The sequence below is a fragment of the Malaclemys terrapin genome, chromosome 5 (genome assembly GCF_027887155.1).
Source record: "Malaclemys terrapin pileata isolate rMalTer1 chromosome 5, rMalTer1.hap1, whole genome shotgun sequence".
Classification (NCBI taxonomy): Eukaryota; Metazoa; Chordata; order Testudines; family Emydidae; genus Malaclemys; species Malaclemys terrapin.
This window is the reverse complement of record NC_071509.1, coordinates 109,304,154-109,448,332: the sequence shown is the minus strand read 5'-3', so window position 1 is coordinate 109,448,332 and position 144,179 is coordinate 109,304,154. Positions and strand designations below refer to the sequence as shown.

At 42.2% G+C, this 144,179-nt stretch overlaps 1 protein-coding gene across 6 annotated transcripts; it reads left to right on the top strand.

The window, feature by feature from the left end:
• The first annotated feature begins 26,381 nt into the window (after nucleotides 1-26,381).
• On the top strand, nucleotides 26,382-138,440 carry EMCN (endomucin). Of its 6 annotated transcripts, none has more exons than XM_054029978.1 (17): nucleotides 26,383-26,545; nucleotides 53,997-54,050; nucleotides 56,788-56,841; nucleotides 60,639-60,686; nucleotides 67,041-67,094; nucleotides 70,048-70,101; nucleotides 70,880-70,906; nucleotides 73,763-73,816; nucleotides 79,798-79,845; nucleotides 85,887-85,955; nucleotides 105,291-105,320; nucleotides 110,744-110,797; nucleotides 112,771-112,866; nucleotides 114,690-114,714; nucleotides 115,591-115,652; nucleotides 129,843-129,916; nucleotides 136,393-138,440. In XM_054029978.1, the coding sequence occupies exons 1-17, from the start codon at nucleotides 26,485-26,487 to the stop codon at nucleotides 136,396-136,398; spliced, it is 870 nt and encodes a 289-aa protein (XP_053885953.1). In that variant the 5' UTR covers nucleotides 26,383-26,484; the 3' UTR covers nucleotides 136,399-138,440. The 6 variants fall into 6 exon arrangements, with proteins under 6 accessions (XP_053885955.1, XP_053885953.1, XP_053885952.1 ...); XM_054029977.1 differs by having other exon boundaries at nucleotides 70,880-70,927; XM_054029980.1 differs by lacking the exon at nucleotides 67,041-67,094 and having other exon boundaries at nucleotides 26,382-26,545; nucleotides 70,880-70,927.
• The last annotated feature ends 5,739 nt before the right edge of the window (nucleotides 138,441-144,179 follow it).

Here is a 144,179-nt window from a genome sequence, read left to right as displayed (position 1 = left end):
CACACCAATCTTCCCAGTCAAAGAATGGCCGCTTACCCAGGTGTTTATTCAATTGATTTTGTTGACACCTGGCTGAGGTGTCAGTTTGCCTTTGTCTTTGAGGGACTGCTTTGGGCTGCTTTTCTAAACTTGGAGCATGACTCAGCAATGTCATACTGTAAAATCTTAACTTTACAAACAATGTTGCTACATGCATTTTACCAGGACAATAATGTTCAGTAGATTGAATTTTCAAATGATACCTCACAAGTCATACTTTGTACAAAATGTATCATAGTCTTGTAATAGTAGTGAACGTAGCGGTACAGTCTGCCACAACTGTTACTCTGTAACAAGAACAAAAAATCTTGCATTTCAGCATAGTTCACTTTTCTTAGCTTCCACTTGATTTGTCTCCTATCATTGATTGGTACTTGATGGTAGTTACCTTTTAGGGATAAGCAAACCCAACCCAAACCAAACCTCTGATATCACCAGCCCAGAACTTAGGAGCATTCTAGGTCTAAACTTTGCAGCAAATGTCTATTACGTTTTACACCAGCCCCTTAGGCAAGCCACTGAACATATAATTCTGCAAAGCCTTTCTGCTTCATGTGTGAGCGTATGTGTATGCTTGGAGGTCTTGAGGGCAGCAGTGGATTGAGGAAGTGCAACTCCAGTACAGCACTATATCAGAGAATGAAAGGGAATCCCTGGAGCAGCAGGAAGACAGTGTCTTTGTCTTCTGTACAGGTAGCCCTTTGCTGCACTGGATTCCAAGGAATTGGGAGATTATGGGAGATGAACCTCCCTATTCATCCCTCCAGTGGAATGATCTAAGGGTGAAATCCTAGTCCCATTGAAGTTTTGCCGTTGACTTAAATGGAAGTAGGATTTCACCCTAAGAGAATAACCTCATTGACTTTTCATCCCCATTTGCCTCTTCCCTTGGGTCTTTCTGCAGAAAGTGGCAATCTGGCCCACTCTAAGAATTGCAAAGAGGTGGGAGTGCAGAAAGAGGAAAACTATCTTTGGATACAATAAATAGATAAAATCCAAAATATATCAAATAGTTTCAGTCACAATTACTACATTTCAGGGGTAGGCCTCACTTAAAAATTTGTAAATGCTCCTGTTACACGTCAGGGCAAGATGTACCTTTTACCTCTGTCTCCCCATGGGCACCTTTCCAAATGAAAAGCCTAAACCCATACTATTTAGATTAAAATCCCACAGTTCACCTTTATTCTTAGACTGGGTGACCAGGACACTGTACCCCTGTTTTATTAACTGTGTCCTCAGGTCCAGCTGGGTTTTGGCTCCTGTTATATACTTCACTCCAGGAGCCAGTGGCCAGTATGAAAGTGCAGTGATAGGGAACAGCTTTTTCAAAACAAAGAATTATTTATCCACATGAACATAGCACAAAGAGAAGAAAGAAAAGTTAAAACAAAAGGCCTATATGAATACTATTTTACCTAAACTATTTTCCCAGATATATGTTGGGAAAATAACACAGCGGGGCACAGACTATCCAACAAATTCTTGGACTGCATTGGAGACAACTTTTTATTTCAGAAGGTTGAAAAAGCTACTGGGGGGAAGCTGTTCTAGATTTGATTTTAACAAATAGGGAGGAACTCGTTGAGAATGTGAAAGTAGAAGGCAGCCTGGGTGAAAGTGATCATGAAATCATAGAGTTTGCAATTCTAAGGAAGGGTAGAAGGGAGAACAGCAAAATAGAGACAATGGATTTCAGGAAGGCAGATTTTGGGAAGCTCAGAGAGCTGATAGGTAAGGTCCCATGGGAATCAAGACTGAGGGGAAAAACAACTGAGGAGAGTTGGCAGTTTTTCAAAGGGACACTATTAAGGGCCCAAAAGCAAGCTATTCCGCTGGTTAGGAAAGATAGAAAATGTGGCAAAAGACCACCTTGGCTTAACCACGAGATCGTGCACGATCTAAAAAATAAAAAGGAGTCATATAAAAAATGGAAACTATTTTTCCATTATCAAAGGATGAATATAGGCAAACAACACAGGAATGCAGGGGCAAGATTAGAAAGGCAAAGGCACAAAATGAGCTCAAACTAGCTACGGGAATAAAAGGAAACAAGAAGACTTTTTATCAATACATTAGAAGCAAGAGGAAGACCAAAGACAGGGTAGGTCCACTGCTTAGTGAAGAGGGAGAAACAGTAACAGGAAACTTGGAAATGGCAGAGATGCTTAATGACTTCTTTGTTTCGGTCTTCACCGAGAAGTCTGAAGGAATGCCTAACATAGTGAATACTAATGGGAAGGGGGTAGGTTTAGCGGATAAAATAAAAAAAGAACAAGTTAAAAATCACTTAGAAAAGTTAGATGCTTGCAAGTCACCAGGGCCTGATGAAATGCATCCTAGAATACTCAAGGAGCTAATAGAGGAGGTATCTGAGCCTCTAGCTATTATCTTTGGAAAGTCATGGGAGACGGGAGAGATTCCAGAAGACTGGAAAAGGGCAAATATAGTGCCCATCTATAAAAAGGGAAATAAAAACAACCCAGGAAACTACAGACCAGTTAGTTTAACTTCTGTGCCAGGGAAGATAATGGAGCAAGTAATTAAGGAAATCATCTGCAAACACTTGGAAGGTGGTAAGGTGATAGGGAACAGCCAGCATGGATTTGTGAAGAACAAATCATGTCAAACCAATCTGATAGCTTTCTTTGATAGGATAACCAGCCTTGTGGATAAGGGTGAAGCAGTGGATGTGGTATACCTAGACTTTAGTAAGGCATTTGATACGGTCTTGCATGATATTCTTATCGATAAACTAGGCAAATACAATTTAGATGGGGCTACTATAAGGTGGGTGCATAACTGGCTGGATAACCGTACTCAGAGAGTTGTTATTAATGGTTCCCAATCCTGCTGGAAAGGCGTAACGAGTGGGGTACCGCAGGGGTCTGTTTTGGGACCGGCTCTGTTCAATATCTTCATCAACGACTTAGATATTGGCATAGAAAGTACGCTTATTAAGTTTGCGGATGATACCAAACTGGGAGGGATTGCAACTACTTTGGAGGACAGGGTCATAATTCAAAATGATCTGGACAAATTGGAGAAATGGTCTGAGTTAAATAGGATGAAGTTTAACAAAGACAAATGCAAAGTGCTCCACTTAGGAAGGAAAAATCAATTTCACACATACAGAATGGGAAAAGACTGTCTAGGAAGGAGTACGTCAGAAAGGGATCTAGGGGTTATAATGGACCACAAGCTAAATATGAGTCAACAGTGTGATGCTGTTGCAAAAAAAGCAAACATGATTCTGGGATGTATTAACAGGTGTGTTGTGAGCAAGACATGAGAAGTCATTCTTCCGCTCTACTCTGCTCTGGTTAGGCCTCAGCTGGAGTATTGTGTCCAGTTCTGGGCGCCGCATTTTAAAAAAGATGTGGAGAAATTGGAAAGGGTCCAAAGAAGAGCAACAAGAATGATTAAAGGTCTTGAGAACATGACCTATGAAGAAAGGCTGAAAGAATTGGGTTTGTTTAGTTTGGAAAAGAGAAGACTGAGAGGGGACATGATAGCAGTTTTCAGGTATCTAAAAGGGTGTCATAAGGAGGAGGGAGAGAACTTGTTCACCTTAGCCTCTAAGGATAGAACCAGAAACAATGGGTTTAAACTGCAGCAAGGGAGGTCTAGGTTGGACATTAGGAAAAAGTTCCTAACTGTCAGGGTGGTTAAACACTGGAACAAATTGCCTAGGGAGGTTGTGGAATCTCCGTCTCTGGAGATATTTAAGAGTAGGTTAGATAAATGTCTATCAGGGATGGTCTAGACAGTATTTGGTCCTGCCATGCGGGCAGGGGACTGGACTCGATGACCTCTCGAGGTCCCTTCCAGTCCTATAATCTATGAATCTAAACCTTAGCCTTTCCTTGCAAGGTGAAGTAGGCCCCCCAGCACTGGGGCTCAGTGAGACAGACTGCACCCCTCCAGCTTTTGCCTCTTAGTCTGATCCCCAATGAGTGTCTCTTCCTTGAGTTCTCAGGCAGTCTTCTATTCATTTCAAAAGCCCTTTGTTTGTCCTGGGACCCCTGAACCTAGTCCATCTTGTTTATGCACCTTTGCAGTTGGGTTGGAAGACTTTCAGCGACGGGTTCACTGAATAGTCCATCTGCACACCATTAATATGGTTACTCATTGAATGGTTCCTGGTACAACTGGAGAGCTCCAGCTGGAATTAACCATATTTGACCGGGGATACATACAATAGTCATAAAAAATAATACAGATATCTCCCACATTCTTCACAGATCATCAACATTTCAGTCAATAAAGTGTCAACAACTACAAGTTATTAGTATTGAGTAAACTGTTAGCATCTGATAAATTCTATTTTATCTTCTGTAATTTTCACAGTTCAACCTTTGATCCTGCAGACACTTAAGCACGTGAATACCTTTATGCATCTGAATATTGCCATTGAAGTCAAAGGGACTATTCACATTTGTAAAGTTACTCACTTATCGTCATTGCATGCACATAGCTGTCAGAATTTTTGCCAGTTCATCTTGCACTGAGCACTGCTCTGCATACAACAGTTGAATCATCAGTAAGGAATCAACTTAAACTAAACCAGCATAAGGTATTCTTGCAACAATTGAAGTGTCTGCACCAGGGGACTGCATTGATTAAACTAAATCAGTTTCTAAAGCAGATTTGTTAAATTGCTGCAACTTTTATATGTGGACAAGGCCTGAGATGACAAAAGATAAAATTTTAATTTTACTTGAAAAGATTAGTTTCTAGGAATAGGATTATACATTTGGATTTGATTTGTAGTTAGGATTTTGGGTTAGTTTATGTCTAAATATGGAATAGGTTTGAGATTTGGCTTTTATTTTTGTTTAAAGTATAGTTATATCCTGTAATTATATTTCCTAGATTGTGAAGGGTCCTGGCAAGGTCAATAAGGCAATTTTAACAACTAATCACTTAAGTATCTTATTTTTTATTTATCTTCAGCTTCCCCAGGGGCCCTCCAATAGTTATGTAGGTGAGAGGGATCCAGTGTTTTATTAATTTTGATGGAATATATGGGCCAAATGTATTAATATAACCCAGTTATTGTTGCATTAGAGTTCAGGGTTTGGTATACAGAGACTTCCTCCTGATTAGTACCATGGCAAACACACCATTAGAAGTCTTTTAACCTTTTATTAAAGATACAGGAAAGAAGGAGGAAAAAGTTAAAACATTTCAAATGTAAAGTATTAAATAAGGTAGGGTTACCATATTCTGTGCCTCCAAATGGAGGACACTGCACGGCCCCCGGCCCCGCCCCCAGCCCCGCCCATACCCCCGCCCCAACCCCGCCCCCTCCCAAAAGTCTCCGCCCCCTCCCCTGCTTCCCGCGAACATTTGATTCGCGGGAAGCCTGAAGCAGGTAAGGGGGGTGTGGGGGGGAGGAGGCGCGGCCCAGGCTGGCCCCCCGGCGGCTCCAGCCTGGGTCGGCTCGGGCCCTGGGGTGCCGGCCCCGGCCGACCACCCCCAGCCCGCCCAGCACTGCCGGCCCCCGGCGGCCCGACGCACCCCCGGGCTCCCCGCGGGCCCGGCTCCCCGCGGGCCCGGCTGACCTGCTCCCCGCCAGCCCGGCTCCCCGCGGGCCCAGCTGACCTGCTCCCCGCCGGCCCGGCTCCCCGCGGGCCCGGCTGACCTGCTCCCCGCCGGCCCGGCTCCCCGCGGGCCCGGCTGACCGGCTCCCCGCCGGCCCGGCTCCCCGCGGGCTCGGCTGACCTGCTCCCCGCCGGCCCGGCTCCCCGCAGGCCCGGCTGACCGGCTCCCCGCAGGCCCGGCTGACCTGCTCCCCGCCAGCCCAGCTCCCCGCGGGCCCGGCTCCCCGCGGGCCCGGCTGACCGGCTCCCCGCCGGCCCGGCTGACCGGCTCCCAGCCCGGACCCCGGCCCGGCACCGCGCCCCCGGCTCCCCGTCCGGCCCCGCGCCCGGCACTGCGCCCCTAGTTCCCGGCCTGGCACCATGCCCCCAGCCCCGCACCGGCCCCGCACCGCCGGCCCTGGCCGAGCACCACCCAGCCCTCCCGATTTTCCCGGACATGCCCGGCTTTTGGGGATTTCCCCCCGGACGGGGATTTGAGCCCCCAAAAGCCGGACATGTCCGGGAAAATCCGGACGTATGGTAACCCTAAAATAAGGCTTTCATTTTAATAACATCCCTTTTTACCTTTTCCTTTATCTGGAAAGAGTTTTTAGAAAGAGCCCCCGCCCCCCTTTGTCCGACAGTTTTTAGATATTATTAAAGATGCTACTAACTGTTCATTTAGGGGGAAAGTGTTAATAGAGATGGACTGGAGCTGTCATTGGTGGTGGTGTTAGTCTGATCCAATTTTCTAAAAGACAAAACAAGATGAACACACAAAAGAATGAGAGAAAAGAACAGCAACGATAGAAAATGCAACTTCTGTCTTTGATGTTGACTCTGACTTGCAAACTCCCAGCTAGAAAAACACAGGCAGAACCCACATTAGCCATTCCGAGACCTAGCAAACTTACACCAGCATCGGGCTGTTTAGGGCATTGCATTTTGCTGTCTGTTTTTGGTCATGGGCTCACAGTAATGTTGCAAAATATATTATTTGGGCCAGCTAGGCCAGACTCTCATTAAGCAGAAGGCAAAAGGAGAGAGATAGGAAAGGAAAGACAAGAAATAAGGTGGGGAAGGAAATAGACATACAGGGCAGGGGTGTAAAGACTGAGTGGGATTGACAGTCTCATATCCCAGGCGTTGGTTGGGATTTAGCTGGAGCCAGTAGAGGTGGTGATTTTATTTGAGTGCCTCTTTCTGTCCCTGTCTGGTCAGGACATCTCTTGGGATTAGGACAAAGAAGGTACCAGGAGACACTGGAGGTGCCAGCCATGACGGTGAAGTTCATTCCAGTAGCCAGTTTTTCTCTCAGTACTGTTTTTTAGAGAAGTGATGGGCAGAATAGTCCATCCTCTCATTGTTTGTCCACCAATTAGGCCTAATGTCCAACACAACAATTTTGGTTCACAGATTAATGGTTCTACATTTTTCTTATTTACCAGGCATGATCTTAACACAGCCATTGAGTTGTATCAGTAGGCCTTTTTATGTGGACTAATTCAGTCTCTGTCTTGCTTTTGCACCTTTTCCCATCAACATTGGTGATTATAGGTTATTGTGATATCTTTTTAACTTACTCAGTACTGTTAAGCTCACAGTTAGGGTAAATTTGTAGGCCCAATTATTACAACCCCACTTCCTTAATTAGAGAGGGGCTCCTGGGGGGATAGTTCAGTTTCTATCTCCTGCCACAGGGATCTAGTCCCATGGGGAAGCTAGTTGGGCCAGGGAAGCTTGTTTTAGGCTATTGTGATGAGCTAGGGGACAATAAGTAGACCACTGGACTGGCAGACCTCTGCTTTGATACGTGAGGCTAGGGTTACCATATTTCAGCAAGCAAAAAAGAGGACGGGAGGAGCCCCGCCCTAGCCCCGCCCCTGCCCCTCCCACTTCCCGCCCCCCCAGAACCCCCAACCCTCCCCCCGTTCCTTGTCCCCTGACTGCCCCCTCCTGGGACCCCTGCCCCTAACTGCCCCCCAGGACTCCACTCCCTATCTAAGCCTCCCTGCCTCTTGTCCCCTGACTGCCCCAACCCTTATCCACACCCCCACCCCCAGACAGACCCCTGGGACTCCCACGCCCCATCCAACCACTCCCCACCCCCTGACAGCCCCCCCCCGAACTCCCAACCCATCTAAACCCCTCTGCTCCCTGTCCCCTGACTGCTCCGATCCCTCTCCGCACTCCTGCCCCCTGACAGCCCCCCCCAGAACTCCCAACCCATCTAAACCTCTCTGCTCCCTGTCCCCTGACTGCTCCGATCCCTCTCCCCACTCCTGCCCCCTGACAGCCCCCCCAGAACTCCCAACCCATCTAAACCTCTCTGCTCCCTGTCCCCTGACTGCTCCGATCCCTCTCCCCACTCCTGCCCCCTGACAGTCCCCCCCCAGAACTCCCAACCCATCTAAACCTCTCTGCTCCCTGTCCCCTGACTGCTCCGATCCCTCTCCCCACTCCTGCCCCCTGACAGCCCCCCCCCCGAACTCCCAGCTCCCCACCCCCCTGCTCCTTGTCCCCTGACTGCCCCTTCCTGGGACCCCTGCTCCTAACTGCCCTCCAGAACCCCACCCCTAAGCCTCCCTGTTCCTTGTCCCCTAACTGCCCCCTCCTAAGACCCCCCCCAACTGCCCCCCAGGACCCTACCCCCTACCTGTACCCTGACTGCCCAAAACTTTCTCCACCCCCCCCCAAAAGCCCCCCCCCCCCGTTTCTTGACTGCCCCCTCCAGAACCTTCCTGCCCCCGGTCCCCCTTACCCTGCTGCTCAGAACAGGGTGTTGGGCTCTGTGCGAGCCGAGCCGGACACGTGGCTGCGCTCCCCAGCACAACAAAACCCGGTCCCTGGCCCTGCACAACAAAACCCGGTCCCTGGCCCTGCACAGTGCTGCCGGACCGGGTTGCAGGAGAGGCCAACTCAGAATGCAGGGCGGCTCCGGCTCCTCTACAGCTGCTCAGGAGTCCAGCCCGGGATTTTTCTGCAGCCCTCCCAGCCGCTCGCTCTGCCGGGGGAGGGGGAAATCCCGGACATTGTGAGTGCTTTACAAATTCCCCCCGGACGCTATTTTTAGCGCGAAAAGGAGGACATGTCCGGGTAAATCCGGACGAATGGTAACCCTACGTGAGGCTAAGAGAATAGAAGCAGCTACTGAGCAGGGGCAAAAGATGTGGGAGCAGCACAGATTGGGAGCCACCACAGACTAGTAGTTGGAGGTGGGAATGATGCTGCTGAGTCTGACGAAGTCACGCTGAACACTAGGAAGACCGGTAGCACTGAAGGCCTCTTAATGAGAGAGCTGGGAGGGAGGAAGAGGAGTAAGCAGTGGAACCTGATGCAATATCTCTGCTAGGTTTGGGGAGGAGAAGGGAAGCAAAGCTCTGGTGCTGGCATTGTTCTTGCACTTCAGGTTCTTCAGCTTTCTACCCTTCTCCAACATGCATGTAGCAGTGAGCATTACTTCATGTGTGTCGGAAACTGTCCACAAAAGTCATTTATAACAAAGTACACAGCAAATTGTTCCTACACAAAATACTACCGAGTAATAGTGAGATTTTGGCTGCATCTGGACTAGAACTGGAAAATTAGATCCCTTCTGCTTCTGGATTTGACCTTGAAACAAAATCCTAATAGCAGGTTGAAACCCAGGTATTCATGTGCTCTACGGGGGATAGATTTAAGGTTAAGATTTCATACCTGGGTGCCTAAAGTTAGGTTCCTGAAATCCATATTAATCATCTAAATAAGTGAATTGAACTGGAACTGCTGAGTGATTACCAGTTATAAAGATCAGGCCAGTGATCCTGGTGCATCAATAAAGATTTAGGAGCCTAAATGTAGGCACTTATTTTTGAAGTTCTTATTCTTGGAGTCAAATTGTGTGAAGCATTTTTCATTATTGCATCAAATTTTTCACAAAAACACCTTTTATGATGATGGAAGTTTTCATATAGTCGCCAATCATTCTTATTGCTGTAAATATGGCAATAGTGCTTTGTGAAACTGACAAATAAATAAGAGTGCAATATTTTGTGAGTGGATGGAATTTTGCTGTTTGCTGGTAGAAATGGCAAAAAATCACCTTTGATCAAATGAGAAATTGCATTGCACTAGCTTTATCACATTCTGTTCCTGCTGCATTTTTCTTTATTCCCTCTTTTCCTCTTTTTCTTGTTTCAATAATCATGATTAACTTTTGCATTCAATTATATAATTTAGTGACATCTGTCTTCCATTTATTGTTAAACACAAGGAGCTGCAGGTTCTGAGCACCTCTGAAAATTAGGCTCCTAATGTTCTTCTGCATATTGTATTAGTGCCATGCGGTAACTATTTTTGTTATTTTGCTGGCAGGGAAAGATAGATAAATAAAAATTAGAAAATACTCATGTGTAGATTAGTTTTCTTGCAAAGTGAAATTTTTGGAGTTCTGTACAGTTCTAATCATAAGAACGACCCTACTGGGTCAGACTCATGGTCCATCTAGCCCAGTATTCTGTCTTCTGATAGTAGCCAATGCCAGATGCTTCAGAGGGAATGAACAGAACATGCAATCGAGTGATCCACCCCCTGTCATCTACTCCCAGATTCTGGCAAACAGAGGCTAGGGACACTCAGATAATGTTTTTGCATCCCTGTCTATCCTGGCTAATAGCCACTGATGGACATCCTCCATGAACTTATCTAGTTCTTTTTTTGAACCCTGTTATAGTTTTGGCCTTCACAAAATCACCTGGGAAAGAGTTCCAAGGGTTGACTGACAGTGCGTTGTGTGAAGAAGTACTTCCTTTTGTTTGTTTTAAGCCTGCTGACTATTAATTTCATTAGGTGACCCCTAGTTCTTGCTTTATGTGAAGAAGTAAATAACATTTACTTATTCTCTTCCTCCACACTATTCAAGAGTGTATAGACCTCTATCATATCCACCCTTAGTCGTCTCTTTTCCCAGCTGAAAAGTCCCAGTCTTTTTAATTGCGCCTCACATGGAAGCTGTTCCATACTTCTAATTATTTTTGTTATCCTTCTCTGTACCTTTTCCAATTCCAATATATCTTTTTTGAGATGGAGCAAGCAGGTCTGCATGCAGTATTTAAGATGTGAGCGTACTATGCATTTATATAGAGGCATTATGATATTTTCTGTCTTATCTATCCCTTTCCTAATGATTCCTAAAAGTTAATCATGACAGCTCTAACTGGAATGGTTGGATCTATTTTCTCTGGATGATAACATCTCCAGCTAGTACTCAGGTGAAGCCTTTGTTCAGCACTAATAGATTAATATTAATCTCCTGCAACACCTATTTTTTTTCTCCTGTCGTTTTCCATTCAAGCATAGGATTAGGTTCAAACTTAACTTGTTCATTGCAGTCACATGCTGTAATGGTGACATTGATATCACCATTGTGAAACGAGCATAATAGACAATGTTACTAATGACTAAATCAATTATTCCCTGCTTGTCTTTCTGCTTCAGTAACATGTCTTCCATCATCTTAAACATCCATCCTTTGTTAACTCGTGGGTATGACACACTCTATCTATGAGGCTTTTTTGGGGGCTTCCACAGCTCTTATAATAATAGTTGAGGGACTTGGGTCTGTAATGCACTCTTATCACAGTTACTTGAATGGATTAAATGATAAATCTTCCAGACCACAAGAATGCCTCATTTCTAAAACCGTAGCAGGAAGAATGACTACAGGCTTATCAGGAGGAAGTTTAATTTGTGTGGCAACTGAGTGATGATTTCACTGAGTGATGATTATTTCATCTATCCATGTGATTATGGAACCTATGCCTGAAATCATAAGGTCCTGTGTATTGCAGTATCCCCTCTGAAAACCAGTCTAGAAATAGTGGGTGTCAGCCAGCTACTCATATCATTGGCAGAAATTAAAGCAAACCAACAGTCTTATACCACGTATGTGCTTCACTTTTTCAGCACCATCAATGTATTTTAAAGCTTTGGTTAGGAAAAAAGGGAAGTAGGCAAGGTGACCATGCTTTTTCGGGATTGTTGCATTAAATAAGATCAACTTTCAAAAGCAGCATTGGATAGGGACTTTGGATACAATGTGGCAGGTAGCAGTGTAATTAGAGCAGCAAACTAGGATGTCATATATGTGAGCAACTAAGAAAAACAAGTATCAGAGGGGTAGCCGTGTTAGTCTGAATCTGTAAAAAGCAACAGAGGGTCCTGTGGCACCTTTGAGACTAACAGAAGTATAGGGAGCATAAGCTTTCGTGGGTAAGAACCTCACTTCTTGCATCTGAAGAAGTGAGGTTCTTACCCACGAAAGCTTATGCTCCCTATACTTCTGTTAGTCTCAAAGGTGCCACAGGACCCTCTGTTGCTTTTTAAGAAAAACAATACCTTGGTGGTATGCTAGGAACCAAAAATAGTCCCTTTGAAAACAGACCTCAGTACAGAGACATTTTAGCTCTGTTTTGTAATCACTTTCTGTTGCATTAGCTATTTCAACTTTCAAAGAATATAACTGTTTAGTATAATCACATTTTTAAAACTAGAATAGTTCTGTGCCTCAACAACAACAACAAAAAGAGAGGAGGGGGAGGAATCCTAGAACTCCAGGGCTAGATTGCCTTATTTAGAGACAATATCTGAGTTTTTCTACTTTTTGCTTTTAGTGTTCCTCAAGTACTTTCTTGGGTTGGGCACTCAGAACTGTGCAAGAAGTTCTTGCTTCTGCTTGTTTCACTCAGCCTTTTTGCTAAGTTACTTGCATTGTTCTGTTCTGGCTAAGCTGGGCACAGACTTTGAGTTGTTTTAACAGAAACTTACTCAACTCTTTTGTATTCTAGGTAAGGCAGGTCAGATGGCTATAGGGTCTGTAGCACCAGTTGGCCATTTTTGCCCTGTCCGTATGTGTTCTTACCCTTCTGTTGTTGTTTAGGAATAACAAAGAGAATGAGCCTGACCAAAATGTATCTTTGCAGAAACAGAAGTCAGATGAGGCCACAGCACTGCTGCTGTGTGTTTGGGTGAAGTGCTGCTTTCTCAGGAGTCTCCAGCTTAATACGCATAAATTACATCAGTCGCTGGTGTCCACACTAGAGCATCCTAGATATAGTTCAGCAGGAGAACTGTGTTTTCTTGCCATTTAAACCTTTCCAGAGGTATGTAGAGCAAGAACCAGCAGTGTAAATGTAGAGACATGTCAGTCCTGGTTGGAAATGACCCTGGACAACAGCAACTGCAGTAATAGCCTTTGCAGGATGCTGCTGAGATAACCTGTCGCGGTAGCCATCGCCTCTAGCTGTGAGGCTAGGACAGCTCAGAGATCTATTATCAGGTTTTTTAGTCAGCAGATCACACTGGGTTTGGACAGTGTGATGCAATGTTGCTTGCAAACCTTTATCGCTACCCCTCATTTACATAAACACAAGCACTTTTCAACTTGCACCATAACTTCAGGCTTGTGTAAGAAAACAGGAGAGAGCAAAGGGGTTGATGCTCAGCAAGCCACTCTGAATAATTTACTTGACTTCCTTGAAATTTTAGAGGAAGTTGGTTTATTAAGCCCATAATGTACCTGTAAATAATGGGATGAGCTAGCTCATGGTTGGGACATGTGTTTGTATATCTAGGGATAGTATCCCATATATCTCTTTTTATATATGTGACATGTGCAGCTTGTAATCTGTGAAAGGGGCCACTTTCAAACTAATTCATATTAAGAATCAATATGTGATCGCCTACGACTTCATAAGCCTGATATGCAAAACATTATTTATATAGTAGTAGATATACTGTAGCTTACACATTTTTGGTCCTTTCCTATGTTTTCCCATGCAAAGTAGTCTTTAGTGTCATTCTTTACTTAGCCCTCCTTTGGATCTGATTCAAGAACATATTTCAGCAGGGGTTGATTTAGCATATAGATTGTTACTGTACAAATCCAAACATCTAAACCCAAATGAAAATACAAATAGAGGCCTGTATGAGGAGTATTCAGTCCTGTTCATAGAGTCACAAATCTGAATATATTGCAGGCTGAATATAGTGCAGTGCTATTTTAAAAAAAATGATTTAATGTACAAGGCTGACAAGATTGAGCCCTGTGTTAATGTAATCAAGTCACATTATTACAGAACAATCCTGAAATATGAAATATTCCTGAAATTCAGGTGTAGTCCCTTTTAGGCAGTTTTTACTCTGTAGGACAGCTTAAAAAAACAAAAAGTTCTAGGTATACCCAAGCTGTCTTGACTTAGAATTTGGAATAGCTATAAGTAGAGATGGATATGTACAGGAGCATCCCTAATGAGGAACTGACCAGAGATTTAACAAATCACTAGAAGCATGTGTGTGAAAAATTATGTACACTTTCCAACTATTTGTGGATAATTTGAAATACCCAAGATGCTTTTATTTTCAATTGGACACTTACTGGCTACATTGATAGCAATACATCCGACGGAAAATATTTTATCCCCTTTATATCTGACATAAATTGGAAAGTGGAAACTGAACCGGAAAATATTTGTGATATCTGTAAAGGAGCAGCTATGTGGTTCACTGAGCAGCTGAATTATTTGGGGTATATTTTAGAACACCTCAAGGACCTTGCCCTCTTGTCTTGGATACTCTGTCTCCTCATTATCAGACAAGATTTTGGATCGGACGTGCGTTCTTTGTTGCTGTGCATCAAAAAGTGCCTGTTTGGCAGGGCTCTGTGTGATACTAGCAAGAGGAAGTCTGAAAAACACTAAAGGAATGCAAGAATGGGAAGTCAGACACAGAGGAGAGGCAGCAATTGTTGCTCTAGATAAGCGGTTCAAGCCACTAACAGTGCAAGCCTACCAATGCTGAAAGTTGGATTGGAGTAATGGAAAGAGAGCTGGAGGGAATGGGCAAAATGCAAAATATTAGGAAGTGTCAAGGTTCATGAGTGGCCTTTTACAACAAAAACACCATTCAAGGTGGCAATTGGATCAAGAATCAGAATTTGTTAATCTGGAGACCTTATTATTCACTTCAGAAGCAGCCACAAATTATGAATCCTGCCTAACCCATGATAGGGCAGGGCGATGGAGAGCATTTAAACTAAAGTCTTGGACCATCCAATTCATCACTGCCTTTATCTACTATAGATCTAGCTCCTCCCAGCTGTCAGACCACCTGCAAGCTCTGTCTTGATATAGCCCCATACTCCAGTCTCTGAATTCTCCCATAAACGCCCATAAGTACAAATGTCAAAAGACATGGAGACAGTGAGAAATCTTACCTTCAGGCAAGCTGGAGAAATTCTTTTTCAGTGACTTCTATTATGAGTGTATGAAAACACAGGTTTATAAGAGAAGCTGAGTTGCAAACTTCACCATAGTTTTTGTTGATGAGAAAGCTATAATACTATATTAGGTTTTCATATTTTGGGCTTTTTACAGTCAAATGTTCTATAATTAAGAGAAAACACTGTTTTGAGGCGCTAGTAGTTTGAACACAAAGTTGACATAGTTAAATATTGTAGCTTATGCAGACCAATATGTTGTATATGCCCTCTCAGGATTGATAAGAAAGCTGATATATTTTTCCAGGGGAAAACAAATGGAAAAAGAGAGCCACAGAAGTTCAGCTCATCACCACCTTAATGTTCTTCGGCATGATGCCTACGCATATTGAAAATGACAATCAGAACAGAAAGTAAATATGGATACACAGTACTGAGATATACTTTAGGTACCTGTCTTCCCACACTGCTGTTTATTTTTAACCATGTCAAGAAGAATTAGCTCATTTCAATTTAACACAATGAAGTCAAGATTTGTGTCTAGAAAGATAGTGGTTGGGGTTATTCAATCTTTTTGGAAAATTAAGGCCTGGCCCGAACACATACTTCTGTTTTGTTTCCTCTGAGACAGCCAAGATTATAATCATTCCATGAGTTTCAAATCACAAGAGAATCTGAGACTGACTCATTGTTTCCCATTTCAGTAGCTCAGGACAGGATGCAAAGCTCATTAACACATTTTGGGAGTCTTTACAAGACATAAAAGCACATGCACAAGTCTGTAAGCTTCCATATTTAATTTTCCTCCTGAATTGTTGTTTATAACTTCTCTTGCAGCTCTCTAGATTCCCCACCCATAAGCATGCAATTTGGCTTGACGCAGCCAGTCACATTCTCTCCATCACCCTCCCTCCACTGCTGCTGTCAGCATGTCTGAGTCTGCGTCTGATCAGTGATGTGGCAATATTAGCACATCAGTATTAATAGTTCTTCGAAAGTGCAACTTCTCATGTTACCCAAAACCATCTCCTCCTCCTTTCCTTGTGGTGTTTAGATGGATATTTGTTGTTAACTAACACATTGCCTCTCCAAGTCAGGAATGTGACTTCTGATCAGAAAGGCAAGAGTCAGCCAAGCAGTGGATGGTTTAGTTGCTAAGTAACAACAAAAAAAGCCAAGTTCTGCTCTCAGTCACACCATATAAGTCTGGAGCAGTTACCAAAGCCAGTGAACCAGATCCTCAATTGGAATAGCTCCATTAAAATAATAGAGCTATGCTGATTTACTCCAGCTGAGGGTCTGGCCCAGGGGAGATAAACTACATTTACACCCATGTATCTTTGAGGAAATTTTGATCCTATTTTCTCATAAATAAAGACGCATACATACAAGTCGGTATCAGCTGAAAGTTGAATTGCTACCTCAGAAGTTTGACCAAATGATATGGGGTAGACCTAGTATTTTACAAACTCTCTATTGGCTTAGGACACAAGCTGGGCAAGGTCATATCTTTTATTGGACCAACTTCCTTTAGTGAGAGAGACAAGTTTTCGAGCCACATGGAACTCTTCTTCAGGTCTGGGACACGAATTCCCAGAGTCACAGCAAAATGCAAGGTGGAACAGCTTGTTTAGCATTGTCCCATATTGTAAGGGACCATTGAAGGTAGAGTGACCTGTTAACACCTCTGCAGTCATCAGACAAAAAGAGGGGATTAGTGGGTTACAGATTGTTGTAATTAGCCATAAATCCACTGTCTCTGTTCAGTCCATGATATTAAGGCTATGTCTATACTGTGCAGCTTACAGTGGCACAGCTGTGCCACTACAGCAGTGCTGCTGTAAGATATGCAGTGTAGCTGCTCTTTGTTGGCAGGAGAGAGCTCTCCTGCCGACAAAATAAAACCACTCCCAATAAGGGGCAGTAGCTTTGTTGGTGGGAGAGCATCTCCTGCCAACAAAGCGCTGTCCACACCAGCACTTTTCATCAGTAAAACTTTTGTTGGTCAGGGTGCGTTTTTTCACAGCCCGAGTGACAAAAATTTTACTGATGAAAGAGCAGAGTAGACATAGCTTTAGTGTCTAGCAGAATCATGAATTTAAACTCCCAGGTTCATCTTTTGATAGGTCAGATATAGAGTTAGCACTTTGTGAAAAGTGTTCACCCACAGGTGATATGTTTTTCTCTATCATTTTTCTGTGTGAGTTTGAGAGTGTAGTGACTGGTTTCATCCACCTAGTTGTTGTTGGGGCATGTAGTGCACTGGATGAGGTATACCACTGTGACGGGGTCCTCAGGGTACAACCTGGACTGTGTGACTGCTGAGCCCCCTGTCCCACCAACCTGGGGTATCCCTCTCTCACTGTGATGCTGTTCTCAAGTTACAATCTTCTGATAGGCACTGCATTTACATAAACACCCAACTGTGTTACATGAATGATCTCCCTGCCACTCACGAACCATCAAGAGGGAGACTCCAACCAATTTCCCCGAGCTCCCCATTCTTGCATTCCAGAACTCTGCCATCTTGCAGTGGAGAGAAGCCAGGCCAGTGTAAGTTCATTATCCAGTTTGCTCCCCCCTTGTTGTGGAGAGGACACACACTAGCCTTTGTAAATTGAGCTGAGATTTCCCCAAACACACTCTTTTAGGTAAAATATAAAACAGGTTTACTAACTACAGAAACATAAATGGTAAGTGATTAGAAGTAGCAGACATAGAGATCAGAGTTGGTTACTTAAGAAACAAAAAAATAAATTTGCAGACTCAGTTCTACAAACTAAACAGGACTGGAATCAAGCAGTGTCTCACCCTGACAGATGGTATAAGCAGGTTCCAGATCTTCAATACACAGGCTGGGCCTCTTTCCCAGCCTGGGACCACACTCCTCCAGTTCAAAGTTTTTGTCTTCCAGACATTCCTACAGGTGTTGGGTTGGGGGAGGGATAGGCCAAGTAATGATGTCACTTCCCCTCTTTTATATGTTCTTCTAGCTTGCTGGGAAGATCTTTTGCTGTGACACGGGGATCAGGCAGTCTCCATTGTATATGTGCTCCCTCTGAGAAGTCTCTAGGATGGCCCTTGGGAGAGTGGATTCCATTGTTGTTCCTGACAGGCTGGTTGTGGGTGTTTCCAACCTCACAACATATTTCAGTGACACATACAGCAATACATCATAAATATCCATATAATGATAGCACACACAATCAAACAGGATATTAATGTTCAACAAATCAAGACTTTTCAAATGATACCCCATAGAGCATGCATTGTACCAAACATATCATAATCATTTCATAGTGGTGAATATGGGAGTTCCAGGGTGCTATTTTAAGGTACGGAGTGTCACAGCCACATGTTGGGATAGGCATGTGTAGGATCCATTGATATTGAAAGGTGTGTTGTGGCGGGGGGGGGGGGGGGGGGAGGTGATCATGGTAGCAGTGGAGATATGTCTGCAGGCTTTGCATCTGTTGTTCTGGTGGGGTCTGGTGCTGCTTTGAGTTGGTGTGTCATGGTCTGTGAGGAGCTTGCTTCTGATAATGAACATGAAGAGGTTGGGGAGGGGGTTTGAAGGCCAGAAGTCAGGATTCAGGAAATATTTCTTTCAGGTTGGGATCCCCATTGAGTATGGGTTTTAGTTGTTTGATACCCTACATGGGTTCCAGTGACAACTAGGGCTGTGCAGTCATAGAAGGTTTTATTTCTGTATTGAAGCATGTTCTCTTGGGATATTTGGGTATCCCATATTATGGTATGATCTACTTCTCCAGTGGAGTGTCCTTGTTTGGTGAAGGCAGTTTTAAGTGTGTTAAGGTGTATATCCCGGATTTTCTCCTTGGAGCATATTATGTGGTAAGTGCTTATGTAAGCAGGGGAATGATCCCGCTATTGTGGGGAACTTTCCTGGCTTCTATACTACCCCAGTGAAATAGGCTAGCGAAAGGATCTGAGTCCTCGTTCCCACTTCCTTTACCCAGTGATACCAGTCAGCTCTGTGTTCTTGGGGAACCAGGGTGCAGTATCCAGCCTGACTCATGAAAGACATGTCGTTCCCCCACCCCCCAGTCTCTGCTTAAATCAAAACCCATCAGAGGGAAAAACTTGCAGAGAGCAGTGAAGGGCATTGGGAGACACACCTAGACCTCTCCTGACAAGGGTGACAAGATTAAGACATCTCCATTAGCATACAGAATGAAGAACAGAGACAACTCCCCTAGCCCCATCTGCATGAAAGATGAGACAGGGAGACATCTCAATTTGCATACAGAACGGAGAACAGAGAACCGCACTGAACTCTGGGACCAGAAAAAGCAGGGAAGCACTGCATCATGGGAATCTCTGCTCCAGATGCTAATGAACCTATGCCTGCACACACCCAGCTCAGCAGTTATCAGACCAATTCTAGTAATGAATCCTTGATCGATATCCAAAATACTGAAGCAACCTAGTTGTATTGTGAGCTCCCCAGAAGAAAATACCACCCATAGCCAAGAGTGATCAGCTCCTATTGTTTAGCCTAAAAAAAATGCTTGAGTCATCAGTTTACCCATAAACAAATCTAGTGTTCTCCCTTGAACCATTGTATTTTCTCTACAAAAATCCCTACTCTCTCTCCAGTCAGTGTTCTGATGCTTAGATCCAAACTATGCATCAGTTCCACTGGGATTCCATCTTCTCCTGACTGATCGTGCTGGGGGCTCTGCCTGTCTCCATCACTCAGGACCCTGAGCTACCACAATCACCTGGGAACCCCGACCAGTTCAAGCCTCATGGAGTGGGTGAAATCCCCCCCTCTTTCTCTCTCTCTATTGTCCTTTATACCTTGGAATTAACCTTTAATAATATATATTATGTTGGTTTAGCCCTCCTTATGTAGTTATCACTATTATTCAATAAATAACTTTTATGGTTAAGTTGGTTGTTTCTCTCTCTCTTGCTGAACTTTACTCTTTTGTGTTTTTATCTTCCCCCATTCACTCTACAGCAATGCTTCTTTTACCTAAGCTAAAGATCCCTGCAGTGCCCAAAATACTGTGAGGTTTGCTCATCAAGTAGGTTACTGCCAGTACAATTGTGATGTGAGAGTGGGGATAGGGACGTGCTGAATCTGGGACGCATAAGGGTAACAGCTTGAAAGTGCTGGTTGACCCAGTCCATGGAGCCCAGGGGCATATAGGGAGAGGTAGCTTGAAAGTGCTGCTTCATCCAGCCCACTGAGTCCAGAGACATATAAGGGGTCAGCTTGACAGTGCTGATTGACCCGGTCCACTCAGGGAGAGAGAGAGAGAGAGAGAGAGAGTGTGTGTGTTCATCTGGTTCTGGGGCTGGAGAAACCCAGCCCTCGGGAACCTAGGTCCTGCGGGATAGCTCCATTGGGAAGGGACTTGCACAAGGGAGAAGTAGAGCTCCATATGAAAACACAAGTGACACAAGCAGTACATTGATAGAATTACAGAATCCCCTCCCCCAGAAGAGTAACCCGAATAAATAAGCATGCCCCAAAGTAACGGGCAAATCTGGTAACACCAGAGGCCTCCCTGCCTGTGAGGACTCCCCTTCCACTCTCCCTCTCTGGCAGAGTCCTCATAACCCTGACAAGGCTGGGCCCAGGATTCCTGGGGGGCTGGACCCCCAACCCTGCTGTGGTCACCTAGGGCAGGGGCTAGGGTGTCCCCACTCTGGGGTACTCTCTCTGCACTGGGCACTTCCCTGACCCACTGATCATTACATACAATTTAAAGCAAATGCAAGTTATTTAATTAACATTTTTAAAAAGAATAAGGAAAAATGGGAAAGGTTAAAGGAAAACACATCACCCCACTCTGTGGCAGGGAACATTACAAACAGTGTCTCTGGAACATCAGGGCAGTTCACAGTCTATTCCTTGTAGGTCCCAGGCTGCCTTCCCAGGCCCTGGCTGTGCTGCAGGGATGCTGCGGGTTGGACACTTGCTCTGGTGGTGGCCACACACCTCCGGGCTTTGGGTGGTGGGACCCTTCTTCCCAGCATCAGCCCCCTGTCAGGTTAAGATCCCCCTCCCAGTCTGACCTGCAAGGACCCTTGGCTGGGGGTGTTTCTGCGCTGGGCCCTTTGCCCAGGGTTCCCCCTTGGTTGGCCCTAGTTGCTCACTACACCTGGCTCCAGACTGCTCCAGCTCCACTGTTCTAGCTCCGGCTCCACTTTGCCTCAGCACTGATGCTGCTGCTCTGCCTCCAGCCCCCGGGCTGCTTCCCTGGCCCCTCTGGCTCTGTGGCTGCAACTCTGCTCCCAGCAGTGGATCTGCTCTCCCTGGGCTGTGGATCTGGCTCTGCTGACTGGCACGGTTCTGCTCCCCAGCTCAGCTCAGGCCCCTGCTTTCTCCTTAGCTCGGCCCTATTCTGTCTGACCCAGGCAATTTCAACTCACATGGAGAACAGGGCCCCCCGGCCTTCTGATTCCCTGATTAGCCTGCCCGCTCTGTCAATCAGGCTGACCTGAAGCATTGGCCTATCCCCATTGTTCCTGGGGACTGTCAGTCTCAGGGTCAGGGCCAGCTCCCAGCACCAGCATTCCAAGCAGGTGCTTGGGGCGGCAATCTGCAAGGGTGGGCAGTCCGTGTGTTTTTGCCGCTTAAAGCAGCGCACTGAATTGCCGCCACGGACGGCGGGGGCAGTCCGTGTGCCGTTAGGGCGGCACGTGCGTTTCCGCGGCGCTGGCAATTCGGTGGCAGCTTCTATGTTCAGCTGCCTGCAGCGGCAATTCGGCAGCTTCTGTCTTCCGGCTGAAGACAGAAGCTGCCACCGAATTGCCGCCGCCTTGGAAACGCGCTTGCCGCCCTAATGGCACACAGACAGCCCCCGCTGTCCGGGGCAGCAATTCAGCGCGCTGCTTGGAGCAGCAAAAACAGTAGAGCCGGCCCTGCTCAGGGTCCTGATTTCTCATCGACCCTTCCCCTTTTAGTACTGGGAGCTAGCAACCAAAATACCCCCATAGAGTACTTGGTCCTGCTAGTGAAGGCAGGGGGCTGGACTTGATGACCTCTCAAGGTCCCTTCCAGTTCTAGGAGATAGGATATCTCCATTAATTTAGGGGGGAGGAATAGCTCAGTGGTTTGAGCATTGGCCTACTAAACCCAGGGTTGTGAGTTTAATTCTTGAGGGGGCCACTTAGGGATCTGGGGCAAAAATCTGTCTGGGAATTGGTCCTGCTTTGAGCAGAGGGTTGGACTAGATGATCTCCTGTGGTCCCTTCCAAGCTTGATATTCAGGGGGGGAGAAAGAATGTTAGTAAGGAGTCCCTTTACACTTAGGAGTGAGGACTGGGCAGGGCACAAAAACAAGATGATCTGTACTGACTCCCAGGACTCCTAAAATAATCTGAAGTTGGAATATGAGCTCTGGAGTATAGTTTTGGTTTTATAAGAGGTCAGTGAAAAAAGATATGAGCACCAAACATGTATGTGTAGAGCCTCTTTCTCCCCACCCCCTTTTCTTGTTTTATCAACAACAGGAAAAAATTACCCACATATTACTGTATGCTCTGCTGATTGCTGGATCAGGCACTAAATGAGATCAGTTTTTCATCATGGTTTTCTCTCAGGACTCTGCCAGTCCTATTTTGCTTTTCAGGTTAACATTAGGTGCACCCCAATTCCCAAACCCGCCTTTGAAGAGCATTCCCTTGTACTATCCAGTTCCTGTCACGGGCCACTAACAGGAATAACCTAGTAACAAGACAGTATACACACAGCTGGAAGGTTACAACTCTGGTTTCATACATTTGCTTAATAGCAAAGCACTGAGATGTATTTATCATAAAATGAGAATAAGTTTATTAACAAAGATAGAGATTTAAGCAGTGCTTAATTTGTAACGAAAGAAGTGCTGGGGCTCAAGCAATTTTTTTACTTTCATAACTGATGCGACAAACCCAGAGGTGCCAGGGTTATTAACTGTCAAACCTAGAAGTGCCGGGGCTCAGCCCGGGCAAGCCCTGACACAAATTAAGCACTGGATTTAAGTAAGGATAATGGAAACAGAATTGGGTACAAATAAAACAAAAGTATAATACACTTTCTAGAAACTAAATCTTAACAGACCACAATTCTGGTCTAAAGCTGTTTTGTACCCTCACTCTGTCTGCAGAACTTGCTGGTTTTCAGTCAAACCTACAACCAAATGATCAAAATCCCTCCTCCTCCTCCAAGAGTGTTCTTCGGTGAATTGAATAAGAGGGTGTTGTCCTTACACCTTCAGTTATAGTTCAGTAAACCTTTGAAATGCATTCCAGTTGGTTTTTCTCCAGTGTGCCGGCACCATGTTGCCCTCTCATCCCCCTGTTAACTTGTTTTTCCTGTTTACTTCCCTGTAAATATAGCTCCCAGTTTGTTTGGAACACAATGCTTAATTTACATATGGGAGTGATAATTACCTTCCCTTTAGTCTGGAAGAAATATGTTTCTCCCTTGGATATGTATTTGAAAGTATAATATCAGTAGAAAATATGTAATTCCTCATATAGTGTCAATGCACACATTTCACTATGATATTAATGACCAATGTGTGTCACCACCTTTCATGTGATACCTTACAAGACATTTGCTGGATAAATACTATAAATGGTGTTAGATGTAGTGAGTTTGTCAGTCCTGTTAGGAGTTGCTGACACAGAGTTTACTGAACCCTTTGCCAGCTGGCACCAATGGCTGTATCACAGAACTCCACCAGGGTCTCTTTTGAGAAGGAGGAGGGGAGGTCAAAGTAGAGGAGGACTCTAGCTCATTAGAAAGCTTGGTGGAGAGTTACACCACTGACTTCCTGAGGAAACTACAATCCATCGGTGATTTTCCAGAAAACACCATCCTGGCCACTATGGACGTAGCAGCCCTCTACACCAATATTCCACACAAAGATGGACTACAAGCTATCAGGAACAGTATCCCTGATAATGTCACAGCTAACCTGGTGGCTGAACTTTGTGATTTTGTCCTCACCCACAACTATTTCACATTTGGGGACAATATATACCTTCAAGTCAGCGGCACTGCTATGGGTACCCGCATGGCCCCACAATATGCCAACATTTTTATGGTTGACTTAGAACAACGCTTCCTTAGCTCTCGTCCCCTAACGCCCCTACTCTACTTGCGTTACATTGATGACATCTTCATCATCTGGACCCATGGAAAAGAAGCCCTTGAGGAATTTCACCATGATTTCAATAATTTCCATCCCACCATCAACCTCAGCCTAGATCAATCCACACAAGCGGTCCATTTCCTGGACACTACTGTGCTAATAAGCGATGGTCACATAAATACCACCCTATACCGGAAACCTACTGACCGCTACACTTACCTACATGCCTCCAGCTTCCATCCAGGACACACCACACGATCCATTGTCTACAGCCAAGCTCTAAGATATAACCGCATTTGCTCCAATCCCTCGGATAGAGACAAGCACCTACAAGATCTCTATCAAGCATTCTTAAAACTACAATACCCACCTGCTGAAGTGAAAAAACAGATTGACAGAGCCAGACGAGTACCCAGAAGTCACCTCCTACAAGACAGGCCCAACAAAGAAAATAACAGAACACCACTAGCTGTCACCTTCAGCCCCCAACTAAAACCTCTCCAGCGCATCATCAGAGATCTACAACCTATCCTGAAAGATGATCCTTTACTCTCACAGATCTTGGGAGACAGACCTGTCCTCGCTTACAGACAACCCCCCAATCTAAAGCAAATACTCACCAGCAACCACACATCACTGAACAAAACCACTAACCCAGGAACCTATCCTTGTAACAAACCCAGATGCCAACTCTGTCCACATATCTATTCAAGTGACATCATCATAGGACCTAATCATATCAGCCATACCATCAGGGGCTCGTTCACCTGCACATCTACCAATGTGATATATGCCATCATGTGCCAGCAATGCCCCTCTGCCATGTACATTGGCCAAACCGGACAGTCTCTACGCAAAAGAATTAATGGACACAAATCTGACATCAGGAATCAAAATACTCAAAAACCAGTGGGAGAACACTTTAACCTGTCTGGTCATTCAGTGACAGACCTGCGGGTGGCTATATTACAACAGAAAAACTTCAAAAACAGATTCCAACGGGAGACTGCTGAGCTAGAATTGATATGCAAACTAGACACAATCAACTCCGGTTTGAATAAGGACTGGGAATGGCTGAGCCATTACAAACATTGAATCTATCTCCCCTTGTAAGTATTCTCACACTCCTTAACTGTCTGTACTTGGCTAGCTTGATTATCACTTCAAAAGTTTTTTTCTCTTAATTAATTGGCCTCTCAGAGTTGGTAAGACAACTCCCACCTGTTTATGCTCTCTGTATGTGTGTATATATATCTCCTCAATATATGTTCCATTCTATATGCATCCGAAGAAGTGGGCTGTAGTCCACGAAAGCTTATGCTCTAATAAATTTGTTAGTCTCTAAGGTGCCACAAGTACTCCTGTTCTTCTTTTTGCGGATACAGACTAACACGGCTGCTACTCTGAAACTTTTAAGGATATAGCCTCATCACAAGGTGCAGTGAATTAAGATTAGAAATCACTGTACAGCAGAACAAGAATATACCTCATGGTACTATGAGTCAGACTCTGGATGCAATGATTAGAGCTGGTTTTGAAATTTTCAACATTTTTAGAGAAAATCTGAAGGTTTTTTTAGCCCATTTGTGACCAGCCCTATCAGTAGTGACTGACAAAGAATCATTTGAATGCTGCTGCACTGAGTACAGAATGGGAGTTAGCCAATCTAAGTTTCTCATAGGCAGTCCAAATGCCTCTCCTTCTGGCTATGGAATGTGGCTGTTAAAATGACTTGCCATTTCATATCAAATGCAGAGTATGACTTACTCAGACTGCATTTCATAATTAGACCTTCCCATCCTGGGACATAACCTCAGGGTAAGGAAAGGGTATTCTGGGTTCATGGTGCATTCCCTTCTCTTTGGAAAGTGCAAAAGACCAGCAGCAATTACCTGTATGCCAGGCCACCTGGTGCTCACTGTTGATTCTGAGTCATCTCTGGCCATGCAGTTGGGATTCCAAGGTTTCCTGTCTTAAATGTTGACATTTATTCAGTTGCAGACTATATTAAATTGCAGTTTGCTCTGTATTTCCATAACTTGCTATAAAATGGCCCTTGTTTGGACTGTCACTATTAATAAATAATTAATAAATATCCATTTTAAAAATATCCCAAAATACGTTACAAAATATTGGTCTGCTGTACACCATATTCTAAAGAAAGATCTACCTCTGTTTAGAACCTTTCCTGACCTCTGGGCTGAAAAAAACCCAAAATAAAGTATTAACAAAAACACAGTTGACTGCCAAAGGAAATGAGTTCCTGTAAGGACTGAAACAATAAGGCTCCTCTGTACTGAACTCTCAGAGGGAATATGCTGCATTTCCTCCTGTTCTTTATCAGAGTCCCCAAAATAAGTTGGAATGGGCAGTGACTTTGCACAGTCTCTGCACACCTTTTCCACTTACCAATTAGGGCCTGCCTCACAGAAAGAGAACACACCCTGCCTGGCTCTGCAAGGAAATTCCAGTGCGACAGATTACAAGCATGAAGCTGCTTGGAGCTGCCTTTCTCTCCCTGGCTGTGTTCAGCATCTGCACCGCAAATGGTAAGAGTGCACTGTTCTCTGTCACTACTTTGACTTTCTTGGTAAGCAGCTAAGTGCCCTCGGGCACAGTTATCGCTTTATGGGTTTCTGCTAGTGAAGGCTTCACCCCACTGTACTATAGCAGCTCAGTGGTTCATTCTCACATATATGGGCTGAGTAACTGCATTTGGAGGAAGAGGCACTGCCAGGAGGACACTGTTTTTTAATTGAATTAAATGTCTATAGTGAAAATAGTATAGTGACCAATTGGTTTCTGTGACATATCTCTGTCCAGCTGTCATGAGCCTCCCAAACCTGAGGGATTAAAAGCACCCAGCAAGTGGGAAAAGCCATTTACTCAAAAATGTTTTTCCCCTTCTCCTTTGAAAAATATCTTTTGGGGGACTTTTAAAAGGAATTGAAATGTTTGTCAGATTTGAAAATACCACTTAACACATTAGGGAACTTACAGTGGACTCTGCGTGTCCTAGTGTAACCCTGCTTACTTAATTGGAATTACACCAGCAATGAATTTGGGCAAGTCTGCTTATCAGAAGCCAGCGTATGTTGACCCCAAATACATGTAGTCTTGTAGCATTCCTCCAGTGTAATCCCACAATGCCCAGGGCAGTAATGTCTGAGTTCTGCAATGTGAAAAAGTGACTCCCGCCTCCAAATACTTGATGATATTACTAGGTGACATAATGGCCATTGACCTGCTTTTTCTAATGTTTTTCTGTGTAAAAGTTTGTGTACTTTCAAAGCAGAATAAATTACTTTTCACGAGGAGGGAAGCAACTATAACTTAAACTATCATCTCATCATCTTTATCAAGGATTAATTTGAAAACACAGCTGATTTTCTTCTCTCTCATTTCGTTGGCCCATTATGCAGAAGATCTGTAGTCATAGCTTTTACAGATATCATTAGAGCAGATGGCTTTCAATGACTGGCTACTAACCTGGGAACAGAAACTCTGTTATTAAAGGATTAAGTAATTGCAGGCACTGTGTCCTCAAACTTTTACTTGGGTTATGTGTTAGAAATTGACGCACAAATAAACAAGTGTGTCTTGTGTGGTGTCACTTGTGTTTTTATTCTGGCTCATTGTTGTTAAAAACGTGATGGACATTGACATGTAATGTTGTTGCTACAGGAAAATTTGCTTTTCAAACCCTGCCAGATTAGTATGAACTCTGAAAGTACGTGTTTGGGCTGCTATTTATGCTCTGTCTGCTGTGGTTAGAATGAGCAGCCTTCTTGCCATTAAAAAAAGAACAGGAGTACTTGTGGCACCTTAGAGACTAACAAATTTATTAGAGCATAAGCTTTCGTGGACTACAGCCCACTTCTTCGGAGAAGTGGGCTATAGTCCACGAAAGCTTATGCTCTAATAAATTTGTTAGTCTCTAAGGTGCCACAAGTACTCCTGTTCTTCTTTTTGCGGATACAGACTAACACGGCTGTTACTCTGAAACTTCTTGCCATTGTTAAACCTTGAATTCATTGCAGGTCGTTTGAAAAGCAAGGTGGAATTAGTTCGGTAGGTGCAGGCTCAACATAAAAGCCTATTAGAAAGCAACATGCACAGGTTAAAGGAGATGCAAAGGAGAGCTATGGTTTCTGTAGAATGCATTTCCTAACACCTCTCCTGCGGCTGAATGGGAATAATTGGGTAGTGCAGTAACAGTTCAGCTCCTCATGCTGAATTAGCAAATATCATCAAGTAATGGACATTTGCTTTTAACTATTGTATTCTGTTAAAAAAATCTTAAGCTCAAGGCAGACATGCTGAAACTCCATTGATAAAATAATAAGAAAAAATGAAGACCATGTGTGGGAAAAATACAAGTCATATGTCTCCATCTCTATCATACAAAAGAAACATGAGTGGAGCTGGAAAACTTCATAAATTGATAATCTGTGGAGGACAGAAAGGAATCCACTCCTGTTTGACACAATCTTATTTAAAGGGACACTATCAACTTGAAATCTGATCAGTTTCAAAAAATGAGATGAGCAAATTCAGGTACTACACTTGCTACTGAATCCCCCTGCTAGTTTCTGTTATTTTATAATTCCACTTTCCAATTTTTAAAAAATATTTTTCTCCCCTATTGCCGTGTGAAAGACCCACCCAGAGACTATATGGGGAGAGTGAAACTGTTATACACACAAAGTTCTGTCAAATGCTTGAAGTGTACAAATTGAGAAAATTGAGGATTATTTTTCCTTTAATTTCATTTGATTACAATAATCCTAGGTGTTCTTTGTAACAACAGCAGGTAAAAAATGTCAGGCAGTAACTTTGATTTAAGTTGACAGTGTCCCTTTAAGTAAAATGCAGTTATGGCAATCTCACTTTTTTTTTTTTTTAAGTCAGGTGACATATGTTCACTATTTTCCCATCTTAGGAACCTAGTAAGTGGCCCTCTCAAAGCTAACTGGCTGCTCCTCTAGTCTCTGAGAGTATGCTTTCGTTGCAGCTAGCAGTGACTTGGGTGGAAAGACTCATGGTGGTGGAGCTCGTGCTAGAGTGGGAAGTTGCAGCTCTGGCAGAAATTCTGGCTAGCCACTCAAGCTCAGATCCAGAGCCTTGAGTTGCAACCCCCATGCTGCTGTTTTTAGCAAGCTAGCTCCACATCCGCTATCTTGAGTGTCTGCCAGGGGTAGGAGTGTTGCGTTCAGCTGCACTTTAGACATACCCTGAAGACTTTCAATGGTCTCCCCTTCTCATATCTTCAGATAATGTATGGCCTTTCACAATTGTCTAGGAGCATTATAGGGTGAGTGGGGAGGGCAAAAATCACCCTCTGAAGCATCAGGTATTGACTACCAATGGAGGCAGGAAATGACAGAGCCGCTTTTTGCGTCTCCCTGTCCTAATGTGTGTTGGGTGCCTTCAAATGCATCTCAAAACTGTATAGTCCCGTATGCATCCCTTTTTGTGCAATGGAGTGTAAATATTCCCACATTCTGGCAAAAGACTTCGTCCCACTTTGTAGGAGGCACTGTCACAGTCTCTACGCAAAAGAATAAATGGACACAAATCTGACATCAGGAACCATAATATTCAAAAACCAGTAGGAGATCACTTCAGTCTCTCTGGTCACTCAGTAACAGACTTAAAGGTGGCAATTTTGCAACAGAAAAGCTTCAAAAACAGACTCCAACGAGAAACTGCTGAACTTGAATTAATATGCAAACTAGATACCATCAATTTAGGCTTAAATAGAGATGGGGAATAGCTGAGCCATTACATACATTGAATCTATATCCCCATGTTAAGTATCCTCTTACCTCTTGTCAAACTGTCTGATATGGGCTATCTTGATTATCACTACAAAAGTTTTTTTTCTCCTGCTGATAATATCTCATCTTAATTAATTAGCCTCTTAGGATTGGTAGGGCAACTCCCACCTTTTCATGTTCTCTGTATGTGTATATATATCTCCTCACTATATGTTCCTTTCTATGCATCCGATGAAGTGGGCTGTAGCCCACGAAAGCTGATGCTCAAATAAATTTGTTAGTCTCTAAAGTGCCACAAGTACTCCTGTTCTTTTTGTGGATACAGACTAACATGGCTGCTACTCTGAAACCTGTCATATTTTAGAATTATATTTAGTGGAAATTATAGATTCAGCCAAACCATAGCCTAAGAGGTGAACACTCCCATCCCAACACTATGGAGAAGTTTGGAACTGCATCCAAATTGTGCATCTTGGGCCTGACTCTCATTGTAATGTTTGCGATTTGTGGATTTGTCTGGAACCTCTCCACACACATACAAATACAACTGTTATGATCTGCAGTGTTTTTGAATGTTTTCCCCAAAAGGACATGCAGTTGTCATATTCCTTAGCCTGCAGGGGTGAACTGCAGCTTGATGAGTCCTGAACTCAACCTCCTGCAAGAAACAAATACAGAGAGAGAGAGAGAGAGAGAGAGAGGTTGGCAGCCCCACAGAACTGGAGAATTTTAGGATTTAAATTCAGTCTGTGAGCTAGCAATATTTTCCTAATATTTTTCCAATAGTTTTGGATATGAAATTCTTTGGACTCTCATGCATTTTGACAGGCAGTCACCCTCCACAAGTGTATTATTGGAGGCTGGATGAATCTAGAGATGTTCAGGATCCAAAATAATAGCCCCAGAAACTTCCTGACAACTCAACTCTAGTCTAAAGACGTCTCTTCAGCCCTCTGGATCCCAAACTTCACAGTGGACTTGGGAATTCCTTGATTATAGAATTAAAGGGTTCTGGCCTAACCACAGTTCCCACTATCCCAGTCTCCACCAAAATAAACATATACCGTAGCACAGAAATCCTGGGCTGATTCCTCATGCTTCCAACTACCTATTACCTGGGGAAAAGATCTGACAGGTAGGTGGGGCAGCTGGGAGAGAAATTGGGCCAAAGAGATAATTGGGATCATAGAATATCAGGGTTGGAAGGGACCTCAGGAGGTCATCTAATCCAACCCCCTGCTCAAAGCAGGACCAACCCCAATTAAATCATCCCAGCCAGGGCTCTTTGTCAAGCCAGGCCTTAAAAACCTCTAAGGATGGAGATTCCACCACCTCCCTACGTAACCTGTTCCAGTGCTTCACCAGCTTTCTAGTGAAATAGTTTTTCCTAATATCCAACCTAGACCTTCTCCACTGCAACTTGAGACCATTGCTGCTTGTTCTATCATCTGCCACCACTGAGAACAGCCGAGCTCCATCCTCTTTGGAACCCCCCTTCAGGTAGTTGAAGGCTGCTATCAAACCCCCCCCCCCCACTCTTCTGTATACTAAATAACCCCAGTTCCCTCAGCCTCTCCTCATACGTCATGTGCCCCCCAAATCATTTTCGTTGCCCTCCGCTGGACTCTTTCCAATTTGTCCACATCCTTTCTGTAGTGGGGGCCCAAAACTGGACGCAATACCAGTGCTGAATAGAGGGGAATAATCACTTTCCTTGATCTGTTAGCAGTGCTCCTACTAATGCAGCCCAATATGTCGTTAGCCTTCTTGGCAACAAGGGGACACTGTTGACTCATATCCAGCTTCTCATCCACTGAAATCCCCAGGTCCTTTTCTGCAGAATTGCCACTTAGCCAGTCAGTCCCCAGCCTGTAGCAGTACATGGGATTCTTCCATCCTAAGTGCAGGACTCTGCACTTGTCCTTGTTGATCCTAATCAGATTTCTTTTAGCCCAATCCTCCAATTTGTCTAGGTCGCTCTAGATCTGATCCCTACCCTGCAGCATATCTACCTCTCCCCCCCAGCTTAGTATCATCTGCAAACTTGCTGAGGGTGCAATTCATCCCATCATCCAGATCATTAATGAAGATGTTGAATAAAACCAACCCCAGGACTGACCCCTGAGGCACTCCGCTTGATACCGGCTGCTAACTGGACATTGAGCTGTTGATCACTTCCGTTGAACCCAATGCTCTAGCCAGCTTTTTATCCACCTTATAGTCCATTCATCCAATCCATACTTTAACTTGCTGGGAAGAATACTGTGGGAGACCGTATCAAAAGCATTGCTAAAGTCAAGATATACCACATCCACCGCTTTCCCCATATTCACAGAGCCAGTTATCTCGTCATAGAAGGCAATCAGGTTGGTCAGACATGACTTTCCCTTGGTGAATCCATGTTGACTGTTCCTGATCACCTTCCTCTCATCCAACTGCTTCAAAATGGATTCCTTGAGGACCTGTTCCATGATTTTTCCAGGGACTGAGGTGAGGCTGACCGGTCTTTAGTTCCCCAGATTCTCCTCCTTCCCTTTATTAAAGATGGGCACTATATTTGCCTTTTTCCAATCGTCCAGGACCTCCCCTGATCACCATGAGTTTTCAAAGATAAAGGCCAATGGCTCTGCAATCATATCAGCCAACTCCTTCAGCACCCTTGGATGCATTAGATCTGGACCCATGGACTTGTGCATGTCCAGCTTTTCTAAATAGTCCTTAACCTGTTCTTTCACCACTGAGGGCTACTCACCTCCTCCCCATACTGTGCTGCCCAGTGCAACAGTCTGGGAGCTGACCTTGTCTGTGAAGACCAAAGCAAAAAAAGCATTGAGTACTTTAGATTTTTCCACATCATCTGTCACTATGTTGCCTCTGCCATTCAGTAAGGGTCCCACACTTTCCCTGACCACCTTCTTCTTGCTAATATACCTGTAGAAACCCTTCTTGTTACCCTTCACATCCCTTGCTAGGAGCAACTCCAATTGTGCTTTGGCCTTCCTGATTACACCGCTGCATGCTCTAGCAATATTTTTATACTCCTCCCTGGTCATCTGTCCAAATTTTCACTTCTTGTAAGCTTGTTTTTGGGTTTAAGCTCACTGAAGATTTCTCTGTTAAGCCAAGCTGGTCGTCTGACATATTTGCTATTCTTTCTGCACATCGGAATGGTTTGTTCCTGCGCCCTCAATAAGGCTTCTTTAAAATACAGCCAACTCTCCTGGACTCCTTGCCCCCTCATATTAGCCTCCCAGGGAATCCTGCTCATAAGTTTCCTAAGGGAGTCTAAGTCTGCTTTTCTGAAGTCCAGGGTCCGTATTCTGCTGCTCTCCTTTCTGCCTTTTGTCAGGATCCTGAACTCACCATCCCATGGTCACTGCTGCCCAGGTTGCCAACCACTTCTACTTCCCCTACCAATTCTTCCCTGTTTGTGAGCAGCAGGTCAAGAGGAGCATGCGCCCTAGTTGGTTCCTCCAACACTTGCACCAGGAATTTGTCCCCAACACTCTCCAAAAACTTCCTGGATTGTCTGTGCACTGCTGTATTGCTCTCCCAGCAGATGTCAGGGTGATTGAAGTCCCTCATGAGAACCAGGGCCAGTGATCTGGAAACTTCTGTTAATTGTCTGAAGAAAGTCTCGTCTACCTCATCCTCCTGGTCTGGTGGTCCAAAGCAGACGCCCACCATGACATTACCCTTGTTGCTCTGACCTCTAAACTTAACCCAAAGACTCTCAAGAGGCTTTTCTCCAGTATCATACTGGAGTTCTGAGCAATCATACTGCTCTCTTACATACAGTGCAACTCCTCCACCTTTTCTCCTCTCCCTGTCCTTCCTGAACAGTTTATACCCATCCATGACAGTGCTCCAGTCATGTGAGTTACCCCACCAAGTCTCTGTTATTCCAATCACATCATAGTTCCTTGACTGTGCCAGGACTTCCAATTCTTCCTGCTTGTTTCTCAGGCTTCTTGTGTTCATCTACATGCGCCTAAGATAACTAGCCAATTGCCCCACTTTCTCAGTATGAATCAGGAGGCCTCCCCTGTTTGTACCCTCCTCCTTGTGTTTCCTCCTGGTATCCCACTTCCTCACTTACCTCCTGGCCTAGGTCACCATCCCCCAGCGAACCTAGTTTAAAGCCCTCCTCACTAGGTTCGCAAGCCTGCCTGCGAAGATGCTCTTCCCTCTCTTTGTTAGGTGGATTCCATCTCTTCCTAGTATTCCTTCTTCCTGGAACAACATCCCATGGTCGATGAATCCAAAGCTCTCTCTCTGACACCACCTGCGTAACCACACATTTACCTGCACAATTTGATGGTGCCTACCTTTGATGATCAAATACAGACACTCCTTCTGAGTCAGCACCAAGGTTTATTTTCCTGAAGAAATAAACCATGACTAAAGTGAAGCTTGTTCTCTAATTTTTTTCAGTGGAGTGTAGGCGTTAGCATGTGCTTATAGAATAATACCTAGCACTTCTACAATGCATCTCTTCTTCAAAGCACAGTACATATATTCACTAAGCACCTGATTCTGACAGTGAGTAGCACTTTGCCCTCCAAGCACTCCTGTCAAAATCAGGCATTCGAAACAAACAGAAGAACTTGCAGAGAAAGGTACTATTAAATTACTGTGGGTGGGCAGGTGTGTGGGATGGGGGTGGGGCAGAATTTTGCACTACAGGCCTGATCCAAAGGGCACTGAAGTCATTTGAAGTCTTTCCATTGATTTAATTAGCCTTTGTGTCAAACCCTAAATGAGATGGACCTAAACCAAATCCCCCAGATCTGAACACTACTAAGCTTTGTGGGTCACCCCATCTCTATAACCAGACAAACCAAACTGCCAGATTCTAGCTTTGCAGCTTGAGACAAATGATACTAATTAACAGGAGCACTTTCAAGTGATGGTTGTTGGCATTTCTATTTAGATGTGCTTTAAGTTTGTAAGTATCATTAATTGTAGCCTGAAAAGATAGACAAACTGTTCTCCTCTCCTTACCTCACCCATGTCCCCATATACACAAACCTTCATTTGTTTTAGGAACTAGATGCAAAGGGAACCATTTTTTTTTTGAGCTATTGCAACACTTGAATATGTTTTCTTCCCATTTTGTGTTCCTTTCCCCTCCTATTTTGGTTGAGACCTCAAATGCTGTAACAGGTCATCAGTTTAGTTGTGCAAACTCAAGAAATTGAATAGGCTTTGGGTAGCTGGCTGAATTTTGGATGCTTATCTGAACTGAACTTGAACTTGCACTCTAAACATTTTGGGATTTGTCGGTTGTTAGTAGGTGGGGACATCTGAAATCAATTTTGCAAGATGGACATTTTCAAACATCAAATTGCAGTAAATGGAATTTACTCTAGCTTTAATTGAGCTCTAGTTCCTGGGCAGGTGGTTTTCTCCCTCCTGACACATTCCTTTGACTCATTACTGCTGTCTCATGTTGGGCCAATAATGGCTTGTGGATTTCAAAGGTAAACTTACGATTTTTGTTTTGTTCCATAGGATGTTTTACTCCCAAACACAAAGTCAGGTTCAACTGGTGGATAAGATAAGGAAACACAAGCTGAGAGTAGAAATAGCTCACTTGACTGGTGAGCAGGGCATGATGTGCAGCCAGAACAAATGGAAGCTGGATCCTTAGGGCATATTAAATTCAGCCACCTCTGGCTGCAAACATGACACTATATAATATTAAAAATACGAAACTAGAGGCTGTCTTGCTTTCATACATTTTCTCACTTGAAATGATTTTGGTGTATTTTTTTCTGTCTCCTATATCTGGACCAAATCCAGAGGACTTTATCCAGGCAAAATATCCACTGAAATCAATGAGCTTTTCCTAATTAAAGAATGAGTAAGAAGCTCAGTGTTTGACCTTCTGTTTACCTACATGCTTATCTCCAACCTCTGCAAAAATCTGTAGATACATAAATGACAAAACTCTTTTGAGACCTACTGTCTCCTACTAGACTAAAGAAGGTTCTAACTGGTGACATTCTGCCGTGAAACTGTCATTATAGCTTAAAGAATGTTCAGACCACAGAGCATCAACCCACAGAGAGATGTTACTGATTTTGTACTGCAGTGAACTTCTGATTTTTCTGCTGAAGCAAATTTAAGACCGATCATCTTTTTATAAATCCCATGTTTAAAAATGTACATGGTCATTGGTTAGTAAAAAGGTCTGTTGGGGTTGGGATGCTATAAAACTATGGCCACTGCTGGAGAAATTCTGCCCTGACTAAAACTCTCGGCAAAACTGTCAAAATTCACTAGGATTGCGAGGGGTGTCATTTAACGCAGAACTCGGCCCAGTGGATATGGAGGAGCTGTTGCTTCCATACAGCAAGTCAGGAATCTAGTCCAGGCTCTAATACAATCCCATAATCTTCTCTTGGCAAGCCCAGGACCAGGCCAGCATGCAAAGAAACAGGTATCCCATTCTTAAACTGGGGGATTGGAATCCCTGGGCCAGATTTTGGCCTGTGAGATAAGCCATTTGAATTGCTCCAGTAGTGCATAAGGCCCCTTAAAGAGGAAATGGGTCCAGTTCTCCTGTGACTGGTTAGTTCCTTCCCAACTAGGCCTGAGAGAGAGCACCTGGCCTCTATGAAGACTCAGGCAGCAGTTGTGAAAGGGGAATAGGGAAGGAGCAGTAAGTAGCTGGTGACAGTTGCCTGTCAGGAGCTCTATGAGACTCAAGAGAGCAGTAGTTAAGAGCAGCTGGTGAAGAGACCTAGTGCAGAGAGAGAACTGTTGGGAGAGTGCTATGGATAGGAGTTGCTGGAGAGAAATGGCCAGAGTGAGGGAACCCTGCTGCGTAGAAAACTTGTGCAGAGAATCCTCGATAAAGGGGAAGAACCAGCTCAGTCAGTGCAGGCTGAGCCCAGGAACCAGAGAGTTGATTCTGGGAGGTTCCCATGAGCAGGGGTGGGACTCCAAGCAAAGAGGCCCGAGGAGTGGAATGCTGCAGGGAACCCTCATGCAGAACAGTTGGAGTTGAGGGCTGTGAGAGAAGAGCTGCAAGAAGCATGGAGAATTGCCAGAGATGTGGAGGCCCTGGAATAGGGGCATAGTAATTGGAGGAATTGTTGACTCGTGGATGTGTGGCTTGGAGATGGGCCCCGGAGTGCAGGGCAGGAGGACCGCTGCATGTTAACCTGCCTTACTTTGGGATTGGAGGGCGGGGGTGAGAATTCTGACTTGGAGGAGCTTGTTGAAGGTGGAATTGTAGTAATTATTCCTGGGTTCAGGTCTAGAATTGGACTCTGAGAGGGACAATGTTCCTTTTCCAGGAGGGGGACATGACTATTAGGGTACATCTACACTACAGGGGGGAGTCGATTTAAGATACGCAAATTCAACTACATGAATAGCGTAGCTGAATTCGACATATCGCAGCCGACTTACCCCGCTGTGAGGACGGCGGCAAAATCGACTTCTGCGGCTTTCTGTCGGCGGCGCTTACTCCCACCTCCGCTGGTGGAGTAAGATCCCCGAGAGGTCGATTTCTACCTGCCGATTCAGGCGGGTAGTGTAGACCTAGCCTTAGTCTAATCTGTGGTGAAGAAGATGGGCAGCTTGGTTGGCTCCAGGGACTGTAGGAGAAAACAGACAGGACTCACCTGTATCTCCACAGTCATGCAGGAGGGCAGCCTGGTGGTGGCAGCCCTTTTATACGATACCTTCTTAAACAGTCAACTGGCAATTCACTTTGTCTCAGAGAACTCCTCAGTGGTGTACAGCTGGAGACCTAGCAAAGAGTGGACATGCCCAGTAACAAAAAGGAAACACGTGGGACTGAGCATGTTTAAATATGACACCATCTCTATATCATCTGTTGCTGATCTCTTTTCCAGTATGTCTGGGAAAGGAGAGGGCGTGGCTGGAGAACACTATGATGCCTGGCTGGTATAATGGCCCTTACAGGGCTCACACTGGTTTAGCTTATGGGGCTTGAGCCGAGAGTGCCCTAAATAGTGCCAGGCATGAATCAGCCATTGGCCAGCCACAGGTTTGAGGGGAGAGCAAAATAAATAAATAAATAAATAAAGGCAAAAGCCATCACTTCCACCCTGAAGTGTACCCCAAATGCTGATCTCATGCATCTGAGGATTCAAGCCCCTAACTATATGTACTCTTCAGCTGCCATGCTAGAATATACTAGTGTACTAAGCATTATATATTGAACTAATAAATATGGGTGGGATTTTCAATGAAGTGCCTCAGGGAGTGAGGCACTTAATTCACATTGACTGTTGAGCCCCTCCCCCCAATCCCTTCCATGTGTTGATAAAGTATTTTCAAAACAACGTTTAATCTCATTTACACTTGCACTAGGATGTTCTGGGGTGTTTGCTGTAGATTGTAGATAGCAGCACACTGCAGGTGGCTGAGAGCAAGAAGCAAATACCAAAGTGGTATTTTCTCATCACATACATAGACTGTAGCCTTTCTGCCTAGCCTTATCATTCTAATGAAATTGTTCATCTTGCCAGCATGGGAGATATACTCCAGCATTGCTAGCCTACAAGATATTTAATCCTTTTAAAGAGCACATTCAGTTTGTATTAACATCTCAAGTGCACAGAGTTGAAGTTTTTTTGAAGAACACTGGTGCAATTCAAGCATTAGGGTTAAGTTAATTGAATCATTGGTTGTCTTAATGAGTTGTTAATTCTTTCTTCTTATCATTTTTAGCAGAATATTAATATACCAAAGGGATCCATATTTGGGCTTGACATGTATGGCTAGTGAGGCAACACTAACTAACATGCCAAAATCCTTGATTTTTAGCTAGTCCGGGGAAAACAGTGGCAGTAAGGTTAGCATCTGCTGCCTTCCTGGCCAAAGAATCTAGCTCTTTTCTATATAATAATTTATATACAATTTTATAATGTAATTACCCTCCTGGTCTGAGATATGAATTTTTTGCTTCATAATGACTAGAAATAATCAGTCTGGCATATCCCAGGACTTCCTGACTGCAGGTTTTGCCACGGGTTCCACCCCCCAGTACAGAATGTAGACTTTTCTTTAAAAAATAAATAAATCTTAGCCTTTAAGGCTGCGACGATATTCTTTGCAGTGTAAACAAATACAGTGATTATATGTCAATGGCTGTAGATATCTCAGAGAGATGATTTCAGGCTAAGGGCATTACCCATATTCTCAGCGTGATTGAACTCGGACATAAAATAATGTAAACTTGCTAATTGTTTTGCAGCTGGCCATTTAAGTGAAAAGTTGTTGTTAGAAGCAGTGGGAAAGCTAGTTGCTAACAAGGAACTAGAAAGTCAACACCCTCTAATCCCCCAAAATGATCACATCAAACCCTTCAAGAGAAGAAGGGAAAGAGTAGTTTCATCCCTTCAGCTGTGCCTATAGCTTCAACTGTCCTCTGGCCCAATTACTTCCCCAGATGCCAAAAAGCTCCACATATCCCTCTCAGAGCTGACAAAACTTTCAGCTTCCCCCTGACAGCTTCTCCAGTACGGATGTATTGCTAATACAAAATGCTGCAGCACAATGAAAATTGAATGTTCGCGCAATTGAACTGAATATCGAAGTAAATGACACTGGTGATACTTTAATGATGGTAGTTATTCAGTTTCACAGGGGATTCAATAAAAGTTTCAATTTTAAAATTTGCTTGAGGGCTGCCATGGAAATCCGAGTCCTACAGAATCCAGGGCTCCCTGCTGCAGAATTTAGCTCCAGCTTGTAGTACGGCATGTGAGCCTTGGAAATATATCACTTTAGTGTTGAAAGGATGGCTGCCCAAACACCCTATTATATTAATGCAACTTCAGAGTGTCTTTTTGGGAATGGTGTTCTTTTAACAGCAGGGTGCTGTAGTACATTACTGTATTTGTTGTAGATGCTATTGAGGGCAGAAAATATATTTGCTGAATTACTGGATTCCGTTTGAAGCTGTTGGTTGATGGGGGCTCAAGTGAATATCAAGAGGAAGATCGTTATTAAAATACTTGCAGAATAACGCAGTACTAGAGGTATGCTGCCAATAATTGAAACACTACATATAAGTACCCTGATACACCCCTTTTCATAAGCATGCTAATTTAGTGATGTGGTTGCACCTACTTTGTAATGTCATTGAAATTTAGAGATGAAACTGACTTAATCTGCTAGTATAATGCTGACAGACCCCGGTTGTAGGTGGGCAGGATTGAACCTGGAACCTCTAAAGCTAAATGCATGAGCCTCTACTGCATGAACTAAAAGCCACATGGCTGTTAGCTAAGGCAGTAGCAGATTCATTAATTTCTAAGTGGTCTCGGTGCCACTACATGGGACAGAGCACCTCACCCAAGAGGTGTGTGGGTTACACTAGGACACCTTATCTAGCTGTATCTCTTTCAGCAGACAGTGGCAGCAGTGCCATGCTCTCTATCTCCTCTGTTTCTTCATTGCCTCTGAACAGCATCCTCTTCTGGATGCTGTGTTGACCTACTGCCTCAACTGTTAGTGACACCCACCTCTCCTCTGCGACATCAAATCACACGAGAAAGATACTTGTTTAGAATCTGAACCCAACTGTACCCTCTGGCTGGTGCAGATTCAAAAACAATGACTAATGAGTGGACCCAGTTAGTCAATCTCCATGGTTAGTTAATTCCCCCAGCCATTTGTCTGCGCCCAGTTACAGAAATGAGATATTTTATCCTCTGCATTCACCAGTAGCTAAAGTGATAACAAATACCTAATTTTTGCTTTCTTTAATATTGGGATGTTCTATACCTTCTAGTCCTTGTGGCTTTATTCTAAGCATTGTGGAAAAAGATGAACAGGGACTTAATTCAGTATGGAAGTAAAGTAATTATGAAAGCAATTTCTAACATTCCCACAGAAGTTCATGTGGGAGTCAGGCTGTATCTGAAGCTCCAAACGCAAATGCTTCCGGAGAAATGTCAGCAGCAGAATGGCAAGTGTGGGTGTGGCTGGAGTGAGTGTATAGCAGATACAGGATATGCTAAAAATACATGCATACTAGGAGCAGCTGCAATGACCCCTTCCTGCATTATACAGTTAGGCCAAGTTGAATCTTACTCTATTAGGGTATGTCTACACTATGAAATTAGGTCCATTTTATAGAAGTTGATTTTTAGAAATTGATTTTATACATTTGATTGTGTATGTCCACAGTAAATGTATTAAGTCGGAGGAGTGTGTCCTCACTACCGTGGCTAGCATCAACTTACGGAGCGATGCACTGTGGGTAGCTATCCCACAGTTCCCGCAGTCTCCGCCGCCCATTCGAATTCTGGGTTAAGCTCCCAATGCCTGCAATTTCACGCCTTTTTTCCTGGGTTAGCCGTGCAGACGGCATACCACGGCAAGCATGAGCAAGTGCAGAATGGTGGTAGAATGTGCCTTTGGACGTTTAAAAGCTCACTGGCGCTGTTGGTCAGACCTCAGCACAACCAACATTCCCAGTGTTATTGCTGCTGCTGTGTGCTCCTTAATATCTGTGAGAATAAGGGGGAGACATTTATGGCAGGGTGGGAGGTTGTGGCAAATCGCCTGGCGTCCAATTTTGAGCAGTCAGACACCAGGGTGATTAGAAGAGCACAGCAAGGTGTGCTGCGCATCAGAGAGGCTTTGAAAACCAGTTTCATGACTGGCCAGGCTTTGATGTGACAGTTGTGTGTGTTTCTCCTTGATGCAAACCCGCCCCCTTTGTTGATTTTAATTCCCTGTAAGCCAACCACCCTCCCCCCTTCGAAATAAAATAACTATTGTTTTCAAACCATGCATTCTTTCTTTATTAATTTAAAAAAATGAGATAACGGACAAGGTAGCCCAGGTGGGGTGGGGGAGGAGGGAGGGACAAGGCCACATTGATTATTGTAGCCACACTAAAAATCAAACTGTTTGAATGACAGTCTTCTGTTGCTTGGGCCATCCTCTGGAGTGGAGCAGCTGGGTTCCCTTCCCTCCTCCCCCCCCCGCGTTCTTGGGCGTCTGGGTGAGGAGGCTATGGAACATGGGGAGGAGGGTAGGCAGTTATACAGTGGATGCAGGGGGGGGTCTGTGTTCTTGTTGGCTTTTCTGCAGCTCCAACAGACTCTTCATCATGTCCGTTTGCTCCCCCATTAGCCTCAGCATCGCGTCCTGCCTCCACTCTTTGCACTCACTTAATTCTTTCCTGGCCTCTGCCACTGAATGCCTCCATGCATTAAGCTGTGCCCTATCAGTGCGGGAGGACTGCATGAGCTCAGAAAACATGTCATCGCGAGTGCATTTTTTTCACCTTCTAATCTATTGTTGTTATATCATCTCAGGGATGGAGATGATAGGGAGAGTGTAGAAACATTCTACGCTCTACGATTCTGGGGGGACTGCATGGTCACCTATGCTGCTGCACCACGCTGACCAAACAGGAAATGAAATTCAAAAGTTCCCGGGCTTTTCCTGTGTACCTGGCTAGTGCATCGGAGTTCAAAGTGCTGTCCAGAGCAGTCAAAATGGAGCACTCTAGGATAGCTCCCAGAGGCCAATACCATCGATTTGCATCCACACTACCCCAAATTCGACCCAGCAAGGTCGATTTTAGCACTACTCCCCTCGCTGGGGAGAAGTACAGAAGTTGATTTTAAGAGTCCTTTAGGTTGACGGAATGGGGTTGCTTGTGTAGACGCAGTCATTATAAAATCGACCTAACAAGGCTAAATTTAACCTAACCCTGTTGTGTAGACCAGGGCTTAGAGCTAGCCACAAACCCATGATTTTACTGCATGCTATAGCGACAGTGCATGACAGAAGATAACTACCAGTTGACTCATACTCAGGTTCTCCTTTGTCCCTTATTTTCATACACAAAATTTACTGATTTGGGGGAAGCAAAAAAAGTACGGTAATAAATCTATGTAGGACTTCATAGTTGTCACACTGGTGTGCATCTTGACCACCTGGTATTTCCAGGCAATAGAAAGAATAGAATTAAGATCTTTGTGCTCTAAAAGAACAGGCCCTCCCCTCCAATGCAGAATCTCAATAAGCTGTTAGCAGTATAGAGCCCATGGCAAACAGCTAAGTGGTTCTGAATCCATCTGATGCAGGGCAGTGGTATTAGCCCGTTCTCAGTAATGATTAACTCCTTCCCCTTCACATTCTTAAAATGTTTTAGGGTAAAAACTTTGAAAAGCACCTAAGTAATTTAGAGGCCCAAGTCACATTGACTTTCACTAAGTCACTTAGGTGCTTTTGAAAAATCTTACCCTCGCTATCAAAAGCTGAGCAAGAGATCCCGTTTAGTGACTGTATGACAACTGCCTGTAAAACAACGAAGGCAGCTTTATACTTGTCTGTACATTTGGCAAACTTTTTAATTGAATATGATAAGTGCATCAGTATACGAGTCCTATTCCATGTTGTCAACCCTGTACACTACCCCAAAAAAGCAGAATGTACTTAGTCTTAACAGAGTCTGCTTTTTTGGGAAATGTGCAGGGCTGAGTACATTGTGCTAAACAAACTAACTATAATAAAATACCCTGTTTGTTTTAAAATGGCTGTTTCCTTTTATAGGTTAAGATCTTCTAGGGCTTCCATTTTATCTCCTTAAAAATATGGTCCAGAATTAAACTTGGCAATTAAGGTCTCAACATAATAGCAATTAAGCATAATTCAGAATGCTATAGCCTTCTCTCAGCTATTGGGTGGGGTGAGTTGGAAGGGGATCAATATTCCCACGCTTGATTGTTGTGAGGGATAAGGGTTTTCACTTTGTTCTCTCTCTTATTCCTCCATATGGTGCACAGGAGGAGCCTGAGGCCTTGTCTACACACAAACGTGCACCAGTTTATTCAAAACCATATTTTAAAATTGATTTAGTTAAACCAGCCCAAGTTTGTGGGTAGATCATCCCTTAGTGACTCCTGCAATTCCTCCTTCCTCCCTTTCCCTCCCCGCCCAAGGGAGAAGGGAGGGAGATGGTCTGGAGCAGTCACTCTCATCCTTTGCAGACTACTCTACCTCTTTCAGGAGTCTGATTTATCTTGCATTTCCCCAAGTTTTAACTCACTTAAAAACTACTTGCTCACAAAATCAGATATAAAAATACAAAAGTGTCACAGTTTATACCGGTAAAACTCATGCTTTTGCCAGTATGGCTTATCTCAGCTCCAGCCCCTGAGTGAAAAAAGCTATACCAGCAAAAGCTCATCTACATTAGGGGCTTTTGCTAATATGGCTATGCTGGCCAGGGACCGCATCTCATCACTCCCCTGACAGCTATGCTGGCTGAAGTTTGTAGTGTAGAGCTTCCGATAGGCACACAGAGTTCATTGGAAATGCAAAGGTGGAGATACTGCAGTAGGTAGTTTTGATTGGTTTTTGCCTGACTATACAGGGGGATCAGTGAAACTGACTAGACTTTGTCAGAGCACAAAGTCTGCAAACTGTACAGCTAGTGACAGAAATGCTTTTTCTTTAGTCCATTAGTTATTTTTAAGTACTATTTATGACAATGGGTAAAAATATTTAGGCAAAAGTTTGATTCATAAGCTGACAATATGCCATTAACTATCTTAAGCCACTTTGCCAGTAGTTATTCACTATTATTCTGTTCATTCTGCTCTATAGTATTTTGTGTAGGAACAGTTTTCTGTGCACTTTACATATAAATAGCTTTTATGGACTGTTTGTCTGGTGCACAGGGAGTGGTACCCATGTGTTCTGGGAAGGGGGAGAAGAAGTATCAACACCAGCGTTTCACTTCCTGCTGCTCTTTGTTCTCTTGTAGAGAAATTGCATCAGGTTCCACTGCTTCCACCCCTTTCTTCCTTTGGTCACTCCCAGCTGTCATGGTGAGAGGCCTCCTGTTCTGTGTGGCTTAGATTCCCTCTCAGCAGCACCATTACCCCCTTCTCCTTTCGCATTGCTATAGCTTGGGTTCTGGTTCTTATCTACTCATTGCCCTTCCCTCCTCTTATTCCCAGCTGCTTCTACTCCCTTTGCTTCCCACATCAAAGCAGGGAGCTGCCCTACCCTCAACCGGTCATAATAGGACTGCCCTTCTGCGACACTCTGGCCTTGCTAGCTTCCCTTAAGGCCTGAATGTCCCCCTGCTGTGGGAGTGGATGTCTCCCTTCTTCATGCTTCTGGAAGAGGGGTCTGCAACTCTGAGTGTGTTTAAAAACTGAGGTTTAATTTGCCCTTTATAAGGGATGGTGTTTGAAGGGGAGGGTGTCTGTTTGGCAAACTGAAATGAGGGTGGGCCATTGCTTTATGCTGCTCTGCACCTAAGCCTAAAGACATTGGCACGTCTCCTTGGCTTACACTTTTTAGCCTAGTCTGTACTAGAAAAATCCCCCTTTACAACTTGCAATGAGGCAATTAAACCTGACTGTTGTGAATCTGTTCAGCCTGACCATATAACCTTTTGCTTGCTGAGACCCACCGCAGTATGCTATAAAAACTCCACGGCCCACCTGTGCCACAACAACTCATTTTCTGCGTATAAAAGCCAGGGCCTGTGTTAGGGGATAGCAAGCAAGCCAATTGCCTGGGGCCCCATGCCACATACATTACTCAGGCTTCGGCTTCAGTCCTGCGTGGCAGAGCTCAGGGCCCCAGGCTTCAGCCCCATGTGATGGGGTTTTGGCTTTCTGCCCTGGGCCCCAGCTAATCTAACGCTGGCCCTACTTGGCGGACTCCCTGAAACCTGCTCGCTGCCCCCCAAGGAGCCCCAGACCCCTGGTTGAGAACCACTATATATAACCACTCCCTTCAATCATTGCACTGCGGCTTCCAAAACAGAAAACTTGTATGAATAAAATCACTGAAACTGCAGTAGCTCAAAGCTAGAAACAAACAGGAATACAAGAGACAGTGCACAGAGTAGTCACAGAAAGGGTTGCACGAGCATTAGGGACTGTGCTGAGAAGACCACTTGCAATGGTGCCCCTGCAGCGCCAGCATTTTCTATCCACACTAGCACTAGAATGACATTGTGTGTGCCAGCGTAAGGTAGACTGGTGATAGGCAAATGCAATTTCAAATTGGCTGGTAATATTTGTTTACCTTTGCAAGCACTTTTGAATGTGTGCATGAAGTATGTTATAACTGCTCTACAAGCTTGTGGCTGAAATATAAACAAACTGGGAGGCAGTTTGTCTTTTGCCTGATGAAATTAACAAATGGCTACATTTAGTGTAATTTTATTACAAGTCTTGCAGTATTTGGTGTTTCTCCTAAAGCTCCTGCCCCTGGGTTCAACACATGAGAACCTCAGCTTTTATGATTTTTTAAAAAATTAGTTTTTAGGCCTCATGGTTACAGAGGAAAGTGAAAGAAAAGGTGAAAATGTGAACCTAAAGGGCTCCAAACACCAGAAGACAACCCCCCCACCCCAAGCTTATTACTTTTAAAAACTCATGAGTTTTATTCTAATCTCATGATTTTTGAATGCCTAGGTTGGAAATAGTGACCATACTTGATTTTAAAGAGACACTATTAAAGTTAGGTTTAAACCTCCTGATAGTGCATTCTGTTTGGGATATAAATCCTTTTCCCCAGAATTTCTGTGGTGCCCACTGATCTTTTTGATATGTATAGTATGGTACAACAGCATTTACTCAAACACCACTTAACTGACACACCATGGCTACATTTCAGCATTGTCTTGCAGCATATGTAACTTTCAGGTTACTCCTGATTAACTGAACCATCATTTCTTTAACTGTTTTCAATGTCTCAGAAATATTTTGAATAACTAGAATTCTAATCATTGGTATGTTTGTGTGTACTGCACCTAACACAATGGGGCCCTGATGTGGTTGGCCTCTAGGCATTATTGTCTAAATGTTAAATAATAATAAATTACTAATGCTGTGCAATCAAGATCGTAATATAAGAGCCTCGTACAGGCAAAATGTGACTTCGCCATGGCTTGTCACCCCTGTTGCTGTTTGACTGGCATACAATGGGGTTAAAGACTTCAGTCTTAATGGTGTACAGTAACTCCTCACTTAAAGTCTTCCCGGTTAACATTGTTTCGTTGTTACGTTGCTGATTAATTAGGGAACATGCTCATTTAAAGTTGTGTAATGCTCCCTTCCAGGGCTGGCTCCAGGGTTTTTGCCGCCCCAAGCGGCAAAAAAAAAAAAAAAAAAAAAGCCGCAATCGCGATCTGCGGCGGCAATTCAGCAGGAGGTCCTTCGCTCCAAGTGGGAGTGAGGGACCGTCCGCCGAATTGCCGGACGTGCCGCCCCTCTCCGGAGTGGCTGCCCCAAGCACCTGCTTGGCAAGCTGGTGCCTGGAGCCAGCCCTGCTCCCTTCTAACGTCGTTTGGCAGCTGCCTGCTTTGTCTACTGCTTGCAGGAAGAGCAGCCCGTTGCAGCTAGCTGGTGGGGGCTTGGAACCAGGGTGGACCAGCAGCCCCCTTATCAGCTCCCCACTCCCCTAAGTTCCCTGTGCAGCAGCTGCCCAGCAGTTCAGCTGTGTCCCTCCCCCACTGCTATGTGCTGCTCCTGCCCTCTGCCTTTGAGCTGCTCCCTGAGACACCTGCTTGCTGTGTGGTGGGAGGAAAGGAAGAGGGGGGCTAATGTCAGGGTGTCCCCCTCCTTCCTGCTCCTGCACCCCGCTTACCCCATCTTCCATAGAGCAGGGCTCAGGACAGAGGGAGCTTGCAGCAGCTGCCCTCTCAGCAAGCTGATCTAATTAACAAGGCAGTGTACTTAAGGGAAATACGCATATCTCCCTCCATTCCTGCTGCCTTGTGTAGAGAGAGAGTTAACCCTTGAGGGCTCAGCCAATTGTTAGTTCATCATTTAGCAGTAAGGGAAATATCCCACCTTATGACTCCTCCATCTCAACCAAGCTTCACAATCATCATCACTGTGTACCAGTATTAAATTGTTTGTTTAAAACTTATACTGTGTGTGTGTGTGTGTATATGTGTCTTTTGTCTGGTGAAAAAAATTTCCGTGGAACCTAACCCCCTCATTTACATTAATTCTTATGAGGAAATTGGATTCTCTTAACATTGTTTCACTTAAAGTCGCATTTTTTAGGAACATAACTACGTTAAGTGAGGAGTTACTGTACTTTACAGGAAACTCAAAAGTATTATAGGGAGGGTTATACTGAGTTGTTAGTTTTGTACCCAAAGATCAAAACCACTCTGCTCTTAAGAGTATCTGGAACTTTTGACCCTGCTGATTAACGGTAGTGAACTGCTCATGGAACTAGTTGACTCTCTGAATTGCAGTGAGCAACAAAAGTCACATCTGATGGAAATGAACTAGCCATATACAGTGCATTGCCTACTGGAGAGAAGGGGCTAGAAGAATTCCTTTAATGAATTCCACTCCTTGTCATTATCCTGGTTGCTTTTAAAATGTCATTCCTTACATAGTATTGAAAAGGCTGTGGTAAAATGTGATCCATTTCCACTCCTCCCATTCAAATTCATTTAACACTTGGTGTATGTCAAAACTGCAATGTAAACCCAGGGTTAGTAGGACTTGAGTTAGCAGACCATGGGTTTGTTAATCTAGGGTTTGAGCATCTACCCTAATTTGTAACCCCAGGTTAGGAACTGTTGAACCCTGGGTCCCAACCTGAAGCTCTGACATCTATACTGCATAAAGTGGGCCCAAGTCCAACCACCCATATCCCAGACTTCCTTTGTTTGTGGTGCATTGTGGGAAAACTTGATTGTCCACCAAATTTCACCATACAGAGGACAAAAAGTCAGCCCATGGGATTGTGGGATACTTTTGACAGAGTCCCAGAGCACTGCATCGACACTGCAAAGCAATAGAGCTCGAACCTTGGGTCCCAGCTTGCCTCATGCTCGGCCCCTCTATCCCTGCCTGCATCCAAGCCCTGCATTAGTGTGATTTGTGTGTAGTTGGAAGGAGGATTATGTTTGAGCCTGAGTTTGAACCCTGGGCTTACATTGTTAGGAATAACTGTACAAGAAAGATGAGAAATCCAAATAGAGGAGTAATTGAAGAGGCAAATTTCCCTCATGGCTCCTCTTCTATCCTATCATCTGAATCACTCCTTGTGCGCACATTTTCTTTCCAACAATGAACTGTCCACAATTATTATTATCTACATTATTCAACTGAACATGAGGTGTACTGAGAGGAAATTACACTGAAAAGATTCTGTGATCGGTACTAGCTCAATTAATACTTTTTGGGTAATATCTTTAGAGATGGCTCTGCTCCAAAAATAAGGCTCCAAACAACTCCAGACTTCCAGAATTGAGATCAGCCTTTCAATACTGATGACCCATGCATCTGAGCTTGGGTGGGAAGCCTGAGCCTCTGCCAGTGCCACAACGTCCACATGGCTATTTTTAAATCATGCCACGCCTGCATGAGTCTGTCTACCGGGGCTGGGTGGCTCACTGCAGTGTAGACATACATTGATCGGTTAATTTAGAGTAACCTGTGGATATAGAGAACAATTGATCACAGTCCTAGTTATAACAGTGCTTAGCATATTTGAAAACGTATCAAGTTTCCCTCTTCCCGCATCTTCTTTTCTCAAGATTAAACATATCTAGGTTTTTTTAACCTGTCTTTATAGATCAGATTTTCCAAACATTTTCATTTTTGTTGCTTTCTTCTGGACTCTCTACAATTTGTCCAATGTGGAACCTCAAACTAGACACACTACTCCAGCTGAGCTCACCAGTGCTGGCAGGACAATTACCTCCTGTGTCTTATATACAATGTTCTTGTTAATACACCCCAGAATATTTGCCTTTTCCACAATTGCATCATATTGTCAGCTCATATTCAAGTTGTGATCCACTATAAACCCCAGATTCTTTTCTGCAGTACTACCACCTCACCAGTTATTCCCCATTTTGTATTTGTGCATTTGATTTTTCCTTCCTAAGTGAAATACTTTGCACTTGTCTTTGTTTAATTTCATCTTGTTGATTTCAGACCAATTCTCAATTTGTTGGGGTCATTTTGAATTCTTATCCTGTTCGCCAAAGTGCTTGCAACCCTACCCATCTTAGTGTCATCTGACAATTTTATAAGCATACTCTCCATTTCATTATCCAAGTCATTAATGAAAATGTTGAATAATACTGGACCCAGGACAGAGCCCTGTGGGACCTCATTATTTACCTCCTCCCAGTGTGACAGTGAACCATTGATAACTGCTTTTTGAGTGTGGTCTTTCAACCAATTGTGCACCCACATTATAGTGATTTAATCCAGCCCACGTATCCCTATAGTTTGCTTATGAGAGTGTGCAAACTAGACTCTGTCAACAGCTTTACTACAATCAAGGTATATCATGTTTCCCGCTTCCCCCCCATCCACTGGGCCAGTAACACTGTAAACCGAAGAAAGTAGTTTGGTTGTGCATGATTTATTCTTGACAAATCCATGTTGGTGGTTATCCTCTCTGTGCTTACAAATTGATCGTTTAATAATTTGTTCTAGTATCTTTCCAGGTATCAAAGTTAGCCTGACTGGTCTATAATTCTGCAGGGTCTCTTTGTTTCCCTTTTTAAAGATAGGTCCTATGTTTGCCCTTCCCCAATACCCCATGAGTTCTCAAAGATAATTGCTAATGGTTCTGGGATGGCTTCAGCTAATTCTTTAAATACCGTAGGGTGAATTTTGTCAGGCCCTGCCGACTTGAATACATCTAACTTCTCTAAATACTCTTTAACCTGTTTGTTCCCTACTTTGGCTTGTGTTCATTCCCCCTTGTTGTTAATATTATGTCAAGTATCTGTCACAATTTATTTTTTTAGTGAAGATTGAAGCAAAATGGAGAGAATATTTTTAAGACAATAGGGCTCCACACCCAGGGGTGGTAGGTTGAACCCCATACTGGAATTTGTGTTTACCTTTAAGCTTGTGAAAGTATTTTACTTTCTTATTTTATAATAAGTACATGAGGAAGAAATCTTGTTGATTTACAACTGTTTATTTCTGCTGAGTTGTTCCATCACTGTATACAATGGTTCCTAACTATTTTTGCAGAAGCCCCTTTGGCTTGTTTTGGCAGATGGGTGTTCCCATTCCCTTCACATCCTTTTGCATCATGTCCCAACACAGTTCCATTGCATCTCCTTTCCTCTGTTCTTTACTCTACCTCTCCTGTCCTTCCTCTGTCCTCTTTTACCATCCTGTTATTTCCCCCTCATTATGTTTTATTTTTAGTCCTTTTGGCTCTTTCATTATTTTTTTGACTCCCCAACATAGTAGCTCTATCTTCTCTATTCTTTACTTGACAGAAGTTACAAGCTGCTCAGGGACCATGCTATGAACATGCTGCCCAGGCTTGAGAATTCCATAGTCATAGATCACATGGCTGCATTTAGTGGCAGGGGAACACAAACAAGAGAGGTTTCAGAGTAGAGAAGCCATCCTCCAGATCATTAATGAAGATATTGAACAAAACCAGCCCCAGGACCGACCCTTGCGGCACTCCGCTTGATACTGGCTGCCAACTAGACATGGAGCCATTGATCACTACCCGTTGAGCCCGACGATCTAGCCAGCTTTCTATCCACCTTATAGTCCTGTCTTTCAGCCCATACTTCTTTAACTTACTGGCAAGAATACTGTGGGAGACCATATCAAAAGCTTTGCTAAAGTCAAGGAATAACACATCCACTGCTTTCCCCTCATCCACAGAGCCAGTTATCTCGTCATAGAAGGCAATTAAGTTAGTCAGGCATGACTTGCCCTTGGTGAATCCATGCTGACTGTCCCTGTTCACTTTCCTCTCCTCTAATTTCTTCAGAATTGATTCCTTGAGGACCTGCTCCATGATTTTTCCAGGGACTGAGGTGAGGCTGACTGGCCTGTAGTTCCCCAGATCCTCCTCCTTTCCTTTTTAAAAGATAGGCACTATATTAGCCCTTTTCCAGTCATCTGGGACCTCCCCCAATCATCATGAGTTTTCAAAGATAATGGCCAATGGCTCTGCAATCACATCCGCCAACTCCTTTAGCACCCTCGGATGCAGTGCATCTGGCCTCATGGACCTGTGCATGTCCAACTTTTCTAAATAGTCCTGAACCACTTCTTTCTTCACAGAGGACTGGTCACCTCCTCCCCATACTGTGCTGCCCAGTGCAGTAGTCTGGGAACTGACCTTATTCGTAAAGACAGAGGCAAAGAAAAGCAATGCGTACATTAGCTTTTTCCACATCCTCTGTCACTAGGTTGCCTCCCTCATTCAGTAAGGGACCCACACTTTCCTTGACCACCTTCTTGTTGCTAACATACCTAAAGAAACCCTTCTTGTTACTCTTAACATCCGTTGCTAGCTGCAATTCCAAGTGTGATTTGGCCTTCCTGATTTCACTCCTGTATGCCTGAGCAATATTTTTATACTCCTCCCTGGTCATTTGTCCAATCTTCTACTTCTTGTAAGCTTCTTTTTTGTGTTTAAGATCAGCAAGGATTTCACTGTTAAGCCAGGCTGGTCGCCTGCCATATTTACTATTCTTTCTACACATCGGGATGGTTTGTTTCTGCAACCTCAATAAGGACTCTTTAAAATACAGCCAGCTCTCCTGGACTCCTTTTCCCCTTCATGTTATTCTCCCAGGGGATCCTGCCCATCTGTTCCCTGAGAAAGTCAAGTGCCTTCTCCAGGCTGTGCATATTTTGCAGGTGTGGTGGGACCAGAGCAGCTTTTTAACCCCTTCCTTTCCAGTGTGGGGTTTGTATGCCCTATCACGGTGATATATAGGATACTGGGCTAGATAGTCCTTTGTTCTATATCAGTGTGGCAATATTTAAATTATATTCTTAAATCAGTTTGTTACCACTGATACTATCAACACATTAGGATTCCTATACTCAAAACATGCGAGCTCAGAAACGTGTATACATCTATCTTTTAGCCTCGTATGTAAAATCAAGCTTCTTAAATCCTATGTCAAGACTGTTCATAAGGACCTAATTCCTCTTTGGCTTTCAGTGAGAAGTACAGTATGCACAAGGCCAAACTACTGTTGTACTAGACAACTCACTTCACTGATGTATTTTTAACGAACAGCAAAATGGTCATCATACGTCTCAATGATGCTTCTAATTGTAGGCATAAATCTGGAAACCTGTATTAATAGGGCTAGATACCTATTTTTCTGTTTTATATATTCTTAAACCTGTTTGGATTCTTGTATAATAGTATTCAGTTGTCCTCCTACTCAGTTTTTTTAAAATAATGGTGATGTAGCAAAGTGAAATAAATTTATCTTGCCACAGTTCCATTGCTGACTTCAGCAAGTCTGTTTTATTCACTCATGAGAACATACCACAGCAAGCGACTAGAGAAAGAGTTTAGATCCACTGTTGTTAGTTATTTAGTATTTTTAAAAAAACATTGAGGTTTGTGATGAACTGTTCTGACCCCACCCAGAAGTTCAGGAGGGAAGGCGTTAATATGTCATTCTAATTAAATGAGATCACAAGTATCTGCCTTTAGTGTGGGGACCTGTAAAGTATCAAGGCAGAGCCAACGGTAGGCAAGCAATGAGTCACCCTAGAAAAGGGATGTGCCATGGGAAGTCAGGGGCTGGGCACTGACTAACTATATTTAGTCAGAGAGAAGGTGGGGTGGAGAGGAACGTGGGCAGGATGAGCTGCTCTGTACATTTGGGAGTTGGCTGAAGCAAGCAACCACTTAAATGTTATTTTAACTAAAGAAAGCTGGGATTGCATTTATGTGTAGCGCTTAAAGTGGTGGTACACTTTTAATGCTAGTACTGATCTGCAATAAATTGCACAGTGGTATTGTCTAAACTGTATATTGAGGTGTAGACTTTCTTTTTTTAAATGGCCTTCCCCTGACTGCCATATCCCCAGAGCATTGTGGTAATTTAAGGGTAGTGACTACAATAAATGTTTATAGTTTTTATAGTGGGTATATTTTAATATGCTGTTTCATCTTTGCATATCTTCTCATTGTAATCCTTTTTTAATAGTGATTATGTTGTATCACATAGAGACCCTTTCCTGGAAATGGATCCCAGGGCATTTTACAAATGATAGTTTCGGTATAAATTATTAGATTAATTCTACCCTTAGCTACAGACTGACAGACACATGCACACACTCCTATTAAGAACGGGGGGGGGAGAGGGGGCGGGGATTGTTTGATTGTTGATTATTCCTTTGACAGACATCTGTTCAGAACAGTGGTTAACTGACTAATAGTGTTTCTTTTATCAAAATATCAGTACAAGAAAATTCATCTATGACTCCACCATCCAAGAACACTCAGTGGACTCCAGGTAAGACTACATTCTTTTATAATCTTATTTATAATCTGCTTAGAACAGACACATTAATTGATGATGTTTCATAGATTCTTGAAGTTTAAGGCAAAAAAGGACCATTAGATCTTTTAGTCTGACAGAGTGTATAGTAAAGGCCATTGAATTTCATTCAGCTACCCCTGTATAGAGTCCAATCACTTGTCTTTGGCTAAAGCATATTCTCCAGAAAAGCATCTAGTCTCGATCTGAAGACATCAATAGATGCTTCCTTTGGTAGCTTGTTCCAATGATTAATCACCCTTACTGTTTAAAAATGTGTGCCTTATTTCTCATTTGAATTTTGTCTGGCTTCAGCTTCCAGCCTTTGGTTTTCCTTATGCCTTTCTCTGCTAGATTAAAGAACCTTTAGTACCTGGTATTTTCTTCCCGTGAAGGCGATTACACACTATAATCAAGTCACCACACAACCTTCTTTTTAATAAGCTCTTTAAATCTCTCACTTTAAGGCATTTCCTCCAGCCCTCAAACCATTTCTGTGGCTTTGTTATGCACCCTTTCTGATTTTCCAATCTTTTTTACAATGTGGACACCCAAACTGTGTATATTATTCCAGTATTTTTCTCACCAATGCAGTATTCATAAGTAAAATCACTTCCCTACTTACTGCTCCCGTGTTTATACATCCAAGGATCGCATTAGCCCTTTTTACCATGGCATCATACTTGGAGATCATGTTGAGTTGCTTGACCACTATGACCCTTAAACCTTAATAAATCCTTTTCTACATTATTGCTTTTTACGATACAGACCCCCATTCTGTAGACATGGCCTGTATTGCTTGTTCCTAGGTGTATAACTTTTCATTTGGTTATATTAAAATGCACTTTATCCGAATGGACCCAGTATACCATGTGATCCAAATAGCTCTGTATGACTGCCCTAGCCCCATCATAACACCAATCTTTGTGCCCACAAATTGTGTCAGCTGTGATGATGAAAATGTTGAATAGTATCAGGTCTCGTACTGATCCAACGGGAACTCCATAATAAATGCCCTATTTGATGATGATTCCCCATTGACAACTAATTTTTTAGATCAGTCATTTAGCTACTTATCACATGCTTTATTGGTATTCTATAGTACAAATTATTTAATCGGAATGTTGTGCCTAAAAAAGTCTAAGGGCTTATCTACACATGAAAGTTTAGTTTGGAAGCAGGCAGGTTATGTATTTAAAGCCAATTAACTGTTCCTGACTATTTGGATGCTTTTATGCCAGAATAAGAGTGCTTAATTTCAATTTAGTTTAATCCATGTGGTAAACTAATTTGAATAAAGCATTCTTATTCTGGAAAAAGAGTGTCCACACTTGGAGTTGATCAGGAATAGTTAATCAGGAATAGCTTTTCCAGATTAACCAAACTTGTAATTTCAGCAAAGAATGAAATCTTTCTCTGTTTTGTGACGCTTTGCTGTGAATTTAGTTTTGCTGTTGCCTAACAGACAGAAATCTTTTCTGCAGAAGAACCCCAAAATCAACTGACTGAGTAGATATTTGATGAATTACTGCTGTAATGTGGAAAGGGCTGAACTGTATCACTGAGTGACCAAGAGGAAAATGTCAGGGGAAATCAGAGAATATTGACACAGTGACTGCATCTAACAAATTATAGTTTCTATATAAATTATTAGACTAATTCTACGCTTAGATACAGACTGATGGAAACATGCACACACTCCTATTAAGAAAGGCGTGTGTGTGTGTGTGTGTGTGTGTGTGTGTGTGTGTGTGTGTGTGTGTGTGTGTGTGTGTTTGAGGGCAGAATTTGGCCTTATGTACTGTCATTGAAAGCAGTCAATTTTTTGGTGAAACGTGCTAAATCTTTCCCAAACATATTGTAAAATTACACAACATCTCAATTTTAGGAGAGGAAGAGAAGAATGTGATATTTAATGAAAGAGGGAATTCCAGGTAGGCAGATTATATCTACCTTGGGATCTGGCCAGAATGCTGATGTTAGCTTAATATCCTTGCCCTCCTGAAGAGTGCTGTGAGATTTTTCACTACTTAACGTCTTACATCTCATTTGAATGATGATAATTCCAGCAGCATAGTGCCAGTTTGCACCCTACTGGGATGTTGTTCAAAGAGAAGAGTCTGGCAAATAAAGAGTTTCCTTCTGAATGCTTCCTATGTGGCTTTTCCCAAGGACTCTAATTCGATTACTTATCTGGCTATAATACAAGAAGCCAAGCTTCTCCACCCAGAAGCCCACTTAGAGCAGATGAAGATATCCCAGGACTACATATTCAACATCCCATGGTTAGTTGCTACAATTTTAGTAGTTTAGTAGCTGTTACACAAATGCAACTATGACATTTTAAAAGAAAAATATGAGGTCAAAGTTTGAAACAAACTTCTTAATTATGCAAGCAAAATTTGCAGAGGCATCTCTTCAGAGGTCACTGAATGAACAAAATAGATGCACTTGCAAAAATTGCAGGAGTATTTAAGGAGGCTGTTAGAAAACAAACCCTAAAAGAGATCAAAATGTTTCTTGGAATCACAAAATGCACAAAAAAATTGGTAGTTTTTAAAAAAGATGGTTAATCCATAAACCTGCTCAAAGAGAGCTCCTCTCAGAATGACCACTTTTCCTCCCTTGTTTGATTGTTGATTATTCCTTTGACAGACATCTGTTCAGAACAGTGGTTAACTGACTAATAGTGTTTCTTTTATCAAAATATCAGCACAAGAAAATTCATCTATGACTCCAACATCCAAGAACAGTCAGTCAAATACAGGTAAGACTACATCCTTTTATAATCTTATTTATAGTGTGTTTATAACAGACATATTAATCAATGATGTTTCATAGATTCCTGAAGTTGAAGGCAACAAAGGACCATTAGATCTTTTAGTCTGACAGAGTGTATAGTAAAGGCCACTGAATTTCATTCAGCTACCCCTGTATTGAATCCAATCAATTGTGTTTGGCTAAAGCATATTCTCCAGAAAAGCATCCAGTCTTGATCTGAAGACATCAATAGATGCTTCCTTTGGTAGTTTGTTCCAATGATTAATCACTCTTATTGTTTAAAAATGTGTGCTTTATTTCTCATTTGAATTTTGTCTGGCTTCAGCTTCCAGTCTTTGGTTGTCTTTATGCCTTTCTCTGCTAGATTAAAGAACCTTTAGTACCTGGTGTTTCTACCCGTGAAGGCGTTTACACAGTATAATCAAGTCACCACACAACCTTCTTTTAAATAAACTCTTTAAATCTCTCACTTTAAGTCATTTTCTCCAGCCCTCAAACCATTTCTGTGGCTTTGTAATGCACCCTTTCCGATTTATTAATAACTTTTTTTACAATGTGGACACCAGAACTATGTATACTGTTCCAATATTGGTCTCACCAATGCTGTATTCAAAAGTAAAATCACTTCCCTACTTACTACTTCCCTGTTTATACATCCAAGGCCTTTTTACCGTGGCATCATACTTGGAGTTCATGTGGTGTTGCTTGATCACTATGTCCCATAAATCCTTTTCTAAGTTATTGCTTTCTAGGATACAGACCCCCATTCTGTAGACATGGCCTGTATTGCTTGTTCCTAGGTGTACAAATTTTCATTTGGTTATATTAAAATGCATTTTATCTGAATGGACCCAGTTTATCATGTGATCCAAGTAGCTCTGTATGACTGCGCTGGCCCCATCGTACCACCAATTGCTGTGTCATCCACAAATTCTATCAGTTGTGATGATATATCTACTTTCAGATCATTGATCAAAATATTGCATAGTATCAGGCCTAGTACTGATCCATGTGGAACCCCATGATAAACACACCATTTGATGATGATTCCCCATTGAGAACTAATTTTTTAGATCAGTAATGTATCAGTGGGAAGGGCAGAATTATTTCACTTAATGACCAAGAGGAAAATGTCAAGGGAAATCAGAGAATATTGACACAGTGACTGCATATAACAGAGTGTTTTACCCTGCACTTTCAAAGAGGTGCATAGATATTATACTATTTGATTCTGTTAACATCAAGAGTAGTTGCTAGGCTACAAAGCCTGTGCACTATGTTGAAAGTTTAGTGGTTAGATTTCACTTATTGCCTTGCAGCTCAGATTAAAGAATTTGTGCATGGCAAGGTAATGCAATGAGCTAGCACCAAATGCTGAAGCTTGAACCTAGTCACTAAATGGTAAGCACATGGAGGTGCCGGAGAGGACTGTGAGGCTCAAGGGTTTGTAGAATACAGAGTTTTTTATTTCTAGCCCACCAATTCAGATATGGCCAGATATCACTAATAGTAGGGGATGGGGAGAGAGAGAAGGAACCACCTCTTAAGACCACACAATGAGCTGGATTCCCCACTGCCTTGTGTCACCATTTACAGCTGTGCCAAGTAGGCATGAAATATTACTAAATCATACTTTATCATTTTGCATGCATTTGGCACAAAGTAAATGATAAAATAAGGTGAAAAATTAATCTCTCCCTATATTTTTAAAACCCCCGTATCTGACCTCCCTCCCTCCAAGATCTCTGAGGCTGTTTCCATACTCCAGCTTGCTTGATAATTGTCTCCATAAAGTGAAAGGATGCACTTCTGGCTATGAAAAAATTGGGGGAATAGGAACCTTTCTTCAGAAGGAGTCATTGATTGGATACCTTCCCCATGGAAAAGAAAAACTGAGATTAGCATCTTGCAGGAATGTGAATTGGTGACCATGGCTTTCTTCAAGCAGATTGTCTTAGCAAATTATCAATATACTTCATGTCATATACTGCATATTTTACAAAGCAAAGACTAGATTAATAACAAGTTTCAGAGTAACAGCCGTGTTAGTCTGTATCCGCAAAAAGAAGAACAGGAGTACTTGTGGCACCTTAGAGACTAACAAATTTATTAGAGCATAAGCTTTCGTGGACTACAGCCCACTTCATCCGAAGAAGTGGGCTGTAGTCCACGAAAGCTTATGCTCTAATAAATTTGTTAGTCTCTAAGGTGCCACAAGTACTCCTGTTCTTCTTTTTACTAGATTAATAGTAAAGGAGGTGTCAAAACAGAGCTTTGTTGCCCTAGTATGAAATATGGGCAAGGAAAGAATGACTCTGCCATTTTAGGCCACCTTTGTTCATGTACCTTTCTCAGATCTATAGTATGGAATAGCGCGCACAGATTCCTCTGGTTTCTAATCAGCTAATACTTTCCAGGTCATATCTCAGGTCTCTCAATCTGGCTGATCTCAGAAATGCTAATGTGAGTGCAGTGTGCTGAGCAAAGGGAACAAAGCTGACTGCTCTACCCAGCAGCCAATACAGGGGGACGACATGAGAGTACTATGAATGGAGTCACATCATAATAGCAGTGTGCTGCTCTGTGTCTACACCATAGGGTGTTAATACATCACGACAATATGTCATGATGCAAAGCCAAATGTCAGGATGTCACACTATATGATGATTTTGTGCCTCTCTGCTGATTCTATTTACTAATGAAGCTGATCTCTTCCTCCTCAAACTTGATTATCATGGCCCTGATTGTCTGCCGCCCTGCACCTTGTGCAGTCATTGGCAGCAGTATGGGGTGGGTGTAAAAAAGTAGTGTTTTACACCCTCTGTGCTGTCACATTGCCAGCCCCAGCATGCAAAAATCATGACACAAGCAAAAAAACAAACAAAAAGGATTTAAAAATCCGAAGATTTTAAAAAATATATAAATTTGGGGGTTCTTTAAATTTGTCTTCTAATTTCTGAGCCTTTAGTGTGCACTTGGGTCATGTTCTCAGATCTTTTCTCCACAACCATGAAGGCTAGAAACTTTTTGTGATGAAAGCTAAGATTTTCACAAAATTTAAAAAAAACACCATTTATTGTGATAATCTCCCAAGAGTTGGCTTTGCACTGGTGTAGATGATGACACAAGATACCTTGAACGTGCTGCACGCCCATGCATTGTTGTTTCTCCCATTCCTTTGACTGTGCTCAAAACAACAAATCATGGACTGTTTATGAGACTAAGGCTGGCCTATACCTAAAATTTCTTCTAGTGTAATTATATGGATTAGGAGTTTGACTAGCGTAACAACAGTTACCTTTACCATTAGAGCTTATTTTGGTTGGGGAGCTGATGTAAACCGTACCAGCAAGAGAACACTTTTGCCAGTCTAAACTGTGTCTTCACTAGGTCTTTCAAACATAGACAAGGCCTACAGTTGGTGTAGCTCTCACTCCATTGTGAGTTAGAGCATGAACAATTGAATAAGAAGTGGTGGGCTATCTTTAGGAGAAATTAGCAAATCGGTGGTTCACCAGATACATTCTCTCTATACCACCAAGGATTACAACAGAAACCCCTGTGCTTTCCATGTGATTTAGCCATGCAGCTCCCACTAATTTCAGTTTGGTGTGAATGTAAGTGGTATAGCTAAATCCTGCACATCTTTGGAAATAGAAGGGAAAGCATTAGGATCCTAAATGTTACAAATGCTTTGTATGCACATTATTAACTTTCATATTTTAGCACCAAACAGACCTGGAAGATGTCTGCATTAACACAATCCTTTATATTACTTTTCAGTTTCCAGTGATTCAACCTTTACTATCAGGAGTAGTACAAATGTCTCAGGTAAGCTCTCAATGTTTTCACTTTGCCTGGGATTCAGAGGTCTCTGTCACCTGCTTTGCATGTAAGACAATGAGAGAGATTCTCTACACCACAAACTTGGGCATGCATTTAAAGAAGACTTTTTTTGGTTTTGGAATATAAATGTCAGTAGAAAATTGTGCTGAACTCCTCCAAGCTGCCTGTGCAACCTTAATTCATAGAATCATAGACTTCAAGGTCAGAAGGGACCATTATGTCTGACTTTCTGCACAACGCAGGCCACAGAAGCTCACCCAGCCACTCCTGTATCAAACCTCTAACCTATGTCTGAGTTACTGAAGTCCTCAAATCATGGTTTAAAGACTTCAAGGTGCAGAGAATCCTCCAGGCATGACCCGTACCCCACGCTGCAGAGGAAGGTGAAAAACCCTCAGGGCCTCTGCCAATCTGCCCTGGAGAAAAATTCCTTCCTGACCCCAAATATGGCAATCAGCTAAACCTTGAGCATGTGAGCAAGACTCACCAACCAGACACCCAGGAAAGAATTCACTGTAGTAACTCAGATCCCACCCCATCTAACATCCCATCACAGGCCACTGGACATATTTACTGCTAATAGTCAAAGATCAATTAATTGCAAAAATTAGGCTATCCCGTCATACCACCCCCTACATAAATTTATCAAGCTGAGTCTTGAAGCTAGATATGTTGTCTCTTGCCCCCACTGCTCCCCTTGGAAGGCTGTTCCAGAACTTCACTCCTTTGATGGTTAGAAACCTTCATCTAATTTCAAGTCTAAACTTCCTGATGGCCAGTTTATATCCATTTATTCTTGTGTCCACATTGGTACTGAGCTTAAATAATTCCTCTCCCTCCCTGGTATTTATTCCTCTGATATATATATAGAGAGAGCAATCATATCTCCCCTGTGCCTTCTTTTGGTTAGGCTAAACAAGCTAAGCTCTTTGAGTCTCCTTTCATAAGACAGGTTTTCCATTCCTCGGATCATCCTAGCAGCCCTCCTCTGTACCTGTTCCAGTTTGAATTCATCCTTTTAAAACATGGGAGACCAGAACTGCACACAGTAGTCCAGATGAGGTCTCACCAGTGCCTTGTGTAATGGTACTAACACCTCCCTATCTCTACTGGATATACCTCACCTGATGCATCCCAAGACCTCATTAGCTTTTTTCATGGCCATATCACATTGGCGGCTCATAGTCATCCTGTGATCAACCAATATGCCAAGGTCCTTCTCCTCCTCTGTTACTTCCAACTGATGTGTCCCCAGCTTATAACAAAAATTCTTGTTATTAATCCCTAAATGCATGACCTTGCACTTTTCACTATTAAATTCCATCCTGTTACTTTCCCCCATGAAAGCTCATGCTCCAATACATCCGTTAGTCTATAAGATGCCACCGGACTCTTTGCTGCTTTTACAGATCCAGACTAACACGGCTACCCCTCTGATACTTGACATCCTATTACTATTACTCCAGTTTACAAGGTCATCCAGATCTTCTTTTATGATATCCCGGTCCTTCTCTGTATTGGCAATACCTCCCAGCTTTGTGTCATCACAAACTTTATTACCACATTCCCATTTTTTTGCCAAGGTAAGTAATAAAAAGATTAAATAAGATTGGTCCCAAAACTGATCCCTGAGGAACTCCATTAATAACCTCCCTCCAGCCTGACAGTTCAGCTTTCAGTACGACCCGTTGTAGTCTCCCCTTTAACCAGTTCCTTATCCACCTTTCAGTTTTCATATTGATCCCCATCTTTTCCAATTTAGCTAATAATTCCCCATGTGGAACTGTATCAAATGCCTTACTGAAATTGAGGTAAATTAGATCCACTGCATTTCCTTTGTCTAAAAAAATCTGTTACCTTCTCAAAGAAGGAGATCAGGTTGGTTTGGCATGATCTGCCTTTTGTAAAACCATGTTGTATTTTGTCCCAATTACCATTGACCTCAATGTCCTTAACTACTTTCTCCTTCAAAATTTTTTCCAAAACCTTGCATACTGCACATGTCAAACTAATAGGCCTGTGGTTACCTGGATCACTTTTTTCCTTTCTTAAAAATAGGAACTATGTTAGCAATTCTCCAGTCATATGATACAACCCCTGAGTTTACACATTCATTAAAAATTCTTGCTAATGGGCTTGCAATTTCATGTGCCAGTTCCTTTAATATTCTTGTATGAAGATTATCTAGGCCCCCCTATTTAGTTCCATTAAGCTGTTTGAGTTTGGCTTCTAACTCGGCTGTGGTAATATCTATCTCCATATTCTCATTCTCATTTGTCATCCTACCATTATCCCTAAGCTCCTCATTAAAGACTTTTTTTAGATATTGCGCCATGCCTAGATTATCCTTAACCTCCACTCCATCTTCAGTGTTTAGCAGTCCCACTTCTTCTTTCTTTGTGTTCTTATTTATATGGATATAGAACCTTTTACTATTGGTTTTAATTCCCTTTGCAAGGTCCAATTCTACATGGTTTTTGGCCTTTCTCACTTTATCCCTACATGTTCTCTGACCTCAATAAGGTAGCTTTTCTTGCTGATCACTCTCATCTTCCACTCCTTGTAGGCTTTCTGCTTTTTCTTAATCACCTCTCTAAGATGCTTGCTAATCCAGCTTGATCTACAATTCCTGCCTATGAATTTTTTCCCCTTTCTTGGGATACAGGCTTCTGATAGTTTCTGCAACTTTGACTTGAAGTAATTCCAGGTCTTTAGCTCCACAAGTTCTTCAGTCCAATCCACTTCCCTAACTAATTTCCTTAAATTTTTGAAGTTAGCCCTTCACTAACACAATCCTTTATACAACTTTTCAGTTTCCAGTGATTCAACTATTACTATAAGCAGTAGTACAAGTGTCTCAGGTAAGCTCTCAAGGTTTTCACTGTGCAACCTTAATTCAGCCCCATTGTGCGTATGTGTTATGATATAGTCTTTAATTACATGATTGCATACTGTTTTTTCCCACTGGATCCCTGCCTCGTTTGTTGCACAGGATGGATATTGCTCAATTTATGAGCGGTTATTCAATATTTTCTTTTATCATCATTGATCAATGTATGGCCCCATGCACACTGTTGAAATCATGCTCTGAAGGCAGAATTATTAATTTCCTTATGGGCTTTTCTCTGGCAATCTGAGAACTTATAGTGTCTGAGGGCTTCGCAATCATTTATTCATCTCTCTTTACAACTGTTATGTGAGATGAGGGGGTGTTATTATTCGTATATAACTGATGGGGAACTGAGGCACAGAGGGATTAAGATCAAAATATCCACTAATTTTGGGTACCCAATTTGAGCTGTCTAGGACATGAACTTTCAGAGTTCTTAATATTATGTAGCACTTCGTATGTCTGAGCACAGCTCCCACTGAATTCAATTGCAGCTGTGAGCACTCAGCGCTTCTGCAAATTGGACTACAGGATCTCGAGTTGGGCAGCCAGTAAATGAGAAACACACAATTAGTGACCACCTATAAAAAGTTTAGTTTAAGTGATTTGCCTGCCGTCACACAAGAACTCTGGCAGAGACGGGGATAGAATCAAGTTTCCAGAGCAATATTCAGCTGTCTTAACCATGGGACCATCCTTTCTCTTCCTGCAAATGCTTGCTTCATCCACTACACACCTTCCATCTTCTGCAACAAATGAAGCAGGGGTCCCACAGACAACAGTTTCCTTCACTACACAACTCTGATTTGTCCCTAGCACAAGTCTAGCATATGCACTGAATGACGCAGGAGTTCTGTGGAAAAAATACTATGTGATCATGCAGTTAAAGACTGTGTCATAATGCATATGCACAAGGGGGGCTGAATTAAGGTTGTATTGGCAACCTTAATTTTGGCATTTCCTAACTTTTGAGGGCTTAATTTTGCAATCCTAATAACGTTCTTTTAATGTAGGGTTTTTTAATGCAATTTCCTAGGTTTTTAAAAAAAGCAAACTGAAAAAACAAATTCTGTCATCCCTAGAAGCTGTGAGGGGATGGAATATCTAGTGAGGATGGAATTTTCAGAGATTTTAGCTGCTAAATCTGAAGAAGTCTCTATTAAGCATGTGTGAACTGTGATTTTTTTCAAAGGCCAAGTTTTAGTGAATTTTCATGAGGATGGAAAAAGGCACATTCTTGAGAAAACAGCCATTCCCTGCTAAATTTCAAGTCCTTGCTCTGAATATTAAGGGTGCTACAGCTGATTAAAGAAAAGATTACCAGAATTTTTTAACATGAGCAAAACAAAATATATTTCCCTAGCCTTATTCTTGGAAATGGCTGAACATTTTCACTAAACTTTCCCTCCTCCGCTCAGAAAAATTCAGCCTGCCGAAGACATCTAACATTACTGGTCAGTAGTCAGACTGACCAATGCAACCTACTGAGTTCATTTTACTAATTAGCTCTGACTATTTATGTTGCCAAATTGAGCATCCTGTCAATCAGTCCTGCAGATTTCAAATAGGACAAAGGACTATTGACTTGCTCATCTGATCCTACCACCCACTTGACCAGAGCTATTTTTAATTCCAAAGTTGGTTTTGTTTTGTTTTTCTCTAGGGAAAGAAATCCCAGAATCTCCAAAGAATAAAAGTTAACCACTCCTCCAGATAATGTCTTATCTATTAACATGGGTGCAAACACTGGGTCTAATTCTGCCCTCCCACCAATGTAAATCAAAATCATATCTCCATTGAAGCAAATAGTTACTTCTAATTTACACCAGTGTGTTGAGTTGCTTGACCACTATGACCCATGAATCCTTTTCTGTTATTGCTTTCTAGGATACAGACCCCCCATTCTGTAGACATGGCCTGTAGTTTTTTTCCTAGGTGTATAACTTTTCATTTGGTTATCTTATAATGCATTTTACCCAAATGGACCCAGTTTATCATGTGATCAAATAGCTCTGTATGATTGCCCTGGCCCCATCATAACACCAATCTTTGTGTAGTCCACAAATTGTAGGAGCTGTGATGATATATATGCTTTCGGATCATGAAAATGTTGAAGAGTATCAGGACTCGTACTAACCCATGTGGAACCCCATGATAAACACATCATTTGATGATGATTCCCCATTGAGAACTAATATTTTAGACCAGTCATTTAGCTACTTATCACAGGCTTTATTGGTATTCTATAATGCTAATTTTTTAATCGGAATGTTGTGCGGTACTAAGTCAAATGCCTTACAAAAGTCTAAGGGCTTATCTACGCATGAACATTTACTTTGGAAGATAGCGGGGTATGTATTTAAAGCCAATTAACTATTCCTGACTATTTCCAAGTGTGGATGTTTTTATGCCAGAATAAGAGTTATTTCAATTTAGTTTAATCCATGTAGTAAACTAATTTGAATAAAGCACTCTTCTTCTGGAATAAGAGTGTCCACACTTGGAGTTGATCAGGAATAGTTAATCAGGAATAGCTTTTACAGATAAACCAAACTTGTAATTTCAACAAAGAATGAAATCAGGTTTGTTTGACATTGTTCTGTACAGCAGCCTCTTTCTGTTTTGTGATGCTTTGCTGTAAATTCGGTTTTGCTGTTGCCAATCAGACACATATCTTTTCTGCAGAAGAACCCCAAAGTCAACTGACTGAGTAGCTATTTGGTGAATTACCGCAGTAATATATCAGTGGGAAGGGCTGAACTGTATCACTAAGTGACCAAGAGGAAAATGTCAGGGGAAATCAGAGAATATTGACACAGTGACTGCATCTAACAAATTATAGTTTCTATATAAATTATTGGACTAAGTCTACCCTTAGATACAGACTGAAGGACACATGCTAACATTCCTATTAAAAAGAGGTGTTGGGGGGGGGGATGTCTGAGGGCAGAATTTGGCCTTATGTCCTGTCATTGAAAAGCAGACATTTTTTTTGGTGAAACGTGCTAAATGTTTCCTAAGCATATCGTAAAACTTCACAATATCTCAATTTTAAGAGAGGAAGAGAAGAATGTGATATTGAATGAAAGAGGGAATTTCAGGTAGGCAGATTATATCCACCTTGGGATTTGGACAGAATGCTGAAGTTAGGTTAATAGATGCATTTGCAAAATTTGCAAGAGTATTTAAGGAGGCTGTTAGAAAAAACACTCCAAAAGAGATCAAAATGTTTCTTGGAATCACTAAATGCACAAAACAATTGTCCGTTTTTAAAAGATAAGGTTAATCCATGAACCATCAAAGGAAAGTTTTACCAGCTGCTCAAAGAGAGCTCCTCTGCAGAATGACCACTTTTCCTCCCTTGTTTGATTGTTGATTATTCCTTTGACAGACATCTGTTCAGAACAGTGGTTAACTGACTAATAGTGTTTCTTTTATCAAAATATCAGCACAAGAAAATTCATCTATGACTCCACCATCCAAGAACATTCAGTCAATTACAAGTAAGACTACATACTTTTATAATTTTATTTATAATCTGTTTAGAACAGACATATTAATCAATGATGTTTCATTTATTCCTGAAGTTGAAGGCAACAAAGGACCATTAGCTCTTTTAATCTGACCGAGTGTATAGTAAAGGTCATTACGTTTCATTCAGCTATCCCTGTATTGAGTCCAATCATTTGTGTTTGGCTAAAGCATATTATCCAGAAAAGCATCCAGTCTTGATCTAAAGACATCAATAGATGTTTCCTTTGGTAGCTTGTTCCAATGATTAATCACCCTTATCGTTTAAAAATGTGTGCCTTATTTCTCATTTGAATTTTGTCTGGTTTCACCTTCCAGTCTTTGATTCTCTTTATGCCTTTCTCTGATAGATTAAAGAACCCTTTACTACCTGGTATTTTCTTCCCATGAAGGTGTTTACAGACTATAATCAAGTCACCACACAACCTTCTTTTTAAAAAGCTCTTTAAATCTCTCACTTTAAGGCATTTCCTCCATCCCTCGAACCATTTCTGTGGCTTTGTAATACACACTTTCCAATTTATTAATAACTTTTTTACAATGTAGACACCCAAACTAGATATACTATTCCAGTATTGGTCTCACCAATGCTGTATTCAGAAGAAAAATCACTTTCCTACTTACTACTCCCCTGTTTATACATTCAAGGATCGCATTAGCCCTTTTTACCATGGCATCACACTTGGAGCTCATGTGGAATTGCTTGACCACTATGACCCATAAATCCTTCATAAATCCTTTTCTAAGTTATTGCTTTCTAGGATACAGGCCCCCATTCTGTAGACATGGCCTGTATTGCTTGTTCCTTGGTGTGTAACTTTTCATTTGGTTATATTAAAATGCATTTTATCTGAATGGACCTAGCTTATCATGTGATCAAATAGCTCTGTATGATTGCCCTGGCCCCATCATAACACCAATCTTTGTGTCATCCACAAATTCTATCAGCTGTGATGATATATCTGCTTTCAGATCATTCATGAAAATGTTGAATAATATCAGGTCTTGTACTAATCCACGTGGAGCCCCATGATAAACACATCATTTGATGATGATTCTGCATTGAGAACTAATTTTTAGACCAATCATTTAGATACTTACCACATGCTTTATTGGTATTCTATAATGCTAATTTTTTAATCGGAATGTTGTGCGGTACTAAGTCAAATGCCTTACAAAAGTCTCAGGGCTTATCTACGCATGAAAGTTTACTTTGGAAGATGGCGGGGTATTTATTTAAAGCCAATTAACTATTCCTGACTATTTCCAAGTGTGGATGCTTTTATGCCAGAATAAGAGTGCCTTATTTCAATTTAGTTTAATCCATGTAGTAAACTAATTTGAATAAAGCACTCTTCTTCTGGAATAAGAGTGTCCACACTTGGAGTTGATCAGGAATAGATTTTTCAGATTAACCAAATTTGTAATTTCAGCAAAGAATGAAATCAGGTTTGTTTGACATTGTTCTGTACAGCAGCCTCTTTCTCTGTTTTGTGGCGTTTTGCTGTACATTTGGTTCTGCTGTTGCAAAGCAGAAAGAAATCTTTTCTGCAGAAGAACCCCAAAGTCAACTGACTGAGTAGATACTTGATGAATTACTACAGTAAAGTATCAGTGGGAAGGGCTGAACTGTATCACTGAGTGTCCAAGAGGAAAATGTCAGGGGAAATCAGAGAATATTGACACAGTGACTGCATCTAACAAATTATAGTTTCTATATAAATTATTGGACTAATTCTGCTCTTAGATATATACAGATGGACACATGCACACACTCGTATTAAAAGGGTGTGTGTGTGTGTGTGTGTGTGTGTGTGTGTGTATCTGAGGACAGAATTTGGCCTTATGTACTGTCATTGAAAGGCAATCTTTTTTTTGGTGAAACGTGCTAAATGTTTCCCAAGCATATTGTAAAACTACACAACATCTCAATTTTAGGAGAGGAAGAGAAGAATGTGATATTGAATGAAAGAGGGAATTTCAGGTAGGCAGATTATATCCATTTTGGGAATTGGCCACAATGCTGCGGTTGGGTTAATATCCTTGCCCTCCTGAAGAGTGACGTGAGATTTTTCACTACTTAATGTTTTAAATCTTATTTGAATGATGATAATTCCAGCAGCATAGTGTCAGTGTGCACCATACTGGGATGTCATTCAAAGAGAAAAGTCCAGCAAATAGAGAGTTTCCTTCTGAATGCTTCCTACATGGCTTTTCCCAAGGACTCTAATTCGATTACTTATCTGACCATAATACAAGGAGCCACGCTTCTCCACCCAGAAGTCCATTTAGAGCAGATCAAGGTATGCCCAGGATATCATCAGAAAAAGAAAATCTGCCACCAAAAAGTGTAGCAAAAGCTATGAAGGTAACTTTTCAAACTCCTATGCTGGATCCTCAGACTCACAGAATCTTGAGTCCTAGTATGGAAAACAAACTTGAGACTACTTTCACACTAGATGATTGTACTGAAGTAACCCCATAGTTAGTTGCTATAATTATAGTTTAGTAGCTGTTACACACTATGACATTTTAAAAGAAAAGATATGTGGTCAATTTTGAAATACACTTCTTAACTATGCAGGCAAAATTTGCAGCGGTACCTCTTCACAGGTTCCTGAATGCACAAAATAGATGCACTTGCAAAATTTGCAGGAGTATTTAAGGAGGCTGTTAGAAAACAAACCCTAAAAGAGATCAAAATGTTTCTTGGAATCACAAAATGCACAAAACAATTGGCCGTTTTTAAAAGATAAGGTTAATCCATGAACCATCAAAGGAAAGTTTTACCAGCTGCTCAAAGAGAGCTCCTCTGCAGAATGACCACTTTTCCTCCCTTGTTTGATTGTTGATTATTCCATTGACAGACATCTGTTCAGAACAGTGGTTAACTGACTAATAGTGTTTCTTTTATCAAAATATCAGCACAAGAAAATTCATCTATGCCTCCAACATCCAAGAACAGTCAGTCAACTACAGGTAAGACTACATCCTTTTATAATCTTATTTATAGTCTGTTTAGAACAGACACATTAATTGATGATGTTTCATAGATTCTTGAAGTTTAAGGCAAAAAAGGACGATTAGATCTTTTTATCTGACCGAGTGTATAGCAAAGGCCATTACGTTCCATTCAGCTATCCCTGTATTGAGTCCAATCATTTGTATTTGGCTAAAGCATATTATCCAGAAAAGCATCTAGTCTCGATCTGAAGACATCAATAGATGCTTCCTTTGGTAGCTTGTTCCAATTAATAATCACCCTTATCGTTTAAAAATGTGTGCCTTATTTCTCATTCGAATTTTGTCTGGTTTCACCTTCCAGGCTTTGATTCTCTTTATGCCTTTCTCTGATAGATTAAAGAACCTTTTAGTACCTGGTATTTTCTTCCCATGAAGGTGTTTACAGACTATAATCAAGTCACCACACAACCTTCTTTTTAAAAAGCTCTTTAAATCTCTCACTTTAAGGCATTTTCTCCAGCCCTCGAACCATTTCTGTGGCTTTGTAATGCACCCTTTCCAATTTTTCAATATCTTTTTTATATTGTGGACACAGGAACTATATATACTGTTCCAGTATTGGTCTCACCAATGCTGTATTCAGAAGCAAAATCACTTCCCTACTTACTACTCCCCTGTTTATATATCCAAGGATCACAATAGCCCTTTTTATAATGGTGTCACACTGGGAGCTCATGTGGAGTTGCTTGACCACTATGACCAATAAATTCTTTTCTATGTTATTGCTTTCTAGGATACAGACCCCCATTCTGTAGACATGGTCTGTATTGCTTGTTCCTTGGTGTGTAACTTTTCATTTGGTTATATTAAAATGCATTTTATCTGAATGGACCCAGCTTATCATGTGATCAAATAGCTCTGTATGACTGCCCTGGCCCCATCATAACATCAATCTTTGTTTCATCCACAAATTCTATCAGCTGTGATGATATATCTGCTTTTGGATCATTCATGAAAATGTTGAATAATATCAGGCCTTGTACTAATCGATGGGGAACCCCATGATAAACACATCATTTGATGATGATTCCCCATTGAGAACTAATTTTTTAGACCAGTCATTTAGCTACTTATCACAGGCTTTATTGGTATTCTATAATGCTAATTTTTTAACCGGAATGTTGTGTGGTACTAAGTCAAATACCTTACAAAAGTCTAAGGGCTTATCTATGCATGAAAGTTTACTTTGGAAGAAGGCGGGGTATGTATTTAAAGCCAATTAACTATTCCTGACTATTTCCAAGTGTGGATGCTTTTATGCCAGAATAAGAGTGCCTTATTTCAATTTTCAGAGTAACAGCCGTGTTAGTCTGTATCCGCAAAAAGAAGAACAGGAGTACTTGTGGCACCTTAGAGACTAACAAATTTATTAGAGCATAAGCTTTCGTGGACTACAGCCCACTTCTTCGGACGCATATAGAATGGAACATATATTGAGGAGATATATATACACACATACAGAGAGCATAAACAGGTGGGAGTTGTAGACAACTCCCACCTGTTTATGCTCTCTGTATGTGTGTATATATATCTCCTCAATATATGTTCCATTCTATATGCGTCCGAAGAAGTGGGCTGTAGTCCACGAAAGCTTATGCTCTAATAAATTTGTTAGTCTCTAAGGTGCCACAAGTACTCCTGTTCTTCTTTTTATTTCAATTTAGTTTAATCCATGTAGTAAACTAATTTGAATAAAGCACTCATCTTCTGGAATAAGAGTGTCCACACTTGGAGTTGATCAGGAATAGTTAATCAGGAATAGCTTTTACAGATAAACCAAACTTGTAATTTCAACAAAGAATGAAATCAGGTTTGTTTGACATTGTTCTGTACAGCAGCCTCTTTCTGTTTTGTGATGCTTTGCTGTAAATTCGGTTTTGCTGTTGCCAATCAGACACATATCTTTTCTGCAGAAGAACCCCAAAGTCAACTGACTGAATAGCTATTTGGTGAATTACTGCAGTAATATATCAGTGGGAAGGGCTGAACTGTATCACTAAGTGACCAAGAGGAAAATGTCAGGGGAAATCAGAGAATATTGACACAGTGACTGCATCTAACAAATTATAGTTTCTATATAAATTATTGGACTAAGTCTACCCTTAGATACAGACTGAAGGACACATGCTAACATTCCTATTAAAAAGAGGTGTTGGGGGGGGGGATGTCTGAGGGCAGAATTTGGCCTTATGTCCTGTCATTGAAAAGCAGACATTTTTTTTGGTGAAACGTGCTAAATGTTTCCTAAGCATATCGTAAAACTTCACAATATCTCAATTTTAAGAGAGGAAGAGAAGAATGTGATATTGAATGAAAGAGGGAATTTCAGGTAGGCAGATTATATCCACCTTGGGATTTGGACAGAATGCTGAAGTTAGGTTAATAGATGCATTTGCAAAATTTGCAAGAGTATTTAAGGAGGCTGTTAGAAAAAACACTCCAAAAGAGATCAAAATGTTTCTTGGAATCACAAAATGCACAAAACAATTGTCCGTTTTTAAAAGATAAGGTTAATCCAAATTATAGTTTCTGTATAAGTTATTAGACTAATTCTATCCTTAGGTACAGACTGACAGACACAAGCACACACTACTATTAAGAAAGTGGTGTGTCTCGGGGGAGAGGAGGCAGAATTTGGCCTTATGTACTGTCATTGAAAGGCAGTCATTTTTTTGGTGAAACGTGCTAAATGTTTCCCAAGCATATCGTAAAACTACACAACATCTCAATTTTAGGAGAGGAAGAGAAGAATGTGATATTGAATGAAAGAGGGAATTTCAGGTGGGCAGATTATATCCATTTTGGGAATTGGCCAGAATGCTGATGTTGGGTTAATATCCTTGCCCTCCTGAAGAGTGCTGTGAGATTTTTCACTACTTAACGTTTTACATCTCATTTGAATGATGATAATTCCAGCAGCATAGTGCCAGTTTGCCCCCTACTGGGATGTTGTTCAAAGAGAAGAGTCCAGCAAATAAAGAGTTTCCTTCTGAATGCTTCCTACGTGGCTTTTCCCAAGGACTCTAATTCGATTACTTATCTGGCCATAATACAAGAAACCAAGCTTCTCCACCCAGAATGGAATCCAGGAATATAGCCCACTTAGAGCAGATCAAGATATGCGCAGGACTACATATATTCAGCACCCCATAGTTAGTTGCTATAATTTTAATAGTTTAGTAGCTGTTACACAAATGAACACAGTCTTTACACAAACCTTTTAAAAGAAAAGATATGAGGTCAAAGTTTGAAACAAACTTCTTAATTATGCAAGCAAAATTTGCAGAGGTATCTCTTCACAGGTCACTGAATGCACAAAATAGACGCACTTGCAAAATTTGCAAGAGTATTTAAGGAGGCTGTTAGAAAACACACTACAAAAGAGATCAAATGGTTTTTTGGAATCACAAAATGCACAAAACAATTGGCAGTTTTTAAAAGATAAGGTTAATCCATAAACCATCAAAGGAAAGCATTACCAGCTGCTCAAAGAGAGCTCCTCTGCAGAATGACTCCACTTTTCCTCCCTTGTTTGATTGTTGATTATTCCTTTGACAGACATCTGTTCAGAACAGTGGTTAACTGACTAATAGTGTTTCCTTTATCAAAATATCAGCACAAGAAAATTCATCTATGACTCCAACATCCAAGAACATTCAGTCAACTACAGGTAAGACTACATCCTTTTATAATCTTATTTATAGTCTGTTTAGAACAGACACATTAATCGATGATTTTTCATAGATTCTTGAAGTTTAAGGCAACAAGGGACCATTAGATGTTTTAATCTGACCTCATGTATAGTACAGGCCATTGCATTTCATTTAGCTCCACCTGTATTGAGTCCAATCCCTTGTGTTTGGCTAAAGCATATTATCCTGAAAAGCATCCAGTCAATAGATGTTTGCTTTGATAGCTTGTTCCAATGATTAATCACCCTTACTGTTTAAAAATGCGTGGCTTATTTCTCATTTGAATTTTGTCTGGCTTCAGGTTCCATAGAATCATAGAATCATAGACTATCAGGGTTGGAAGGGACCTCTGGAGTCATCTAGTCCAACTCCCTGATCAAAGCAGGACCAATCCCCAACTAAATCATCCGAGCCAGGGCTTTGTCAAGCCTGACCTTAAAAACCTCTAAGGAAGGAGATTCCACCACCTCCCTAGGTAACCCATTCCTAGTGAAAAAGTTTTTCCTAATATCCAACCTACACCTCCCCAACTGCAACTTGAGACCATTACTCCTTGTTCTGTCATCTGCTACCACTGAGAACAGTCTAGATCCATCCTCTTTGGAACCCCCTTTCAGGTAGTTGAAAGTAGCTATCAAATCCCCCCTGAGTCTTCTCTTCTGCTGACTAAACAATCCCAGTTCCCTCAGCCTCTCCTCATAAGTCATGTGTTCCAACCCCCTAATCATTTTTGTTGCCCTCCGCTTGACTCTTTCCAATTTTTCCACATCCTTGTAATGTGGGGCCCAAAACTGGACACCGTACTGCAGATGAAGTCTCACCAATGCTAAATAGAGGTGAACAATCATGTCCCTCCATCTGCTGGCAATGCTCCTACTTATACAGCCCCAAATGCTGTTAGCCTTTCTGGCAACAAGGGCACACTGTTGACTCATATCCAACTTCTAGTCCACTGTAACCCCTGGGCCCTTTTCTACAGAACTGCTTCCTAGTCTGTAGCAGTGAATGGGATTCTTCCATCCCAAGTACAGGACTCTGCACTTGTCCTTGTTGAACCTCATCAGATTTCTTTTGGCCCAATCCTCTAATTTGTCTAGGTCCCTCTGTTTCCTATCCCTACCCTCCAGCGTATCTACCACTCCTCCCAGTTTAGTGTCATCTGCAAACTTGCTGAGGGTGCAGTTCATGCCATCCTCCAGATCATTAATGAAGATATTGAACAAAACTGGCCCCAGGACCAGCCCTTGTGGCACTCCGCTTGATAACGGCTGCCAACTAGACATGGAGCCATTGATCACTACCAGTTGAGCCCGACGATCTAGCCAGCTTTCTATCCACCTTATAGTCCATTCTTTCAGCCCATACTTCTTTAACTTATTGGCAAGAATACTGTGGGAGACCGTATCAAAAGCTTTGCTAAAGTCAAGGAATAACACGTTCACCGCTTTCCCCTCATCCACCGAGCCAGTATCTCGTCATAGAAGGCAATTAGGTTAGTCAGGCATGACTTGGTGAATCCATGCTGACTGTTCCTGTTCACTTTCCTCTCCTCTAATTTCTTCAGAATTGATTCCTTGAGGACCTGCTCCATGATTTTTCCAGGAACTGAGGTGAGGCTAACTGGCCTGTAGTTCCCCAGATCCTCCTTCTTCCCTTTTTTAAAGATGGGCACTATATTAGCCTTTTTCCAGTCATCCAGGATGTCCCCCAATCACCATGAGTTTTCAAAGATAATGGCCAATGGCAATCACATCCGCCAACTCCTTTAGCACCCTTGGCTGCAGTGCATCTGGCCCCATGGACTTGTGCATGTCCAGTTTTTCTAAATAGTCCTGAACCACTTCTTTCTCCACAGAGGGCTGGTCACCTTCTCCCCATATTGTGCTGCCCAGTGCAGCAGTCTGGGAGCTGACCTTGTTCGTGAAGACAGAGGCAAAAAAAGCATTGAGTACATTAGCTTTTTCCACATCCTCTGTCACTAGGTTGCCTCCCTCATTCAGTAAGGGGCCCACACTTTCCTTGACTTTCTTCTTGTTACTAACATACCTGAAGAAACCCTTCTTGTTACTCTTACATCTCTTGCTAGCTGCAACTCTAAGTGTGATTTTGCCTTCCTGATTACACTCCTGTATGCCTGAAAAATATTTTTATACTCCTCCCTGGTCATTTGTCCAATCTTCCACTTCTTGTAAGCTTCTTTTTTGTGTTTAAGATCAGCAAGGATTTCACTGTTAAGCCAGGCTGGTCACCTGCCATATATACTATTCTTTCTACACATCGGGATGGTTTGTTCCAGCCTTTGGTTCTCCTTATGCCTTTCTCTGCTAGATTAAAGAACCCTTTAGTACTTGGTATTTTCTTCCCATGAAGGCATTTACACACTATAATCAAGTCAGCACATAAGCTTCTTTTTAATAAGCTTTTTAAATCTCTCACTTTAAGGCATTTTCTCCAGCCCTCGAACCATTTCTGTGGCTTTGTAATGCACCCTTTCCAATTTTTCAATATCTTTTTTACATTGTGGACACAAGAACTATATATATTGTTCCAGTATTGGTCTCACCAATGCTGTATTCAGAAGTAAAATCACTTCCCTACTTACTACTCCCCTGTTTATACATCCAAGAATCTCATTAGCCCTTTTTACCATAGCATCGCACTGGGAGCTTGACCACTATGTGGAGTTGCTTGACCACTATGACCCATATATAAATCCTTCATAAATCCTTTTCTAAGTTATTGCTTTCTAGGATACAGACCCCCATTCTGTAGACCTGGCCTGTATTGCTTGTTCCTAGGTGTAAAACTTTTCATTTGGTTATATTAAAATGCATTTTATCACAATGGACCGAGTTTATCATGTGATCAAATAGCTCTGTATGATTGCCCTGGCCCCATCATAACACCAATCTTTGTGTAGTCCACAAATTGTATCAGCTGTGATGATATATCTGCCTTCGGATCATTCATGAAAATGTTGAATAATATCAGGTCTAGTACTGATCCATGTGGAACCCCATGATAAACACACCATTTGATGATGATTCCCAATCAAGAACTAATTTTTTAGATTAGTAATGTATCAGTGGGAAGAGCAGAACTGTTTCACTTAGTGACCAAGAGGAAAATGTCATGAGAAATCAGAGAATATTGACACAGTGACTGCATATAACATAGAGTGCTTTGCCTTGCACTTTCAAAGATATTATGCTATTTTTTCCTGTTAACATCAAGAGTAGTTGCTAGGCTACAAAGCCTGTGCACTATGTTGAAAGTTTAGTGGTTAGATTTCACTTATTGTCTTGCAGCTCAGATTAAAGAATTTGTGCATAGCAAGGTAATGCAATGAGCTAGCACCATATGCTGAAGCTTGAACCTAGTCACTAAATGGTAAGCACATGGAGGTGCAGGAGAGGACTGTGAGGCTCAAGGGTTTGTAGAATACAGAGTTTTTTATTTCTAGCCCACCAATTCAGATATGGCCAGATCACTAATAGTAGGGGGAGGGAGGAGAGAGAAGGAACCACCTCTTAAGACCACACAATGAACTGGATTTACAGCTGTGCCAAGTAGGCATGAAATATTACTAAATCATACTTTATCATTTTGCATGCATTTGGCACAAAGTAAATGATAAAATAAGGTGAAAAATTAATCTCTCCCTATATTTTTAAAACCCCCGTATCTGACCTCCCTGCCTCCAAGATCTCTGAGGCTGTTTCCATACTCCAGCTTGCTTGATAGTTGTCTCCATAAAGTGAAAGGATGCACTTCTGGCTATGAAAAAATTGGGGGAATAGGAACCTTTCTTCAGAAGGAGTCATTGATTGGATACCTTCCCCATGGAAAAGAAAAACCGAGATTAGCATCCTCCAGAAATGTGAATTGGTGACCATGGCTTTCTTCAAGCCGAGTGTCTTAGCAAATTATCAATATACTTCATGCCATATACTGCATATTTTACAAAGCAAAGACTAGATTAATAGAAAAGGGGGTGTCAAAATAGAGCCATGTTGCCCTACTACCAGGTTTCTCAAACAGGGGTCGCCGCTTGTGTAGGGAAAGCCTCTGGTGGGCTGGGCAAGTTTGTTTACCTGCCCCGTCCGCAGATCCAGCCGATTGGGGGTACCACTGGCCGCGGATCACTGCTCCAGGCCAATGGGAGCTGCTGGAAGCGGCGCGGGCCGAGGGACTTACAGGCTGCCGCTTACTCCCATTGGCAGCTCCCATTGGCCCGAAGCAGCGATCCGTAGCCAGTGGGAGCCACGATTGGCCAGACCTGTGGAGGGGGCAGGTAAACAAACCTGCCCAGCCCGCCACGGGCTTTCCCTACACAAGCGGCGACCCCTGTTTGAGAAAACCTGCCCTAGTATGAAAGTTAGGCAAGGAAAGAATGACTTTGCCATTTTAGGCCACCTTTGTTCATGTACCTTTCTCAGATCTATAGTATGGAATAGCGCGCACAGATTCCTCTGGTTTCTAATCAGCTAATACTTTCCAGGTCATATCTCAGGTCTCTCAATCTGGCTGATCTCAGAAATGCTAATGTGAGTGCAGTGTGCTGAGCAAAGGGAACAAAGCTGACTGCTCTACCCAGCAGCCAATACAGGGGGACGACATGAGAGTACTATGAATGGAGTCACATCATAATAGCAGTGTGCTGGTCTATGTCTACACCATAGGGTGTTAATACATCACGACAATATGTCATGATGCAAAGCCAAACGTCAGCATGTCACACTATGTGATGATTTTGTGCCTCTCTGCTGATTCTATTCACTAATGAAGCTGATCTCTTCCTCCTCAAACTTGATTATCATGGCCCTGATTGTCTGCCGCCCTGCACCTTGTGCAGTCATTGGCAGCAGTATGGGGTGGGTGTAAAAAAGTAGTGTTTTACACCCTCTGTGCTGTCACATTGCCAGCCCCAGGATGCAAAAATCATGACACAAGCAAAAAAAAAAAAAAAGGATTTAAAAATCAGAAGTTTTTAAAAAATATATAAATTTGGTGGTTCTTTAAGTTTGTCTTCTAATTTCTGAGCCTTTAGTGTGCACTTGGGTCATGTTCTCAGAACTTTTTTCCACTTTTTGTGATGAAATCTGAGATTTTCACAAAATTACCTGGTTCCAGCCATTGGTGCTTTAAAAAAAGCACCATTTATTGTGATAATCTCCCAAGAGTTGGCTTTGCACTGGTGTAGATGATGACACAAGATACCTTGAACATGCTGCACGCCCATGCATTGTTGTTTCTTCCATTCCTTTGACTGTGCTCTAAACAACAAATCATGGACTGTTTATGAGACTAAGGCTGAGCTATACCTAAAATTTCTGCTAGTGTAATTATATGGGTTAGGAGTTTGACTAGTGTAACAACAGTTACCTTTACCATTAGAGCTTATTTTGGTTGGGGAGCTGATATAAACCGTACCAGCAAGAGAACACTTTTGCCAGTCTAAACTGTGTCTTCACTAGGTCTTTGAAACATAGACAAGGCCTACAGTTGGTGTAGCTCTCACTCCATTGTGAGTTAGAGCATGAACAAATGAGTAAGAAGTGGTGGGCCATGGTCATACTCTGGTAAAACTGCAGTAGTCTGAAAAATTTGGGCACCTCTGTTCTAATCCATACAGTTTATATTCATCTTTTTTATACATCTTCAGGAGAAATTAGCAAATCATTGATTCACCAGATAAATTCTCTCTATACCGCCAAGGATTACAACAGAAACCCCTATCCTTTCCATGTGATTTAGCCATGCAGCTCCCACTAATTTCAGTTTGGTGTGAATGCAAGTGGTATAGCTAAATCCTGCACATCTTTGGAAACATAAGAGAAAGCATTAGGATCCTAAATGTTACAAATGCTTTGTATGCACATTATTAACTTTCATATTTTAGCACCAAACAGACCTGGCAGATGTCTGCACTAACACAATCCTTTATATTACTTTTCAGTTTCCAGTGATTCAACCATTACTATAAGCAGTAGTACAAATGTCTCAGGTAAGCTCTCAATGTTTTCACTTTGCCTGGGATTCACAGGTCTCTGTCACCTGCTGTGCATATAAGACAATGAGAGTGATTCTCTACACCACAAACTTGGGCATGCATTTAAAGAAGACTTTTTTTGGTTTTGGAATATAAATGTCAGTAGAAAATTGTGCTGAACTCCTCCGAGCTCCCTGTGCAACCTTAATTGTGCGTATGCGTTATTATAGTCTTTAATTACATGATTGCATACTATTTTTTCCACTGGATCCCTGCCTCATTTTTTGCACTGGATGGATATTTCTCAATTGATGAGTAGTTATTCAATATTTTCTTTTATCCTCATTGATCAATGTATGGCCCCATGCACACTGTTGAAATCATGCTCTGAAGACAGAATTATTAATTTCCTTATGGGCTTTTCTCTGGCAATCTGAGGGCTTATAGTATCTGAGGGCTTCACAATCATTTATTCATCTCTCTTTACAACTGTTATGTGAGATGAGGGGCTGTTATTATTCGTATTTTACTGATGGGGAACTGAGGCACAGAGAGATTAAGATCACCCTTCCTCTCAGAAAAATTCAGCCTGCAGAAGACATTCAACATTATTGGTCAGTAGTCAGACTGACTGATGCAACCTACTGAGTTCATTTTACTAATTATCTCTGACTACACCTCTACCCCAATATAACGCGACCCAATACAACACGAATTCAGATATAATGCAGTAAAGCAGCGCTGCGGGGGGCGGGGCTGCGCACTCTGGCAGATCAAAGCAAGTTCGATATAACGCAGTTTCACCTATAACGCGGTAAGATTTTTTTGGCTCCCGAGGACAGCATTCTATTAGGGTAGAGGTGTATTTATGTTGCCGAATTGAGTATCCTGTCAATCAGTCCTGTGGATTTCAAATAGGACAAAGGACACTTGACTGGCTCATCTAATTAGGGCCAGGTCTAACTTTTTTGCCGCCCCACGCAAAGAAAAAGAGCGCCACCCCACCATAACACCCCACCTCCAGCGCCGCACCACTGAACCCCTCCCCAAGTGCCACACTACATCGCCGAAACAAAAACAAACCACCCTTCCAAGCGGCGCCCGGCTGAAACAAAAACAACAACAAAAACCTCAAGCGCTGCCCCGCCAAAACAAACAAACAAACAAAAAAAAAACCGAGCACCCACCACCACCCCAAGATTGGCCGCCCCTTACAAGGTGCCGCCCCAAGTACGTGCTTGGTCAGCTGGTGCCTGGAGCTGGCCCTGCATATGATCCTACCACCCACGTGACCAGAGCTCTTTTTAATTCCAAAGTTGGTTTTGTTTTGTTTTTCCCTAGGGTAAGAAATCCCAGAATCTCCAAAGAATAAATATTAACTACTCCTCCAGATGATGTCTTATCTATTAATGTGTGAGCAAACACTGGGTCTAATCCTGCTCTCTCAACAATATAAATCAAAAGTCATATCTCCACTGAAGCAAATAGTTACTTCTGATTTACACCAGTGTCAGTGAGAGCAGAACTTTTCCCCTCCACCCCCCCAGAAACATATTGCTTTTCATTTTAACCTATTTTAACATATATCCTTTTTCCTTTTTACTGGAATCTTTCCAAATGCAGGGTCCACTCCTGAAGTCTCTATTCAGTCCCTAGTCAGCTAAAACTATCAATGAGATGCATTCTTATTGAAATTTTGCCTAAGGACTTCAGGATTGGACCCCCTATGAGGAAAATTTCTCAGATCGTAAAATCCAGTACAGTTGGCAGTCTGTGTTCCAGAGAGGCCTAAGGTTGAAATAACAGGTGGTAATGTAGCTAGCTGGAGTTGAGTTACATTGGCAGAGTTACAGTCTGCAATATGCCTTGCCCTAGCCAACTGTAAGTCTTTCACTTCAGTAAACATCAAGGGCCTGATTCTAATCATGAGCAGCTGCAATGAATTCTGCGGTGTTGCATTAGGTGTAAAATCAGTGTAAGTGTCGCAGGGTGGGCTCTTCACCCTGGATTTCCCTTTGCAAGCAGTCCTCACACACACTTATGTAAATTCACCATAGTGTACTTCATTTATGTCTTATGCAGCTTCGTGTCCCATCACCTTAAGGCTTTTTCCAAGCTTCAACATACCCCGGTGGCACAGGGTGGGGAAATAAGAGGTCTCACCTCTCTGAGATCCTGAGCTTCTTAGCCCTTTTTCCAGCCTCCCTCTCTCCCATTTAACAGTCCCAACAGCCGATGACCTGAATCCCTTTAACTGATTAATCATCCAGTCCTAATAAATTATCTCCCAATTTGGCCCATGTGAGCCAGTCGTAGGCTACTCCGATTCTGTCATTTACCTTCCCTCCCCCCGTTTAAAAAATGTGTTTCCTTCCTGGGCCCTTTCTTTCCTCTAGGGGCTGCTGTCCCCTCCCATGTGCAAGATTTCTTTAAACTGGCTCTCTAAAATCTTTATAGGCGCCCTCTCCATTTTCCATCTGTAAAAGGTACATTCTGATGGAGGGGTAGCCTCTTCCTCTGAGTGTCTGCCCATCTGTCTTCACATCATGGGCAACCTTTTGCAGCATCAGACTTTTTGCCCACTTTTGAAGTCTTCCCATCTACAATATCACCCACCTTACCCTGGATTTCAATAAGCTGTTGCCCTTGCTTCTGGATCTCTCCGGCCCTCAACAGTTTTAACATTAATAACAATAGTAACAATATTACTCCCAGTCCCCACCCTTTGGGCCTGAAAATTAGTCCTCTCTTTTATTTGTCAGTTACACCTTCAAATTCTGTACGCATCAAAATTCAGGCTTTGCCTTTGTATTGAACAGTCTAATGTGTTTGGTCCTCCTTCTCCACTGTATTTTGACCAGCATTCAGGTTCTGTTATTGCAGAAAGTATGGGTGAACAACAGGCTAAAATATCCCCAATGCAGAAGCTGTTGAAGTGTGGGAGAAAGTGTCAAAAGCCCTAAGCAAAAATCACTAATGTGGCTCCTTTTGGTTTGATAGAGGTTCCTGACTCAAGGGTATCAGTGCAGCACAGCCATCCGGAACTAAAACATACCAACAGGTAGGGCTCCTGGCATGTGAGGAAATGCTGATGAGGAAAAGCATGCCTGTCTGTGCAGCTTAGTTCCAGGTGGTGGTCAGTATTGATATGCTGGAGTAGGCCAGGCTTGGAAACCTCTTTAATATTTTGAAGCAATAGGGAAGAAATAAAGTGGGGGAAGTCTGGTGAGTGGTATATTCCATAAGCAAAACATACATTAATACATAGAGATGGCCTTGAGCTGGAAAAGGCCCAAAGATATAGGGCCTCAAAATTTGTGGGTATTTGAATTGAAATGGGTGCTGACATTTTAATTCAGGACCATTTCAATTGATATGATTTTCCCTGTCCACCCAACGCACCCACAGCCTGTCTGCATCTTAATGGGTGGTGCTTATTATGTGATCTTACTTACTTACCTGCCACTTGGAGTAAGAAATTAAAATGTTCAATTTAACCAACTAATTCCCATTTATAGACTACTACCAAAGAAGCAAATGTTCCCTGATTATATTTGCAGTCCTTACCCAACCTTTACTCTCTTTAAATCAATGGGAGCTTTGATTAAGGACTGTGGGATTTAGCCCCATAATCAAAGTAGGGTAATTTCAATTTTCATTCACTGTTAAGGCTTTGATTGGAAACAACATGAAGGGTGGCCTTTCTTGCATGCCCACTCTAGGGGGAGAAGAAACACAGCAAGCTTTCTTCCATCCATCTCCCCGCCCTCCAACTGCATCTGCAAATTAATAAGACAGTATATAGCTGTCTCTGGAGGGCAAGGGTAGCGTTGGATTTTTTAAAAAATCAACACATTTTTTTCAATCCCAAAATGCAATTTCATCAAAGCCAGAATGTTTTGCAGAAATGTAACAGTTTTGACAAAAAATATTGTTGGGAAGGTTTTTCAAGTCCAGGATGGAATTTCTGATGAAAGCAATACTGCAGAATAGCAAGACTGGTAGGTCGCTTACCTGGAATGGGGGAGGGAGACCCAATTTAAAATCACTATTCTGCCTGATTAACAGTAGGAATTTGAACCTAGGCTTCCTGCATCCCAAATGTTCAATTGGCTATTCTGGGGTGAGTCACTCTTGTTTTGATGCAGAATGGAAACAAATTTTGAAACCGCATAATTTTTCATGAAAGGTGATCATGGCTTCATTACCTGCATTCCACCATCTTTATTGGCACACTGGAGGGATGGGGGGGGGGAGTTTCCTTTGTCCTCGTTTCCCTCTGTGACAAGTACACATGACAGACCAGAATTTTCCCCATAAAATGGAGACTAGTCTATTAGAATATTGGCCACTACCTTTCTTTTTCAATTACTCTTCATTCCCTCCCACCACCCCATCTTCAGTGTGTCTCAGAATACAAATGACAATAATTCAAGATTGCCTAATGAAATTTTAAATTTCACCTTAAAAAAACCACTAGGCTGGATCTATAATAAAAATTAGGACTTTCTGCAAAAGAACATATATATTGCTTTTTAACTGGGGAAATCACTTTCCCCACGCCAACCCCTGGTAAAAGCTTCAGAAGATGATCCCATCCACACAGCAGAGATTTGACAGCTCTCCCCATCTCTGCTACTATTTCTGTTGCTGCTGTGTGCTTTGTGAAAGAATGAAATAGCCTCTTTTCTCAGTCTACCATATTTCTTCCCCTCCACAGGCACTCTTTCCCTCTCCCTCTGTTTATTGATATATTAGGCCAAACATATTAGGCCACTGTCCTTTGTCTTTTATTAATATTTGAGGACAACCCCTCAATATATTTGATTTTACTAAATCAAAACTACTGCATCTGACCTGCAGTCCACAGCCCCAAACAAGAGCTGTGTGTAAGATCCAGAGCTTGTTTCTCTCACCAGCAAAAGTTAGTCCAATAAAATATATTACCTCACCCACTTTGTCTCTCTGGTATTTTTGTTTGTAGTAAACTACAGATGCAAAAGACCAGACACAATCAAGTGTGTATATAAATATTCGAATTCTATAATTAATATAATTTAGACCTCTGACTACCAGGGGCACAATCAAGTAGACATTTACTGTGACGTTTTCAAAGCTGCCTTGATTATTTGAACAATGATTTACCATTAATTTGAATGGGGATTGGGCATCCCAATCCCTGAGGATTTTGATGTTGCACTATGCCCTAGTGGATAGAGCACTGGACTGGAACTCAGGAGACCTGGTTCTACCATTCGCCTGCTGGGTAACCTTGGAAAAGTCACTTCCTTGCTCTGTGCCTCAGATTCCTCATCTGTTAAATGGGGATAATGATGCTGACTTCCTTTATAACGTGCTTTTGAGTTGTGCTGATAAGAGCTGGGTTTTATTCACATCTGCAATCAGCTGCATGTGCTGTTGACTATAGGTGCAAAATTAGAGGCCTGAGTAAATCCTCTTATAAAATTTGGTCCTCTGTGTGTGTATGTGTAAGGTATAAGCTCCACAGAAATCACTTCGTTTTCCACTTAAAATCTCTTACGGGAAATAGAAAGATTTTGACTGGAAATGCACACTGTTTCTTTTGGCCTGAAAGATGCTTAACTCAATTTTTGAAGTGTGTCTATGAATTACTAAGATGGTTGACTATACATCATTTTTTACACAGAGATAATTTTGGTTTTGATGTTCTCTACACTTCACAATCATTTTTGGCTTATTTGATGTGGTTCTAATATCAAAACTAGTTAGCTAGCAGCCTGCGGGGAGGGAAATTAAGAGCACTATGTGGAAAAACTGAAATGTATGTGGATTGTATATAAGATAAGTGGTAATTCACCCTGAGATCAAGAGAGGATATATGTAAAATTTCAGTTCATTAAATGAAAATGAAGGGCTGTTGGACACAAGTAGTAGGCAAAACCTGATGCTCAGATAGCAGATTTACCAGAACATCTCCAGTTTTCCCCCTTTGCTTTCCTGCTGATTATTCCTTTGACAAATATGTGTTGAGAACAGTGGTTAACATACTGTCATTTATCCTACCAAAATATCAGCAGGGAAAACTGAATCACTGCCAGGGAGTTCTGTGATGGCAGCATCAGACTCCACTAGGATGACGGCTGGTAAGGCATCCCTTTAAAATCTTATTTATAATCAACTGTTGACAACAGACCCATTAAACAATGATGTGACTCTGTTTTACAGCAGCAACTTGCTTTCTCTGCTGTGATGCTTTGCTGTGAATTCAGCATCCTCCTGTTAAGCATGCAGAAATCTTTTCTGCAGCTGGCGGAATAGGCACATAATGAATTGCTGCAGTGATGTGTCAGTGGGAAGGGCAGATCTGGATCACTGAGTGCCCAAGAGGAACCAGCAGGGGATTCTGTTACAGAACACTGGCATTGTAATAAGCAGAGAACTCAGATTTACACTGTCTCCTTCTACTTCCTACATCAAATTAAGTCTCTTGTAGATCTGAGTTATGGGTTTTATCAAAACCCAAATCTCTAGCAGGCTCAGTGCAGCTCTTCCATTTATAAGCACTGGCTATATCTGAATGAGTCAGCCTCTTTAGAGAATTGGCACAAGAACTGCTCCATCTACTTAGGAGATCCAAATACTGTGTATTAGACACAAGGCTTAGATACTACTGAAGGCCCCAAATCAGTTGTTGAGATTTAACTGTAAAGGATAGAATTACAGATAGAATTAAGAGAATCTCCGCATTAGGTTGCCTCTTTAGGCTCACATGGAGTCCAATGCAGGGGGCCTGTGCACAACTTTGCGCCCACTTCAGCCCTCAATATAGGGCTTAAGGGTTTGATCCAAAGCCCATTGAAGTTAATGGGATTCTTTCTAAATAACTGCAATGGGCTTTACATCAGGTTTTAAGTAAGGCATAAGTAGTACTGTTACCCCTTCTGACTAGGGATGTAAATATTGTTTAAATAGCTAACTACTTATTAAATTATACCATTTAACTGGTTAACCGATTAAAGGGAGAGGGGCTGGAGCTGCTCCAGCCGGCACGCTGGGGTTTAACATTTAGGGTGGGTTAATGGTAAGACTAACACTTACCGGATAACAGTTTAACCATTTGATATTTTACATCCCTACTTCTGACCTGAGCAGCTAGCCAAAAACTCAGGGTCTAATAGGTCTTTCCAGTTCAGAGGAAAAATTGGTGACACTGAGGCCTGATCTACATTAGGAACTTACATCGGCATAGCTACATCTTTCAGGGGTGTGAAAATCCACGTCCCTGAAAGATTTAGCTAGACTGACCTAACCCCCGGTGTAGACAGTGTTAGGTCGACAGAGGAATTCTTCCATTGTCCTAGCTACCACCTCTTGGGGAGGTGGATTACCTATGCCAATGCAAATACCCCTCCCAAAGGCATAAGTACTGTCCATGCTGAAGTGCTACAGTGGCACAGCTGCAGTGTTTTGAATGTAAATATACCCAACACACGCACATACTTACCCAGACAATGCTCAGCAAAACACCTCTGCCCAAAACTCCTGGGCAGGATGAGAACCACTTTTGTCTTGGGTGGAGGGAGCTTGTGATTAACTTATCCTGACAGTATTGGTAATTGAAGGGTGTGTTCATGCCCAGTCTCAAGGAGCTTTTAACTCTGTTTCACCCAGCTCATAACAGTACCTTGGCCATCCCTCTGTACAGGACGGAATTTCGCCCACGCTGAATAAATTGTATCAAAAAAGATAAATGAAGATTATGTTCTCTCACTGATCCTCCACTGTGGAATGTACATGTCCCCCAGAACAATCTGTTCTCACAGCAACTAAATATGAGTAGAGTACTTAGACCTGGGTTGCTGCCAGTAGAGAGGTGACTCTTGGAACATGTGCTCCCTCTGGGATTACAGCCATATGTGGGCCCTGGAGCCATCCTTAGCTAAATAGGCAAGTGGACTGCATGTCGCTGTAACCCCAAAACAACTGGCTGGTGTGGAGGTTTCATCTTTGAATCATTAGGTACTGGCCATGGCTGAAGGTAGATGACAAACTAGATGGACAGTGGTTTGTTATGCTCTGGTGAGTCCAGTGTTTCTGTCTGGTTTACATCTGCTGTCTGTTGAGGAATCACAAACTACCTATTTGGGTTTCTTTTAATGCCTACTGGTCCAAATTTTGCTATCTTTTACACCCTGTACAAGTCCACTAAAGACGATGGTTTTGCTTGCATGTAAATTAAGAGGAAAATTTGGCCCACAAACTTTAACACCAAAGATTAATGAAGAAAAAAATCATACAAGAGTCCAAGATCAATTCAGACTGCTGTCTGTAGCAGCTGCCAGCACAGTTCAAAATCAGCTTTCTTAGGCCTGGTCTACACTACGAGTTTAGGTCCAATTTAGCAGCGTTGAATCAAATTAAGCCTGGACACGTCCACAAGACGAAGCCCTTTTTTTCGACTTTAAATTAAATTAAATTAATGGAGATATCCTATCTCCTAGAGCTGGAAGGGACCTTGAAAGGTCATCGAGTCCAGCCCCCTGCCTTCACTAGCAGGACCAAGTGCTGATTTTGCCCCAGATCCCTAAGTGGCCCCCTCAAGGATTGAACTCACAACCCTGGGTTTAGCAGGCCAATGCTCAAACCACTGAGCTATCCCTCCCCCTTAAAGGACTTAAAGGGCCCTTTAAACCAGTTTCTTTACTCCACCTCCGACGAGGGGATTAGCGCTGAAAACGGCCTTTTCGGGTCGGATTTGGGGTAGTGTGGACGGAATTCAACCGTATTGGCCTCCGGGAGCTATCCCAGAGTGCTTTATTGTGACCGCTCTGGACAGCACTCTCAACTCAGATGCACTGACCAGGTAGACAGGAAAAGCCCCATGAACTTTTGAATTTCATTTCCTGTTTGCCCAGCATGGAGAGCACAGGTGACCACACAGAGCTCGTCAGCTCATCAGGTAACCATGTCCCAGGATCGCAAAAGAGCTCCAGCATGGACCGAACGGAAGGTACGGGATCTGCTCGCCAGACAGGGGAGACAAATCAGTGCTAGCTGAACTCCGTAGCAGTAAACGAAATGGCAAAATATTAGAAAAAGTCTCAAAGGCCATGAAGGACAGAGGCCATAACAGGGACGCACGGCAGTGCTGCATGAAAATTAAGGAGCTAAGGCAAGCCTACCACAAAGCCAAGGAGGCAAACAGAAGATCCGGGGCAGAGCCGCAGACATGCCGCTTCTACGCGGAGCTGTATGCCATGCTAGGGGGTGCAGCCACCACTACCCCAACCCTGTGCTTTGACTCCATCAATGGAGAATCACGCAACAGGGAAGCGGGTTCGGGGTATGAGGAAGATGATGATGAAGACAATGAAGATAGCTCACAGCAAGGAAGCGGAGAAACTGGTTTCCTCAACAGCCAGGATATGTTTATCACCCTGGACCTGGAACCAGTAACCCCCGAACTCACCCAAGGCATGCTCCCAGACCCTGAGGGCACACAAGGGACCTCTGGTGAGTGTACCTTTGTAAATATTACACATGATTTAAAAGCAAGCGTGTTTAATGATTAATTTGCCCTGGCAATTGTGGCCAGTACAGCTACTGGAAAAGTCTGTTAACGTGTATGGGGATGGAGCGGAAATCCTCCAGGAACATCCCCAGAAAGCTGTCCTTGATGTACTCCCAAAGCCTTTGCAAAATGTTTCTGGGGAGGGCTGCCTTATCCCGTCTGCCATGGTAGGACACTTTACCATGCCAGGCCAGTAGCAGTAGTCTGGAATCATTGCATAACAAAGCATGGCAGTGTATGGTCCCGGTGTTTGCTGGCATGCAGACAACATCCATTCCTTATCTCTCTTTGTTATCCTCAGGAGAGTGATATCATTCACGGTCACCTGGTTGAAATGGGGTGATTTTATTAAGGGGACATTCAGAGGTGCCCGTTCCTGCTCGGCTGAACAGAAATATTCCCCGATGTTAGCCACATGGTGGGGGGGAGGGGTGAAGTGATCATCCCAGAGAATTGGGTGGGCAGGGGAGGGGGGTTAGTTGGGCTTGTGCTGCATGTTAACCCGGGAACCGCAGCCCCTCCTTTTACATTGCAAACCCATTTTAAATGGCCCACCCAATGGGTGCTTGGTATGGGAAATGAGGGCGCTGCTGTTTGAAACCATTTCCCATGTTATGAAGGTTAAAAAAGCCAAAAGACTGTGGCTTACCATGGCTGCCTGCAAGCCGAATTCTGTTGCCTGGCTCTGCATGAGTGATCTCTCACACCAAACCAGCAGGCCCTCAATATAAGAGGAAAAATGCAACCTTGTAACGAAAGCACATGTGCTGTGTAATTTGAACAGCAAAATTTAACATGAAAGAGTGTACCCATTGTTCTCTAAAATGTGTCTTTTTTAACCACCTCTCCCTTCTCCTCCACCAGCTGCAAATGTTTCTAGTGAAGATTAGAAGGAGAAAACGGCGGACTCGGGATGATATGTTCTCGGAGCTCCAGATGTCCTCCCATGCTGACAGAGCACGGCAGAATGCGTGGAGGCAGTCAATGTCAGAGTGCAGAAAAGCACAATATGAACGAGAGGAGAGGTGGCGGGCTGAATCGTGGGCTGAAGAGAGCAAGTGGTGGGCTGAAGAGGATAGGTGGCGTCAGATTGCTGACAGAAGGCAAGAGTTGATGCTCCGGCTGCTGGAGCATCAAACTGATATGCTCCAGCGTATGGTTGAGCTGCAGGAAAGGCAGCAGGAGCAGAGACCACCGCTACAGCCCCTGTGTAACCAACAGCCCTCCTCCCCAAGTTCCATAGCCTCCTCAACCAGACACCCAAGAACGTGGGGGGGGCTCCAGCCACCCAGCCACTCCACCCCAGATGATTGCCCAAGGATCAGAAGGCTGGCCTTCAATAAGAGTTAAAGTTTTAAAGTTTTAAACTGCAGTGTGTCCTTGTCCTTCACTCCTCCCCCACCCCTCCCGGGCTACCTTGGCAGTTATTCCCCTAGTTGTGTGATGAATTAATAAAGAATGCATGAATGTGAAGTAACAATGACTTTATTGCCTCTGCAAGCGGTGCTCAAAGTGGGGAGGGGAGGGTGGTTAGCTTACAGGGAAGTAGAGTGAACCGGGGGGGGAGGGGCGGTTCATCAAGGGGAAACAAACAGAAGTTTCACACTGTAGCCTGCCAGTCACAAAACTGGTTTTCAAAGCTTCTCTGATGCGCACCGCTGCTGTACTCTTCTAACCGCCCTGGTGTCTGGCTGCGCGTAATCAGCGGACAGGCGATTTGCCTCAACCTCCCACCCCGCCATAAATGTCTCCCCCCTTACTCTCACAGATATTGTGGAGCGCACAGCAAGCAGCAATAACAATGGGGATATTGGTTTCGCTGAGGTCTGTCCGAGTCAGTAAACTGCACCAGCGGGCTTTTAAATGTCCAAATGCACATTCTACCACCATTCTGCACTTGCTCAGCCTATAGTTGAACAGGTCCTGACTACTGTCCAGGCTGCCTGTGTATGGCTTCATGAGCCATGGCATTAAGGGCTAGGCTGGGTCCCCAAGGATAACTATAGGCATTTCAACATCCCCAACGGTTATTTTCTGGTCCGGGAAGAAAGTTCCTTCCTCCAGCTTTTGAAACAGACCAGAGTTCCTGAAGACGTGAGCATCATGTACCTTTCCCGGCCATCCCACGTTGATGTTAGTGAAATGTCCCTTGTGATCCATCAGGGCTTGCAGCAGCATTGAAAAGTACCCTTTTCGGTTTATGTACTCGGTGGCTTGGTGCTCCGGTGACAAGATAGGGATATGGGTTCCGTCTATCGCCCAACCACAGTTAGGGAATCCCATTGCAGCAAAGCCATCCACTATGACCCTGCACATTTCCAGAGTCACTACCCTTGATATCAGCAGGTCTTTGATTGCGTTGGCTACTTGGATCACAGCAGCCCCCACAGTAGATTTGCCCACTCCAAATTGATTCCCGGCTGACCGGTAGCTGTCTGGCGTTGCAAGCTTCCACAGGGCTATCGCCACTCGCTTCTCAACTGTGAGGGCTGCTCTCATCCTGGTATTCTGGTACTTCAGGGCAGGGGAAAACAAGTCACAAAGTTCCATGAAAGTACCCTTACACATGTGAAAGTTTTGCAGCCACTGGGAATCGTCCCACATCTGCAACACGATGTGGTCCCACCAGTCTGTGCTTATTTCCCGGGCCCAGAATCAGCGTTCCATGGCATGAACCTGCCCCAGTAACACCATGATTTGCTCATTGCTGGGGCCCCTTACTTTGTGAGAGGTCTAATTCCATGTCAATTTCTTCATCACTCTCGTTGCCGCGCTGCAATCGCCTCCTCGCCTGGTTTTGCTTTGGCATGTTCTGGCTCTGCATATACTCCAGGACAATGTGCATGGTGTTCATAGTGCTCATAATTGCCGCGGTGACCTGAGCGGGCTCCATGATCCAAGTGCTATGGCGTCTGGGCTGAAAAAAGGCACGAAACTATTGTCTGACGGAAGGAGGGAGGGGCGAGTGATGACATGGCTTACAGGGAATTAAAATGAACAAAGGTGGCTGTGCATCAGGGAGAAACACAAACAACTGTCACACAGAATGCCCCCCCCCCCCCCCCCCCCAAAGATTGAATTCAAAACCCTGGGTTTAGCAGGCCATTGATTTCACAGAGGGAGGGGGAAGCAAATGAATACAGAACAAATCTGGTCCATCTATCTTTTACATCTTAGGCTGGCAGCAGACGGTGCAGCATGACTGATAGCCATTGGCATCTTCTGGGTGCTTGGCATAAAATGGTGCATTACAACTGCTAGCCATCATCGTCAAGACGGTGCAATAGGACTGCCGGCAGGACTGAGTCTCCAGGAGACAAAACATGTCTGCCCAAGCGCCTCTGACCGAACTCACTGAGGAGTACGACGATGATGGATACCAATCGTAATACACCATCTACTGCCAAAAGGCAAGGAGCTGCTGATGTATAGCAATGCAGTCCCACATCTGCCGGCACCCAGATGACATATGGTGACGCTGAGCTGTGCTGAACTGAGCGGCCTCCATGCTTGCTGTGGTATGTCGTCTGCAAAGGTAACCCAGGAAAAAAGGCTCGAAACGATTGTCTGCCGTTGCTCTCACGGAGGGCGGGGGGGGCTGATGACATGTACCCAGAATCCCCTGCGACACTGTTTTTGCCTCATCAGGCATTGGGATCTCAACCCAGAATTCATAGACTCATAGACTTTAAGGTCAGAAGGGACCATTATGATCATCTGGTCTGACCCCCTGCATGCTGCAGGCCATAAAACCGTCCCTACCCCTTCCCTGGACTCTGCTGTTGAAGTCCCCAATCCTGTTTTTAGTGACTTCAATCGGCAGAGACCCTCCTGCTGGGGGGAGGGATAGCTCAGTGGTTTGAGCATTGGCCTGCTATACCCAGGGTTGTGAGTTCAATCCTTGAGGGGGCCACTTAGGGATCTGGGGCAAAATCAGTACTTGGTCCTGCTAGTGAAGGCAGGGGGCTGGACTTGATGACCTTTCAAGGTCCCTTCCAGTTCTAGGAGATGGGATATCTCCATTAATTTATTATTTATTTATTAATCCCCCATCCCGAGTGCCCCTCTATAGTGGTGCTAGTATCCCTAATACCTTCATTGGCCTCATTAAACACCGATGCAAAATATTCATTAAGATATTGCGCCATGCCTAGATTGTCTTTAATCTCCTCTCCGGCAATAGACTTCAGCGGTCCCACTTCTTCTTTCTTTGCTTTCTTCCTATTTATGTGGCTGTAAAACCTCTTACTATTGCTTTTAATTCCCCTCGCTAGGTCCAACTCTACACGGCCTTTGGCCTTTCTCACTCTATCTCTACATTCTCTGACTTCACTTAGGTACATTTCCTTACTGATCCCTCCCCTCTTCCACTCTTTAAACGCTTTCTGTTTTTTCCTAATCGCCCCTTTGAGTCGGTCGCTCATCCAGCTCGGTCTAAATCTCTTGCTTAGTAATCTTTTTCCCTTTTTTGGAATACAGGCCTCCGACAGCTCATGCATCTTTAACTTAAAGTAATCCCAGGCTTCTTCTGCTTTTAAATCCATTAATACGTTTGCCCAATCCACTTCCCTTACCAGTCCCCTTAGTTTGTTAAAATTGGCCTTTTTAAAATTATAAACCCTAGTCTTTGATTTAATTCTGTTACTCCTTCCATGTATTTTAAACCGAATTAGCTCATGATCACTGGAGCCCAAATTGTCCCCTACTACCACTTCCTCAACAAGGTCCTCACTACTTGCTAGAATCAAATCTAAAATGGCCTCCCCCCTCGTCGGTTCAGTTACCACTTGATGGAGGAATTGATCAGCAAGCACTTCTAGGAACATCTGAGCCCTGTTATTGCTACTAGCGTTTGTTCCCCAATCTATATCCGGGAAGTTAAAGTCCCCCATAATTACACAGTTTCTGTTAGTAATTACTTCTCTAAACACATTAAATAGTTCCTTATCCATATCCTGGGTCGATCCCGGCGGTCTATAGCACACTCCAAGCACTATCCCCGGAGAGGCTCTAGTAGTCCTATTACCCAGTGTGAGTATTGCCCAGACAGACTCTGTGTTATCTAATCCATCCACTATTATTTCTTTACAGTTTATTTCACTATTGACATACAAGGCCACCCCCCCACCTTTACCCTTGTTCCGGTCTTTCCTAAACAGCGCATACCCCTCCATACCTGTGTTCCAGTCGTGACTGCCATTCCACCACGTTTCCGTTATTCCTACGATATCCGGTTTCAGTTCCTGGACCAAGAGCTCCAATTCCTCCATTTTGTTACCTAGGCTTCTGGCACTGGTGTATAAACACCCTAATGTATGTCGTTTAGCCCGTCTCCCATTAGCAGCACTATATGTTGCGGGCCTCCTTGTGTCCGTCCCCCCTGTCCTTCCTATGTCCAATCTCATCTCCCCGGCTATGTCTCCTCACCTTTTCCATACTGGAATCTGGCGTGGAGATTAACTGTGCATCTCCCAACCGTCTCCCCAAACTTCCTAGTTTAAAGCTCTTTTGATTAGATGAGCCAGCCTCCCTCCCAGAAGTCTATTTCCTTCCCTACTCAGGTGAAGCCCATCCCTCGAGAACAGGTGTCTGTCCCCGAAAGCCTCCCAGTGGCCATACATCCCAAAGCCCTCCTTATAGCACCACTCCCTTAGCCAACTATTTATTCTCACAATCCTATCAGCCCTTTGCTGCCCTTCCCTCGGAATGGGCAGAATCCCACTAAAGATAATCTGAGCCTCTATCTCCTTGAGCGTCTTCCCCAGCCTGGCATAATCTCCCCTGATCCTCTCTAACGAGAACCTAGCCGTGTCATTCGTTCCCACATGAAGGATTATCAAGGGGTTCTTACCTGCTCCTTTTAGGATCCTTTTCAACCGCAGGTCCACATCGCGTATCTTTGCGCCCGGGAGACAGCACACCCTTCTGTTCTCTGGGTCCGCCCTGGTCACAGGCCTGTCCAATCTCCTCAGTAAAGAGTCTCCAATCACATACACCTGCCGCCGCCTGGCAATAGTGCGATCTAGTAATCTAGTCTCCGATCCCTCTAGTCCTGACCTGTGCCTGTTCCTATCTTCCCTTATGCTCCCCCTTATGCCTTCCTGAATCCTCCCGGGGCCCAGAATTGGTGCTGTCTCCATCAACTCCTCCCCTCTCTCTCTTGGACTAGCTGCTCTTCTCTTCTTTCTCACCCTTCCACCTTCAGTCGCCACCTGCTGCCCCTCCACCTCGCTATCCAAACACTCGAACCTATTCCTGAGTTCTATTCCCCCCTCACTGGCCCTTCTTTTCCTTGGCCTACTTCTCACAGTCACATGCTTCCACCTCCCATGTTCTCCCCCCTCCATTCCCCTCTCACCGTCCTCTACCTCTGCCTCTACCTCCGCCACAGGGCATTCTCCTTCAGCCCCCCCTTGCCTTTCCTCCATCAGCTGCTCAAACCCCCGCCTAAACTCCACCAGGGTATCTACCTGCATCTGCAGCCCCTTAATCTTTTCCTCCAGTAACACTATCAGGCGACACTTCATACACACATACCTTTGTTCCAGGTCTCCTGCTAGGACTATATACATACCACAGCTCCCACATGTCGCCATCTGCATTCTGTCTGCTGCTGCTGCTTGGCTCATGGCTGCTGCGGTCTCTGCCCACGACACCTGGGGGAATGGAGCACAGAACACACCGCGCCCTCCTGCCTCCCCCCTTACCTCCCCCTGCAAACTCCCTCTCAAACTCCCCTGTTAGCCACCCTGTTTGCTGCCGCTGCTCGCAGCTGTACCGCTGCCTGGCTGGGCGGCCGCGTTTATGGGCCCCTTAATCAGCCAGGCCCCGCCCCCTACTCAGGGCTCGGCGTCCTTCCCAGCACCCAGCCCCTGCCGGCCCCTACAAACAAACACACGAGAACACACAAGAACAACAAGGACAGATGCAAATACAGGTACCTTCTCCTCCAATGAGAACTCCCTCTCAAACTCCCCTGTTAGCCACCCTGTTTGCTGCCGCTGCTTCCAATGGGTGGCGGAGACTGCAGGAACTATGGCTAGCTACCCACAGTGCAACGCTCCAGAAGTAGACGCTATCCTCGGTACTGTGGACGCGGTCCGCCGACTTAATGCACTTAGAGCATTTTATGTGGACACACACACAATCGACTGTATAAAAACGATTTCTATAAAACCGGCTTCTATAAATTCAACCTAATTTCGTAGTGTAGACATACCCTTAGAGGCGAGCAGACACTATTACCTAGCCTTATACACTTCCAGCAGAAAATGGTTCTAACTCAGACTAGATTCTCCAAGAAATATAACAGCTGATGTGAGCTCCAGCTTAACACAGATGCATATGTTTCAGATCTCAGCAACCCTTCAGCATCTGTTCAAAGCAGATGGATCACCACATAGATGGATGCTAGGAACTGATCTGCTAAAAGTTGTTTAACTGTAGCTTTGGAGATGAGTGTTGCTAGCTTTCCATAGTACCTACTGCAGAGTAAGATGTAAGAGCCACCATTTGCTCTCTTTCCTTGGAAATGGGAAAGTCCTATCCTTTGAGCGGCTGATAAAACTTTATTAAAAATGATGGCAAACTGATAATGAAAACTGGAAAGTGACACTGGATTTTCAAATTGAAACAAAATATGGATGAAATCTTGAACTTTGGCTAGAGATGGAGGAGTGGTAGTATTTGCCAGGAAGAGTAGCTAACACCTTTGAGCTCTCCCATAAATGGCTTATTCTCTGGTTGGAGCCCTATCAAGTATATCTGTTGAGAGAGATGCATCAACTGAGCATGAAACTAAGTTATGAGCCCATTGTAGCTCTTTGATGTGATTAGATTAAACACGATGAACTTCATTCACCACTGCATTATTCCTGTCTTATTCCAGTGTGACTCTGCTATACACGGGTATAAAACTGGAGTAAACACACAGTACTTCATCTTGTCCAATGTTTCTATACAATGAAATATTTACGTGGTCACTAAAAGAAAATGTATAATCATCAACCTTTTAGCAAGGATGTTTTTGGTCATTTTTAAAGGACCTTATCCAAGGTCCATTGAAATCCCTGGGAGTCTTCATTCATTTCAGCGGGTTTCAGTTTACGCCCCATGTAAGTATTCTCACACTTCTTATCAAACTGTCTGTACTGGGCTAGCTTGATTATCACTTAAAAAGTTTTTTTTCTCTTACTTAATTGGCCTCTCAGAGTTGGTAAGACAACTCCCACCTTTTCATGCTCTCTGTATGTGTATATATATCTCCTCAATATATATTCCATTCTATGCAGCTGAAGAAGTGGGCCGTAGCCCACGAAAGCTTATGCTCAAATAAATTTGTTAGTCTCTAAGGTGCCACAAGTACTCCTGTTCTTTTAACAATTATGTGAATTGACAGTTAATAATCTAGTGCCCATCTAGTGCTAAAACAAATGCTGTTTATCTCATTGAGAAGCTGAGGGTCTCCATTTCCAGTGATATAAGGCTTCAGGCCCCCATTCTCCAATGGGGCCAGACTCTCTGGTTGGACTACATCTCCATAATGTACTGTTGCAGTTCAAGCGAATGGGAGACTGCAATGCATCATGGGCAATGTAGTCCAACCCAGGAGAATGGGCAGTTCAGGTGGACAAACATAATATCAAATTGATCCAAAATAAAATATTAAGATTTGGTCTGACCAACCAAAATAGTTTGATTTAGCTTTACTCAACTTGAAACAAAATATTTGTTGTTTTGATTTTTCCCAACAGGACATGGAACAAATTTCTGCAAACTTGAAATTTTCCCATTGAAAGTATTTTTGCAGAAACTACATTTTCTTCATGGCTTCCAGCTAGCTCTCCCAGAAAGCTCATAACTTTGTGGGAGGCGCATCTGAGAGAGTTGGAAAGCAGCTGAAATGAGTGGGGGAGCCTATATAAAAACTTCAAGGAATATCAGAGACCAATAATACTGTAATGTAATGACTAAAGTAGATTGAAACAGCCAACCCAGGAGGATGAGGGCTCTGTGATAGTTCTGCTTACCCAAGCCAGCAAGAGGCAGGGGAGCTCCCAGCGGCTTTTAACAAAAGAGAGCAAGCTGCATTCTTGCCCCCACTTCCACACATTCACCTTACTTTAACCCTTCCTCATAATATACATACTAATAGACAAATGGTACATTCTGAGATGGCTCCAGCTGAGCAAATGAGCAAACACTGCTATTTATTCTTCTGCTTTTAAGCAGATGAAGGATATTTATGGGGTGGATTAGAATCCAGTTGAATATGAGCAAAACCAGATAGTGTGCCATTTTATTTTTTGATTTAAACAACAAAGGATGCATGAGATGGTTCATGAAGGATTCATGGACTCCATAGGTTAAGGCAATATGAGGGTAGATCTGCCAAGCAGGATGTTAGGATTAAGTGATCCCTACTATAGGCTGATTTAAGCTATAGTCAAATGAATTGACCCCCTACAACTATGGGTATCTTCATTGTACAGATCAGACCAAATCCCACTCACTTAAATCACAGGAATAATCTCCCTAAAGCCAACAGGACAGCTCATGCGAGTGAGGCCACAAGGGTTTGATCCTTCATGTACACAAGCAAACAACTATATAGAAACTCTGACCAGAGTCTTTATCTTAATGCTACTGCAGTGGCTGCAGCTTCTGAGCAACAAGATGCATGTGACAATCAATTGAGGAGATTGGGACATGTCAAATGTGGCAAAGTTTTGTTTTACATAATGATAGATCTAGACAGAAAAGTATGGTCAGTCCAATGAGGAATTTATAAGACTCTCTGTTCTACTCTGATTTATATTGCAATAATCCCCGCTGAGAAATCTGCCAGGTTTGTATTTTAAGCATTTGTTTTGCTTGTGTATCAGTCTCATGTGGCTGCCCTCCAAAATTGAAGAAGTAAACTACAGGCTATTGAGGCTATTTAGGTAGAGGACCTTTGAGAATACAATGGACGGAGGTTAGTTATTGGTCTCTTTCACCATCTGTCAATCTTCTAACCATCTCTGAATTGATTGAGTCAGGTATTTTCAAACCAAACTGTGGTCAGTTGTGCCAAAAAAATTGTTTTGCTCACCACCCAACAAGGATTTAGTGCAGCCAATGTTGTCCACTTCACTTTTCAATGATGAATCTGGAAGTCTTCCCAGATTATTTATACAGAGCATCTGCCCCTCTAACTTTCAGCCCTAAGGGATGAGGTTGACTAGGAACAGACAGAACAACTACAGAATCTGTTACTCCTGCCTTTCTTCCCATCTCTCTTTCTGTAAAACAGCTGTTCATGACCCACCTCCAAACACCTATCTGTTGGCTGGATATTTAGAGAATACAAACTGAAAACATTTACTGTGTTGGCCGCCTGAACATGTGGGTTTATATACCACTGCTGAGCCACCTCCAGAACAAACAGGCCAGTTGTTTGACTGGATACTTGAGATGGAAGGAAAAGAGAGAGGGTAGGGGTCCCAGATCCCAATCCTTTCCCCCCCGCTTCTCTTCATTAGTCTCTATTTTCTTTTTTCTATTTTGGTAGAATGCAGATCACATCTGGAAAAAATACTTCATACTTGTGCAGCTTTAATAATGGTCATAAGTTAGGTGACTTTTGTAATCCCCAGATAAGATGGGCTGCTAAAGTGCTTTAAATAGTTTGAGAGTCCTCTAATGGCCTTCACTGACTGTCTCTAAAGTGACCAGAGATCTGTCAGAACAGCAGTGTGCGTTATTCATAGATTCCAAAGCCAGAAGGGACCATTGTGATTATCTAGTCTGACCTCCCACATAGCACAGATCAAAGAACTTCCCCCAAAATAATTCCGAGAGTGTGTCTTTTAGAAAAACATCTGATCTCGATTTAAAAATTGCCAGTGAAGGAGAATCCACCACGGCCGTTGATAAGTTGTTCCAATGGTTAATTAAGCTCATTTTAAAAAAAAAAAAACACGTCTTCCAGTCTGAATTTGTCTAGTTTCAACTTTCAGCCATTAGATCATGTTATACCTTTCTCTGGTAAAGAGCCCATTGTTAAATATTTGTTTCCCAGGTAGATACTTACCAGACTGTAATCAAGTCAGGGCTGCCCAGAGGGGACGGCAAGTGGGGCAATTTGCCCCAGGCCCCGGGACCCGCAGGGGCCCCGTGAGCCCTGGCCCGGTGGCGATCCGGGTCTTTGGTGGCAGGGGGCCCTTCAGTGCTGCTGAAGATGTGGAGCGACTGAAGGGCCCCCTGCTGCCGAAATGCCCGCGAGACCTGGCCCAGCGGCAGTCCGGGACTTCGGCGGCATTTTGGCAGCGGGGGGCCCTTCAGTGCTGCCGAAGACGCGGAGTGAATGAAGGGTCCCTCGCCACTGAAATGCCACCGAAGACCCCCTGAATCCTCTGGGCGGCCCTGAATCAAGTCACCCCTTAACCGTCCATCTCTGTGTTAAGCTAAATAGATAGAGCTGGTGCCCAGGCAGCATGCAGCAGAGATCTTTGTGATGGATCTCAAGGTTCCAACCTTTCTGCTGAACCCTGTGGGTGTCAAGATGAGGCCACATGATGGGATTTCTCTTTTTTTCAAGTTGCTTTTTTAAAAACCTAGGAAATTACACACAAAAACTGCATATGTACAAGGAGGCCAAATTAAGGTTGTATTTCCTGACTCCTATGTGCTTGGCTTTGCAACTTTAGTAATGTTCTTTTAAAGTAGGGTTTAAAAGATCTGTATGTTTATTTTGATCCCACTCTTCCCATATGATTCCTTCATACTACATTTGTGATGTAGAGACAAACACACAACAGCAGTCATTCTATGTTTTAGGGAGCATATTCTGGCTACTAATACTAATGTTCGTAACCAATAGCACTTAGGTAGTGTTTAGACATTAGGTAAATAAATCTCACACTGCTTGTATGGTAAGTAATATCTTAATTTTATAGAGGGGCAGTGTAGAACACCAGAGGATGAGTGAACTGTTCAAGATTACAATTGGAGTAATTCACCATTATGCAGAGGGCCAGCACATGGACAAAAGTGACTTTACACACCTCCAGGATTCTGGTCTGCTCCAGGGGCTGATTTAGCCCCTGGTATCAATTAGAGTAGCCAGAGGGCTGCTCCGAATTATGGCAGCTTTCCCTCAAGCAGCATTTGGGCTGCTTCACCATCCAGAAGAGCTGGAGTGCCGAGCACGTGCCAGTCTCTCTTGCAGAGTTGTAGTCTACCTCTCCTTACAGATTCCCCCAAAATAAAATCAGAGAACTGCAGTCCCCACTATCATCCTGCAACAAAAAAGCCCTACAAAAATAGACAGGCCTTTCACTAAACACAATATTGGCTGGTTCTGTCAGACAATTGGAGGAAGAGAATTCCAGAGCTCGGAGCTCACCAGAGCCCTGCCTTTGAACCCCAAACAATCCTAGTTAGAGGCTGTTAGCAAAAACATCCTAGCTCCTCTCAACTGCCAGGGTAGCACATGAGGAAAGAGGCAGATTCTAAGGAAGCCAGGCAAACTCATGTAGGACTTTCATGATCAAAATTTAACACCTTGAATTGCACCCAGGTGCAAACTAGAAGATTCTAAAAGCTTTGGAGAACAGCTGCTATCTGGTTGTTAAGGAGTCCTTGTGGCACTTTAGAGACTAACAAATTTATTTGGGCATAAGCTTTCGTGGGCTAAAACCCACTTCATCAGATACATGGAGTGAAAAATACAGTAAATAATATAAATATTACAGCACATGAAAAGATGAGAGTTGCCTTATCAAGTGGGGGTGGGAGTGAGGGGGTCAGTGCTAACAAGGTCAATTCAATTAAGGTGGAAGTGGCCCATTCTCAACAGTTGACAAGAAGGGGTGAATATCAAGAGAGGGAAAATTACTTTTGTAATGCTAACGAGGCCAATGCAATCAAGTTGGACGTTGCCCATTTCCAACAGTTGACAAGAAGGGTGAGTATCAGCAAAGGGAAAATTACTTTTTGTAGTGACCCATCCACTCCCAGTTCAGGCCTAATTTAATGGTGTCCTGTTTGCAAATTAATTCCAGTTCTGCCATTTCTCGTTGAAGTCTGTTTCTGAAGTTTTTTTGTTGAAGAATTGCCACTTTTAAGTCTGTTATTGAGTGTCCAGGGGGATTGAAGTGTTCTCCTACTGGTTTTTGAATGTTACAATTCTTGATGTCTTATTTGTGTCCATTTATTCTTTTGTGTTGAAACTGTCCGGTTTGGCCAATGTACATGGCAGAGGGGCATTGCTGGCACATGATGGCATTTATCACATTGGTAGATGTGCAGGTGAATGAGCCCCTGATGGTGTGGCTGATGTGGTTCGGTCCTATGATGGTGTCCCTTGAATAGATATGCAGACAGAGTTGACAAGGCGGTTTGTTACAGGGACTGGTTCCTGGGTTAGTGTTTCTGTTGTGTGGTGTGTAGTTGCTGGTGAGTATTAGCTTCAGGTTGGGGGGCTGTCTGTAAGTGAGGACTGGTTGTTGTTTTTCACACCACTAATTTATCAAGCCTCACATCCTGCACCAGCTGTAGCTTCTGAATATTTGTTAAAGGTAGCCCCCTTTCAATAAGCCAGTTTGGAGACCACCAAGACAAGGATGATAACAACGAGGTGCACACCAGATAGAAACAGTCACAGTCAGCTAGCCCATGTTGGGGAAGCCTGTGTCACACTAAAGGGTCAGCATTCCACTGCCAGTATATAAAAGGGGAGAGTTTCAAAGAAGAGTTTGGTGCCCAACTCCCATTGACTTGCAGAATGCACATGTGAGAGGGTTTAACAGTGTGTCATAAAGACCACGGTTGGGTGTGATGACAATCTGTGGCTCCAAATCTGAAATATTCATTAGCATTCTTATTTTCCAAAGATGTTCTAGTCTAGACATGGCACAGCAGCGTTCTAACAAGAATAGGAATTACTGTACCGCACAATTACTGGAGTAAATGTTGCATCTGACAGTAATAGGTTAGTAAGCATTATGCATGATGCATTTTAAGGTCCATTTCTTCTTCATTAATGATGCACATTACTCCTGCTGCTCTGCAGACTACTAGCCAAAATCACTAAGATAATTAATGAATATTCATTTTTTAAAGGGTTTGTGACACTTGAGGGTCTGAAGTAACTCGTTACCTGTCACAATGAGGCACTGAAAACACTTAAGATGTTTGCTAGTTAAATGCCAGCTATCTACTGAAAGGCACGTACTCAAGTTGTAGTCTCAGAACTTTTTAGGAATATATTAGTTGCAGCAAATAGGCCCGTGGCTACAGACAAACGGCACATAGCACCAGTGGCTTTACACTTCTCTGATCCTGCTGATGCTGTGCAAGGTCACTTCCATCCCCACCCAGTCCCATAAGCATAGTAGATTTGTTATTGTCACACCAGCTAGGAGTCAGTTGGCAGTTATAGAGAGGATGGGGCAAGGAAGAACAAGGGTTATAGCAATATGGTCACATGAGATGGTCAGAGGTGGACAGGAGCTCTTACATCACTGAGAACATAATGATTAAACTCTTACTACTCTTGCTCTTAGGCTAAGATTAAGCAATTAGAACTGTTTTCTTTTTTTAAAAAAACTGCATTGTTCACAGTGCCTAATATTATCTTCTAAAAACAAGTCTGAGGGCTAAATCTTCTGAGGAACAGAGCAGACTGAAAGCCCTCAGCAGCTCCATACCGTGCTGGTTCATAACATGGCTAGAAAGCAGAGTCGCTGGGCCCAGGAGGGGCAAGTACTGGTATTTCTAAAAGTTTCACTACGCAGATTGTAGGTAGCAGAAACATAGAGGAAGAAGTGGGGGACAAAAGTGAAGGTGGGGGCTATTTGTTTTTTATTTAGATACTAAGAATCGTGTGGCAACTTATAGACTAACAGATGTATTGGAGCATAAGCTTTCGTGGGTGAATACCCACTTCGTAAGATGCATGTAATGGCTACCCCTCTGATATTTAGATACTGTTCTTTTTCAAATGTACATGCTTTTATTTTTTGCTTCCCCTTTTTTGCTACTGCTCCAGTGTATTCTGTTGCAATACAGACTTAACCTGAAAGACAGGTTGTAACAGGGTAATTCTAACAATAAGTAACCTCCGTGTATTCTGAACAACTTTGCACTAAGGATCTAAACTCTCTTAAAACAAGAGGTTGAAATTCACACCCTGTACTATAGGTGAACCCAAAGCCTATGTACTACTTAAATCCTCAAAATAGGCCTGGTGCTGGCCTCTGCATAGGGTGAATTTCATCCTTGGGGAAATCTTACCTACCCCCATGTATCTTCTGGGCCCCACATGAATTCTTTGTAGAATCCATTGGTCTGACCAGAGCTCCCTTTGCTGAGCCTTGAAAGAAGAGAGAAGCTATCATATTGAACAGAATCGAAGAGAGTCACAAAGTAGCCAAGCCTTACATCTCGGCACTGCTTTGTGTTACTGCAGTGATCATGGTGATGTGGACCCATGATGCTGCACAAATAGCAATGCAATACTGGGAGAGCCTACTCCAATTACTTTGTAGCTCACGCCCATGCCATTCACTGAATAAGTGGCTATCTAGCTCCTCATGGATAAGTCCTACTGATTTAGTATCTTTCCAGTTGTAGCTTTCTAACCATCATGCAAAAAAGCTTTACCACCCTTAGTGAAAAATGTTCACTGCAGCTGGGACGGGCATTAAATTTAAAACCTGTTCCTCCATCATATAACAAAGAGTTTTTAAATGCAAAACTTTTTCAAACAAAGTAAGTTTCAAATTCTTTAAAGCAACACCAGCTTTTGGGGTTTAATAGTTTCTAAGGCATGCAAGCAGTTTCCTCCAAGTATGTGCACAGTACAGTGCCCCTAATCTTAAAGCAACTGCTAACCATAGTGTTCTTTTTGTCTTTTTTATAGGCTCCCACTGGACATCAACATTAACACCAAGTAAGAGTGAGAAAAGGACCTAGTCCTTACACGTTCATTAAAGGGAATTGAATGCAGGGAGGGGAGAACCGAATGACAGAGGAAGCATACATATAAAGGAAGCTCCAGGGAGAGAGAATGAGTTCGAAGTATAGCACTAAAATGGAGAGGAGACATATATTTGTTGCTTTAAGAAATAGCTTCTCCTGATAATTCAACTGAACATAATATTACAGCAGGAGACACTGAAAACATACAGGGTACAGGCACAAAATTAAAGCTATCTAAAAAGGCTAAAGAGAGATTAGGTTGCAGTGGAAAATCGATACAAGAATAAAATATTTGCCAAGATATTCTAAGATGCTTATTATAGTCACTGTTAATTCTTGTATCACTTTTCTTTTAATTAGCAAGTACTGGCAGATCTCAGGGGGCAATGGTTTTCTGTGCCAGTCGCTCAGCTGGTATTGTCCTTTCGACCGCTCTTTGGAGTTATCAGAGAGCAGGCTCTTCTGTACTCTGTTCTTTTGTCTCTTCCAGCTCTTTCTAGAACTTCCCCTCCTGTAACCAGGAGGACTAACCCTCTCCCTATACTCCAAGACTTGCATAGATCATTTTCTGTTTGTTAAACATCTTCCGAATTCACATTCAGGATGGGGAGTATAGGTGGGTGGGCCTGGTGTGGGGGAGAATTTTAGCTAATAAAACTGGTAACTGAGTACCAGTTTGTATTCCTTTACCCATTTTATCTTTTTAATAGAGATTCCTTTTAACTGTTGCAGTTTTCATTGAGAGTCTCATATATAAAAAATGCCATGTGATTTATCCTACTGGTTCCTGTAAATGGTTTATTCTTCAGTCAGTCAGTCACATAAGTGGGTGTTTCTATGCATCATTTAATGAAGTGAGCTAGAAAAAAACACAAGAATGAATTAAAATCCTTAGCTTCTCACCTGCTAGAGTTGAACACGCATGCCGAGTTCTGGGGACCACGTTTATTGTGACAAGCCTTTCTGTTTAATTTGTTTCTGTTACTGGATTTAAACAGTATCCATGTTCAGTTGAATTTGTGCTTTCTGTTTGCTTGCCTAATTCTTGCTATAGCAAGTACAGGTAATGTAATGAATGTTTTGATAATATTCCTCTGAGAAATCTGAAGAGATAGCACTGAATTATGAAAGTTATTAGAATTATCTCAGGGTCTTTATGATGGCTTATGAATTCCATTCCCGCATTTTCACTTCCCAGCAGACAGACACCCCAGAAGAGGTAACTTGTACTTTGCAGAGATAAGGGCGTTGGACGATGATTATCTATATTATAATTATATTATATTATATTATATTATATTATATTTATTATAGCATTTAAAGATGCCAATCAAAATCAGGGCCCCGTTGTGCTAAGCACTGTACCAATAATGTAGTGCCCATCTTTAAAAAGGGGAAGGAGGAGGATCCGGGGAACTACAGGCCAGTCAGCCTCACCTCAGTCCCTGGAAAAATCATGGAGCAGGTCCTCAAGGAATCAATTCTGAAGCACTTAGATTAGAGGAAAGTGATCAGGAACAGTCAGCATGGATTCACCAAGGGCAAGTCATGCCTGACTACCCTAATTGCCTTCTATGAGGAGATAACTGGATCTGTGGATGAGGGGAAAGCAGTGGATGTGTTATTCCTTAACTTTAGCAAAGCTTTTGATACGGTCTCCCACAGTATTCTTGCCACCGAGTTAAAGAAGTATGGGATGGATGAATGGACTATAAGGTGGATAGAAAGCTGGCTAGATCGTCGGGCTCAACTGGTAGTGATCAATGGCTCCATGTCTAGTTGGCCGGTTTCAAGTGGAGTGCCCCAGGGGTCGGTCCTGGGGCCGGTTTTGTTCAATATCTTCATTAATGATCTGGAGGATGGCGTGGACTGCACTCTCAGCAAGTTTGGAGATGACACAAACTGGGAGGAGTGATAGATACACTGGAGGGTAGGGATAGGATACAGAGGGACCTAGACAAATTAGAGGATTGGGTCAAAAGAAACCTGAGGTTCAACAAGGACAAGTGCAGAGTCCTGCACTTAGTACAGAAGAATCCCATGCACTGTTACAGACTAGGGACCGAATGGCTAGGAAGCAGTTCTGCAGAAAAGGACCTACGGGTTACAGTGGATGAGAAGCTGGATATGAGTCAACAGTGTGCCCTTGTTGCCAAGAAGGCTAACGGCATTTTGGGCTGTATAAGTAGGGGCATTGCCACCAGATTGAGGGACGTGATCGTTCCCCTCTATTCGACATTGGTGAGGCTTCATCTGGAGTACTGTGTCCAGTTTGGGGCCCCACACTACAAGAAGGATGTGGAAAAATTGGAAAGAGTCAAGCGGAGGGCAACAAAAATGATTAGGGGTCTGGAGCACATGACTTATGAGGAGAGTCTGAGGGAACTGGGATTGTTAGGCTGCAGAAGAGAAGAATGAGGGGGGATTTGATAGCTGCTTTCAACTACCTGAAAGGGGGTTCCAAAGAGGATGGATCTAGGCTGTTCTTAGTGGTAGCAGATGACAGAACAAGGAGTAATGGTCTCAAGTTGCAGTTGGGGAGGTTTAGGTTGGATATTAGGAAAAACTTTTTCACTAGGATGGTGGTGAAGCACTTAATGGGTTACCTAGGGAGGTGGTGGAATCTCCTTCCTTAGAGGTTTTTAAGGTCAGGCTTGACAAAGCCCTGGCTGGGATGATTTAGTTGGAAATTTGTCCTGCTTTGAGCAGGGGGTTGGACTAGATGACCTCCTGAGGTCCCTTCCAACCCTGATATTCTATGATGCTATGATTCTATGAATAGTAAGCAATAATCCCTGCCAGAAAGATCTTAAAATCCTAGACAAGGCAAAAATAGGATAGGAAGGGAAACAGCGAGATGAAGTGACTTTTCCAAGGTCGCACAGCCAATATGTAGCAGAGCTGGGAATAAAATCCAGATCTCATGACTCCCAGTCTAGTTGCTTCCAACCAGACATGTTGCATGATAAACATTCCCGTGAATACCTGTTGTTTCTAGTTATCTGGAAAATGCAACAAACCTGTAATATCCAGCAAGCCTGTAGAGAAGCAATCCTGCTCCTTCTCCTCCTCTTCAGCTGTAGGCAAGGTATTATTTTATAGTTGAGCAGATCGGTATGCAGGGCCGGCTCTGGCTTTTTTGCCACCCCAGGCAAAAAAGCATCCAGCCGCGTTCCCCCCCCCACACACAGCGCGGCAGGAGAGGGCGGCCGGAGCCCCCGGGGGAGGGCGGCAAGCCCCGGTCGGGGCTCCTCTCTCCCCGGCGGCCAGAGCGCCGAGGGGAGGGCGGCGGGCAGCGAGCCCGCCGCGGCTCCGCTGTCCCCGGCGGCCAGAGCGCCACGGGGAGGGCGGCGAGCCCGCCCGGGGCTCCGCTGTCCCCAGCGGCCAGAGCACCGGGGGGAAGGTGGTGAGCCCGCCGCGGCTCCGCTCTCCCCGGCGGCCAGAGCGCCGGGGGGAGGGCGGCAAGCCCCGGCCGTGGCCCCACTCTCCGCGACGGCCGGAGCCGGAGCACCACGCCACCCCCCTCCAGGTGCCGCCCCAAGCACAAGCTTGGTGGGCTGGTGCCTGGAGCCGGCCCTGTCGGTATGTTATAAACACAGGGTTATGGGCAAAGTAAGAAGAATAAATTAAAAACTGAAGCTTCCCTCAAGATTGGCCTTGAGTTCGAAATTAGTACAGCAGGGGACAGCCCATGCTCTAAGGCTTAGCTGGGTCTCACGCTCAGTTTGTTACTACAATTATATGCTATCCCTACATATTTACAGTACCGATATAAGAAAATGATAGTCTAGAGTTTAAGGCACTGGACTGGGCCGCAGGAGCTTTGAGTTCAATTTCTGGCTCTGCCACAGATTTCCTCCGACCTTGGGAAAGTGACTTAATCTCTGTGTGTGCCTCAATTTCCATCTGTAAAATGGGGCTTTCCTTTTTCTCACTCTATTTAGATTATAAGCACTTTCGGATGGGGACTGTCGTGTGTGTGTGTATGTGTGTGTGTGTGTGTGTGTTGTGCGTGCGCAGTCTGTGGTACAGTGGGATTCCATCTTGAGCCTCTAGGGGCTACCATAACATAAATAAAAAAGTAATAACTATACTATGTACTATACATAACACTACTATATACTCTGCCTGTGGCACATAATAGGCTAGTCTCCTGTGGGCTGTGTAATACCTTGGTCTACTTTTAGTTATTGGGTTTAGTGTGAGGGTGATGTTGGTGGCCTGTGATATACAGATGAGTCGATCTATTGGTCCTTTCTGGCCTTCAGCTCTATGACTCTATGTACTATTAGCTCTCTTGAATCCACCTTTCTCTTTTTTTTTTACTCCATTGTAGGAGAGCTATTTCTTATATTATATCTGTTTGTAAATACTATGCCTTACTATTGTTTTATTATTGTTAGGCACCTAACACTTTGTTTACACAGACCATTTGCCCAGTTTGTATGCTCAGTTGCAGTAATTGCACATGCAGTTCTAGGTGCACAATACCACATCTTGTGTGACTCAGACTTCTTTTTTTTTTTTAAATGTAGTCGTGTGTGCAGTGAAATGTAAGCATGGAAGCACAGGTGTTTGCTTTTTCTTTCAAATTCAGTGATTTCGTTTTTCTTTAACCTTTCTGCAGTGAGGTAATAAACTACTTGGGTAATTGATACCTGACTCAGATTCAGATTAGTGCCCAAAGGTAGAAAACAGTGCTTAGAAAACAGATCCTGGAAAATCCCTAGAGAACTCCTAGTGCTGATTAAACTAACCAACCATTTCTGTCTATAAACACAGCAGAGAGAGCATTCATCTCCCACGAAAACACTTGACTTGCAAGAAAGTGGTTAAAGTTCTGAAGTTTCAGCCTGTTGTGTTCTTTCATTTATTATTGGTTTCTGCCTCTGGATTTTTTTAGTCAGACTTATCGTCATTGCTCTTTTCGATGCATGTCTAATCTTCACCCACAATTTTATTTATTTATTTTTTGCATGGCAGGAAATATCTGTACTGAAACACTGAACAGTACTGGAACTTCCTACCATTGAAAACAGTATGGAGTGCACACTCAGAGTGTGTGTGTGTGTGTATGTGTGTGTGTGAGAGAGAGAGAGAGCACACAGATGGTCCCAGGGCTGGATGCTATGCTACATTCACAGGACACAGTGCACATTCCTGATGAGTATTTTCTCCTAACCCACAGCAGATTCCCCCCCAACTCCCCATTGAAGAGCCCAGGTCACCAAAGCAATTTGTCAGCCCAAATGATACCTTCTCTGTTCTTTAGAACACATATGTCAGTGGTGGCGAGGGAGGGAAGGAGCTGGTTGCATAAAATTAAAGAGGAGGGTGCTATTACAAAACAAGGTCTGAATTAACCTGAGAGATAATTAGTTTCTTTGCCAATAGGTCATGGCAGTCCCGGTAGCAATGACAAACAAGCGGATAATGACCAGTATTCCGGTGAGTACATATGTTTCTTCAATCTCTGTCTTTTGAATTTGCTGGTAAAAACTGTTTGGTTTTAGGTGAGTGAACAGCAATGGTCCTGCTAATGAAGGTCGGGGGCTGGACTCGATGACCTTTCAAGGTCCCTTCCAGTTCTAGGAGATGGGATATCTCCATTAATTATTTATAATTATAAACAAGAAGCCTTATCTCAGTCCTTCCTGGATCATGGACCCCATTACGAAACTGATTGAACTGTCTCTGTTATAAGGCTTTACTCTTAGAGAAGCAGGGCTTAACGAGCACTGAGCTAACACTACTCTCAACTCAAAGCAGTGCAATTATTCCCAGGGACTGAGGGCAATGGGACATGAGTGAAAAACTTCAACTCAGTCACTCCACTGAGTGATGATCTGGGGAAATGCAGGACTAAATTGCTTACCTTTCACAAACCTTTAATTTGGCACTGAGAGAGCCAGTCAAGGCACAGGGTAAATGTGTGCAGTCCTAGGTTCTAGTCTCCAAACTTCTTCAAGCAGTTGGTCTGAGGGTGCTACTCCCTTTCTTGTATATGATAAAACATGTGTACATCTTGTGGGGAAGTGTTATTGCAGGTCTGCTTTCTAATACCCTTTCTAATATTTGCTCAGCTATATACACATTCAGTTTTCTCTAAGATCTAAACTTAGCTCCAGTGCAGATATAGCTATATTTTAAATCACCTCAAGAAACTTTTTGGAAAGGATCAACTCCATCCTTGGTGGAGCCATGAAGATGCTACTTCCCATTTTATCCGCGTACCATGGAGGCCCTTCTAAGTGGCCACCATTTTTTTTTAACTAGATCAGCTCTTCCTTTGGATCCAAGTAGTATCTCTGCTAGTGCTTCGCCTGTCAGAAAGACTGCTATTGAATAATGCAAAGTATCCCCCCACTGCTCTTCCCCAGAGTCTGAACCTATTGCTTCTTCATCACTCTTAGCCTGGAGAGAGCTGGCGGTGTTCTGGGAAATAAAGCTAGGTTTCCCAGAATCCAGACAATACCACTGTTTAGACAGTGAGAGAAGGTTGCTGTTGAATTGATGCAGTGCTCTATCAGCTTGGGGAGTGCTAGTGTATGTCTGGGAATCTCCCATGTTGCAGGGCAAAGAACCCTCCTTTAGGCCACCAGGCTAGTCTGTTAAACTCAAACCTGAAGGATGGAGCCATGAAAAATTATAATTAGAGAGAAACTGGGCCATTTTCCAGAAAGTGTCTCTTATTACATAAATCTTTCCTTGTACATGTTCTTACTACTTGGCTGGGAAACACCTGACAGGAAACAACAGATGGTGGGAAATAATAAAAGGAGACAAACTGCCTCATTTTTAAAAGAAATCCTTCTTTTTGTATCTCTGGTCATAGGTATTGTGCAGAATGTTACTAAATTGTGTAACTCCTACATGCCTTTCTGTGATTACCATATTAAAAAAGAAATAATCACTTTAGTCACTGAATTTCAAATCTGCCTTGTTTTGCAGTACATGATTTTTTTTTTTAATTGTTCCTGGAACATGGGTGCTGAAAATGTATATTGGGGCTATTAACTCTCAAGGTGAACATTTTGTATTTTTATCACGATTAGAGTATTCCCATGTGGGGAGAAATTATAATCTTAATGGCCTAAAGACATGTGCATGAGAACACACTCTGTATTGTTAGGAGTCTGATATTTAAGACAGAGATTCCAGAATGATGAGGGATGGGGGAGGAAGCCACTAAATCTTCCTTTGTTGCCTAAAGCCCTGGTTTTCAAAAAGGCTGCAAGCCTGACACCTAGTGAATGCATGAGGAGTAACAAATGTAACAAGCTTCAAGAGAAATTAATAGCTTCAGCTGTACTGATGGTGGAGGGGCTAAGAGAACACATGAATTTGTTTGATATTTATATATGTTTAAAGTTATGCCAGTGGAATGTGGTTGGTAAAATAATTTTCTCCACTTTTTGCAGGTATTATTTTGCCAGTTGTGATTGCCTTGATAGTAATAACCCTTTCTGTGTTCATTCTGGTGGCTTTGATCAGAATGTGCCGGAGGACAACCACAGGTATTTGTTCTACATTTTTCTGCAGCCAGGAAGGCTTCGATATATTATTCATTATGAAAGTAATACTGCAAATGTTTGTATTAAAATCTGACCTAGCATACAAATTTTATTGTATTCGGATAAATAACTGTGCTGGTTTTAAAATATTTAGTCAAAAAAGGAATTAACACTTCTTTATTAAGATTACTATGGGGTATATGTAGGGGAGGAAACAACACCTCTTGTAGAGAACACAAATCCAATATGTTTAATGCTTTCTCTTCTTTAGCAGTTACCTAACAAACAGCTGTGCTGACACTGTCAATGACTCTAGTCTGCAGAGAGAAATTGCTTGGAAAAGCAAGGGGCAAAATAAGTTGCATTTGTTGTTAAAATCAGCTGTGTTCATTTTAGCTCTGTTCAAAACGCAAGGAAAAAAATTAATTTTTCCTTTTTTTGGAGCGATCCCATGTTTATATTTTTCCTTGTCCACATAAAATCCCAGGGAAAGCAGTATTTTTGTCAATAAGCAGCGATTTGGACAGAGCAGTCTGCCACCTTTTCCAGTATTGCCCATAAAATATTGAGGCTCACAGGGGGAAATAACTTTACTACATCAATTTTGCCAAACGTATTGGGGAGTGAGCTTAGTGGGCTAGAGGCAAATGCAGTGCGTTACTAAGTAGGAGACACAAATTTGAATCCATAATGTGGTCTCTCTGCTTTCAAGCTGGCAAGAGCTGGGAGCTCTGTGCAGCGATTTAGCTGTGAAATTCCTGGGGGCTGGAAATGTGAAGTCATAACAAGGCCTTGAAGCTACAGGCCAAGGTAAATAGCATGTTGTAATAACTTTTGCAAATGACAATGCAAACCGCAAAAACATAGAAGGGAAATGATTCCTTGCCTGGAAAATTACTGAATCTTCATTGCCAAGAAGTGAAGATTTTAGGTGGAGAAAATTTCTCTGGCTTTCCCCCTGCAAATACAAACTCAATCAAAGCAAATTCATTTTAAAATTGTAATGAATATTTGTGGATATCTTTTGAAGTATTTGCCTAGCTCTAGCTCACTAAACATCCACACTCTTAAAACCGGTGCTGTAGAAATATATCTAATCTAACCCCCACCCAACCACCTACCCACAGGACAAGAATAAAGAATGTGGAATACATAGCATGCATAATTCATTATTTGGGGGTGTCCACTTCTTGTCTAGAAGGCTAGAGACTGCAACATGGTAACTTTGGAGTATTACAGATATGTAAAGGAAGGGAAAACTTTTGTGTCTCAAATCACACCATGATGATACTGTCATCACATTGTACTCTGATGTTATGTGTTGATCCAATGCCATGAAATTAGGATCAGTGTGAAAACACTGATGCATGAGAAGCCCCAAACAAAAAGTTCAGGCCTCTAACTGTCCTTGGTATGTGGGGACAGGCTGGAAAATTAAGCTTGCAAGATCTGGAACAAACCCATGAAAACTGGGATTATTCTGTGATGGGCACTGATTGTAACTTGGACAATCTATACAGGAAAAACCATGCAGCAGTTCCTTTTAGCTTCATGGTCTTGTTGTGTGACCTTTTGTGAGTCATTTAATCCTTGTTCCTGAGTTTCTGTAAAAATTATGATAATTATACTTGTCCACCTTTACAAATCATGTTGATCCTGCATGATAAGTACAAGTTGTTATTCCTGTTTATTTATTATTTTATTAATATTTGATGCAGAGCTACAAAATCTCAAAATAGGCTTATGCTAGTCATGGCTGGTTTTGAGCCTGTTATTTAGCCCACATCTAGGCAATCAGAATAACATAAATTTGTTTCTTCTTCTAGAGGGACAAGAGAATGGAACTGAACAGTAAGTTAAACTATGCCCCTGCATTCCTTTAAGTCTAGTCACGTGGCTCTTATGAAGACAGCAATTTCTCCATGTTCTTAATTTTCTCCACTGAAATATAATAAACTGTTAACACCCATAAAAATACCCAAAAGGGGGAAACGCCATTTTGAGAGTATGTCTCTCAGGGCACAGTTGTGCCTCTTTGTTTTTTATTGTCCGTTTCCTCTTTCTCTCCTTTTCTTTCCCATCTCCCTTCTTTTTTCTCTGGTTTCTCTTTTATTGTTTTTTATTTTTTATTTTTGTATTTCTTTTTTTTTCTTTTGCTCTCCTCCCCATTCCCTAACTCACTAATTCACTTCAATTCAATTAGACTGCATTAGCATGATGAGCTGTACACGTGTTGCCACAGAGTAAAATTGAGACAGATCCATCAGACTACATGCTTCTCGGGATGGCTGGAGGGTCCGTTGCTGACTCAGTGGGGCCGAGACATGTATCCATGAAGCCGAACTGTGTTTTGAGTGAAGAAACCCAAAGCTTGGCTGGCGAGCTGCTTCTTGTACCTGTAGCCCTGTATGCTTGAGCTGCTTCTGTGGCCAGGTGTATTAGGAGCAGAAAAGGAAGCTTCTCTCGTCCCACAGCAGCTTCTCCCATTAGCCCTCTCCTCTGCACACCCACTTTGAGAAATGTTGGTTTAGGCCCTACAATCAGAGTGATGCAAGAAGACCTTTGTACCCATGCAAAGCCCTACTGAAGTCAGTGGGGGTTCCCAACATGGCAGACTCCACCAGGATGGATCCTGTTACAGGATCATACCCTTAGTACTTTCTGCACTGACAAATATGCAGAACTCTGATGCTAATTGTCTGTTCAAATATCTCCCAACTAAAACAGAGCCACAACAGATAAAGAGGGTGTCAAACTTCTTTCTGTAAAGACAGCTTCTCCTGAGACTGGTAAGTGGATGCTTTTCTTTGACCAAATTGGCCGGGGAGAAGAAGAGTTTGGATGTCAATTGATTTTTACACTGCCCCCGCCCCCTAAAAAATCACAACATGATTCCTTAGTAGCAGCCAAATACTGACTTGAAGTAAATGCAGACTCTGTCTTTAATGAAAGTTGGGGGGAAATTACTCTTGTCTGAGGAGATTAAAGCTATGTTTATAGCCCAAACCTAGAAACAATCATAATGACATTTAGTATTATGAATTTGCTCCATACTAGGAGCAAGTTCAGTATTCCCCTGGAATAGCCAGTTTTCCTGAGTAGAACTCCAACTGACCCAATAGTGTAGACAGAAGTACTTTCACGCTGTCAGGACGCTACATATGGAATAAGGACCTAAAATGCAAGTACTCAAGGACAACGGGTTGCAGAGCAGCTGTCCCACTCAATAAACGGTGGTCTGCAATATTTGCAGCCTAAGCATTGCGGCATTGAGAAGCTGACTTCACTGATTCTCATTGTCCCAGCTGAGAGAAATGCCAAATGGATGTAAAAGGTCTGATCTAAAGCCCATTGAAGTCAATGGGAGTCTCTTCAATAGGCTTTGGATCAGACCCAAACATTATAGTGAAAATAAATGTTTTTTTCAAAATTTGTTCAAATTCAATTTTTAAAACATGATTTTTTAAGTTTTTGTTGTCCCTTTAAACACCAGTCATCGATAAGAGCCCAAATCAAGGAAACGTAGTAAGTCTGGATAATTGATTCTTGTGACTTCACAAGAACACTTCTTTATTTTATCTATCTATTTATTTATTTATTTATGTGGGGGACTTGCATTCTTACGTAAAGCAGGGTGAACCATTAACAACATATTTGACAAATAATCCCGTTCTTCTGTTAGCAAATGATCTGTGAACAGACTTCGTTCATTATTTCCAAAATTGTTCATTATTCACAATTCTTCAGCAAATGGTTGCTTGCAAACTACTTGCTAACGTACTTCTAGTATTTGCTGTTTATAATCTACTGTTCAAGTTATGTACAGTCAGCTATGTTTCTATCTTGTATGACTCCCATCCCCGCAAAGACCTTGGCTTTTAAGATGACCCAGGAAACGTTTCCAGGAGTGTAATCATGTGTGACCCATTATGCAGATATTTTTGTGAACAAAACTTGCCTGATTATGAGTATTTGCAGAAAGCAAATAAAAGGAGTTGCAAATACTGTCTCCAAAATTCCTGCTTTTGGTTTGAATTAATGTGTGCAATTATTTTTTGCAGTATTCACCCAGCTCTGCTTCTATCACTCAGCAGTCTCTTTTGTTACAAAATACTGCCCTCATTACAGATTTACATTACAATTTACTCTGTCATGCACTAACTTGATGTTGTTTATTGTAAATTATTTACATCATAAAATCTGAAGGAGGAAACAGAGGATATATATAATGTTTGTGAAAGGAATTAAACCTTCCTCGTTTTAAGCATAATAAAATAATGTCCCTACAGAACTGGAGGGGGAACTGGAGGTGGAACTAGGAGCTGCAAGAAAATGTTGTGAAATGCAGAAGGACTGAGATAGTGATGTTTAGATCAAGACTCAGACCATGCTAATCTGAATCCCAGTTACTGCACCAAAAAAGCAAAACCTCTCATGAGAACAACTGTCCTCATGATATTTGAGATTTCACTCCCTCCCCATCCCAATACAGGACCCTTCCTGACCTACATAGGCCCTTCCCCACTACAGCTGTAGGCACTCGCCATCACAAATCTGCAGGGAAAGAGTTCCTCAAGTCTCCACCCTTCTTCTTCCTCTTCCTGGAGTCTTTAATGGGTCCTGGCTGGCTGCTTCCCCCCCAGTGGCAGTTTCAAGGGGCTGCTACATAGCTGCTGCACCCTCCCCTCAAAATCCTATGTGATCTTCTGGGACCTGATAGCTAACTCAAACCACCTCACACATATAGCAGTAAGGAGTGGTACAGTCTGTGGTCTATTGGCTGCATTGCAAATCCCGCCGCTCCCGTTGGCCTGCCTTGGAAGCTGTTGCAGTCAAAAAGATCAGGCTCCAAATGCTTCGCCTGGCTGGAGCAGTACCCATTTATCCTAGGTTGGATGCAGAGCCACATTCCTTCACTCTCTAACTGACCCTGGCCTGGTGTTGCAAGACAAATGGAATCCAGGTCTTAGAAAACACAAAATTGAATTCCGGGGTTTGCTTGGATTTTTAAAAATGTATTACACCTCTACCGCAATATAACGCGAATTAGGATATAACGTGGTAAAGCAGCGCTCCGGGTGGGGCGGGGCTGCGTGCTCCGGCGAATCAAAGCAAGTTCGATATAACGTGGTTTCACCTATAACGCGGTAAGATTTTTTGGTTCCCGAGGACAGCATTATATCAGGGTAGAGGTGTATTTGGAAACTGAGATCAGAGGTGTATTTTAAGTGGGTTGGAGGAGTGTGTGTGTGTGTGTTTGTGTTTGTAAAATTGCAGTATTTCTTTAAAAAAACTGCATAAAGCTTCTGGTAGTTACTAGATTTCTTGGACACCTACAGGGCCTGATTCTTCCCTCTCACCAATTTTAACACTGGAGTAACTCCATTGATTTCAGTGAGTAACTCCATTGATTTCAGTGAGTTACTCCTGTTTTGAATCAGTTAAATGAGAAGAGAATCAGGTGCCCATGTTTTACAAGATGGGGCCTGAGGTCTTTTTAATCAGCTTCTAGATCATAGGTTGGCTATCTGAACTCCTTCTGTGGAGAGAATGCTTAATATTCTCTTTTACTGAGGTATACTGTATGTTTGCTATATTTGGAAGATATGAGTCATAACCACTTAGGGAACATGAATTTCCCCCCTGGTTAATGCTATTCATATTTAATACACCTAACTCTTTTACTGATGAAATTCTACATTTTAATAAATGCTGAAATTAAACACATATCCACAGGTATAAAGGCCATTTTTCTTCTAAGTTTCCTAAAATCATTTAATTAAATTAAATTAAATTTTAAAAAAATATGAAAAAGGGTCCATTCATATTAAAAACGTGATGAAAATATTCCTTACTCACACAAGTCCTAACACCTCAAGGTATCTATTCATGTAAGAAAGATTTACTCACTTGAATCAGGCCCCAGAAGATCACATAGGATTTTGAGGGGAGGGTGCAGCAGCTAGGTTGCAGATTTGGGCCCAAAGATAGTCATTTCATAATAGCATAAATACACAGAAACATATGGAGTGTCAGACTAATTTAGTGAGTATACTAAAAACAATTACATTGTGAAAAAGTTATTCTGGAGCAATGTAAACTGTCGCAGTGCACCTGCATTCCCCCTCCGTGATCCAGCAGTGGCACCCACGTTTATGCTCCCAGCTCCTCAGCCATCAACTCTCTTGGGAAGAGACCCACATCTTTCTCCCTGGTGAAGGAGTGTTTTACCAGGCTGCCTAAATGGCCTGTGTCTGCATTTTGCTTTCTCCTCAGAGGCTATAAACAGTGTAATTGTCCACAGTTATAGGTTACCACACAGTTCTTTCTAAGCATGTAAATTCATGTGAGAGCATCACAGAGAAAACATATTAAAACACAATAAAAGAACTTACACACATGCTAATAGGTTTACCAGAGATCACCCCTCAACTCCAAAAAGGGCTCTGGCAAGTGATCCGTCTTTTGAATTCCACCAAGGGGTTTTCCTGTGGTTAAAAGTTCATAATAGCTGCTGGCTCAGAACAATCACCTCCATGAATCTGAGAGTCACCCCTTTGTAAAGCTTGGGCTTTTGACCTTTAGATACCAGGAACAGGTAATCAGCAGACAAAGGTGCCCTCCTCAGGGTGTAGTTTCCAAAGGCTGAGTTTTTGCATAATTGAAGGTGATACCTTTATGCACACCTCCCCCTAGAGATTTCCTGGGAAATGCACTTAACTTTGTCCCAAAATTCATTCTGGTCTGGCACATTGTTTCAAATAGTCCTTTGAAGCTCATAATCCTTCCCAGTGTTTACACATCTCCCCTATAGAGACATACAAACCCACATAGCACATCAACTTTGCATCTATCATACAATGGACTGCAAAGCTATTTAAGCTTAATTCAATCAGATCTCTCAAAGATATTGCAGGAAATTGCCATATCTGTCATATAAACTTTTATATGCATTCCTTTTTTAAACTAGATTCAGGAAAAGCAATTCAATTAAAAGAGGAAATCATAGTATAAGCAGCTTCATTTTCACAAACAGCATTGAAAGGACTTCACTTTGTCTGCCATTGACTCTATTATTATTTTTATTGTGGTGCACATGTAATCTGCAAAAAGTTGAGGGTCTTAATCCAGGAAAGCAGCTAAAAACGTACATGTGTGAGTAGTTCTATCAAAGTCAATGGAGCTATTCAGTTTGTTAGTTAAACACATGCTTAAATGTTTTCCTGTATCTTAATCATCTTTCAATGGTTTTAGATGTGTCTTGCCCTCCAGGTGTATATTCAACCAATGGTAATGCTTCTGTTGTTTCACTGATTGGGTATGTTGTCACTCAATATTCCATGGAGGTGGAGTGCTTTGGGAAGTTTACATGAATGGCTAATCTTGATCTTGTATTTTAAGTAAGCTTTGTCAATAAGCACAGTTGGTGTTTTTGAATTTATCCACAGTAATTTGGTGATGAGGAAGGAACAATGACTTTTTAGAAAAGCAAAAGAAACTACCAGGAAACATTCTGCCCTGACATGCAACCCTGGAAACTCACTGTCTTCAATGAGGTTGCATGGATGGGATGTGTGTCAAGGCAGAATTTTGCATCTGGTCTCTAGCAATAGAGAACAAAGGAGACTAGCCTATTTCAGCAGTGCATTTGGATCATACTTTAAAGAAGTAACGAAGAATTTTAGAACATATGGAGGGATATCTACAAATAATATTGAAGAAGTGCAGAAAATGTCTTCCAATCAAAGAGTTGGCCCAAATACATTTGTTCTGCTGATGGACCTTATGACACTAGGAAAACCATGTAATACCAAGTTTAATGTTCTCATCGTTTTAGAAACAAATAAGAAAAATGTGTGTGCTGAAGGATATATGTCTATAAGGTTTGGATTTCATGTGAGAGTTTAGTAGTACATTAGAACACCTGAGAAGTGAGATTAAAGCATAAGTGCAGCCTGTGGTGAAAATTTGACTTGGACAAGAACTTTGGATACTGTGTATAATTTGGAAAAGCCTTACATGGAGCATGCAGAGATATAACTTTGCCACTCCAGACTGTCTATGTGGCATGTGAAGGGCTCTGCTTGCTAGCAACAAGAAGTCATCACACACTGCATCACAACAGTCAGCCAGGAAAATGGGTGAATATATGAGCTTATGTTGGGTTTTCCTGTTCTAGGACTGAGCATTCACCACAGAGTTCTATATATGACATTTCAACTTTAGGCATGTTTCCAAAGAATGCATGATAATGCAGGATTTTCTATGACAAGCGAGAGACAAGTACAGTCATCACCCAGATATAGTTGTCTAACATCTTAAAAACCCAACATGACATCCTAGCTACCTCCTTCTGTAGTGGGAGCTGGGTTCTCATATACTTCGTTGTAGACTGTGTATTTATTAACCTCCTAAAAGGCAATTGAAAGAAGTGGATCTGTAGAAAGCACTGAGGCATAGTATTTGGAGTGAGGATGTCCCATAAATATGAACTGCACATGGTAGAACTGTACTGATACATAGATAATGGATCATAAATCATCACTTTGGAACCAAGACTGGAGTAGCTGCACTAGCAGCTGTCTGACTGTAGCAATGGTCCTTGATATTGTTATCACACCAGTATGATATTTAATATAAAGTCTCCTGAGAATGTGGCAATGTAGAAGTTATTGCAAAGATGCCTAGAGAAATCCAGACACCTGAATGTACTCTGATACACCAGGTGTCATTCCTTCCAAAATAACCTGTGGTGCAGAGAGAGAGAGAGTACAGAGTAGGATGTATGACAGACATTGGAATATGTGCACATTGTGGCACTTACACGACTCTCAGAGCAAATGCCTATGCAACTGTATTTTGGATCGATGATTTTCCATCGTTTCACAATTAGGGCATGCCCCCATCTTCTCTCCCCTGGAGAGTCAATGTTTTGTTTAAGCAATTTGTTCTGTCGAGCACATTTAACCACAAATATGTCCTGAGACATGATGCCCTCATGCTGTTGTTGGAACCATGTCGGAGGAAGACAAGGAATTATCCCTCCATCTACAGGCCCAGAGACCGGGCGTCTTCTGTGATGAGCACATGCACATCTGGGTGATGGGGCTTAAGGAGGTAAGGCACCTGTTTGTTTTTTGAGGTTTTCAATGTCTGTTTGACCTAGCGGGAGCTCAATCCTGGGGGCCCTGCTCATGCCAAAGGGAGTTTGGCTATGGGGAATGGTTCCACATCAGACCCCATTTTTCAATTTGCACTAGTGGTTTCATTCTCTCTCATTTCCTTCATTTCTTCTAGGATCTACAGGGAGGAATCCAGGGTCACCTGAAAGTGCAAGCCCCTCTGATGTAGGAAGTGCTTTCTATTCCCTCTTTCTCTTATGAGGAGACCTCCAATGCAGGTCAGCAGGCAGCAGACCACTGGCATACTCAATGCCTGGAAAGGGTAAAGGCATTCCTATGTACTTGAGGTGGTGACTTTGGCTACCTAATAAATCTTTGCTTCTGTTATTGTGAACTGTGCTTTCAATGTCTTTTTTTGTTTGTTTTTCTCCTTGAAGGTGGATAGTATTGGAGCTGCTTCATGGAAAGTCGTCCCCCTGGGAGGAATCATAGAATATTAGGGTTGGAAGAGACCTCAGGAGGTCATCTAGTCCAATCCCCTGCTCAAAGCAGGACCAACCTCAACTAAATCATCTCTGCCAGGGCTTTGTCAAGGCAGGCCTTAAGTACTCCTTTTCTTTCTGTCTGATTTTTCTCTCACCCTCTCTTGGTTTGTCTCTTATTTTATAATGACCTGTCACTGTTGTTTCCTCATAGAAATTGAAAAATAAACTCCCCACATGGTCTTCCAGGCAGCGACTGTCTTTTATTTTGTCTGTACAGCACCCACCACACAATTCTGACTGAGGCCTCTGAGTGCTACTATCTAGTACAATTACACATTTTTCTGCACATCTCTGTGGCTGTTTTTAATGAGTGTTATTTTGTTGTTTGTTATTTCTGTGTCCTGTATGTGTTTCCAAGAGTTTTTAAAGCAAAGTCTACCCCAGCCACTGAGGAGAACTCTTGGGACTGCTAAGGGATCACAGCATTGGGGAATGATGTATGCACCTGAATTTTCGGGATACTTGGTTTGCCAGCTGTACCCTGAGACCTCCTCCTCTCAGGGGAATTGCCTCTTTCTGCATCTTTCACTGGTTGGTTATTGAGCAGTGGATAGCTACTTATCCCTTATCTTTCTATTCCATTGTGCCCCATAACTGACATTGTTGTCTGGATAGGTACCTCTTTCCTGTTGCTTGTGAGAAGGAACTATTTGTTGGTTAGGCCCAGTGTGGCCAGATCAGCATTGAGTTGGGTTCAAGTGAGAGCTACCTGTGCCCTGATTTTCCCCTACTATTACCTGCCTCAGACTGTCTCCTATTTCCTAGTGTATTACTGTGAATGTTACTAGCTGAACAGGGCACAATCAGCTGTGTAGTCATCACTGAATTTATTTTTGCGCTCCCTCGTTTTGCTGTGGCTGCATTTTCAGTCCAGCACAGTTCTATTTTCAAGCATTATTTACACTCCCTCCCTTTTTAATTTTAGTTTTATAGAGAAAAACATACAACTTCTGGTCTCCACAGATGCCTTTTGCACTTTTATGAAAAATTTGCCTCTATTGTTACATTTTTGTCAGAGCAATAGACACTTACACTGCAATTGCTTTATACCAAAATGATTGTTATATATGCCGGGTTTTTTGCTGATAGATGTTGTCGTGGAGTGACAACGGAGCACACTTGGTCTCATTAATAACATGCCCATAGAAATCTAACACAAAATACAGCTTCTTATTTTTGATGGCCTACATTGCTTACTTGGGCAGCACTCCTATTAAATTCGAAGAGCTCCTTGTGCTTGTCTCTGCAGTATAAAGGCCTCTGGACGACCTATCCTTAGGACAGCTGCTGTTACTCCTCATGCTTCTCTGGTTATGTCCTGCATGTGTGTTGTGCTTGGGATTATCACTGTTCAAGGCAACTCCACATGTATTCCCCTTCTGTGGCCCAGAAAAGGCACCCACTCTGGGCTTCCATCTCCCTAGACATTGTCTGTCTGGGGTGGAGACACACAGCTCTCTCCCTTCTGAGGAGGGTATTTCCAGACGTCATGATCCCCTGACTATGCTGTGGCATCCCCAGAAAAAGACAGGCTGCCAAAGTAGGCTTCTTTTGTCTTCTCTTCAGAGACTGATAACAGAATAATTGCCAACTGTTATAAATTACACACAGTTCCTTCTAAGCAAGCATATTTATTTTAAGATCTAAAGCATTGCACATAAAACATTAAAAACAATAAAAGAACCTGCATGCAGGCTAATAAGCTTACCGAGGATTACCCCAACACCAACATGGGCTTTGGCAGGTGAGCAGTGCTTCAAACCCCACACAGGGTTTCAAGTTCATAACACCCTTTGCTCAGAACAAGAACCTTCATGCCTCCTGTGAGTCACTCATTCAGCCAGGTTTCAGAGTAGCAGCTGTGTTAGTCTGTATCAGCAAAAAGAACGAGGAGTACTTGTGGCACCTTAGAGACTAACAAATTTATTTGAGCATAAGCTTTCGTGGGCTAAAACCCACTTCATCGGATGCATGCAGTGGAAAATACAGTAGGAATATATATATACACAGAGAACATGAAAAAATGGGTGTTGCCATACCAACTCTAACGAGAGTAATTAAGGAGGGCTATTATCAGCAGGAGAAAAAAACTTTTGTAGTGATAATCATTTTTTCATGTTCTCTGTGTATATATATCTTCCTACTGTATTTTCCACTGCATGCATCCGATGAAGTGGGTTTTAGCCCATGAAAGCTTATGCTCAAATAAATTTGTTAGTCTCTAAGGTGCCATAAGTACTCCTCGTTCTTTTCATTTAGCCAGTTTGCTTTGAAGAGAGCTTGAATAGCTCATCAGCCTGACAATGGCTTTCTTCTCAAGGAGAAGCATTAAAAAAATGCAATCCTCTGTGGGTCATTTGCATTCACTTCCCTGCAAGTGTTTCCTAGGAAATGCACATCACATGTAGTGTCCCAAAAATTCCTTTGAAGTTCCTAACACTTCCCAGAGATTGCATTAATCCTGTCTTCCTCCTGAAGAAATTCTGTACACTACCACAATAGTACATGCAAGTTTGCCTTTTTAATACAATGGACTCCTAAAATACTTAATTCAATAAGGTTTAACTTAATTCTATAAATTTTGTCCAGGATATTGTTATATCTGTCCCCGGGGTAACAACATTAGCATCCTGAGTCAAATTGGAAACCTAGCATCTCTATTATAAATTTCAAGTACCTGAATAAATATAGAACAGAGAAATGTCTATTTCAGACCCCAAAATCCCCTGTAGAGCAAAGAGTCACAGTACACTCAACCAGTGATACACAAGTCAGCAGCATAACAGTGTCAGAATAAATGTTCAAGCGCTGATCTGTTAGGACACTGTGTATGGCAGCAACTTGCAAGAACTAATTAACATGTTCGTGGGTGTTACGTATGCCATATGTTCCCCACCCAAGTGAAAGTTTCATTCAACAAATAAAAACTGCTTCACTGAATACAATATTTTCCCCTTCATATCATCAATTTATTTAGTACTGTGTACTTTTTAGTACATTAGGTGTAATAGCTGGAGACTCCTGGCTTGCTGCAGATTAATGGTTTTATTCAATAACAACACTTAAGTTTTTAGCTGTGCTATTACTGAAAAGATGTCAACCTGACACTGTCACTCTGGACTCTGCGGAATCTTTTTTGCAATTAGCTAGCATCTGAGCTACATTTCCCATTTATTTCAAGTAAATACATTATTGAATCAACAACTGTATTTACCTTCACATGATAACCAAGTTCTGCTCTTTATCTCCTCCATCCCCATTCTGATTAAGGATGACAACTGGCTGCAGAAGGAAGGAAACTGCATATCAGATTATAGTCTGGTGCCTGAATTTCACTTGATGACTTTGATAAGAGTATCTGAATGGCTAGGCTGCAAAAAAACAATTTTTCATAAGTTCCATAATAACTTGCTGACCATATCAAAGACCAATGCTGAATTACAGTAGCTCCTTGTGAAGCTATCCTAGTTTTAACATTATTGTTGTTTGTGTGTATTTGTATTAGAGCAATTCTTAGAGGCACAAACCAGGATCAGGGCCCCACTGTGCTAGGCCCTGTACATGTTACATTACCCTTGCTTTGAGAAGTTTACAATCCATTTTAAGACAAAACACAGCAAGTGAGTGTAACAACTAATACAAGAGAATGAAAGAGAGGGAGGATGCAAGTAATAGGAATAAGATCTTAAGATTTCAGTAAGGCTTTATGGTTAGTTGTCAAATAAAATTTCCGGGCTAGTATCTGTGTAATTCCATTATCCTAATACTGTACCTCAGGCCTCTTTCTTAATCTGTGCATCATTTCTTTCAGTTTTTGTAGCTGTGCATGATTTATGTGCAGTTGGCTTCTCACTGCCCTCTGCCAATCTATATGAGATAATTCCTACTCCAACTGGAGAGGTGTCGCAAGTCAAGATCACAGGTAAAGTGGGGTCCCATTGCACTTACACCTGTGCAACTGACAACATGTGTTTAACTGCATCAATTTTTTTCTGTCAATACCTCCTAATTCCCACATTTTCACCTTTTTATAATAATTCCATTAGTGATTTTAACAGAGTAGACAATCATGAAATGAATTTTCCACAGTAATTAACTGGCACCGGGAAAATTCATTAGTATTATTACACTATTACGTATATGTTCCAATTGAGACTGGGGCCCCATTGTGCTAGGTGCTGTACAAACATACAGTGAGAGGCAGCTCTGTGTCAGTTGTCACCGATGATCTCACACTCTTTTATATAGTCCTTCAGTATTTTCCATCTACTACGCCAATGGTGGAATTTCTTAAATATGCTGCTTAGCTTTGACTAGGGTAGACAATCTTGAATCAGCTAAAGGAAACAAAAACCTGTTTCTCACTGATTTTGAAGGCTAGCTATTTTGGTGTTTCTGGTGATTCGTGTATCATGTCCTTTCTCTGAACAACAGTCCCCCAAGGTGCCCATATAATCTATCTAGACTGCTTGAGAACAGCAATATTTTTGCATTCTTTGTCCAGACTTTCAAAATAATTCACCATATTCAGAGATTTTGGCCAAGACAACTTTCCCCCGTAAGCCACACTTAGCAACGTGCTGCACAGTTTAGTGCTAAATAATTCTGAAAGTAAATTGAAATCTCAGCTGTTCTAACATGCACATGGAAACCAAACCTTTCGACTTGCTATAAAATACACGGGTCAAAACTTGTTTTTTTACAGTCTTGGGAACAATATCTTTCAGTTAAGCATTTTTTTTTTTGATTAATAAAAATCTCTTCACACTTAAATAAGAACATTCAAATTAGTTTCTTCTGTTTTTTATTTTTTTTCCTGGTGCCCCAAGATATTCAGCAGAGCAAACATCTTGGATCCAACAATTGTAATACTGCTCCCTTTCCTGCTTTCCAATATCCCATTTGTAGGCTTGTTCAGGTGCTCCACGTATATGCTAAAATTCTCTATAGCTTCTTTGAGGCATAATCCGCTCTTATTTCTGAAACAGTCCATTTATTGCCTTAGTTTCTTTTGTTCAGAGACTTCCTGTGTTCCCTTTTCTATTCTGAAATTCTATTCTATTCTGTCCTCCTCACTAAATTGTTGGTTTGGAGTAGTAGATATAGACTCTAATACTGTGTTTATTAAAACAACAAGGAGTCTGGTGGCACCTTAAAGACTAACAGATTTATTTGGGCATAAGCTTTCATGGGTAAAAACCTCACTGTAATCCAAATATGTGAGCAAAGATGGAGCAGGCATTGTTATGGTTTATTCTAGAATTCTACCCACAAAGCTCCCCACCAGGTGATATGTTAACACAGACAACCAATTAAAAAAAACCATAGAGGCATTGCACTGTCAGATCAAATTCTCAGTGGCTGCTCATTGATCTTGCAAAGAGGACATTGACCCCTAGCAATTTTTGAGTGGATCAGTCCTTCTATGGGTGTCACATACATCACACTGGACTGTCTGGCTAGATCATGTGTTAGGCAGGGTGCCTGGCCTAAATGTCTCTGCCATCTAGGGAGAGACTAATGTAATCCCGTGTTCCCTGGACCTTAAAGAAAGTAAATTCACTACTCCTGGAGGGATGAGTCTGTGTACTCAGCTTTCTGAAGCAGTCATTATTGCTAGCTCTAAGAAACATACCTCATTTTAGATCTTGAGCAAAAGATCATTCGCATCTAGGGGAGCCTTTACACTGACATCAACAGCTTTGGATCAAGGCTTTAGAACTGTCCTGTTTCAGTGGGGGCATTGTGATTCTTTTATAAAGTCTTCATGGTGGGTAACAGGGATGGGGAAAATACCTTTGGCAGAAGAGCTGATCAGAAAATCTTGAAAAATTTGAAACTCTACAAAAAAAATCTTGGCAAATTTTTTTGTGGAATTCCTCCCCTTCCCCATTTTTTCAACCAGTTCTATTTGTTGTCTTCCCCTCTACCCGCCATCTTTTCCCAGTCTCTCTATTTCTTAATGCTGTACAGATGACCAAAAGTGGAGCAAGGTTAAAACATGCAGGTGAAGAAAAAATGAGTTGGGGGGGGACTGTTATCACCCATAAAGATGTCAGGGAGGATCCTTAAAAATCTGTGCAGTTGGTTGGGACAAAACTGTATTGCATCTAGAGTTGGTTGACATTTCTGGCATTTGTCTGAAAACAAAAATTGTCGCAAAATATTTTGATATTGTTGAACTGCTCCATTTTTCACCAAAAAAACCTGGACCTTTTTTTTCAAATATTTCCTCTTCCCCTTCCCTTCCCTCCGCCCTCCCCCCTCCCCCAAATCTGTATAGTAAAAAGCTACTGAACTGGTTCCTGATATTTTTTGTTTAGTAAAAACTGGGGTGGGGGACTGGTAAGCAAACATTTGTTGATAACCATTTCAATAACTTTTTTGATGTTTTTGATAGACATTTTGAACTTTTAAAAAATATTCAAATAAACACACACAAAAAACGGTTCCATTTTAAACACTTTGAAATCAAAACAGATTCAATTTTTATTGTAAAATTACTTTCGGATATTTCAACTAGTTCTAATAGAATCCCAGTGGATAGCAAGGTCTCTCTCCGCTGAACTCTGAAGATTGCACTGTATTGTAGGGCATATATCGCTGCCCATGTAAGGGTCACTTGAGACCATTAGTTATTCATTTAAAATAAATAGCTACAATTTAGTTTTCAGTTGAATAGAACATAGTGGATTCGTTGCACCTCTGATTTGTATTGACTTGTATGTTTATACAGTATGTAATCATGATAAATATGATACATTTTTACCAGGATGTTTCAAACTTTATTGTCATTTAACTATATATACCTCTTAATTTAGTCTCATACATGTACAGTATTAGTGAGAAAGTCCCTTTGAGAAGTGGACAGAAAGGCACTCAGTTTATGTTTCTGTGTTTCACAAGACCAGTTTGGGGTTATTTTCAGCCCCACACAGATCTTGACTCCAATATTCTGCTCCACCTACAAGCATAGAACTCCCATTGATATTAACAGAAATAACATGGGAAATAGGGTGTTCTGGAAAAACAGATATATATGGAACTTATGAGCACTTAGGCCACAGTTCAGGAAAGCCTTAAGTGCATGCTTAAGTCCATCCCTGTTTTTCTAAATTGAAGCTACAGAGAATACAGAATAGCCAAGTCAAGATCCACCGTGTGGAGTGGAATGGAGAATGTTGCATGCAATGTAATTCTGACAGGGAAACTGGGCTAATTTTGCAAAGCAGCCTGTGATGTATTCTTGCTGCACTTGTTTCTCATTATGTTTCTATGCCTAATTAATCAAAATGTACCTTCTCTTCGTTAGGTGAACACTCCTCTCAGGGAAAGAATAGAACTCACCAACATGATGAATCCTCCTCACACCTGGGCAATAAATATGTATGTTTACTCTTTTATTCTGTTTTCTGTAACTGTCATTAATATCTGTTATCATTAGCGTGGTTCAGTTAAGCTAAAACAAAAAGCAAAGAACCGTAAGCAGAAAAAAACTAATGACTTCTGTCAGTAAGAAGCTTAAGGCCATTTTGCTTAAACTTTCATGAACTAGAATCACAAATTAGCTGGGTTTTTTTCCCATGTTGCAAAAGCAATATTAGAATTTTGCTCCATTGCTCTGGCCTGATATTTTGCCACTCATGTACTCAAAAAGTTAAGATTTCTATATGGGCTACAGCTGATATCATGCGTTAGCATTCTACTAAAATAAGAGTCAATCCTGCACTATGCTGAGATAATTCTAAAAGGTGCTATTTTCTCAATATCTATTGAAGTCAATAAAAATGGAGGTACCCTGTACCTTGCGGGATGGGGCCTAACGTGTGCATTTCCTTGCTTTGACTGTTGACTATTATTTCCTATTGGGTGGAGCTTTACATTTTTGATTGTGAACCTGAACTAAACATATGTTTACCCTCTGAGTCCAGTGTCTGAAGTCATGTGCCTAAATAAAAGCAGCCAGATTTACAGGAGTGCTAAGCCCTCAACCCCATTGGCTTCACAGGAAGTTGTGTACACTTCAGACCTCTGCATATTAGGCCATTTTTATTTAGGTGCTTCCATGTGGATTAAGGTGCTTGATTTCAGTCATCTTAAATTTGAAAATGTTGTCCCACATTTTTGAATATAGGAAGGCAGGGGTCTCTAGAGAATCCATCCAGGTCAAAACCTGAAACCCATCAAGGTCTCTGTGTTGTTCTTCAAATATAAAGTATTTTCAGGCAGTCATGTCTTTTCATCTTTTCCCCCTATGGTTGCACCCTTGCCCCTCTTTTCACAGTAGCCACTTGTCATAGCTTTTATTATTATTTTATTATATTATTTTATTTTATTTACTTTTTATTAAGGCAAAGTTATAATAAAATGTTAACATACTACTCCATACATTACTTGTTACTCAGGATCCAGTTAATATTCAAAGAACCTTGCTAAAGATTCTGGCTGGCTGGCTAGGAAGATCTCCTACTCTGGGTACACTACAAAGGGTACCCAAATTTCTAAAAATCTATCCTCTTTTTGGCATTTCTCTTGTGTATAAACTTGGTGTGAAAGCTTTGCCATGACAAGGACAGTCCATATTTTACTATACCAAAATTCCATAGGATGAGGAGTCGCCTTTTACCACTAATGTGAAAAACAAAGTTTAGCTGCTTGCAAGAAAAAATAAATGTATTTGTCATGCTGTTTAAATACAAATCTTTTACTAGAGCACTAAGTCAGCAGTCAGTGGATCTCTTAATAATTTCCTCCCCAAACTCTCCAGTTCCTGGACATAGCCACCAGATGTGCAAGTATGTTCCTCTTTCACCACAACCCCGCCAACATAGCACCTCTCTATTGGCAAAAATATAACGGAGTCAAATGCCATCTATATAGTAATTTATAAAAAAAAATTCTTTATGAGCTACACAATTTGGAGGTGTATAACCCCTTTCCTACATGGACACCCAGTCATCCAGATCAGTTTCTTTGTCCAAATTCCTCCCCATCTTTTCATCTGGGTTGTTTTCTTATCAACATTTTTTTTCCAGTCAAAATTGTATACATCTTAGAAATTAAATCTTTTATTTGTTGATTTTATTTGCTCCTGGACCAACTCTTCAAATGTGGTTCAAGGTCTAGATAGAGCTGCCTTGTGTCCAGTTTTCACAATAAAACATCTGAGTTGTAAATATTGAAAATATGGGATCTTCATATTGGTATGATTTCAAATCAGGCCCCAGGAACAGTTGTGAGAATTGAGTAATCTCAGCTCATATCCACATTTAATAGTCACTTTATTTCCTAGGGATAAATTCCTGATTATTAATGAAAGTAGATAAAGGAGAGGGCCTAAGCAACAGGAGTTTACTAAATTTCTCCAAAGCTGCTAAGGATGTCTGGTTGAATGGGTGATTTTATTTTTTTTATTTTTTGGTGACCTACATTTCTTTTTAACCCAACAATTACTGGGAATATCTAAATTTGGGCTTCTGTTTTGTTTGAGTTTTACCCAATGTTTGGATGCTCTATTGTTAACTTGAATCATGTCTTTTAAAGGTGATGCACAATAATAATAAGCTAAATTTGGGAAAGTGAGTTCATCCCACATTGTAGGCCTTAGAAGCTTAGAACTCACCTTTTGTTTTTTATGTTTCCATACACATTTTAATAGTGCATTGTCATGCTGTCTAGAATGGCTCAATGACCAGGAGTGCTCACCTCAGGGCAGACACCCCAAACTGGTAGTGTGCTCTACAATTGTTTCTCCACAATATTTACTCTTTAAAATATTTAGGATTCCTTTACCCATTTAAATTTATATAGCTGATAACAATTTACTTTGATCCTTTTGGGAATATTTCCTAAAATTTCAGATTTATCACGGTTTATTTTGAAGCCTGATAGCTGTCCAAATTCCAAAGTAAATTGTTCTGTAGTTTCTAGCTAGGCTTCTGGATCCTGCAAATATAACAAGATGTTGTCAGAATACAAACTTATTTTGTGTTCTAATCCAAGAAGGCGTTTTGATGCTCTTTATCAAGGGGCTGCTTCTAAACATTTACTGTAAATGGCTCCATTGCCAAAGCAAACAACATGGGAGATAACTGGCAACCCTGTTTCATACTTCTAGACAAATTAAAAGGAAAGGATTGATGACCATTAACCAAAGCAGATGTGCGAGGATGAAAATGCCCCTATAAAACTGATTTCCAAAATGAAACTTTACCAAAATCTGTCTGAGGTACTCCCACTCCAGCCAGTCAAAGGCTTTCTCAGTGTCCAAAAAACGAAGTGCTTGGGAAGAATTGCTCGAATGCCCATTACGGATCAAATTCAGAGTTCTGAATCTATTATCAGACAGATGCCTGTCAACAAACCAACACTGGTCAGGGTGCATATATTTGTACACGATAACACCCAATCTGTTTGCTAGCACCTTGGCATAAATTTTAGCATCCACTTTAATTAAAGAAATAGGTCTGAATGAATTGCACTTGGTAAGGTCTTTTCTTTCTTTAGGAATGACCACAATATTTGCCTCTTTTTCAGTGAATCTGAAATATCATTCCCCTGCAATATTATTAAACTATTAAACAGTTCAGTTAAAATAAGGACCAACAATTGCCTTAGAACTCTATAATACTCCCCAGAAAATCCATTGGGACCTGCAGCTTTACTGGATTTTAAATTCTTAATTACAACTTCAACTTCCTCTGCAGCAATTTGCCTATCAAGAGCTGCCCCATCGTCCTCTGAGAGCTGAGGCATTTTCATACTTCTCAAATATCTACTTATAAGTTCAGGATTTGGATGTTCTGAAGTGTACCAAGTATGGAAAAGGTTAGCAAACATTTCTGAGATCTGTTTGATGCCAGTTACTAATCTCCCTTTTTATTTCTAATCAGAGGGATGGATGATTTATTCTGTTTCTTTGTTAAATTTCTGGCTAAAACCCTATCAGCTTTATTGCCCTTTTCATAATATTTTTCTTTAATATATGTGTTTGCTCAGCTTTTCGTCTTTGTAACAGATTAATCTTCCCTCTTATCTCATTTATTTTCTTATACACTCTTTTTAGATCCTGTAGAGTTATGTTTACTTTCCAAAACAGAAAGTTCTTTAACCAATCTCTCTTCTTCAAGAGTTCTCAACTTTTTGAGGTATGATGCTATATCTGTAAGTATCCCTCTCATTACTGCCTTTCCAGCATCCCAAAAACACTTATTGATCCTTTCCTTATAATTTTTCTCTATATATTGCTGAAAATTTTAAGGGGGTCATACAACAAAGTTCTATTGTACTGTCAGGCCCTTTGTTTTTCCACTGAGTCCCAATCTTTTAAATTAATATATGCAGGGAGCATGATCAGACCAAGTTATAATTTCTGGGTTAGGATTTTTGACCAAATTAGCCAAGGTCCTAGAACATTTAAATCCTATAATTCCTAGAATCCATGAGTAGTAGACATCCAGTTTCTTTTCCACCAGACATACACCCAGGTCCTCATTTTCTCAATGATGCAACAAATTTGCATTTGCTGCTCCCACATGCCCTCTGTGTACATTTCATTGATCTAAAGTGGGATTAAGTACTTTCTTATAATCCCCCTAGAATAATATCCCCTTCCCTAAACCTTCTGAAATCCCTAAAAAAAAAAAAGGATCATAAAAAGAAGCTTGCCCTTGATTGGGAGTTTACTTTTGAAGGAGCCCTTAATTTAAATTATATCTGCTCTCTGTGTCTATTATAATTTCATTTTTTTAAATATCTCTAGCAAACTTGGAACTCTTCCCTCATCAACTTTATTCATCTTTCTGATTTCTAAACAGTGGGTCTTTCAAGTCAGCCTCAGTAACTGGGGCTTCTCCACCCACATCTATAGTTTGTTTACTGGAGGGGGAGTTACTTTCTTTTGTGGCCATGTCTTTGTTTTCTGGTGGATAGATCTTTGTACCGGAGAATTTCTTTCCTTTCAAGACATCTAGATCTTCTTATCTTAAAGCCTTGTTTGTTGCACCTCTCCCAAGATGGCTGCTGCTGCTGCCACACTTTCCCTTTGTTTATCTGACCTTTCCGAAAGGGCCACTGCCACATTTCCTCCCCCACAGCCACAAGCACACAATTTTAATTAACTGGTTGGTTGTTGGCTTTTAATATCTCTTTACACCTCGCTGCAGGATGCAGACCAGCCTTTTGAAGTGGGAGGGGGAAGATAAGGGCCTGAGTACACACAGCTATTTGGCATTTAAGACTCTGCTACCTTAACTAGAAGTCATAACAGCTTCCGCTGGAAGCAGTAATGAGCAGCAGTTCTGTAGCACTGAAAAGAAACCTGGTTGCCGCCGTGAATGAATGAAGTTGCTAAGTTAAAAGTAATATTAATATTTTCAGAGGCATTTAAGTGGCTTTTGTAGTGTACAGAGAGCTTGATCACTATTACCACGCAAAAAAGTTACATTTTCTTTCTATAATTCATGTATATAATGCAAACATATTTGATATTCATACAGCACATTTTACTACACTGAGCTTTATATAGCAGGACCATAATCCTGCAAGCTGATCCACATGAGTGATTCACTGGTGCTCCAAATATGCGCAGAGGTCTAACTGCATGGGTCTGATCGCAGGAATAGGACTCAAACAGTCAACAGCACTGAAACGCAGCCATTCCGGGGCTCAGGCCGGCAGCCAATCAACGAGCAGCATGCTGCACAACATTAGGATAGATGGGAATTAGCACTATAGGCACAGAGAGCTAAAGTCAAATAAAATTTAAAAATATACTTCCCAAATGGGCAGTATACAATTCTGGGGAATATAGGATGCATAGACTACCAAGCAATACGTGCCAAGGCAAAGGCACCAAAGCCTGCATGAAGATATGGATAGCAAGCAGACAGAATCAGACAAAATGAACCTTTAAATAGAATTAGAAAGACTATGTACATTTAGATAAAAAGTGTTCAGATCAAAATGCATACGTAAGAAGCAGTTTCTATCTCTAGTAGATAAAAAGAAAGCATTTAAATTACAGTACCTATTGGGGAAGAATATAGTAATGAGGCACCATTTCTGGGGAAGAACCCATGGTCCTGCAAAGTTCCTCATGGGAAGAGGTAGGGTTCTCAACTCCTTTTGAAGCCAATGTGAGTTGGTGCTCAGCACATCACAGGATAGGGCTCAGAGTGAGTATGGCTAAGAAACAACAAATGAGAAATGCACAGAAGGCTCTATCCTGCTTGCACTGAAGGAAGTGGCAAAACTCCCATTGGCTTCCATGAGTGCAGCAGGAGCAGCTCCTAAACAATGCATTCACTCAATGTTTTTACCAGTCATTTTGGGGGGGTGGGCGGAAATCTGATTGTACAAATGGCCAAACTTGCCCCTGTCCTTCATTCTAAGACCTTTTGGAGAATAATAGTAAATTCATAGGGTCAGTCTTTGTATGGGCATAGTGGGAAATTTGGTCACTGTGCTCTTATAAGCTGGGGCTCTGCTTGGTGCTCCATTCGACTTCACCAATGTGCCCCTGATGTTGGCAAATGAATTAAAGGAGCAAGTTTTCTTTCATGAATTTGCACATTCAGTAACCAGACCGATTTGGTGAGAAATTACTGCTCAATTGAAATCAATTAATATTTTATAAACTGAGGCAAGTCCTTGTTCTCAGGTGAGGCCTTTCATCAAATATTGCCCTGGGAGAACAAATAATGTGAATTCCTACAGATGTAAGCAATTGAGAATAAACATTCCATCTATAATTCCAATCGTTTTCTTTTGATTTTGGCACCATAACAACAAGCTTGTTTGTATGCCAATAGTTGATAATCTGAATAGGGATGATAATCTTGAGATTTTTATTGCCATTTCAGATGTGAAGCTGCCTCTTTTGCCACATTATACAGGAACTGCCCTCTGAAGTTACAGTTCCACAGGGGACATGTGGATCAGCTGCAGCTTCCTACAGACAGGCAGGACATTTGTGTTAATTGTTCTATGATTAGCTCTTAATTTCCATACTTTAAATGCCTCGTGTTTTCTGCTGGAAAGTCTCTTGTGTTTTCTTAATGGCTACATAACTGATGCACTGTACATATTTATTATTTCTACATATATTAAAGCAGAGAAACTTTCAGGAATGATAAAGGTATTGTAAAAATCTGGTGGTGTGTGACTAATAGTGATGTCTTTCTTGTATATAGAAATGTTTTCTTCCCATACAGGAAGGAATATGTTAATATATTTTCTTATATGCTCAATAAATAGTCTTCTGAAATCTCATGTAGTAGATGGCAAACTTGGGGCCTGATCTTTCAAACACTAGTATGCAAAATTATCATTACCACAAGTACGTCCATTGACTTCTGTGGGGCTACTCACAGTACTAAGCACTTCACCAGGATGGGGCACTTGGAGATAATATCAAAGTGGTTTTGTTTTTGTTTGTTTCCATGAAGGGGGCGATTTTACCAATTACATTTTACATTAGATTTTTTTAAAACACTGTAAATTGCTGCACATGGTCCTTAAAATGCAAACTAATTACAAACAAATATTATAGGGTTTTTTGTTTTTTTTTTACTGTTCCTTGGGTAGTCACTTTGTTATATATGCTGTAAGAATATTTCTCCAGATTTAATCTGCATTATACAGTGAGGACTCAAAAGGCATTTACAATACTACAGGCTGCATTTGTCAAAGGAATAACAACAGTGATAGACTTTGTTTCTCAAATTTTGAGTAATGCATGGAATTCATTATTTATCAACTCAGGAAATTTAATGATTCCTTACAGTGATAACTGCAGAATATCTCAATTTATAAAGCACTTATGTAAATATCTAAATAGTGCTGCTATCTCCATGTGTTCTGCTTTTCTAGATATATAAACCTTTGGAAATTATAATAATTTGATCAATCTCCATCTGTTGATTCAAGTTTCATTTATTTGCCGAAATATGAAAATGAGACACAGGAGTCTCATTAGTGGTCTAAACACAGGATTGAGAACCAAGAATTCTAATCCTAGTTCTTTCCACTGTGCATTTGGGCAAGTCACTTAGCTCCTCTTTCTAGTTTTGCTGCTCTGCAAAGTGGCAACAATAACACCTACCTACCAGTCTCACAGGGCTATTGTGCAGATTAATTAGTTAATGTTTGTACAGTACTTTGAAGATGAAAAGTGCTCTTCCGGTGGTAGGCATTATCAGCTCTCTTGTTTTCTGTTTGATGGGTCTTATCCTGTATCTAAGGCCTTGGCTACACTGGCAGTGTACAACGCTGCAACTTGCTGCGCTCAGGGGTGTGAAAAAACACACCCCTGAGCGCAGCGAGTACAGCGCTGTAAGGTGCCAGTGTAATCAAAGCCTGCAGCGCTGCAAGCTATTCCCCTCGGAGAGGTGGAGTACATACAGCCGTGGCAGCGCTGTGAAGTCCCGAGTGTAGCCAAGGCCTAAGAGACTCAACGGAAAACTTTTCTATGAAGCACTGTGAAAGCTGGGCACCAAGTCCACAACCAGTGTGCTACAGACTGCAGCTGAACTTTTATGCTTAGATAAAGCATTCTTTGTGCTAGATCATCTGAGTGACTCGGGGGAGTTTGGTTGAGCAAAAGCATCATGATGTCTGTACTTCCAAAAGGTGAGGCATCTAAAACGTGCAATTTAAGAGTTTATATAAAATATTATACCCACTTCAGCTTCCTGACTGCTGAGGATTCCCAATGGAAAGAAGAATCTATGCCCAAGTTTTCATGTAAATGTAAAATAGGTGTTTCGGCACACATTCTTTATAGGGCAGTTTGAAAGAGCTGAGAAATGTGAATGTGGAAGATTAATATCAAGATTATGTAAGATTTGTGCAGAAACTGTCATTAAGTGTCCAAATAATGTTAATCTTACAATAAAACTTTGTATCTGTATTAAGAGCCTCTCTTCTCTCTCTCTGCAAATACACAATATATAATCCACACCAAATACAAATACTGGACCTGATCCTGTTTTCCTGCTGCACATTGCATGAGGCAGGCCTCAGGTTCAAATGTTACCCTGTTTCTGCAGCGAAGCATTCTTGACATTGTGGCTCCAAGGGATACCAGCGAGTTTTAGGCCTTGCGGCAAAGCATGCTGGGGATATAAAGAGCTCTCTTCCTCAGTGTAGGAGAGAGAGGGGCAGGAGCCGGGCTCAGCAGCAAGAGAGAGACTAGGAAAGGAGAAGGCGCTCTGTCTCTCTCCTGTCAAAAGGCCTGGGAAGAGGCTTCAGAAGACAGCCAGGCTAATTTCACAGGCTAAGTTACCCCAAGAAGTGAATGTTTGTAGTAGAACACAGGAAATATTCTCAGTGGGACAAGCTAGTGATCAGACCTGCCCCTGCTTCATTTTTGAGGGGCCAAAGCTTTCTCTCTGGATGACCAGTAAGGGGTACTTGAGTTGTATGATTGAGAAGATTGGCAGATGCTTAAGGAAGTGCTGTGACCCAGGGAAAGAGATTAGAAGAGTCCCTTTTGGGACTCTGTTACCCCAAAAGGGTGACATTTAATGGTCTAGCTGGAGGACAAACTACCCACCAAGGAGAGAAACTAGGCCTTTAGCTTAACAGAAAGGTAAACAGTTACACACATAAAACACTCATGGGATCTCTAGGTGAGATGCAAAATCAAGCCCGGTGAGATGTGTCCTAGTGGATCCAGTTTGATACCTGTCAGTAAAACATGACTGAAATAGAAACTAGGCCCGAAGGGACCATTAGGTCATCTAGTCTGACCTTCTGTGTAACCAAGAGCTAGATCCAAGGCATGAATCTTGCCTGTATTTGTTCTATGTGGCAATATGAACCAAATTCAAAAATTTCAACAGTCTGAATATAATCAGAAGGTAATTAATGTGCATTGTTGCAATTCAGGAATAAAGGACATTTTTGGCCGGCAAACAATTTATGTTCAGCTCCTTCAAAGATGTATTGGGTCTTGAGTCATGATTAATAAAGCACTTGTCAAGTTTGTCCGGGAGAAGAATGCTCGGTGTTTGTATTACGCAGCATTCAGCTTGAGTCCAAGTGCTTATCCATATAGTGTCTACATTTCATATGGTGTCTGCATTTCTTTGGGTTTGTTCCTGCCCAGACTTACAGAAGATTTGGCAGCCTGGTAAGAAGTATTTTTTCTAATGTTGACTTGAAAGTTCTGGCTAATTCTTTTGCGTAGAGACTGTCCGGTTTGGCCAATGTACATGGCAGAGGGGCATTGCTGGCACATGATGGCATATATATATATGCCCCTCTGCCATGTACATTGGCCAAACCGGACAGTCTCTACGCAAAAGAATTAATGGACACAAATCTGACATCAGGAATCAAAATACTCAAAAACCAGTGGGAGAACACTTTAACCTGTCTGGTCATTCAGTGACAGACCTGCGGGTGGCTATATTACAACAGAAAAACTTCAAAAACAGACTCCAAAGAGAGACTGCAGAGCTAGAATTGATATGCAAACTAGACACAATCAACTCCGGTTTGAATAAGGACTGGGAATGGCTGAGCCATTACAAACATTGACTCTATCTCCCCTTGTAAGTACTCTCACACTTCTTATCAAACTGTCTGTACTCGGCTAGCTTGATTATCACTTCAAAAGTTTTTTTTTTTTTCTCTTAATTAATTGGCCTCTCAGAGTTGATAAGACAACTCCCACCTGTTTATGCTCTCTGTATGTGTGTATATATATCTCCTCAATATATATATCTCCTCAATTCTATATGCATCCGAAGAAGTGGGCTGTAGTCCACGAAAGCTTATGCTCTAATAAATTTGTTAGTCTCTAAGGTGCCACAAGTACTCCTGTTCTTCTTTTTGTGGATACAGACTAACACGGCTGTTACTCTGAAAGTTGTATGCGGTTTACCAGATATAGGCACTGTCCTGGGTTGGAGACGGTGCAGAGATATACAGCCCCAGCAGGAGCTCTGGGAGACATTATGGCCCAGATTTTCAAAGGTATTTAGTAAACTAACTTGCATTGAAATCAACTGGAGTTAGGCACCTATATATATTTTTGAGGATCTGGCACTGTGCTACAATGAATACAGGGAGAAAGCCACCCTGCAAAATGTACTCCATTCAAGGCAAGTGATAGCCCAGCCACCTCTCTGTCCTTCCTAGTATGTGTCCACACTTACACTTGCCTGAATGCCAAACTGGGATTGTGTTCAGCCCCTGCATGGGGAAGGTTCCTTGCACTCTCTCTCTCCCCCATTTGCACACTGATGCCAGGACACAAATCAGTCTTTAAACCTCTCATTTCATTCAGTCCATATGTGAGCACAGATCACACCTGTACCTCTGTGTAATGCCCCCTTCTTTACATAAACATACCCCTCTCATTCCCCTTAATCCTACCCTCCTCTCTTTATGCTTACTACTAGTAGCATTTCTCCCTATAAGAGACTTTCTTCCTCATCTATGATCTTGTTGCTATGGAAAGAAAACAAACCAAGAATTCTCAAACTCTCCCTCTCTCTCTCCTTAGTAGTTTTAATTTGTGCTGTATAGTCATGTCTGTGCTGGAGAATAACAATCTGTATTCCAGTTTCATTCAAGACCTGCCGTACAGTTACAACATTTTTACAACATGTTTACAACAGCCTTTTTGTACCTATTGAAAAAATAAAGGGCCAGACATCAGGCTGTGCTAGTGCCAGCCTGCCAATGCAAAGTTTATTTGTCCCCTGGAAAATGCCCCCCTTCTCTATGAGAGGGGGGATTCCTCAAATAACATAGAGCTACCATAGCAATGCCAGTACAATGGGCCTGGTTGGCATGTGTCTGTCCACCAAAGATCCCCAGCTGCTGTTATGAGTTCCTGGGGCCATAGGCAGCTGGTACAAGTTAGAGCAGCACTCAGGGGACTGGCACAGCACAGAGCAGTCTCAGAACTGAGGGAATACAAAGGGAGCTCAAAGTTTCTTTTACAGCAGAGGATCTGACTCAAAATTCTAAAAAGAAAAAAAGTAAACCTACTGTAGAGAACAATTCTATGCTGGCAGGCATGGGGGCTAGATGATTTTTTTCATTTCTAATTTCAATTATTCTTTACAATTTTTCCAGATGTGGCTCTATTCGATAGAGAAATGACTATGCTAATACTGTTGTTGCTGTTATTAACATCTTGTAGCTCTCTGATTAGATCAGTGGGACATTTCTCTGTTCACTACTGTGTTCTTTAACTGATGTGATTTGTCATTTGTCTTCCCTCCCCACTTTCTTTTATTACTTAGCCAAATCCACCACCCCTGCTTGAAGTTCTTGGGGAGCTAAACACACAACTAAAATACAATGCCATTTATAACACACCACAAAAAGAAGAGCATAAAATAGCAATAAGCCAACTGAGCAGAACATGATGTGGATTGACTACATCTGGATCAAAGACCGACTCTCAGCCTTCTGATGTAGGCAAATCTGTGATTTTGTTTTTCTGTTTTGTTTTTAAAGAAAAGTAATAATTGAAGCCATTTTGCATGCAGGGTAAGACCTGGTTGTAAATGACTCAAAAGCAGCTTCAAAGCACATTGCAATAGAATTAGATGAAAGTGGTTCTGAGAAATTAAAACAAATGTATGTGACCCATCGCATGTTGATGTATAATAGCTGCTGGTCTTCAGGGGCTCCGTAAGCTTTACAGTTAAGGCCTTTTTTAGTACCTCTGCTTCTGAACTCTCTTTTGCAGGCTCTTGTGCAAGAGGTGGGGCCCTTGAATTCAGCTGTTAAAATTGAAACAGTGAGGATTAGGGCTGGGGACCTTAGGGAAGTTACAATCAGGCTCTGAACTCTGCAGCTCAAACCCATCTCTAGGGTGGACAGTTGTGCAGCAAAGTAGAATGTTACCCTGTCCCTTGGGGCTATGAAAAGTGATACGTACTCTTCCTGAGTTAACAATTAAACGCCGTGACACCAGCCACCTCTGAGAGCGCTACTCCTAAATAAGGACTGGGAGAGTTGATCTTGCTGGATTTTGATCATCCTCATCAGCCTTTGTCTTATTTTCCAGTGATCTTCTTCTAAGTCTTACTTAAAGGAAAGGAACACTGGGAACACATTAGTGTAATCCCTAAAGCTTTATCTTTCAAAAGACTTAGTACTTGGACTTCAGCTCATTTTGTTTTTCAGTGGAAGTAGTATACTGCCAAGAATCCAAAATTTGGAAGGATTCCCCAAGCCAAGCCTTGTATTTAATGGATTATTTTAGTGAAACCAAGCCCTATTTAAGAGACGATCTCAAAGAAGAAAATCAGCCAGACGAAGTAATAACAAAATTAATTAACTACTTAGTTTCCGTCAGTCAATATGTCAATTTCTGGCACCAGGTGCTTGAACTTTTAGGTCAAATAAGCAGGGCTATGTGGAGTAAATTCACTTCCAAATTCAAAACCTTCTTAGGCATGCCTTCATACAGAAGCCAGTACTCTTGTCTGGTACAGGTGGGAAAAAAGGCTGGACCTGGGTGAGGTGGTGAGTGTTGGATATCCCAGTCCAGAAAAGATGGTTTGGCCACTGCTACACATATAATACGCATCTGTCTCATGCCTCATCTGTAGCAATGGGATGAGACAGCTAACAATAGCAGCTTCCCTGATGTGCAGGTGGTAGCATGCTATGGAATGGTGATATTTTCTAGCATGTACGGGTCATTGTACAGGACTGACTTAAGACTAATGCCCATAAGAGGATGAAAACAGGTGTTCCCTGCCCATTCACCCCCATTCTCTGTCAGGATTGTCGTTTGTGGGTGTACACACTCATGCAGAATAGACAGTGAGTTGGCAGGCCCAGACTGCCAGGTTGACATGGAGGTGGACTGATGATTTGTATGAAGTACAACTTGGCTTCTAATACATCGGTGCATGTGCCACAAACTTATGGACAAGACCTCTGTGGAGACATTTTTGGCAAGCTGCAATTGGAGATTGGCTGCCAGGCAACACACTGCCACTGGACCACGTGCCAGGGAGATGCATCATCAGGCAGGCATCATCACCAGCAACAGGCATCATCCCTCTGACTTCCCAAGTTGCTGTTTGCATGGGATACATAGCAGAGTACTTTATTGGGATTTTTATAGTGAATGCAAGGCAATGACTTAATCTTACTGCATAACTGAGGTTTTGCTGAGCACTCTGGGCAAAAGTACTGAATTAGGCCCATTGGGGATTCAGATAAAATGGGACCCAGATGTGAACCACCCCTAATGCTAGCTTTGCAAAACCACCCTGAGCTTTAACTATCTCTAGCAATATCCTGTTTTACTGAGTGAATTAAAATATAGCATTTAGTCCAAGAAGATATTAGAGAAGAAAGTTATGGTTGAAGAAAACTGGGCTTCCATTATCCCTTTTCTAATCTATTCAGGTTCTTATATTGCTCCTATCACCATGGTTACTGAACACTTTCTGGACAATGCATTAAGCAAAGTGACTAGTATCTGTCCCATGTGGTTTTTCCTCCATTCCTCTTCCCAAGTAGAAAATTGTGGGTGGGTTTGTGTTTTTATTTTTTGTCCCTTTGGTTTGTTTTTGTTTTTTTCCCTGGGGCTAAGTGCTCTTATTTATGAAGGCCAGGTTGAAGAAGTGCATCATGCACTGGTCTTGAAGATGGCAAGCTTTGA

Coding starts and splice junctions, on each gene's coding strand:
- EMCN (XM_054029977.1), top strand. CDS start 26,485: ATGAAGCTGCTTGGAGCTGCCTTTCTCTCCCTGGCTGTGTTCAGCATC. Junction 26,546..53,996: donor CAGCATCTGCACCGCAAATG/GTAAGAGTGCAC, acceptor TCAAAATATCAG/TACAAGAAAATTCATCTATG. Junction 70,102..70,879: donor GAACAGTCAGTCAACTACAG/GTAAGACTACAT, acceptor ATTGCTTTCTAG/GATACAGACCCCCATTCTGT.